General features: G+C 46.4%; 2 protein-coding genes across 4 annotated transcripts; both read right to left on the reverse strand.

The window, feature by feature from the left end:
* Positions 1-14,317: 14,317 nt before the first annotated feature.
* Positions 14,318-56,110, reverse strand: FLAD1 (flavin adenine dinucleotide synthetase 1). Of its 2 annotated transcripts, XM_075844886.1 has the most exons (9): positions 55,840-56,109; positions 30,239-30,450; positions 18,196-18,955; positions 17,286-17,433; positions 17,109-17,207; positions 15,594-15,783; positions 14,868-14,941; positions 14,652-14,788; positions 14,318-14,577 (listed from the first exon to the last, which is right to left on the reverse strand). In XM_075844886.1, exons 2-8 carry the CDS (start codon positions 30,416-30,418, stop codon positions 14,653-14,655), a joined length of 1,587 nt encoding a protein of 528 aa, XP_075701001.1. In that variant the 5' UTR covers positions 30,419-30,450; positions 55,840-56,109; the 3' UTR covers positions 14,318-14,577; position 14,652. The 2 variants fall into 2 exon arrangements, with proteins under 2 accessions (XP_075701001.1, XP_075701002.1); XM_075844887.1 differs by lacking the exon at positions 14,318-14,577 and having other exon boundaries at positions 14,705-14,788; positions 14,860-14,941; positions 55,840-56,110.
* A 295-nt stretch (positions 56,111-56,405) lies between these two features.
* CKS1B (CDC28 protein kinase regulatory subunit 1B) lies at positions 56,406-87,444 on the reverse strand. 2 transcript variants are annotated; one of them, XM_075843427.1, is made up of 3 exons: positions 87,262-87,444; positions 80,864-80,991; positions 56,406-56,630 (listed from the first exon to the last, which is right to left on the reverse strand). In XM_075843427.1, exons 1-3 carry the CDS (start codon positions 87,318-87,320, stop codon positions 56,581-56,583), a joined length of 237 nt encoding a protein of 78 aa, XP_075699542.1. In that variant the 5' UTR covers positions 87,321-87,444; the 3' UTR covers positions 56,406-56,580. The 2 variants fall into 2 exon arrangements, with proteins under 2 accessions (XP_075699542.1, XP_075699543.1); XM_075843428.1 differs by lacking the exon at positions 87,262-87,444 and adding an exon at positions 86,813-86,925.
* Between the last annotated feature and the right edge of the window lie 42,216 nt (positions 87,445-129,660).

The following is a 129,660-nucleotide window of genomic DNA, read 5'->3' on the forward strand; positions in this document are numbered from 1 at the left end:
CATAGGAACACCCAGAAGACCCAGCACTATGTACCTGTCAGGAGGTAGAGAGATGCTCTGCAGAGACAGGACAGTGGTGTAATAATCTGCAGGATATATCAGTATGTATCTGTCAGGAGGTAGAGGAGCGATGTTCTGCAGATCTGTAGAGGTCAGTGGTGTAATAATCTGCAGGATATATCACTATGTATCTGTCAGGAGGTAGAGGAGCGATGTTCTGCAGATCTGTAGAGAGGTCAGTGGTGTAATAATCTGCAGGATATATCACTATGTATCTGTCAGGAGGTAGAGGAGCGATGCTCTGCAGATCTGTAGAGGTCAGTGGTGTAATAATCTGCAGGATATATCACTATGTATCTGTCAGGAGGTAGAGGAGCGATGTTCTGCAGATCTGTAGAGAGGTCAGTGGTGTAATAATCTGCAGGATATATCAGTATGTATCTGTCAGGAGGTAGAGGAGCGATGTTCTGCAGATCTGTAGGGAGGTCAGTGGTGTAATAATCTGCAGGATATATCACTATGTATCTATCAGGAGGTGGAGGAGCGATGTTCTGCAGATCTGTAGAGAGGTCAGTGGTGTAATAATCTGCAGGATATATCAGTATGTATCTGTCAGGAGGTAGAGGAGCGATGTTCTGCAGATCTGTAGAGAGGTCAGTGGTGTAATAATCTGCAGGATATATCACTATGTATCTGTCAGGAGGTAGAGGAGCAATGTTCTGCAGATCAGTAGAGAGGTCAGTGGTGTAATAATCTGCAGGATATATCAGTATGTATCTGTCAGGAGGTAGAGAGATGCTCTGCAGGAACAGGACAGTGGTGTAATAATCTGCAGGATATATCAGTATGTATCGGTCAGGAGGTAGAGAGATGCTCTGCAGAGACAGGACAGTGGTGTAATAATCTGCAGGATATATCAGTATGTATCTGTCAGGAGGTAGAGAGATGCTCTGCAGGAACAGGACAGTGGTGTAATAATCTGCAGTATATATCACTGTATCTGCCAGAAGGTAGAGGAGCAATGTTCTGCAGATCTCTAGAGGGGTCAGTGGTGTAATAATCTGCAGGATATATCACTATGTATCTGTCAGGAGGTAGAGGAGCGATGTTCTGCAGATCTCTAGAGGGGTCAGTGGTGTAATAATCTGCAGGATATATCACTATGTATCTGTCAGGAGGTGGAGGAGCAATGTTCTGCAGATCTCTAGAGGGGTCAGTGGTGTAATAATCTGCAGGATATATCACTGTATCTGTCAGAAGGTAGAGGAGCAATGTTCTGCAGATCTGTAGAGAGGTCAGTGGTGTAATAATCTGCAGGATATATCACTATGTATCAGGAGGTAGAGGAGCAATGTTCTGCAGATCTGTAGAGGGGTCAGTGGTGTAATATTCTGCAGGATATATCACTATGTATCTGTCAGGAGGAGGAGCGATGTTCTGCAGATCTGTAGAGAGGTCAGTGGTGTAATAATCTGCAGGATATATCACTATGTATCTGTCAGGAGGTGGAGGAGCAATGTTCTGCAGATCTGTAGAGAGGTCAGTGGTGTAATAATCTGCAGGATATATCACTATGTATCTGTCAGGAGGTAGAGGAGCAATGTTCTGCAGATCTGTAGAGAGGTCAGTGGTGTAATAATCTGCAGGATAAATCACTATGTATCTGTCAGGAGGTAGAGGAGCGATCTTCTGCAGATCTGTAGAGAGGTCAGAGGTGTAATAATCTGCAGGATATATCACTATGTATCAGGAGGTAGAGGAGCAATGTTCTGCAGATCTGTAGAGGGGTCAGTGGTGTACCCCCCCGACACACCCTATACCACCACGACACACCCTATAACCCCCGACACACCCGATACCACCCCGACACATCCAATACCACCCCGACACACCATATACCACCCCGACACACCCTATACCACCCCGACAACCCTATACCACCCCGACACATTATATACCACCCCGACACACCATATACCACCCGACACACCATATACCACCCCGACACACCCTATACCACCCCGACACATTATATACCACCCCGACACATTGTATACCACCCCGACACACCGTATACTACACCGACATACCGTATACCACCCCGACACACCATACACCACCCCGACACATCATACACCACCCCGACACATCATATACCACCAAGACACACCCTATACCACCCCGACACAATATATACCACCCCGACACAATATATACCACCCCGACACACCCTATACCACCCCGACACACCCTATACAACCCCGACACACCCTATACAACCCCGACACACCCTATACCACCCCGACACACCGTATACCACCCCGACACACCGTATACCACCCCGACACACCCTATACCACCCCGACACAATATATACCTCCCCGACACACCCTATACCACCCCGACACACCCTATACCACCCCGACACACCCTATACCACCCCGACACACCCTATACCAGCCCGACACATCCTATACCCCGACACACCCTATACCACCCGACACATCCTATACCACCCGACACATCCTATACCACCCCGACACACCCTATACCACCCCGACACACCCTATACCACCCTGACACATTATATACCACCCAGACACATTATATACCACCCAGACACATTATATACCACCCCGACACATTGTATACCACCCCGACACACCGTATACTACACCGACATACCGTATACCACCCCGACATACCATACACCACCCCGACACACCATACACCACCCCAACACATCATATACCACCACGACACACCCTATACCACCCCGACACAATATATACCTCCCCGACACACCCTATACCACCCCGACACTCTATACCACCCCGACACACCCTATACCACCCCGACACACCGTATACCACCCCGACACATCTTATACCACCCCGACACACCGTATACCACCCCGACACACCATATACCACCCCGACACACCCTATACCACCCCGACACACCATATACCACCCCGACACACCGTATACCACCCCGACACACCCTATACTACCCGACACACCCTATACCAGCCCGACACAATATATACCACCCCGACACACCCTATACCACCCCGACACATTATCCACCACCCCGACACACCATATACCAGCCCGACACACCATATACCCCCCCCGACACAATATATACCACCCCGACACAACCTATACCCCCCGACACATCCGATACCACCCCGACACACCATATACCACCCCGACATATCCTGTACCACCCCGACACATCCTGTACCACCCCGACACATCCTGTACCACCCCGACACACCCTATACCACCCGACACATCCTATACCACCCCGACACACCCTATACCACCCCGACACATTATATACCACCCCGACACACCATACACCACCCCGACACACCATACACCACCCCGACACACCCTATACCACCCCGACACACCCTATACCAGCCCGACACATCCTATACCAGCCCGACACATCCTATACCACCCCGACACACCCTATACCACCCCGACACACCCTATACCACCCCGACACACCATACACCACCCCGACACACCCTATACCACCCCGACACTCTATACCACCCCGACACTCTATACCACCCCGACACTCTATACCACCCGACACACCCTATACCAGCCCGACACATCCTATACCACCCCGACACATTATCCACCACCCCGACACACCATATACCACCACGACACATTATCCACCACACGACACATTATCCACCACCCCGACACACCATATACCAGCCCGACACACCATATACCAGCCCGACACATTATCCACCACACGACACATTATCCACCACCCCGACACACCATATACCAGCCCGACACACCCGATACCACCCCGACACATCCTATACCACCCCGACACACCCTATACCACCCCGACACACCCTATACCACCCCGACACACCCTATACCACCCCGACACATTATATACCACCCCGACACACCGTATACCACCCCGACACACCGTATACCACCCCGACATACCATACACCACTCCGACACACCCTACACCTCCCGACACACCCTATACCACCCCGACAAACCCTATACCACCCCGACACATCCTATACCACCCCGACACACCCTATACCACCCCGACACACCCTATACCACCCCGACACATCCTATACCACCCCGACACATCCTATACCACCCCGAGACACTCTATACCACCCCGACACACCCTATACCACCCCGACACACCGTATACCACCCCGACACACCGTATACCACCCCGACACACCATACACCACCCCGACACACCATACACCACCCCGACACACCCTATACCACCCCGACACACTCTATACCACCCCGACACATCCGATACCACCCCGACACACCAATTTACCACCCCGACACATCCTATACCACCCCGACACATCCTATACCACTCCGAGACACTCTATACCACCCCGACACACCCTATACCACCCGACACACCCTATACCACCCGACACACCCTATACCACCCCGACACACCGTATACCACCCCGACACACCATACACCACCACGACACACCATACACCACCCCGACACACCATACACCACCCCGACACACCCTATACCACCCCGACACACTCTATACCACCCGACACACCCTATACCACCCCGACATACCATACACCACCCCGACACACCATACACCACCCCGACACACCCTATACCACCCCGACACACTCTATACCACCCGACACACCCTATACCAGCCCGACACATCCTATACCACCCCGACATACCCTATACCACCCCGACACACCCTATACCAGCCCGACACACCCTATACCACCCCGACACAATATATACCAGCCCGACACAACCTATACCCCCCCCCGACACATCCGATACCACCCCGACACACCATATACCACCCCGACATATCCTGTACCACCCCGACACATCCTATACCACCCCGACACATCCTATACCACCCCGACACACCCTATACCACCCGACACATCCTATACCACCCCGACAGACCCTATACCACCCGACGCATTATATACCACCCCGACGCATTGTATACCACCCCGACGCATTGTATACCACCCCGACGCATCGTATACCACCCCGACACACCGTATACTACACCGACACACTCTATACCACCCGACACATCCTATACCACCCGACACATCCTATACCACCCCGACACATTATCCACCACCCCGACACACCATATACCAGCCCGACACACCATATACCACCCCGACACAATATATACCACCCCGACACACCCTATGCCACCCCGACACACCCTATACCACCCCGACGCATCCTATACCACCCCGACACACCCTATACCACCCCGACGCATCCTATACCACCGCGACGCATCCTATACCACCCCGACGCACCCTATACCACCCCGACGCACCCTATACCACCCCGACGCACCGTATACCACCCCGACGCATCGTATACCACCCCGACGCACCCTATACCACCCCGACGCACCGTATACCACCCCGACGCAACGTATACCACCCCGACGCATCGTATACCACCCCGACGCATCGTATACCACCCCGACGCATCGTATACCACCCCGACACACCGTATACCACCCCGACACACCGTATACCACCCCGACACACCATACACCACCCCGACACACCATACACCACCCCGACACACCATACACCACCCCGACACACCATACACCACCCCGACACACTCTATACCACCCGACACACCCTATACCACCCCGACATACCCTACACCACCCCGACACACCATACACCACCCCGACACACCCTATACCACCCCGACACACTCTATACCACCCGACACACCCTATACCAGCCCGACACATCCTATACCACCCCGACATACCCTATACCACCCCGACACAGCATATACCAGCCCGACACACCATATACCACCCCGACACAATATATACCAGCCCGACACATCCTATACCACCCCGACACACCCTATACCACCCGACACATCCTATACCACCCCGACACAATATATACCACCCCGACACACCCTATACCACCCCAACACACCATATACCACCCCGACGCACCCTATACCACCCCGACGCATCGTATACCACCCCGACGCATCGTATACCACCCCGACGCATCGTATACCACCCCCGACACACCGTATACCACCCCGACACACCGTATACCACCCCAAAATACCGTACACCACCCCGACATACCATATACCACCCCGACACACCATACACCACCCCGACACATCATATACCACCACGACACACCCTATACCACCCCGACACAATATATACCTCCCCGACACACCCTATACCACCCCGACACTCTATACCACCCCGACACACCCTATACCACCCCAAAATACCGTACACCACCCCGACATACCATATACCACCCCGACACACCATACACCACCCCGACACATCATATACCACCACGACACACCCTATACCACCCCGACACAATATATACCTCCCCGACACACCCTATACCACCCCGACACTCTATACCACCCCGACACACCATACACCACCCCGACACACCATACACCACCCCGACACACCATACACCACCCCGACACACCATACACCACCCCGACACACCATACACCACCCCGACACACTCTATACCACCCGACACACCCTATACCACCCCGACATACCATACACCACCCCGACACACCATACACCACCCCGACACACCCTATACCACCCCGACACACTCTATACCACCCGACACACCCTATACCAGCCCGACACATCCTATACCACCCCGACATACCCTATACCACCCCGACACAGCATATACCAGCCCGACACACCATATACCACCCCGACACAATATATACCAGCCCGACACAACCTATACCCCCCCCCCCGACACATCCGATACCACCCCGACACACCATATACCACCCCGACATATCCTGTACCACCCCGACACATCCTATACCACCCCGACACATCCTATACCACCCCGACACACCCTATACCACCCGACACATCCTATACCACCCCGACAGACCCTATACCACCCCGACGCATTATATACCACCCCGACGCATTGTATACCACCCCGACGCATTGTATACCACCCCGACGCATCGTATACCACCCCGACGCATCGTATACCACCCCGACGCATCGTATACCACCCCGACACACCGTATACTACACCGACACACTCTATACCACCCGACACATCCTATACCACCCCGACACATTATCCACCACCCCGACACATTATCCACCACCCCGACACACCATATACCAGCCCGACACACCATATACCACCCCGACACAATATATACCACCCCGACACACCCTATACCACCCCGACACACTCTATACCACCCGACACACCCTATACCAGCCCGACACATCCTATACCACCCCGACATACCCTATACCACCCCGACACACCCTATACCAGCCCGACACACCATATACCACCCCGACACAATATATACCAGCCCGACACATCCTATACCCCCCCCCCGACACATCCGATACCACCCCGACACACCATATACCACCCCGACATATCCTGTACCACCCCGACACATCCTATACCACCCCGACACACCCTATACCACCCCGACACACCCTATACCACCCGACACATCCTATACCACCCCGACGCATTGTATACCACCCCGACGCATTGTATACCACCCCGACGCATCGTATACCACCCCGACACACCGTATACTACACCGACACACTCTATACCACCCGACACATCCTATACCACCCCGACACATTATCCACCACCCCGACACATTATCCACCACCCCGACACACCATATACCAGCCCGACACACCATATACCACCCCGACACAATATATACCACCCCGACACACCCTATACCACCCCAACACACCATATACCACCCCGACACATCCTATACCACCCCGACGCACCCTATACCACCCCGACGCACCCTATACCACCCCGACACATTATCCACCACCCCGACACATTATCCACCACCCCGACACACCATATACCACCCCGACACAATATATACCACCCCGACACACCCTATACCACCCCAACACACCATATACCACCCCGACACATCCTATACCACCCGACACACCCTATACCACCCCGACATACCATACACCACCCCGACACACCATACACCACCCCGACACACCCTATACCACCCCGACACACTCTATACCACCCGACACACCCTATACCAGCCCGACACATCCTATACCACCCCGACATACCCTATACCACCCCGACACAGCATATACCAGCCCGACACACCATATACCACCCCGACACAATATATACCAGCCCGACACAACCTATACCCCCCCCCCGACACATCCGATACCACCCCGACACACCATATACCACCCCGACATATCCTGTACCACCCCGACACATCCTATACCACCCCGACACATCCTATACCACCCCGACACACCCTATACCACCCGACACATCCTATACCACCCCGACAGACCCTATACCACCCGACGCATTATATACCACCCCGACGCATTGTATACCACCCCGACGCATTGTATACCACCCCGACGCATCGTATACCACCCCGACACACCGTATACTACACCGACACACTCTATACCACCCGACACATCCTATACCACCCCGACACATTATCCACCACCCCGACACACCATATACCAGCCCGACACACCATATACCACCCCGACACAATATATACCACCCCGACACACCCTATACCACCCCGACACACTCTATACCACCCGACACACCCTATACCAGCCCGACACATCCTATACCACCCCGACATACCCTATACCACCCCGACACACCCTATACCAGCCCGACACACCATATACCACCCCGACACAATATATACCAGCCCGACACAACCTATACCCCCCCCGACACATCCGATACCACCCCGACACACCATATACCACCCCGACACATCCTATACCACCCCGACACATCCTATACCACCCGACACATCCTATACCACCCCGACGCATTGTATACCACCCCGACGCATTGTATACCACCCCGACGCATCGTATACCACCCCGACACACCGTATACTACACCGACACACTCTATACCACCCGACACATCCTATACCACCCCGACACATTATCCACCACCCCGACACATTATCCACCACCCCGACACACCATATACCAGCCCGACACACCATATACCACCCCGACACAATATATACCACCCCGACACACCCTATACCACCCCAACACACCATATACCACCCCGACGCACCCTATACCACCCCGACGCACCCTATACCACCCCGACGCATCGTATACCACCCCGACGCATCGTATACCACCCCGACGCATCGTATACCACCCCCGACACACCGTATACCACCCCGACACACCGTATACCACCCCAAAATACCGTACACCACCCCGACATACCATATACCACCCCGACACACCATACACCACCCCGACACATCATATACCACCACGACACACCCTATACCACCCCGACACAATATATACCTCCCCGACACACCCTATACCACCCCGACACACCCTATACCACCCCAAAATACCGTACACCACCCCGACATACCATATACCACCCCGACACACCATACACCACCCCGACACATCATATACCACCACGACACACCCTATACCACCCCGACACAATATATACCTCCCCGACACACCCTATACCACCCCGACACTCTATACCACCCCGACACACCATACACCACCCCGACACATCATATAACAGTGAGAGGCCACCACATGTGGGCGAGGTTTCATCTGGATGCAGCACCCGAATTGTGGAAATGTTCCAATACCCACTGCCCGGTGAAGTAACACGATGATCTGGTGACAATGGCGGTTGTATTATACACCTCGAGGTCTGGTGGAGTTAATACCCTGGAGGGTCAGAGCTGTACGGGCAGTGACTACACAGTATTAGGCCGGGGGTGTTCATGTTTTTTTTTTTTTTTGATTCCTCCACATTTTGGAGCATCGCTCGTGAAGACACATCATCCGCTGGATCCACCCGCCTTCTCTTGTTACATTCAGTTTTCCCCGTCAGTTTCAGTGTGCGCCCCCTTGTTGTAGGACCCCTCAGAATATACATTATTTCCTCTCCGCTCTGCCCCCTGTAGGCCGGACATGTCTCATTCTTAGGTTCTGCGGCACATGCAGCGGTTTGGCTGCTTCCTCTGAATCTTCTTGATGGTCTCCAGAAGTGACATGTGGCAATCTATCCTGCTGCACCTGTAACCTGAGCTCTGACCCTATATACATCCATCATGTGATATACTATGAGCCTGCACCCGCAGCCTGTATACTGTCATATATATATACACACACATATACACTACATGGACAGAAGTATTGGGACACCTCCCCCTCCAGGAGCTTTTATGACTTTTCCTTCTACATCCACACACATTATTATGCAGTTTTCCCCTCTGCAGGTGTCTGTAGGGATTTTTGGAGGATGTTGGGGGAAGGGGGCACATACTTTTCTGCATATAGTGTATGTGTGTGTGTGTGTATATATATATATATATATATATATATATATACCAGGGCGGTACGTCTGAGCGGTCAGGTTTTCAGTGCATGCTGGGAGTTGTAGTACGTGGCAGTTACTTGGGTCCTGTCGCCAGTCTGCCTGTCTCTCTATTGAACGCCGGGCATTTCCGCTGGTGTTTGTATTCAGCGTTATCATGGGGTGGGCTCCTTCTGCCCCTGACATGAGTGAGGAGGGTCACCACATCCTTGTCCCGGCCCCCTCTTCCTGCCACTCAGTCAGTCTGGGGACAGCTCTTTATTTAGACTTGGGTCACAATGAATCCAATCCTTTCCAGACCATTAATAAAGTGGACTGCGGATACGGTCCCCATCCCTCACCCAAGTGGCCAGAACGTGTGCGTCCCCTCGGCAGCCATGATAGTCTGGACCCCTCCTCGTCACAAGGAAAAGTCTTCTGTTGATTTTGCCATTATCATCCCTTCTACACAGACATTCCACAGCTTAAAGGGCCACACACCCTTCCTGGAGCTTATAATAGTGCTGGAGTGTAATAAGAGGAGCGGCTGATATCAGACACATATGTATCAGCACTGGAGGTATAAAGTAGTGATCATGAGGGGGGGGGGGGGGGGGGGGGAGGGTGCTGCACTGCCTGTCACTCATTGATGAACACTACAGTCATCCTCCCCCCAGTCTGACATGGCTGATAAAAGGGAGCAATAGATTGTAATCACCTGTCCTACAATCATCCTCTGCCTAGGCTGAAATCAGAGAACAATAAATTGTGTTGAGCTGTGAAGAATGCGGTGTCATATATTGGATGTGGTGGCCCCCCCCCCCCTCTCTCAGAGTACAGCACCTCTACCTGTCTGCAGGGGGCGCCGTGCTCTCTATACGTCAAAGGAATAATGAAGGGTTATTATAATGGACAGGCAGCTCTCCAGCCCCACCTGGTGTCTATCCTCAGATTGCAGCTCAGTGTGGCCAGTGACCCCACAGCACGGAGCTTATAATAGTACATGAGTGTTATAAGAGGAGCAGTAAATGATATCAGTACAGGAGAGCTATAAGAGGAGCGGCGGATAATATCAGTACAGGAGTGTAATAAGAGGAGCGGCGGATGATATCAGTACAGGAGTGTAATAAGAGGAGCGGTGGATGATATCAGTACAGGAGTGTAATAAGAGGAGCGGTGGATGATATCAGTACAGGAGTGTAATAAGAGGAGCGGTGGATGATATCAGTACAGGAGTGTAATAAGAGGAGCGGTGGATGATATCAGTACAGGAGTGTAATAAGGGGAGCGGCGGATGATATCAGTACAGGAGTGTAATAAGAGGAGCAGCGGATGATATCAGTACAGGAGTGTAATAAGAGGAGCGGTGGATGATATCAGTACAGGAGTGTAATAAGAGGAGCGGTGGATGATATCAGTACAGGAGTGTAATAAGAGGAGCGGTGGATGATATCAGTACAGGAGTGTAATAAGAGGAGCGGTGGATGATATCAGTACAGGAGTGTAATAAGAGGAGCGGTGGATGATATCAGTACAGGAGTGTAATAAGAGGAGCGGTGGATGATATCAGTACAGGAGTGTAATAAGAGGAGCGGTGGATGATATCAGTACAGGAGTGTAATAAGAGGAGCGGTGGATGATATCAGTACAGGAGTGTAATAAGAGGAGCGGTGGATGATATCAGTACAGGAGTGTAATAAGAGGAGCGGTGGATGATATCAGTACAGGAGTGTAATAAGAGGAGCGGTGGATGATATCAGTACAGGAGTGTAATAAGAGGAGCAGTGGGTGATATCAGTACAGGAGTGTAATAAGAGGAGCGGTGGATGATATCAGTACAGGAGTGTAATAAGAGGAGCGGTGGATGATATCAGTACAGGAGTGTAATAAGAGGAGCGGTGGATGATATCAGTACAGGAGTGTAATAAGGGGAGCGGTGGATGATATCAGTACAGGAGTGTAATAAGAGGAGCAGTGGGTGATATCAGTACAGGAGTGTAATAAGAGGAGCGGTGGGTGATATCAGTACAGGAGTGTAATAAGAGGAGCGGTGGATGATATCAGTACAGGAGTGTAATAAGAGGAGCGGTGGATGATATCAGTACAGGAGTGTAATAAGGGGAGCGGTGGATGATATCAGTACAGGAGTGTAATAAGGGGAGCGGTGGATGATATCAGTACAGGAGTGTAATAAGAGGAGCGGTGGATGATATCAGTACAGGTGTGTAATAAGGGGAGCGGTGGATGATATCAGTACAGGAGTGTAATAAGAGGAGCGGTGGATGATATCAGTACAGGAGTGTAATAAGAGGAGCGGCGGATGATATCAGTACAGGAGTGTAATAAGAGGAGCGGCGGATGATATCAGTACAGGAGTGTAATAAGAGGAGCAGCTGATATCAGTACAGGAGTGTAATAAGAGGAGCAGCTGATATCAGTACAGGAGTGTAATAAGAGGAGCAGTGGATGATATCAGTACAGGAGTGTAATAAGAGGAGCGGTGGATGATATCAGTACAGGAGTGTAATAAGAGGAGCGGTGGATGATATCAGTACAGGAGTGTAATAAGAGGAGCGGTGGATGATATCAGTACAGGAGTGTAATAAGAGGAGCGGTGGATGATATCAGTACAGGAGTGTAATAAGAGGAGCGGTGGATGATATCAGTACAGGAGTGTAATAAGAGGAGCGGTGGATGATATCAGTACAGGAGTGTAATAAGAGGAGCGGTGGATGATATCAGTACAGGAGTGTAATAAGAGGAGCGGTGGATGATATCAGTACAGGAGTGTAATAAGAGGAGCGGTGGATGATATCAGTACAGGAGTGTAATAAGGGGAGCGGTGGATGATATCAGTACAGGAGTGTAATAAGAGGAGCGGCTGACATTAGTCACACATATGGAAGGGTTTCCGCACTGGAGTAGTAAATTATTTCCCGTCACTCATCACTTTATAGTCACCAAGCCCCAGCCTGAAATGACTGATAACAAGGAACAATAGCTTGTACTCACCTTTTGTAAGTGTGAACCTGCACTGCCCCCTGGTGTTGATAATCACCTATTGCACTCCACGATGCAGCACATAATCACAGTTCCTGCCTGTCCATATTCTAGTCTCCTGCCAGTCACATATAGAACATATATACACATTAGTGACCGGCACCACGCTACGCTGCAGTATTAGACGTTACAGCACAAAACCCAATATCCCCCTCCCCCATGGCTCAGCACTTTCAGCTGGTGAAGTGTAAGCTCTTGTGGCATCATTCACACAGGGGACACGTGATGAGTAAGCCGAGGAATTTATTACAAGTAGAGGCAGCACACGTCCTCTAGTCCGGCAGCACACGTCCTCTAGTCCGGCAGCACACGTCCTCTAGTCCGGCAGCACACGTCCTCTAGTCCGGCAGCACACGTCCTCTAGTCCGGCAGCACACGTCCTCTAGTCCGGCAGCACACGTCCTCTAGTCCGGCAGCACACGTCCTCTAGTCCGGCAGCACACGTCCTCTAGTCCGGCAGCACACGTCCTCTAGTCCGGCAGCACACGTCCTCTAGTCCGGCAGCACACGTCCTCTAGTCCAGCAGTTCCTTCACACACCAGCAGCACAGCAGGAAGTACAGACACTCCTTCAGGCTCTGCAGGATCGAGTAGCCGAACTTCATCCCCATCACGTTCTTGTACCCGGGGATCGGCAGGGTCATATTTCGGAGCGCTTGTCCCATGGAAAACGGAGCAGAAGGGACCACGGGCCGGTGTGGCTCTGCGTGGCACAGCGAGGGCAGAACAGAACGCTGTCTCTTTAATGGGATCATGTTGTGGGTGCGGGCGGGGAGGGGGTGATATATCAGCGGCCGGCAGAGTGAGGGCTCAGCAGAGCGTGCGGCTCATTGTGCTGCAGAACACTCCAGGCGGAGGACAAGCCGGTTATATAAACAGGGAGGAGCACCGGCGGACCCCCATACATGTGACCGGCGCTGACACAGCAGAGCTGAACGCTGACCACAGGCTCAGTGAATATTCTCCCCCACCCGTCATGGCGCAGCTCCGAGATAACGTCCGTACCCCACCTGAGAAGACAGCGGGGGAGGAGTGAGACCGGTGCGGCGGGAGATATATATATTATTATCAGAGCCGCTGATACCTCATTTCCTGGACGTGCGCTCCTCCTCCTCGTTCTGCAGCATGTAGGCCGGGTGGTAGCTCTCCACGCCCGCCGGGGTCATGTACCGCAGAGCCGGGTTCTTCACCGTGTTCTCCGTGCCGCCCAGAGACGTGTAACTACAAGAAAGAGAAAAGAAGTCAGGACCCCCCTGAGCTGCAGGCTGGTGGGCACCGCGGGGGGCACAGACCTCCTCACCCTTTATCATACAGGATACAGTACGGGATGTAGAGCGTCCGCAGGAACTCCCAGATCTCCCGGTACGACCAGTCCTGCAGAAGAGACGCACAGCTCAGATACACACCTCACAGTCACCTCAGATACACACCCCACAGTCACCTCAGATACACACCCCACAGTCACCTCAGATACACACCCCACAGTCACCTCAGATACACACCCCACAGTCACCTCAGATACACACCCCACAGTCACCTCAGATACACACCCCACAGTCACCTCAGATACACACCCCACAGTCACCTCAGATACACACCCCACAGTCACCTCAGATACACACCCCACAGTCACCTCAGATACACACCCCACAGTCACCTCAGATACACACCCCACAGTCACCTCAGATACACACCCCACAGTCACCTCAGATACACACCCCACAGTCACCTCAGATACACACCCCACAGTCACCTCAGATACACACCCCACAGTCACCTCAGATACACACCCCACAGTCACCTCAGATACACACCCCACAGTCACCTCAGATACACACCCCACAGTCACCTCAGATACACACCCCACAGTCACCTCAGATACACACCCCACAGTCACCTCAGATACACACCCCACAGTCACCTCAGATACACACCCCACAGTCACCTCAGATACACACCCCACAGTCACCTCAGATATACACGCCACAGTCATGGCCCTGTAAATGGCGACCAGAAGCACTCTCACCAGCAGCGGGTTCACTCTCATGTATCGGGGCCAGTCAGGGTCTGTCACACACATTGCAGTCAGGGAGCGGGAGTAGGGATCGGTGCGGCGGGTGCCCATCAGTATGGCCTCCAGCTGGGGCTGCTCTGCCTTCAGGTCCATGAGAGCCTGTTTAATGTCACCCTGGATGGTGTAGATCTGCAGACTGTACCTGGAGGGCGAGGGAGCAGAGCGTCAACACCCGCTACTATGCCCAGCCGACTACAGGGCTTATACCCACAACACCCACTAATACCCACAGCCGACTACAGGGTGTATACCCACAACACCCGCTAATACCCACAGCCGACTACAGGGTGTATACCCACAACACCCGCTAATACCCACAGCCGACTACAGGGTGTATACCCACAACACCCGCTAATACCCACAGCCGACTACAGGGTGTATACCCACAACACCCGCTAATACCCACAGCCGACTACAGGGTGTATACCCACAACACCCGCTAATACCCACAGCTGACTACAGGGTGTATACCCACAACACCCGCTAATACCCACAGCCGACTACAGGGTGTATACCCACAACACCCGCTAATACCCACAGCCGACTACAGGGTGTATACCCACAACACCAACTACTATGCCCAGCCGACTACAGGGCGTATACCCACAACAGCCGCTAATACCCACAGCCGACTACAGGGCGTATACCCACAACACCCGCTAATACCCACAGCCGACTACAGGGTGTATACCCACAACACCCGCTAATACCCACAGCCGACTACAGGGTGTATACCCACAACACCCGCTAATACCCACAGCCGACTACAGGGTGTATACCCACAACTGCCGCTAATACCCACAGCCGACTACAGGGTGTATACCCACAACACCCGCTAATACCCACAGCCGACTACAGGGTGTATACCCACATCACCCGCTAATACCCACAGCCGACTACAGGGTGTATACCCACAACTGCCGCTAATACCCACAGCCGACTACAGGGTGTATACCCACAACTGCCGCTAATACCCACAGCCAACTACAGGGTGTATACCCACAACACCCGCTAATACCCACAGCCGACTACAGGGTGTATACCCACAACACCCGCTAATACCCACAGCCGACTACAGGGTGTATACCCACAACACCCGCTAATACCCACAGCCGACTACAGGGCGTATACCCACATCACCCGCTACTATTCCCAGCTGACTACAGGGTGTATACCCACATCACCCGCTAATACCCACAGCCGACTACAGGGTGTATACCCACAACACCCGCTAATACCCACAGCCGACTACAGGGTGTATACCCACAACACCCGCTAATACCCACAGCCGACTACAGGGCGTATACCCACATCACCCGCTACTATTCCCAGCTGACTACAGGGTGTATACCCACATCACCCGCTAATACCCACAGCCGACTACAGGGCGTATACCCACATCACCCGCTACTATTCCCAGCTGACTACAGGCTGTATACAGACAGCACACCCCCCTCCCCCACTGACTGTTTGGTGGTGTCCTGCATGAACTGCTCCATCTCCGGGAATGGCGAGACGATGCGGATGTACAGAGCCTGCAGCTTCTCCTGCCGGTCCGGATACCGCCTGGGAGTGGAGATAAAGCAGAGCCGGGTAAGATCCTGGAGAACCCCCCCCCCCTCCCCGCAGGGTCGTCTCTCTCACCTCTGCACGGCCGCGCGGTATAAGTGCAGCAGCGCGGTGCAGTCCTTCCCACCGTTGAACGCAACGCACACCTTCTCCAGACTGTACTTCTCCAGAGCCTCCTCTATTGTCTGCAGCGCTGCCCAAACCTTCCTTCCAAGAGGAGAACCTGTCCAGACAGGGGGAGAATTAACCAAGAACAGCAAGGACCACCCCCCCTAGCACCCCGATAGTAGAGCAGCCACCCCCTGCATCACCCCAAACGCCTGTGAGGGCTATACAGGTGCTAACTATCCCCTAACCACAGGACGCGGCCCCCAGTCATGGGGTCACTTGTACCTAAACACGCCCTGCAAAGCAGACAAAAAAAAAACGGCTTCTTAAAGGGCCGGTTCTGACTTCTTTAATAAAGCTCAATCATTGTACCAGAGTTTTATTCCTCGCCACATTGGAGATCTCTGCCTGCTGCGTGCACGGAAACATTCCAATCCTGTCCGAATACTTCTCACAGCTGAGGCTTTGTCACAATGTATCAGTCTAGACAATACATCTGTGAGTGACAGGCATCAGCAGTACAAATCTCTCTCCTCTCCTTGTTACAATGTATCAGTGCAGGTATAATGTATCAGTCTGGGGTTCAGGGTGTTTAGCTCACAAACTGGAGTGGATACAATTGTAAAAAATTTCAGCTGTGTGAGCAGGACTAGGTCATAACGGGCTGTCAGCCTCTGGATGTAAATAAGAATGTTCCCATTCACTGACCGCAAGCATGGGTCCTGAAAATGGTAAAGAAATAAAACTCAAAATGTATTAGAAAGTTGCAGAACTTTTCATTAGCGATGAAGCTTTATTTACAGTGTACTGGCCCTTTAATATAAGCATGAGGGATATACAGGAGGGCGAAGAAAACCTGAATGAGCCAGGTGACTACCTGACTGCGCCAGCTGGTACACCTCTGCTGCGGCCTTAGACACGGGGTCCCTGACAAAGGGAACTACAACCCCTGGGGGGAGGCGCTGGGTCAAGTAGTTGTAGGCCTCCTCCAGGTGGGGCTCAGAGTCCGAGTCCAAGGTCAGCTGCACCCGGTAGTAGTTATTAGCCCAGTCGGGGTAGGATCCGAGGCTGACGTGTCTCCGGTAACAGGCGTTGGCCTCCTCTAAGACAGAGGTGATGGACATCTCATCGGCGTTGACAAAGATCTGGCGGCAGTAAAAGTGCGTCTTGTCGTTGCGGAAGAGGTGGTCCAAGCCCTCCAGAGCGCGCTCCATCAGTGACGGGATGCCGGGGAACACGTAGACGTTGTGAACGCTGATCAGCGGGTACTTGAAGCAGTCGCCCGTGCGCTTGTCAGTCCCATAATTCAGCTTGGAGGAGATGGGGATGCGTGCCAGCTTCATTTCAGGACACCAGGCCTCCGACTTCCCAAAGAACTTCTGCACCAGGGTGACCAGCTCGGGGTGCGGGAAGACGCGCTCCCCAAAGGCCTGAGCCACGGCCTCGAAGGTGACGTCATCGTGTGTGGGGCCGATCCCTCCGGAGGTCAGGACGTAGGTGAACTGAGAAGAGAACGCGGCAATCTCTCCAGCAATGGCGTCAACATCATCAGCGATCACAGAAATCCTGCTGACCTTAACCCCAATGGAGCGCAGCTTCTTACACATGAAGAACGAGTTAGTGTCCTGAGTGTGGCCCTAAATGGAAAGAGCCCAAAACATAACCGGTAGCATTATATATCAGGGAGAAAGATAACCCCAGCACCCTCAGACATCACAGTGACTGTAGAGAAGGATCTAGATGAGTAATGTATGGGGGGTTCTCACAGTGACTGTAGAGAAGGATCTAGATGAGTAATGTATGGGGGGGGTCCTCACAGTGACTGTAGAGAAGGATCTAGATGAGTAATGTATGGGGGGGTCCTCACAGTGACTGTAGAGAAGGATCTAGATGAGTAATGTATGGGGGGGGGTCCTCACAGTGACTGTAGAGAAGGATCTAGATGAGTAATGTATGGGGGGGGTCCTCACAGTGACTGTAGAGAAGGATCTAGATGAGTAATGTATGGGGGGGGGTCCTCACAGTGACTGTAGAGAAGGATCTAGATGAGTAATGTATGGGGGGGGTCCTCACAGTGACTGTAGAGAAGGATCTAGATGAGTAATGTATGGGGGTCCTCACAGTGACTGTAGAGAAGGATCTAGATGAGTAATGTATGGGGGGTCCTCACAGTGACTGTAGAGAAGGATCTAGATGAGTAATGTATGGGGGGTCCTCACAGTGACTGTAGAGAAGGATCTAGATGAGTAATGTATGGGGGGGTCCTCACAGTGACTGTAGAGAAGGATCTAGATGAGTAATGTATGGGGGGGTCCTCACAGTGACTGTAGAGAAGGATCTAGATGAGTAATGTATGGGGGGGGTCCTCACAGTGACTGTAGAGAAGGATCTAGATGAGTAATGTATGGGGGGGGGTCCTCACAGTGACTGTAGAGAAGGATCTAGATGAGTAATGTATGGGGGGTCCTCACAGTGACTGTAGAGAAGGATCTAGATGAGTAATGTATGGGGGTCCTCACAGTGACTGTAAAGAAGGATCTAGATGAGTAATGTATGGGGGGTCCTCACAGTGACTGTAGAGAAGGATCTAGATGAGTAATGTATGGGGGTCCTCACAGTGACTGTAAAGAAGGATCTAGATGAGTAATGTATGGGGGGGGGTCCTCACAGTGACTGTAGAGAAGGATCTAGATGAGTAATGTATGGGGGGGGGTCCTCACAGTGACTGTAGAGAAGGATCTAGATGAGTAATGTATGGGGGGGTCCTCACAGTGACTGTAGAGAAGGATCTAGATGAGTAATGTATGGGGGTCCTCACAGTGACTGTAGAGAAGGATCTAGATGAGTAATGTATGGGGGGGGGGTCCTCACAGTGACTGTAGAGAAGGATCTAGATGAGTAATGTATGGGGGGGTCCTCACAGTGACTGTAGAGAAGGATCTAGATGAGTAATGTATGGGGGGGGTCCTCACAGTGACTGCAGAGAAGGATCTAGATGAGTAATGTATGGGGGGGGGTCCTCACAGTGACTGTAGAGAAGGATCTAGATGAGTAATGTATGGGGGGGGGGTCCTCACAGTGACTGTAGAGAAGGATCTAGATGAGTAATGTATGGGGGGGGGTCCTCACAGTGACTGTAGAGAAGGATCTAGATGAGTAATGTATGGGGGGTCCTCACAGTGACTGTAGAGAAGGATCTAGATGAGTAATGTATGGGGGGGGGGGTCCTCACAGTGACTGTAGAGAAGGATCTAGATGAGTAATGTATGGGGGGTCCTCACAGTGACTGTAGAGAAGGATCTAGATGAGTAATGTATGGGGGGTCCTCACAGTGACTGAAGAGAAGGATCTAGATGAGTAATGTATGGGGGGGGGTCCTCACAGTGACTGTAGAGCAGGATCTAGATGAGTAATGTATGGGGGGGGTCCTCACAGTGACTGTAGAGAAGGATCTAGATGAGTAATGTATGGGGGGGGTCCTCACAGTGACTGTAGAGAAGGATCTAGATGAGTAATGTATGGGGGGGGGTCCTCACAGTGACTGTAGAGAAGGATCTAGATGAGTAATGTATGGGGGGGGGTCCTCACAGTGATTGTAGAGAAGGATCTAGATGAGTAATGTATGGGGGGGGGGTCCTCACAGTGACTGTAGAGAAGGATCTAGATGAGTAATGTATGGGGGGGGGGTCCTCACAGTGACTGTAGAGAAGGATCTAGATGAGTAATGTATGGGGGGGGGGTCCTCACAGTGACTGTAGAGAAGGATCTAGATGAGTAATGTATGGGGGGTCCTCACAGTGACTGTAGAGAAGGATCTAGATGAGTAATGTATGGGGGGGGGGTCCTCACAGTGACTGTAGAGAAGGATCTAGATGAGTAATGTATGGGGGGGGTCCTCACAGTGACTGTAGAGAAGGATCTAGATGAGTAATGTATGGGGGGGGGTCCTCACAGTGACTGTAGAGAAGGATCTAGATGAGTAATGTATGGGGGGGGTCCTCACAGTGACTGTAGAGAAGGATCTAGATGAGTAATGTATGGGGGGGGTCCTCACAGTGACTGTAGAGAAGGATCTAGATGAGTAATGTATGGGGGGTCCTCACAGTGACTGTAGAGAAGGATCTAGATGAGTAATGTATGGGGGGGGGGTCCTCACAGTGACTGTAGAGAAGGATCTAGATGAGTAATGTATGGGGGGGGTCCTCACAGTGACTGTAGAGAAGGATCTAGATGAGTAATGTATGGGGGGGGGTCCTCACAGTGACTGTAGAGAAGGATCTAGATGAGTAATGTATGGGGGGTCCTCACAGTGACTGTAGAGAAGGATCTAGATGAGTAATGTATGGGGGGGGTCCTCACAGTGACTGTAGAGAAGGATCTAGATGAGTAATGTATGGGGGGGGTCCTCACAGTGACTGTAGAGAAGGATCTAGATGAGTAATGTATGGGGGGGGGTCCTCACAGTGACTGTAGAGAAGGATCTAGATGAGTAATGTATGGGGGGTCCTCACAGTGACTGTAGAGAAGGATCTAGATGAGTAATGTATGGGGGGGGGGTCCTCACAGTGACTGTAGAGAAGGATCTAGATGAGTAATGTATGGGGGGGGTCCTCACAGTGATTGTAGAGAAGGATCTAGATGAGTAATGTATGGGGGGGGGTCCTCACAGTGACTGTAGAGAAGGATCTAGATGAGTAATGTATGGGGGGGGGTCCTCACAGTGACTGTAGAGAAGGATCTAGATGAGTAATGTATGGGGGGTCCTCACAGTGACTGTAGAGAAGGATCTAGATGAGTAATGTATGGGGGGGGGTCCTCACAGTGACTGTAGAGAAGGATCTAGATGAGTAATGTATGGGGGGGGGTCCTCACAGTGACTGTAGAGAAGGATCTAGATGAGTAATGTATGGGGGGTCCTCACAGTGACTGTAGAGAAGGATCTAGATGAGTAATGTATGGGGGGGGGTCCTCACAGTGACTGTAGAGAAGGATCTAGATGAGTAATGTATGGGGGGGGTCCTCACAGTGACTGTAGAGAAGGATCTAGATGAGTAATGTATGGGGGGGGGTCCTCACAGTGACTGTAGAGAAGGATCTAGATGAGTAATGTATGAGGGGGGGGTCCTCACAGTGACTGTAGAGAAGGATCTAGATGAGTAATGTATGGGGGGGGGTCCTCACAGTGACTGTAGAGAAGGATCTAGATGAGTAATGTATGGGGGGGGGTCCTCACAGTGACTGTAGAGAAGGATCTAGATGAGTAATGTATGAGGGGGGGGGTCCTCACAGTGACTGTAGAGAAGGATCTAGATGAGTAATGTATGGGGGGGGGTCCTCACAGTGACTGTAGAGAAGGATCTAGATGAGTAATGTATGAGGGGGGGGTCCTCAGTGACTGTAGAGAAGGATCTAGATGAGTAATGTATGGGGGGTCCTCACAGTGACTGTAGAGAAGGATCTAGATGAGTAATGTATGGGGGGGGGTCCTCACAGTGACTGTAGAGAAGGATCTAGATGAGTAATGTATGGGGGGGGTCCTCACAGTGACAGTAGAGAAGGCTCTAGATGAGTAATGTATGGGGGGGGGTCCTCACAGTGACTGTAGAGAAGGATCTAGATGAGTAATGTATGGGGGGGGGGTCCTCACAGTGATTGTAGAGAAGGATCTAGATGAGTAATGTATGGGGGGGGTCCTCACAGTGACTGTAGAGAAGGATCTAGATGAGTAATGTATGGGGGGGTCCTCACAGTGACTGTAGAGAAGGATCTAGATGAGTAATGTATGGGGGGGGGGTCCTCACAGTGACTGTAGAGAAGGATCTAGATGAGTAATGTATGGGGGGGGGGTCCTCACAGTGACTGTAGAGAAGGATCTAGATGAGTAATGTATGGGGGGGGTCCTCACAGTGACTGTAGAGAAGGATCTAGATGAGTAATGTATGGGGGGGGTCCTCACAGTGACTGTAGAGAAGGATCTAGATGAGTAATGTATGGGGGGGGTCCTCACAGTGACTGTAGAGAAGGATCTAGATGAGTAATGTATGGGGGGGGGTCCTCACAGTGACTGTAGAGAAGGATCTAGATGAGTAATGTATGGGGGGTCCTCACAGTGACTGTAGAGAAGGATCTAGATGAGTAATGTATGGGGGGGGGTCCTCACAGTGACTGTAGAGAAGGATCTAGATGAGTAATGTATGGGGGGGGGTCCTCACAGTGACTGTAGAGAAGGATCTAGATGAGTAATGTATGGGGGGTCCTCACAGTGACTGTAGAGAAGGATCTAGATGAGTAATGTATGGGGGGGGGTCCTCACAGTGACTGTAGAGAAGGATCTAGATGAGTAATGTATGGGGGGGGGTCCTCACAGTGACTGTAGAGAAGGATCTAGATGAGTAATGTATGGGGGGGGTCCTCACAGTGACTGCAGAGAAGGATCTAGATGAGTAATGTATGGGGGGGGGGTCCTCACAGTGACTGTAGAGAAGGATCTAGATGAGTAATGTATGGGGGGGGTCCTCACAGTGACTGTAGAGAAGGATCTAGATGAGTAATGTATGGGGGGGGGTCCTCACAGTGACTGTAGAGAAGGATCTAGATGAGTAATGTATGGGGGGGGGTCCTCACAGTGACTGTAGAGAAGGATCTAGATGAGTAATGTATGAGGGGGGGTCCTCACAGTGACTGTAGAGAAGGATCTAGATGAGTAATGTATGGGGGGGGGGTCCTCACAGTGACTGTAGAGAAGGATCTAGATGAGTAATGTATGAGGGGGGGGTCCTCACAGTGACTGTAGAGAAGGATCTAGATGAGTAATGTATGGGGGGGTTCCTCACAGTGACTGTAGAGAAGGATCTAGATGAGTAATGTATGGGGGGGGGTCCTCACAGTGACTGTAGAGAAGGATCTAGATGAGTAATGTATGGGGGGGGGGGTCCTCACAGTGACTGTAGAGAAGGATCTAGATGAGTAATGTATGGGGGGTCCTCACAGTGACTGTAGAGAAGGATCTAGATGAGTAATGTATGGGGGGGGTCCTCACAGTGACTGTAGAGAAGGATCTAGATGAGTAATGTATGGGGGGGGGTCCTCACAGTGACTGTAGAGAAGGATCTAGATGAGTAATGTATGGGGGGGGTCCTCACAGTGACTGTAGAGAAGGATCTAGATGAGTAATGTATGGGGGGTCCTCACAGTGACTGTAGAGAAGGATCTAGATGAGTAATGTATGGGGGGGGGGGTTCCTCACAGTGACTGTAGAGAAGGATCTAGATGAGTAATGTATGGGGGGGGTCCTCACAGTGACTGTAGAGAAGGCTCTAGATGAGTAATGTATGGGGGGGGGGTCCTCACAGTGACTGTAGAGAAGGATCTAGATGAGTAATGTATGGGGGGGGTCCTCACAGTGACTGTAGAGAAGGATCTAGATGAGTAATGTATGGGGGGGGTCCTCACAGTGACTGTAGAGAAGGATCTAGATGAGTAATGTATGGGGGGGGGGTCCTCACAGTGACTGTAGAGAAGGATCTAGATGAGTAATGTATGGGGGGGGGGTTCCTCACAGTGACTGTAGAGAAGGATCTAGATGAGTAATGTATGGGGGGGGTCCTCACAGTGACTGTAGAGAAGGCTCTAGATGAGTAATGTATGGGGGGGGTCCTCATAGTGACTGTAGAGAAGGATCTAGATGAGTAATGTATGGGGGGGGTCCTCACAGTGACTGTAGAGAAGGATCTAGATGAGTAATGTATGGGGGGGGTCCTCACAGTGACTGTAGAGAAGGATCTAGATGAGTAATGTATGGGGGGGGGGTCCTCACAGTGACTGTAGAGAAGGATCTAGATGAGTAATGTATGGGGGGGGGTCCTCACAGTGACTGTAGAGAAGGATCTAGATGAGTAATGTATGGGGGGTCCTCACAGTGACTGTAGAGAAGGATCTAGATGAGTAATGTATGGGGGGGGTCCTCACAGTGACTGTAGAGAAGGATCTAGATGAGTAATGTATGGGGGGGGTCCTCACAGTGACTGTAGAGAAGGATCTAGATGAGTAATGTATGGGGGGGGGTCCTCACAGTGACTGTAGAGAAGGATCTAGATGAGTAATGTATGGGGGGGGGTCCTCACAGTGACTGTAGAGAAGGATCTAGATGAGTAATGTATGGGGGGTCCTCACAGTGACTGTAGAGAAGGATCTAGATGAGTAATGTATGGGGGGGTCCTCACAGTGACTAGAGAAGGATCTAGATGAGTAATGTATGGGGGGGGGTCCTCACAGTGACTGTAGAGAAGGATCTAGATGAGTAATGTATGGGGGGGGGTCCTCACAGTGACTGTAGAGAAGGATCTAGATGAGTAATGTATGGGGGGGGTCCTCACAGTGACTGTAGAGAAGGATCTAGATGAGTAATGTATGGGGGGGGTCCTCACAGTGACTGTAGAGAAGGATCTAGATGAGTAATGTATGGGGGGGGGGTCCTCACAGCGACTGTAGAGAAGGATCTAGATGAGTAATGTATGGGGGGGGGTCCTCACAGTGACTGTAGAGAAGGATCTAGATGAGTAATGTATGGGGGGTCCTCACAGTGACTGTAGAGAAGGATCTAGATGAGTAATGTATGGGGGGGGTCCTCACAGTGACTGTAGAGAAGGATCTAGATGAGTAATGTATGGGGGGTCCTCACAGTGACTGTAGAGAAGGATCTAGATGAGTAATGTATGGGGGGGGGGTCCTCACAGTGACTGTAGAGAAGGATCTAGATGAGTAATGTATGGGGGGGGGTCCTCACAGTGACTGTAGAGAAGGATCTAGATGAGTAATGTATGGGGGTCCTCACAGTGACTGTAGAGAAGGATCTAGATGAGTAATGTATGGGGGGTCCTCACAGTGACTGTAGAGAAGGATCTAGATGAGTAATGTATGGGGGGGTCCTCACAGTGACTGTAGAGAAGGATCTAGATGAGTAATGTATGGGGGGGGGGTCCTCACAGTGACTGTAGAGAAGGATCTAGATGAGTAATGTATGGGGGGGGGGTCCTCACAGTGACTGTAGAGAAGGATCTAGATGAGTAATGTATGGGGGGGGTCCTCACAGTGACTGTAGAGAAGGATCTAGATGAGTAATGTATGGGGGGGGTCCTCACAGTGACTGTAGAGAAGGATCTAGATGAGTAATGTATGGGGGGGGGTCCTCACAGTGACTGTAGAGAAGGATCTAGATGAGTAATGTATGGGGGGTCCTCACAGTGACTGTAGAGAAGGATCTAGATGAGTAATGTATGGGGGGGGGGTCCTCACAGTGACTGTAGAGAAGGATCTAGATGAGTAATGTATGGGGGGGGGTCCTCACAGTGATTGTAGAGAAGGATCTAGATGAGTAATGTATGGGGGGTCCTCACAGTGACTGTAGAGAAGGATCTAGATGAGTAATGTATGGGGGGTCCTCACAGTGACTGTAGAGAAGGATCTAGATGAGTAATGTATGGGGGGGGGTCCTCACAGTGACTGTAGAGAAGGATCTAGATGAGTAATGTATGGGGGGGGTCCTCACAGTGACTGTAGAGAAGGATCTAGATGAGTAATGGGGGGGGGTCCTCACAGTGACTGTAGAGCAGGATCTAGATGAGTAATGTATGGGGGGGGGTCCTCACAGTGACTGTAGAGCAGGATCTAGATGAGTAATGTATGGGGGGGTCCTCACAGTGACTGTAGAGAAGGATCTAGATGAGTAATGTATGGGGGGGGTCCTCACAGTGATTGTAGAGAAGGATCTAGATGAGTAATGTATGGGGGGGGGTCCTCACAGTGACTGTAGAGAAGGATCTAGATGAGTAATGTATGGGGGGTCCTCACAGTGACTGTAGAGAAGGATCTAGATGAGTAATGTATGGGGGGGGGTCCTCACAGTGACTGTAGAGAAGGATCTAGATGAGTAATGTATGGGGGGGGGGTCCTCACAGTGACTGTAGAGAAGGATCTAGATGAGTAATGTATGGGGGGGGGTCCTCACAGTGACTGTAGAGAAGGATCTAGATGAGTAATGTATGGGGGGGGTCCTCACAGTGACTGTAGAGAAGGATCTAGATGAGTAATGTATGGGGGGTCCTCACAGCGACTGTAGAGAAGGATCTAGATGAGTAATGTATGGGGGGGGGTCCTCACAGTGACTGTAGAGAAGGATCTAGATGAGTAATGTATGGGGGGGGGTCCTCACAGTGACTGTAGAGAAGGATCTAGATGAGTAATGTATGGGGGGGGTCCTCACAGTGACTGTAGAGAAGGATCTAGATGAGTAATGTATGGGGGGGGGGGTCCTCACAGCGACTGTAGAGAAGGATCTAGATGAGTAATGTATGGGGGGGGGTCCTCACAGTGACTGTAGAGAAGGATCTAGATGAGTAATGTATGGGGGGGGGGTCCTCACAGTGACTGTAGAGAAGGATCTAGATGAGTAATGTATGGGGGGGTCCTCACAGTGACTGTAGAGAAGGATCTAGATGAGTAATGTATGGGGGGGTCCTCACAGTGACTGTAGAGAAGGATCTAGATGAGTAATGTATGGGGGGGGTCCTCACAGTGACTGTAGAGAAGGATCTAGATGAGTAATGTATGGGGGGTCCTCACAGTGACTGTAGAGAAGGATCTAGATGAGTAATGTATGGGGGGGGTCCTCACAGTGACTGTAGAGAAGGATCTAGATGAGTAATGTATGGGGGGGGTCCTCACAGTGACTGTAGAGAAGGATCTAGATGAGTAATGTATGGGGGGTCCTCACAGTGACTGTAGAGAAGGATCTAGATGAGTAATGTATGGGGGGGGGTCCTCACAGTGACTGTAGAGAAGGATCTAGATGAGTAATGTATGGGGGGGGGGTCCTCACAGTGACTGTAGAGAAGGATCTAGATGAGTAATGTATGGGGGGGGTCCTCACAGTGACTGTAGAGAAGGATCTAGATGAGTAATGTATGGGGGGGGGTCATCACAGTGACTGTAGAGAAGGATCTAGATGAGTAATGTATGGGGGGGGTCCTCACAGTGACTGTAGAGAAGGATCTAGATGAGTAATGTATGGGGGGGGGGGTCATCACAGTGACTGTAGAGAAGGATCTAGATGAGTAATGTATGGGGGGGGGTCCTCACAGTGACTGTAGAGAAGGATCTAGATGAGTAATGTATGGGGGTCCTCACAGTGACTGTAGAGAAGGATCTAGATGAGTAATGTATGGGGGGGGGTCCTCACAGTGACTGTAGAGAAGGTTCTAGATGAGTAATGTATGGGGGGGGGGGTCCTCACAGTGACTGTAGAGAAGGATCTAGATGAGTAATGTATGGGGGGTCCTCACAGTGACTGTAGAGAAGGATCTAGATGAGTAATGTATGGGGGGGGGGTCCTCACAGTGACTGTAGAGAAGGATCTAGATGAGTAATGTATGGGGGGGTCCTCACAGTGACTGTAGAGAAGGATCTAGATGAGTAATGTATGGGGGGGGTCCTCACAGTGACTGTAGAGAAGGATCTAGATGAGTAATGTATGGGGGGTCCTCACAGTGACTGTAGAGCAGGATCTAGATGAGTAATGTATGGGGGGGGGTCCTCACAGTGACTGTAGAGAAGGATCTAGATGAGTAATGTATGGGGGGGGGGTCCTCACAGTGACTGTAGAGAAGGATCTAGATGAGTAATGTATGGGGGGGGTCCTCACAGTGACTGTAGAGAAGGATCTAGATGAGTAATGTATGGGGGTCCTCACAGTGACTGTAGAGAAGGCTCTAGATGAGTAATGTATGGGGGGGGGGGTCCTCACAGTGACTGTAGAGAAGGATCTAGATGAGTAATGTATGGGGGGGGGGTCCTCACAGTGACTGTAGAGAAGGATCTAGATGAGTAATGTATGGGGGGGTCCTCACAGTGACTAGAGAAGGATCTAGATGAGTAATGTATGGGGGGGGGGTCCTCACAGTGACTGTAGAGAAGGATCTAGCTGAGTAATGTATGGGGGGGTCCTCACAGTGACTGTAGAGAAGGATCTAGATGAGTAATGTATGGGGGGGGTCCTCACAGTGACTGTAGAGAAGGATCTAGATGAGTAATGTATGGGGGGGGGTCCTCACAGTGACTGTAGAGAAGGATCTAGATGAGTAATGTATGGGGGGGGTCCTCACAGTGACTGTAGAGAAGGATCTAGATGAGTAATGTATGGGGGGGGGTCCTCACAGCGACTGTAGAGAAGGATCTAGATGAGTAATGTATGGGGGGGGGGTCCTCACAGTGACTGTAGAGAAGGATCTAGATGAGTAATGTATGGGGGGGTCCTCACAGTGACTGTAGAGAAGGATCTAGATGAGTAATGTATGGGGGGGGTCCTCACAGTGACTGTAGAGAAGTATCTAGATGAGTAATGTATGGGGGGGGTCCTCACAGTGACTGTAGAGAAGTATCTAGATGAGTAATGTATGGGGGGTCCTCACAGTGACTGTAGAGAAGGATCTAGATGAGTAATGTATGGGGGGTCCTCACAGTGACTGTAGAGAAGGATCTAGATGAGTAATGTATGGGGGGGGTCCTCACAGTGACTGCAGAGAAGGATCTAGATGAGTAATGTATGGGGGGGGGTCCTCACAGTGACTGTAGAGAAGGATCTAGATGAGTAATGTATGGGGGTCCTCACAGTGACTGTAGAGAAGGATCTAGATGAGTAATGTATGGGGGGGGGTCCTCACAGTGACTGTAGAGAAGGATCTAGATGAGTAATGTATGGGGGGGGGGGGGGTCATTTTCAGCTTTCAATGACACTAGTAAACGGAAGGAACTCGCTAGAAATAGAATACTAGAAGTCCAGTGTAGACTGACACATTGGAGGGTCATACGGTGGTGACACTTTCCTGTCAGCAGGATACAGCAGCTGTATATAGAGCCAGCCTCACCTTCAGTATCTCGTCCCCGATGATGATGATGCCGGCGGTTACCGTCCTGTTGTCAGGGGCACTTCCCTCCGCAGAGGACGACACACGGCAGAAGTTATTGGAGGACATGACCAGATGAGCCTGCAGCCTCCCCAACCGGCAGACCTCCCTGCTGAGCCGCAGACCCCCGCTGCCCCACATAGGCCGCTTACTTCTCCCTCAACAATGGGCCCCTGCCATGAGAACGGAGACATAACTGCTAGAGTACAAAGGTCCTGGGGGAGGTCTCTGTAACCCCTTCATCCCCACGCACACCGCTGCCATTATACACATACTGTATGGTACACCTCCTGTATAAGGGGTATAAGAATATAATATACAGGAGGTGTACTATACAGTATAAGAGGTGTAATATAATATACAGGAGGTGTACTATACAGTATAAGGGGTGTAATATAATATACAGGGGGTGTACTATACAGTATAAGAGGTGTAATATAATATACAGGAGGTGTACTATACAGTATAAGAGGTGTAATATAATATACAGGGGGTGTACTATACAGTATAAGGGGTGTAATATAATATACAGGAGGTGTACTATACAGTATAAGAGGTGTAATATAATATACAGGGGATGTACTATACAGTATAAGAGGTGTAATATAATATACAGGAGGTGTACTATACAGTATAAGGGGTGTAATATAATATACAGGAGGTGTACTATACAGTATAAGAGGTGTAATATAATATACAGGGGATGTACTATACAGTATAAGAGGTGTAATATAATATACAGGAGGTGTACTATACAGTATAAGGGGTGTAATATAATATACAGGGGGTGTACTATACAGTATAAGGGGTGTAATATAATATACAGGAGGTGTACTATACAGTATAAGGGGTGTAATATAATATACAGGGGGTGTACTATACAGTATAAGAGGTGTAATATAATATACAGGAGGTGTACTATACAGTATAAGGGGTGTAATATAATATACAGGAGGTGTACTATACAGTATAAGAGGTGTAATATAATATACAGGAGGTGTACTATACAGTATAAGAGGTGTAATATAATATACAGGGGATGTACTATACAGTATAAGAGGTGTAATATAATATACAGGAGGTGTACTATACAGTATAAGGGGTGTAATATAATATACAGGAGGTGTACTATACAGTATAAGGGGTGTAATATAATATACAGGGGGTGTACTATACAGTATAAGAGGTGTAATATAATATACAGGAGGTGTACTATACAGTATAAGGGGTGTAATATAATATACAGGAGGTGTACTATACAGTATAAGAGGTGTAATATAATATACAGGAGGTGTACTATACAGTATAAGAGGTGTAATATAATATACAGGGGATGTACTATACAGTATAAGAGGTGTAATATAATATACAGGAGGTGTACTATACAGTATAAGGGGTGTAATATAATATACAGGAGGTGTACTATACAGTATAAGGGGTGTAATATAATATACAGGGGGTGTACTATACAGTATAAGGGGTGTAATATAATATACAGGAGATGTACTATACAGTATAAGAGGTGTAATATAATATACAGGAGGTGTACTATACAGTATAAGAGGTGTAATATAATATACAGGAGGTGTAATATACAGTATAAGAGGTGTAATATAATATACAGGGGGTGTACTATACAGTATAAGAGGTGTAATATAATATACAGGAGGTGTACTATACAGTATAAGAGGTGTAATATAATATACAGGGGGTGTACTATACAGTATAAGGGGTGTAATATAATATACAGGAGGTGTACTATACAGTATAAGGGGTGTAATATAATATACAGGAGGTGTACTATACAGTATAAGAGGTGTAATATAATATACAGGAGGTGTACTATACAGTATAAGGGGTGTAATATAATATACAGGAGATGTACTATACAGTATAAGGGGTGTAATATAATATACAGAGGTGTACTATACAGTATAAGAGGTGTAATATAATATACAGGAGGTGTACTATACAGTATAAGGGGTGTAATATAATATACAGGAGGTGTACTATACAGTATAAGAGGTGTAATATAATATACAGGGGGTGTACTATACAGTATAAGAGGTGTAATATAATATACAGGAGGTGTACTATACAGTATAAGAGGTGTAATATAATATACAGGGGGTGTACTATACAGTATAAGAGGTGTAATATAATATACAGGGGGTGTACTATACAGTATAAGAGGTGTAATATAATATACAGGGGATGTACTATACAGTATAAGAGGTGTAATATAATATACAGGAGGTGTACTATACAGTATAAGAGGTGTAATATAATATACAGGGGGTGTACTATACAGTATAAGAGGTGTAATATAATATACAGGGGGTGTACTATACAGTATAAGAGGTGTAATATAATATACAGGGGATGTACTATACAGTATAAGAGGTGTAATATAATATACAGGAGGTGTACTATACAGTATAAGGGGTGTAATATAATATACAGGAGGTGTACTATACAGTATAAGAGGTGTAATATAATATACAGGAGGTGTACTATACAGTATAAGAGGTGTAATATAATATACAGGAGGTGTACTATACAGTATAAGAGGTGTAATATAATATACAGGGGGTGTACTATACAGTATAAGAGGAGTAATATAATATACAGGAGGTGTACTATACAGTATAAGGGGTGTAATATAATATACAGGAGGTGTACTATACAGTATAAGAGGTGTAATATAATATACAGGGGGTGCACTACACAGTATAAGGGGTGTAATATAATATACAGGAGGTGTACTATACAGTATAAGGGGTGTAATATAATATACAGGAGGTGTACTATACAGTATAAGAGATGTAATATAATATACAGGAGGTGTACTATACAGTATAAGAGGTGTAATATAATATACAGGAGGTGTACTATACAGTATAAGAGGTGTAATATAATATACAGGAGGTGTACTATACAGTATAAGAGGTGTAATATAATATACAGGAGGTGTACTATACAGTATAAGAGGTGTAATATAATATACAGGAGGTGTACTATACAGTATAAGAGGTGTAATATAATATACAGGAGGTGTACTATACAGTATAAGAGGTGTAATATAATATACAGGGGGTGTACTATACAGTATAAGGGGTGTAATATAATATACAGGGGATGTACTATACAGTATAAGAGGTGTAATATAATATACAGGGGGTGTACTATACAGTATAAGAGGTGTAATATAATATACAGGGGATGTACTATACAGTATAAGAGGTGTAATATAATATACAGGAGGTGTACTATACAGTATAAGAGGTAATATAATATACAGGAGGTGTACTATACAGTATAAGGGGTGTAATATAATATACAGGGGGTGTACTATACAGTATAAGGGGTGTAATATAATATACAGGAGGTGTACTATACAGTATAAGAGGTGTAATATAATATACAGGAGGTGTACTATACAGTATAAGGGGTGTAATATAATATACAGGAGGTGTACTATACAGTATAAGAGGTGTAATATAATATACAGGAGGTGTACTATACAGTATAAGGGGTGTAATATAATATACAGGGGGTGTACTATACAGTATAAGGGGTGTAATATAATATACAGGAGGTGTACTATACAGTATAAGAGGTGTAATATAATATACAGGAGGTGTACTATACAGTATAAGGGGTGTAATATAATATACAGGAGGTGTACTATACAGTATAAGAGGTGTAATATAATATACAGGAGGTGTACTATACAGTATAAGGGGTGTAATATAATATACAGGAGGTGTACTATACAGTATAAGGGGTGTAATATAATATACAGGAGGTGTACTATACAGTATAAGAGGTATAATATAATATACAGGAGGTGTACTATACAGTATAAGGGGTGTAATATAATATACAGGGGGTGTACTATACAGTATAAGAGGTGTAATATAATATACAGGAGGTGACTATACAGTATAAGGGGTGTAATATAATATACAGGAGGTGTACTATACAGTATAAGAGGTGTAATATAATATACAGGGGGTGTACTATACAGTATAAGGGGTGTAATATAATATACAGGAGGTGTACTATACAGTATAAGAGGTGTAATATAATATACAGGAGGTGTACTATACAGTATAAGAGGTGTAATATAATATACAGGAGGTGTACTATACAGTATAAGGGGTGTAATATAATATACAGGGGGTGTACTATACAGTATAAGGGGTGTAATAATATACAGGGGGTGTACTATACAGTATAAGGGGTGTAATATAATATACAGGGGGTGTACTATACAGTATAAGAGGTGTAATATAATATACAGGGGGTGCACTACACAGTATAAGGGGTGTAATATAATATACAGGAGGTGTACTATACAGTATAAGGGGTGTAATATAATATACAGGAGGTGTACTATACAGTATAAGGGGTGTAATATAATATACAGGAGGTGTACTATACAGTATAAGAGGTGTAATATAATATACAGAGGTGTACTATACAGTATAAGAGGTGTAATATAATATACAGAGGTGTACTATACAGTATAAGAGGTGTAATATAATATACAGGAGGTGTACTACACAGTATAAGGGGTGTAATATAATATACAGGGGGTGCACTACACAGTATAAGGGGTGTAATATAATATACAGGAGGTGTACTACACAGTATAAGAGGTGTAATATAATATACAGGAGGTGTACTATACAGTATAAGAGGTGTAATATAATATACAGGAGGTGTACTATACAGTATAAGGGGTGTAATATAATATACAGGGGGTGCACTACACAGTATAAGGGGTGTAATATAATATACAGGAGGTGCACTATACAGTATAAGGGGTGTAATATAATATACAGGAGGTGTACTATACAGTATAAGGGGTGTAATATAATATACAGGAGGTGTACTATACAGTATAAGGGGTGTAATATAATATACAGGAGGTGTACTATACAGTATAAGGGGTGTAATATAATATACAGGGGGTGTACTATACAGTATAAGGGGTGTAATAATATACAGGAGGTGTACTATACAGTATAAGGGGTGTAATATAATATACAGGAGGTGTACTATACAGTATAAGAGGTGTAATATAATATACAGGAGGTGTACTATACAGTATAAGAGGTGTAATATAATATACAGGAGGTGTACTATACAGTATAAGAGGTGTAATATAATATACAGGAGGTGTACTATACAGTATAAGGGGTGTAATATAATATACAGGAGGTGTACTATACAGTATAAGGGGTGTAATATAATATACAGGAGGTGTACTATACAGTATAAGGGGTGTAATATAATATACAGGAGGTGTACTATACAGTATAAGGGGTGTAATATAATATACAGGGGGTGTACTATACAGTATAAGGGGTGTAATATAATATACAGGAGGTGTACTATACAGTATAAGAGGTGTAATATAATATACAGGGGGTGTAATATAATATACAGGGGGTGTACTATACAGTATAAGGGGTGTAATATAATATACAGGGGGTGTACTATACAGTATAAGAGGTGTAATATAATATACAGGAGGTGTACTATACAGTATAAGAGGTGTAATATAATATACAGGAGGTGTACTATACAGTATAAGGGGTGTAATATAATATACAGGGGGTGTACTATACAGTATAAGGGGTGTAATAATATACAGGAGGTGTACTATACAGTATAAGGGGTGTAATATAATATACAGGAGGTGTACTATACAGTATAAGAGGTGTAATATAATATACAGGAGGTGTACTATACAGTATAAGAGGTGTAATATAATATACAGGAGGTGTACTATACAGTATAAGGGGTGTAATATAATATACAGGAGGTGTACTATACAGTATAAGGGGTGTAATATAATATACAGGAGGTGTACTATACAGTATAAGGGGTGTAATATAATATACAGGAGGTGTACTATACAGTATAAGGGGTGTAATATAATATACAGGGGGTGTACTATACAGTATAAGAGGTGTAATATAATATACAGGGGGTGTACTATACAGTATAAGAGGTGTAATATAATATACAGGAGGTGTACTATACAGTATAAGAGGTGTAATATAATATACAGGGGGTGTACTATACAGCATAAGAGGTGTAATATAATATACAGGAGGTGTACTATACAGCATAAGAGGTGTAATATAATATACAGGAGGTGTACTATACAGCATAAGAGGTGTAATATAATATACAGGAGGTGTACTATACAGTATAAGAGGTGTAATATAATATACAGGGGGTGTACTATACAGTATAAGGGGTGTAATATAATATACAGGAGGTGTACTATACAGTATAAGAGGTGTAATATAATATACAGGGGGTGTACTATACAGTATAAGAGGTGTAATATAATATACAGGGGGTGTACTATACAGTATAAGGGGTGTAATATAATATACAGGAGGTGTACTATACAGTATAAGGGGTGTAATATAATATACAGGGGATGTACTATACAGTATAAGAGGTGTAATATAATATACAGGGGGGTGTACTATACAGTATAAGGGGTATAATATAATATACAGGGGGTGTACTATACAGTATAAGAGGTGTAATATAATATACAGGGGGGTGTACTATACAGTATAAGAGGTGTAATATAATATACAGGGGGTATACTATACAGTATAAGAGGTGTAATATAATATACAGGAGGTGTACTATACAGTATAAGAGGTGTAATATAATATACAGGGGGTGTACTATACAGTATAAGGGGTGTAATATAATATACAGGGGGTGTACTATACAGTATAAGAGGTGTAATATAATATACAGGAGGTGTACTATACAGTATAAGGTGTAATATAATATACAGGGGGTGTACTATACAGTATAAGAGGTGTAATATAATATACAGGAGGTGTACTATACAGTATAAGGGGTGTAATATAATATACAGGAGGTGTACTATACAGTATAAGGGGTGTAATATAATATACAGGGGGTGTACTATACAGTATAAGGGGTGTAATATAATATACAGGAGGTGTACTATACAGTATAAGAGGTGTAATATAATATACAGGGGGTGTACTATACAGTATAAGAGGTGTAATATAATATACAGGAGGTGTACTATACAGTATAAGGGGTATAATATAATATACAGGAGGTGTACTATACAGTATAAGAGGTGTAATATAATATACAGGGGGTGTACTATACAGTATAAGAGGTGTAATATAATATACAGGGGGGTGTACTATACAGTATAAGGGGTGTAATATAATATACAGGGGGTGTACTATACAGTATAAGAGGTGTAATATAATATACAGGAGGTGTACTATACAGTATAAGAGGTGTAATATAATATACAGGAGATGTACTATACAGTATAAGGGGTGTAATATAATATACAGGAGATGTACTATACAGTATAAGAGGTGTAATATAATATACAGGAGGTGTACTATACAGTATAAGAGGTGTAATATAATATACAGGAGGTGTACTATACAGTATAAGAGGTGTAATATAATATACAGGAGGTGTACTATACAGTATAAGAGATGTAATATAATATACAGGAGGTGTACTATACAGTATAAGGGGTGTAATATAATATACAGGAGGTGTACTATACAGTATAAGAGGTGTAATATAATATACAGGAGGTGTACTATACAGTATAAGGGGTGTAATATAATATACAGGAGGTGTACTATACAGTATAAGAGGTGTAATATAATATACAGGGGGTGTACTATACAGTATAAGGGGTGTAATATAATATACAGGGGGTGTACTATACAGTATAAGAGGTGTAATATAATATACAGTATAAGGGGTGTAATATAATATACAGGGGATGACAGAATATACAGGGGGTGTACTATACAGTATAAGGGGTGTAATATAATATACAGGGGGTGTACTATACAGTATAAGAGGTGTAATATAATATACAGGAGGTGTACTATACAGTATAAGAGGTAATATAATATACAGGAGGTGTACTATACAGTATAAGGGGTGTAATATAATATACAGGGGGTGTACTATACAGTATAAGGGGTGTAATATAATATACAGGGGGTGCACTACACAGTATAAGGGGTGTAATATAATATACAGGAGGTGTACTATACAGTATATGGGGTGTAATATAATATACAGGGGGTGTACTATACAGTATAAGAGGTGTAATATAATATACAGGAGGTGTACTATACAGTATAAGAGGTGTAATATAATATACAGGAGGTGTACTATACAGTATAAGAGGTGTAATATAATATACAGGAGGTGTACTATACAGTATATGGGGTGTAATATAATATACAGGAGGTGTACTATACAGTATAAGAGGTGTAATATAATATACAGGAGGTGTACTATACAGTATAAGAGGTGTAATATAATATACAGGAGATGTACTATACAGTATAAGAGGTGTAATATAATATACAGGAGGTGTACTATACAGTATAAGGGGTGTAATATAATATACAGGGGGTGTACTATACAGTATAAGAGGTGTAATATAATATACAGGAGGTGTACTATACAGTATAAGAGGTGTAATATAATATACAGGAGGTGTACTATACAGTATAAGAGGTGTAATATAATATATAGGGGGTGACTATACAGTATAAGAGGTGTAATATAATATACAGGAGGTGTACTATACAGTATAAGAGGTGTAATATAATATACAGGAGATGTACTATACAGTATAAGGGGTGTAATATAATATACAGGAGATGTACTATACAGTATAAGAGGTGTAATATAATATACAGGAGGTGTACTATACAGTATAAGAGGTGTAATATAATATACAGGGGATGTACTATACAGTATAAGGGGTGTAATATAATATACAGGAGGTGTACTATACAGTATAAGGGGTGTAATATAATATACAGGGGGTGTATTATACAGTATAAGAGGTGTAATATAATATACAGGAGGTGTAATATAATATACAGGGGGTGTAATATAATATACAGGAGGTGTACTATACAGTATAAGAGGTGTAATATAATATACAGGAGGTGTACTATACAGTATAAGAGGTGTAATATAATATACAGGAGGTGTACTATACAGTATAAGAGGTGTAATATAATATACAGGAGGTGTACTATACAGTATAAGAGGTGTAATATAATATACAGGGGATGTACTATACAGTATAAGGGGTGTAATATAATATACAGGAGGTGTACTATACAGTATAAGGGGTGTAATATAATATACAGGGGGTGTACTATACAGTATAAGAGGTGTAATATAATATACAGGAGGTGTAATATAATATACAGGGGGTGTAATATAATATACAGGGGGTGTACTATACAGTATAAGGGGTGTAATATAATATACAGGGGGTGTACTATACAGTATAAGGGGTGTAATATAATATACAGGAGGTGTACTATACAGTATAAGAGGTGTAATATAATATACAGGAGGTGTAATATACAGTATAAGAGGTGTAATATAATATACAGGAGGTGTAATATAATATACAGGGGGTGTACTATACAGTATAAGGGGTGTAATATAATATACAGGAGGTGTACTATACAGTATAAGAGGTGTAATATAATATACAGGGGATGTACTATACAGTATAAGAGGTGTAATATAATATACAGGAGGTGTACTATACAGTATAAGGGGTGTAATATAATATACAGGAGATGTACTATACAGTATAAGAGGTGTAATATAATATACAGGGGGTGTACTATACAGTATAAGAGGTGTAATATAATATACAGGAGGTGTACTATACAGTATAAGGGGTGTAATATAATATACAGGAGATGTACTATACAGTATAAGAGGTGTAATATAATATACAGGAGGTGTACTATACAGTATAAGGGGTGTAATATAATATACAGGAGGTGTACTATACAGTATAAGGGGTGTAATATAATATACAGGGGATGTACTATACAGTATAAGAGGTGTAATATAATATACAGGAGATGTACTATACAGTATAAGAGGTGTAATATAATATACAGGAGGTGTACTATACAGTATAAGGGGTGTAATATAATATACAGGAGGTGTACTATACAGTATAAGGGGTGTAATATAATATACAGGGGATGTACTATACAGTATAAGAGGTGTAATATAATATACAGGAGGTGTACTATACAGTATAAGGGGTGTAATATAATATACAGGAGGTGTACTATACAGTATAAGAGGTGTAATATAATATACAGGGGATGTACTATACAGTATAAGAGGTGTAATATAATATACAGGAGGTGTACTATACAGTATAAGGGGTGTAATATAATATACAGGGGGTGTACTATACAGTATAAGGGGTGTAATAATATACAGGAGGTGTACTATACAGTATAAGAGGTGTAATATAATATACAGGAGGTGTACTATACAGTATAAGGGGTGTAATATAATATACAGGGGATGTACTATACAGTATAAGGGGTGTAATATAATATACAGGAGGTGTACTATACAGTATAAGGGGTGTAATATAATATACAGGGGATGTACTATACAGTATAAGGGGTGTAATATAATATACAGGAGGTGTACTATACAGTATAAGGGGTGTAATATAATATACAGGGGATGTACTATACAGTATAAGAGGTGTAATATAATATACAGGAGGTGTACTATACAGTATAAGGGGTGTAATATAATATACAGGGGATGTACTACACAGTATAAGGGGTGTAATATAATATACAGGAGGTGTACTATACAGTATAAGGGGTGTAATATAATATACAGGGGATGTACTATACAGTATAAGGGGTGTAATATAATATACAGGGGGTGTACTATACAGTATAAGAGGTGTAATATAATATACAGGGGGTGTACTATACAGTATAAGGGGTGTAATATAATATACAGGGGGTGTACTATACAGTATAAGAGGTGTAATATAATATACAGGAGGTGTAATATAATATACAGGGGGTGTAATATAATATACAGGGGGTGTAATATAATATACAGGAGGTGTACTATACAGTATAAGGGGTGTAATATAATATACAGGAGGTGTACTATACAGTATAAGGGGTGTAATATAATATACAGGAGGTGTACTATACAGTATAAGAGGTGTAATATAATATACAGGAGGTGTACTATACAGTAGAAGAGGTGTAATATAATATACAGGAGGTGTAATATAATATACAGGGGGTGTAATATAATATACAGGGGGTGTAATATAATATACAGGAGGTGTACTATACAGTATAAGAGGTATAATATAATATACAGGGGGTGTACTATACAGTATAAGGGGTGTAATATAATATACAGGAGATGTACTATACAGTATAAGGGGTGTAATATAATATACAGGAGGTGTACTATACAGTATAAGAGGTGTAATATAATATACAGGAGGTGTACTATACAGTATAAGGGGTGTAATATAATATACAGGAGGTGTACTATACAGTATAAGAGGTGTAATATAATATACAGGGGGTGTACTATACAGTATAAGGGGTGTAATATAATATACAGGAGGTGTACTATACAGTATAAGGGGTGTAATATAATATACAGGGGGTGTACTATACAGTATAAGAGGTGTAATATAATATACAGGAGGTGTACTATACAGTATAAGGGGTGTAATATAATATACAGGGGGTGTACTATACAGTATAAGAGGTGTAATATAATATACAGGAGGTGTACTATACAGTATAAGAGGTGTAATATAATATACAGGGGGTGTACTATACAGTATAAGGGGTGTAATATAATATACAGGAGGTGTACTATACAGTATAAGAGGTATAATATAATATACAGGGGGTGTACTATACAGTATAAGGGGTGTAATATAATATACAGGAGATGTACTATACAGTATAAGAGGTGTAATATAATATACAGGAGGTGTACTATACAGTATAAGGGGTGTAATATAATATACAGGAGGTGTACTATACAGTATAAGGGGTGTAATATAATATACAGGGGGTGTACTATACAGTATAAGAGGTGTAATATAATATACAGGAGGTGTACTATACAGTATAAGAGGTGTAATATAATATACAGGAGGTGTACTATACAGTATAAGAGGTGTAATATAATATACAGGAGATGTACTATACAGTATAAGGGGTGTAATATAATATACAGGAGGTGTAATATAATATACAGGGGGTGTACTATACAGTATATGGGGTGTAATATAATATACAGGGGGTGTACTATACAGTATAAGGGGTGTAATATAATATACAGGAGGTGTACTATACAGTATAAGGGGTGTAATATAATATACAGGAGATGTACTATACAGTATAAGAGGTGTAATATAATATACAGGAGGTGTACTATACAGTATAAGGGGTGTAATATAATATACAGGGGGTGTACTATACAGTATAAGAGGTGTAATATAATATACAGGAGATGTACTATACAGTATAAGGGGTGTAATATAATATACAGGAGGTGTACTATACAGTATAAGGGGTGTAATATAATATACAGGAGGTGTACTATACAGTATAAGGGGTGTAATATAATATACAGGAGGTGTACTATACAGTATAAGAGGTATAATATAATATACAGGAGGTGTACTATACAGTATAAGGGGTGTAATATAATATACAGGGGGTGTACTATACAGTATAAGGGGTGTAATATAATATACAGGAGATGTACTATACAGTATAAGAGGTGTAATATAATATACAGGAGGTGTACTATACAGTATAAGAGGTGTAATATAATATACAGGGGGTGTACTATACAGTATAAGAGGTGTAATATAATATACAGGAGGTGTACTATACAGTATAAGGGGTGTAATATAATATACAGGAGGTGTACTATACAGTATAAGAGGTGTAATATAATATACAGGAGGTGTACTATACAGTATAAGGGGTGTAATATAATATACAGGAGGTGTACTATACAGTATAAGAGATGTAATATAATATACAGGAGGTGTACTATACAGTATAAGAGGTGTAATATAATATACAGGGGATGTACTATACAGTATAAGAGGTGTAATATAATATACAGGAGGTGTACTATACAGTATAAGGGGTGTAATATAATATACAGGAGGTGTACTATACAGTATAAGGGGTGTAATATAATATACAGGGGGTGTACTATACAGTATAAGGGGTGTAATATAATATACAGGGGGTGTACTATACAGTATAAGAGGTGTAATATAATATACAGGAGGTGTACTATACAGTATAAGGGGTGTAATATAATATACAGGAGGTGTACTATACAGTATAAGAGGTGTAATATAATATACAGGAGGTGTACTATACAGTATAAGGGGTGTAATATAATATACAGGAGGTGTACTATACAGTATAAGAGGTGTAATATAATATACAGGAGGTGTACTATACAGTATAAGAGGTGTAATATAATATACAGGAGGTGTAATATACAGTATAAGAGGTGTAATATAATATACAGGGGGTGTACTATACAGTATAAGGGGTGTAATATAATATACAGGAGGTGTACTATACAGTATAAGGGGTGTAATATAATATACAGGAGGTGTACTATACAGTATAAGAGGTATAATATAATATACAGGGGGTGTACTATACAGCATAAGAGGTGTAATATAATATACAGGAGGTGTACTATACAGCATAAGAGGTGTAATATAATATACAGGAGGTGTACTATACAGTATAAGAGGTGTAATATAATATACAGGGGGTGTACTATACAGTATAAGAGGTGTAATATAATATATAGGAGGTGTACTATACAGTATAAGAGGTGTAATATAATATACAGGAGGTGTACTATACAGTATAAGAGGTGTAATATAATATATAGGAGGTGTACTATACAGTATAAGAGGTGTAATATAATATACAGGAGGTGTACTATACAGTATAAGAGGTGTAATATAATATACAGGAGGTGTACTATACAGTATAAGAGGTGTAATATAATATACAGGGGGTGTACTATACAGTATAAGGGGTGTAATATAATATACAGGAGGTGTACTATACAGTATAAGGGGTGTAATATAATATACAGGAGGTGTACTATACAGTATAAGGGGTGTAATATAATATACAGGAGATGTACTATACAGTATAAGAGGTATAATATAATATACAGGGGGTGTACTATACAGTATAAGAGGTGTAATATAATATACAGGAGGTGTACTATACAGTATAAGAGGTGTAATATAATATACAGGAGGTGTACTATACAGTATAAGGGGTGTAATATAATATACAGGAGGTGTACTATACAGTATAAGAGGTGTAATATAATATACAGGGGGTGTACTATACAGTATAAGAGGTGTAATATAATATACAGGAGGTGTACTATACAGTATAAGAGGTGTAATATAATATACAGGAGGTGTACTATACAGTATAAGGGGTGTAATATAATATACAGGGGGTGTACTATACAGTATAAGAGGTGTAATATAATATACAGGAGGTGTACTATACAGTATAAGAGGTGTAATATAATATACAGGGGGTGACTATACAGTATAAGAGGTGTAATATAATATACAGGAGGTGTACTATACAGTATAAGAGGTGTAATATAATATACAGGGGGTGACTATACAGTATAAGAGGTGTAATATAATATACAGGAGATGTACTATACAGTATAAGAGGTGTAATATAATATACAGGAGGTGTACTATACAGTATAAGGGGTGTAATATAATATACAGGAGGTGTACTATACAGTATAAGGGGTGTAATATAATATACAGGGGGTGTACTATACAGTATAAGAGGTGTAATATAATATACAGGGGGTGTACTATACAGTATAAGAGGTGTAATATAATATACAGGAGGTGTACTATACAGTATAAGGGGTGTAATATAATATACAGGAGGTGTACTATACAGTATAAGAGGTGTAATATAATATACAGGGGGTGTACTATACAGTATAAGGGGTGTAATATAATATACAGGAGGTGTACTATACAGTATAAGAGGTGTAATATAATATACAGGAGGTGTACTATACAGTATAAGAGGTGTAATATAATATACAGGAGGTGTACTATACAGTATAAGGGGTGTAATATAATATACAGGGGGTGTACTATACAGTATAAGAGGTGTAATATAATATACAGGAGGTGTACTATACAGTATAAGGGGTGTAATATAATATACAGGAGATGTACTATACAGTATAAGAGGTGTAATATAATATACAGGAGGTGTACTATACAGTATAAGGGGTGTAATATAATATACAGGAGATGTACTATACAGTATAAGAGGTGTAATATAATATACAGGAGGTGTACTATACAGTATAAGGGGTGTAATATAATATACAGGAGATGTACTATACAGTATAAGAGGTGTAATATAATATACAGGAGGTGTACTATACAGTATAAGGGGTGTAATATAATATACAGGAGGTGTACTATACAGTATAAGGGGTGTAATATAATATACAGGAGATGTACTATACAGTATAAGAGGTGTAATATAATATACAGGAGGTGTACTATACAGTATAAGGGATGTAATATAATATACAGGAGGTGTACTATACAGTATAAGGGGTGTAATATAATATACAGGAGGTGTACTATACAGTATAAGGGGTGTAATATAATATACAGGAGGTGTACTATACAGTATAAGAGGTGTAATATAATATACAGGGGGTGTACTATACAGTATAAGAGGTGTAATATAATATACAGGAGGTGTACTATACAGTATAAGAGGTGTAATATAATATACAGGAGGGTGTACTATACAGTATAAGGGGTGTAATATAATATACAGGGGATGTACTATACAGTATAAGAGGTGTAATATAATATACAGGGGGTGTACTATACAGTATAAGAGGTGTAATATAATATACAGGGGGTGTACTATACAGTATAAGAGGTGTAATATAATATACAGGGGATGTACTATACAGTATAAGAGGTGTAATATAATATACAGGGGGTGTACTATACAGTATAAGAGGTGTAATATAATATACAGGAGGTGTACTATACAGTATAAGAGGTGTAATATAATATACAGGAGGGTGTACTATACAGTATAAGGGGTGTAATATAATATACAGGGGGTGTACTATACAGTATAAGAGGTGTAATATAATATACAGGAGGTGTACTATACAGTATAAGAGGTATAATATAATATACAGGAGGTGTACTATACAGTATAAGGGGTGTAATATAATATACAGGAGGTGTACTATACAGTATAAGAGGTGTAATATAATATACAGGAGGTGTACTATACAGTATAAGGGGTGTAATATAATATACAGGGGGTGTACTATACAGTATAAGAGGTGTAATATAATATACAGGGGGTGTACTATACAGTATAAGGGGTGTAATATAATATACAGGAGGTGTACTATACAGTATAAGGGGTGTAATATAATATACAGGAGGTGTACTATACAGTATAAGAGGTGTAATATAATATACAGGAGATGTACTATACAGTATAAGAGGTGTAATATAATATACAGGAGGTGTACTATACAGTATAAGAGGTGTAATATAATATACAGGAGGTGTACTATACAGTATAAGGGGTGTAATATAATATACAGGAGGGTGTACTATACAGTATAAGGGGTGTAATATAATATACAGGAGGTGTACTATACAGTATAAGAGGTGTAATATAATATACAGGAGGTGTACTATACAGTATAAGAGGTGTAATATAATATACAGGAGATGTACTATACAGTATAAGAGGTGTAATATAATATACAGGAGGTGTACTATACAGTATAAGAGGTGTAATATAATATACAGGAGGTGTACTATACAGTATAAGAGGTGTAATATAATATACAGGAGGTGTACTATACAGTATAAGAGGTGTAATATAATATACAGGAGGTGTACTATACAGTATAAGAGGTGTAATATAATATACAGGAGGTGTACTATACAGTATAAGAGGTGTAATATAATATACAGGGGGTGTACTATACAGTATAAGGGGTGTAATATAATATACAGGAGGTGTACTATACAGTATAAGAGGTGTAATATAATATACAGGGGGTGACTATACAGTATAAGAGGTGTAATATAATATACAGGAGATGTACTATACAGTATAAGAGGTGTAATATAATATACAGGAGGTGTACTATACAGTATAAGAGGTGTAATATAATATACAGGAGGTGTACTATACAGTATAAGGGATGTAATATAATATACAGGAGATGTACTATACAGTATAAGAGGTGTAATATAATATACAGGAGGTGTACTATACAGTATAAGAGGTGTAATATAATATACAGGGGGTGTACTATACAGTATAAGGGGTGTAATATAATATACAGGAGATGTACTATACAGTATAAGAGGTGTAATATAATATACAGGAGGTGTACTATACAGTATAAGGGGTGTAATATAATATACAGGGGGTGTACTATACAGTATAAGAGGTGTAATATAATATACAGGAGGTGTACTATACAGTATAAGAGGTGTAATATAATATACAGGGGGTGTACTATACAGTATAAGGGGTGTAATATAATATACAGGGGGTGTACTATACAGTATAAGGGGTGTAATATAATATACAGGAGGTGTACTATACAGTATAAGAGGTGTAATATAATATACAGGGGGTGTACTATACAGTATAAGGGGTGTAATATAATATACAGGGGGTGTACTATACAGTATAAGAGGTGTAATATAATATACAGGGGGGTGTACTATACAGTATAAGGGGTATAATATAATATACAGAGGGTGTACTATACAGTATAAGAGGTGTAATATAATATACAGGAGGTGTAATATAATATACAGGGGGTGTAATATAATATACAGGAGGTGTACTATACAGTATAAGAGGTGTAATATAATATACAGGAGGTGTACTATACAGTATAAGGGGTGTAATATAATATACAGGGGGTGTACTATACAGTATAAGGGGTGTAATATAATATACAGGAGATGTACTATACAGTATAAGAGGTGTAATATAATATACAGGAGGTGTAATATAATATACAGGGGGTGTAATATAATATACAGGAGGTGTACTATACAGTATAAGGGGTGTAATATAATATACAGGAGGTGTACTATACAGTATAAGAGGTGTAATATAATATACAGGAGGTGTACTATACAGTATAAGGGGTGTAATATAATATACAGGGGGTGACTATACAGTATAAGAGGTGTAATATAATATACAGGAGGTGTACTATACAGTATAAGGTGTAATATAATATACAGGAGATGTACTATACAGTATAAGGGGTGTAATATAATATACAGGGGGTGTACTATACAGTATAAGGGGTGTAATATAATATACAGGAGGTGTACTATACAGTATAAGGGGTGTAATATAATACACAGGAGATGTACTATACAGTATAAGAGGTGTAATATAATATACAGGAGATGTACTATACAGTATAAGGGGTGTAATATAATATACAGGAGGTGTAATATAATATACAGGGGGTGTACTATACAGTATATGGGGTGTAATATAATATACAGGGGGTGTACTATACAGTATAAGAGGTGTAATATAATATACAGGGGATGTACTATACAGTATAAGGGGTGTAATATAATATACAGGAGGTGTACTATACAGTATAAGGGGTGTAATATAATATACAGGAGATGTACTATACAGTATAAGAGGTGTAATATAATATACAGGAGGTGTACTATACAGTATAAGAGGTGTAATATAATATACAGGAGGTGTAATATAATATACAGGGGGTGTAATATAATATACAGGGGGTGTAATATAATATACAGGGGGTGTAATATAATATACAGGGGGTGTACTATACAGTATAAGAGGTATAATATAATATACAGGGGGTGTACTATACAGTATAAGGGGTGTAATATAATATACAGGAGATGTACTATACAGTATAAGAGGTGTAATATAATATACAGGAGGTGTACTATACAGTATAAGGGGTGTAATATAATATACAGGGGGTGTACTATACAGTATAAGGGGTGTAATATAATATACAGGGGGTGTACTATACAGTATAAGGGGTGTAATATAATATACAGGGGGTGTACTATACAGTATAAGGGGTGTAATATAATATACAGGGGGTGTACTATACAGTATAAGGGGTGTAATATAATATACAGGGGGTGTACTATACAGTATAAGGGGTGTAATATAATATACAGGGGGTGTACTATACAGTATAAGAGGTGTAATATAATATACAGGAGGTGTACTATACAGTATAAGGGGTGTAATATAATATACAGGAGGTGTACTATACAGTATAAGAGGTGTAATATAATATACAGGAGGTGTACTATACAGTATAAGGGGTGTAATATAATATACAGGAGGTGTACTATACAGTATAAGAGGTGTAATATAATATACAGGAGGTGTACTATACAGTATAAGAGGTGTAATATAATATACAGGAGGTGTAATATACAGTATAAGAGGTGTAATATAATATACAGGGGGTGTACTATACAGTATAAGGGGTGTAATATAATATACAGGAGGTGTACTATACAGTATAAGGGGTGTAATATAATATACAGGAGGTGTACTATACAGTATAAGAGGTATAATATAATATACAGGGGGTGTACTATACAGCATAAGAGGTGTAATATAATATACAGGAGGTGTACTATACAGCATAAGAGGTGTAATATAATATACAGGAGGTGTACTATACAGTATAAGAGGTGTAATATAATATACAGGGGGTGTACTATACAGTATAAGAGGTGTAATATAATATATAGGAGGTGTACTATACAGTATAAGAGGTGTAATATAATATACAGGAGGTGTACTATACAGTATAAGAGGTGTAATATAATATATAGGAGGTGTACTATACAGTATAAGAGGTGTAATATAATATACAGGAGGTGTACTATACAGTATAAGAGGTGTAATATAATATACAGGAGGTGTACTATACAGTATAAGAGGTGTAATATAATATACAGGGGGTGTACTATACAGTATAAGGGGTGTAATATAATATACAGGAGGTGTACTATACAGTATAAGGGGTGTAATATAATATACAGGAGGTGTACTATACAGTATAAGGGGTGTAATATAATATACAGGAGATGTACTATACAGTATAAGAGGTATAATATAATATACAGGGGGTGTACTATACAGTATAAGAGGTGTAATATAATATACAGGAGGTGTACTATACAGTATAAGAGGTGTAATATAATATACAGGAGGTGTACTATACAGTATAAGGGGTGTAATATAATATACAGGAGGTGTACTATACAGTATAAGAGGTGTAATATAATATACAGGGGGTGTACTATACAGTATAAGAGGTGTAATATAATATACAGGAGGTGTACTATACAGTATAAGAGGTGTAATATAATATACAGGAGGTGTACTATACAGTATAAGGGGTGTAATATAATATACAGGGGGTGTACTATACAGTATAAGAGGTGTAATATAATATACAGGAGGTGTACTATACAGTATAAGAGGTGTAATATAATATACAGGGGGTGACTATACAGTATAAGAGGTGTAATATAATATACAGGAGGTGTACTATACAGTATAAGAGGTGTAATATAATATACAGGGGGTGACTATACAGTATAAGAGGTGTAATATAATATACAGGAGATGTACTATACAGTATAAGAGGTGTAATATAATATACAGGAGGTGTACTATACAGTATAAGGGGTGTAATATAATATACAGGAGGTGTACTATACAGTATAAGGGGTGTAATATAATATACAGGGGGTGTACTATACAGTATAAGAGGTGTAATATAATATACAGGGGGTGTACTATACAGTATAAGAGGTGTAATATAATATACAGGAGGTGTACTATACAGTATAAGGGGTGTAATATAATATACAGGAGGTGTACTATACAGTATAAGAGGTGTAATATAATATACAGGGGGTGTACTATACAGTATAAGGGGTGTAATATAATATACAGGAGGTGTACTATACAGTATAAGAGGTGTAATATAATATACAGGAGGTGTACTATACAGTATAAGAGGTGTAATATAATATACAGGAGGTGTACTATACAGTATAAGGGGTGTAATATAATATACAGGGGGTGTACTATACAGTATAAGAGGTGTAATATAATATACAGGAGGTGTACTATACAGTATAAGGGGTGTAATATAATATACAGGAGATGTACTATACAGTATAAGAGGTGTAATATAATATACAGGAGGTGTACTATACAGTATAAGGGGTGTAATATAATATACAGGAGATGTACTATACAGTATAAGAGGTGTAATATAATATACAGGAGGTGTACTATACAGTATAAGGGGTGTAATATAATATACAGGAGATGTACTATACAGTATAAGAGGTGTAATATAATATACAGGAGGTGTACTATACAGTATAAGGGGTGTAATATAATATACAGGAGGTGTACTATACAGTATAAGGGGTGTAATATAATATACAGGAGATGTACTATACAGTATAAGAGGTGTAATATAATATACAGGAGGTGTACTATACAGTATAAGGGATGTAATATAATATACAGGAGGTGTACTATACAGTATAAGGGGTGTAATATAATATACAGGAGGTGTACTATACAGTATAAGGGGTGTAATATAATATACAGGAGGTGTACTATACAGTATAAGAGGTGTAATATAATATACAGGGGGTGTACTATACAGTATAAGAGGTGTAATATAATATACAGGAGGTGTACTATACAGTATAAGAGGTGTAATATAATATACAGGAGGGTGTACTATACAGTATAAGGGGTGTAATATAATATACAGGGGATGTACTATACAGTATAAGAGGTGTAATATAATATACAGGGGGTGTACTATACAGTATAAGAGGTGTAATATAATATACAGGGGGTGTACTATACAGTATAAGAGGTGTAATATAATATACAGGGGATGTACTATACAGTATAAGAGGTGTAATATAATATACAGGGGGTGTACTATACAGTATAAGAGGTGTAATATAATATACAGGAGGTGTACTATACAGTATAAGAGGTGTAATATAATATACAGGAGGGTGTACTATACAGTATAAGGGGTGTAATATAATATACAGGGGGTGTACTATACAGTATAAGAGGTGTAATATAATATACAGGAGGTGTACTATACAGTATAAGAGGTATAATATAATATACAGGAGGTGTACTATACAGTATAAGGGGTGTAATATAATATACAGGAGGTGTACTATACAGTATAAGAGGTGTAATATAATATACAGGAGGTGTACTATACAGTATAAGGGGTGTAATATAATATACAGGGGGTGTACTATACAGTATAAGAGGTGTAATATAATATACAGGGGGTGTACTATACAGTATAAGGGGTGTAATATAATATACAGGAGGTGTACTATACAGTATAAGGGGTGTAATATAATATACAGGAGGTGTACTATACAGTATAAGAGGTGTAATATAATATACAGGAGATGTACTATACAGTATAAGAGGTGTAATATAATATACAGGAGGTGTACTATACAGTATAAGAGGTGTAATATAATATACAGGAGGTGTACTATACAGTATAAGGGGTGTAATATAATATACAGGAGGGTGTACTATACAGTATAAGGGGTGTAATATAATATACAGGAGGTGTACTATACAGTATAAGAGGTGTAATATAATATACAGGAGGTGTACTATACAGTATAAGAGGTGTAATATAATATACAGGAGATGTACTATACAGTATAAGAGGTGTAATATAATATACAGGAGGTGTACTATACAGTATAAGAGGTGTAATATAATATACAGGAGGTGTACTATACAGTATAAGAGGTGTAATATAATATACAGGAGGTGTACTATACAGTATAAGAGGTGTAATATAATATACAGGAGGTGTACTATACAGTATAAGAGGTGTAATATAATATACAGGAGGTGTACTATACAGTATAAGAGGTGTAATATAATATACAGGGGGTGTACTATACAGTATAAGGGGTGTAATATAATATACAGGAGGTGTACTATACAGTATAAGAGGTGTAATATAATATACAGGGGGTGACTATACAGTATAAGAGGTGTAATATAATATACAGGAGATGTACTATACAGTATAAGAGGTGTAATATAATATACAGGAGGTGTACTATACAGTATAAGAGGTGTAATATAATATACAGGAGGTGTACTATACAGTATAAGGGATGTAATATAATATACAGGAGATGTACTATACAGTATAAGAGGTGTAATATAATATACAGGAGGTGTACTATACAGTATAAGAGGTGTAATATAATATACAGGGGGTGTACTATACAGTATAAGGGGTGTAATATAATATACAGGAGATGTACTATACAGTATAAGAGGTGTAATATAATATACAGGAGGTGTACTATACAGTATAAGGGGTGTAATATAATATACAGGGGGTGTACTATACAGTATAAGAGGTGTAATATAATATACAGGAGGTGTACTATACAGTATAAGAGGTGTAATATAATATACAGGGGGTGTACTATACAGTATAAGGGGTGTAATATAATATACAGGGGGTGTACTATACAGTATAAGGGGTGTAATATAATATACAGGAGGTGTACTATACAGTATAAGAGGTGTAATATAATATACAGGGGGTGTACTATACAGTATAAGGGGTGTAATATAATATACAGGGGGTGTACTATACAGTATAAGAGGTGTAATATAATATACAGGGGGGTGTACTATACAGTATAAGGGGTATAATATAATATACAGAGGGTGTACTATACAGTATAAGAGGTGTAATATAATATACAGGAGGTGTAATATAATATACAGGGGGTGTAATATAATATACAGGAGGTGTACTATACAGTATAAGAGGTGTAATATAATATACAGGAGGTGTACTATACAGTATAAGGGGTGTAATATAATATACAGGGGGTGTACTATACAGTATAAGGGGTGTAATATAATATACAGGAGATGTACTATACAGTATAAGAGGTGTAATATAATATACAGGAGGTGTAATATAATATACAGGGGGTGTAATATAATATACAGGAGGTGTACTATACAGTATAAGGGGTGTAATATAATATACAGGAGGTGTACTATACAGTATAAGAGGTGTAATATAATATACAGGAGGTGTACTATACAGTATAAGGGGTGTAATATAATATACAGGGGGTGACTATACAGTATAAGAGGTGTAATATAATATACAGGAGGTGTACTATACAGTATAAGGTGTAATATAATATACAGGAGATGTACTATACAGTATAAGGGGTGTAATATAATATACAGGGGGTGTACTATACAGTATAAGGGGTGTAATATAATATACAGGAGGTGTACTATACAGTATAAGGGGTGTAATATAATACACAGGAGATGTACTATACAGTATAAGAGGTGTAATATAATATACAGGAGATGTACTATACAGTATAAGGGGTGTAATATAATATACAGGAGGTGTAATATAATATACAGGGGGTGTACTATACAGTATATGGGGTGTAATATAATATACAGGGGGTGTACTATACAGTATAAGAGGTGTAATATAATATACAGGGGATGTACTATACAGTATAAGGGGTGTAATATAATATACAGGAGGTGTACTATACAGTATAAGGGGTGTAATATAATATACAGGAGATGTACTATACAGTATAAGAGGTGTAATATAATATACAGGAGGTGTACTATACAGTATAAGAGGTGTAATATAATATACAGGAGGTGTAATATAATATACAGGGGGTGTAATATAATATACAGGGGGTGTAATATAATATACAGGGGGTGTAATATAATATACAGGGGGTGTACTATACAGTATAAGAGGTATAATATAATATACAGGGGGTGTACTATACAGTATAAGGGGTGTAATATAATATACAGGAGATGTACTATACAGTATAAGAGGTGTAATATAATATACAGGAGGTGTACTATACAGTATAAGGGGTGTAATATAATATACAGGGGGTGTACTATACAGTATAAGGGGTGTAATATAATATACAGGGGGTGTACTATACAGTATAAGGGGTGTAATATAATATACAGGGGGTGTACTATACAGTATAAGGGGTGTAATATAATATACAGGAGGTGTACTATACAGTATAAGAGGTGTAATATAATATACAGGAGGTGTACTATACAGTATAAGAGGTGTAATATAATATATAGGAGGTGTACTATACAGTATAAGGGGTGTAATATAATATACAGGGGGTGTACTATACAGTATAAGGGGTGTAATATAATATACAGGAGATGTACTATACAGTATAAGAGGTGTAATATAATATACAGGAGGTGTACTATACAGTATAAGGGGTGTAATATAATATACAGGGGATGACAGAATATACAGGGGCCAGGGGGTGACTATACGACGAGCACTCAGTCACACGTGTCTCCAGCTCTCCTCACCTGCTTCCGGCATCGGTCGTGTATACGAGAACTTCCGGCTTCATACACAAAGAACCCGCCCCTCCAGCTCTCTCATTGGCTCAGCAGTATGTCAGTACAACGCTTCATTGCAGCGCGTGCAGCGACTCTCTCCTCGGAAATAAAACACCTGAGAGAAGGTTCCGACGTCAGTTATGTCCGGACACCTCATGTGATGATGTTATAAGATGTCAGGACAGGTCACGTGATCACACCTGGAGAACGTTCTAGTAAGGACAGGTCATGTAATCACGTTATGACAGATGTCAGGACAGGTCATGTGATCACACCTGGAGAACGTTCTAGTAACAGGTCATGTGATCACACCTGGATAACGTTCTAGTAACAGGTCATGTGATCACACCTGGATAACGTTCTAGTAAGGACAGGTCATGTGATCACACCTGGATAACGTTCTAGTAAGGACAGGTAATGTGATCACACCTGGGGAACGTTCTAGTAAGGACAGGTCATGTGATCACACCTGGGGAACGTTCTAGAATAAGACCCCCCCCCCCTCCAGATAATGGACGCAGAGGTAACAGAGGTAAGAGAAAGGCGTTTATTGCGGAGCGTTATATTACAGAGCAGCAGTGTGATGGGCACAGACAGGACATGGATACAGACATTACAGGAACATATAGACAGCGTATAAATAGGAGCAGCTTTCTGCACTGCAGGAGAAGGTGCTGGTGGTGGCAGGTCCCGGGCAGGCACCGGCAGCTACAACTTCTTAATGGGCAGCGAGCGTCTGAAGAGCAAAATGTGAGGCTCTGAGGAAGAGGAGAGAGAGAGAGTCAATATAGAAGAGACATCCACACACCGGACCAGAGACTGCTCATCATATACAATATAGAAGAGACATCCACACACCGGACCATACAGAGAGACTGCTCATCACATACAATATAGAAGAGACATCCACACACCGGACCATACAGAGAGACTGCTCATCATATACAATATAGAAGAGACATCCACACACCGGACCATACAGAGAGACTGCTCATCATATACAATATAGAAGAGACATCCACACACCGGACCATACAGAGACTGCTCATCATATACAATATAGAAGAGACATCCACACACCGGACCATACAGAGAGACTGCTCATCATATACAATATAGAAGAGACATCCACACACCGGACCATACAGAGAGACTGCTCATCATATACAATATAGAAGAGACATCCACACACAGGACCATACAGAGAGACTGCTCATCATATACAATATAGAAGAGACATCCACACACCGGACCATACAGAGAGACTGCTCATCATATACAATATAGAAGAGACATCCACACACCGGACCATACAGAGAGACTGCTCATCATATACAATATAGAAGAGACATCCACACACAGGACCAGAGACTGCTCATCATATACAATATAGAAGAGACATCCACACACCGGACCATACAGAGACTGTTCATCACATACAATATAGAAGAGACATCCACACACCGGACCATACAGAGACTGCTCATCATATACAATATAGAAGAGACATCCACACACCGGACCATACAGAGAGACTGCTCATCATATACAATATAGAAGAGACATCCACACACCGGACCATACAGAGACTGTTCATCATATACAATATAGAAGAGACATCCACACACCGGACCATACAGAGAGACTGCTCATCATATACAATATAGAAGAGACATCCACACACAGGACCATACAGAGAGACTGCTCATCATATACAATATAGAAGAGACATCCACACACAGGACCATACAGAGACTGCTCATCATATACAATATAGAAGAGACATCCACACACCGGACCATACAGAGAGACTGCTCATCATATACAATATAGAAGAGACATCCACACACAGGACCAGAGACTGCTCATCATATACAATATAGAAGAGACATCCACACACCGGACCATACAGAGAGACTGCTCATCATATACAATATAGAAGAGACATCCACACACCGGACCATACAGAGAGACTGCTCATCACATACAATATAGAAGAGACATCCACACACCGGACCATACAGAGACTGCTCATCATATACAATATAGAAGAGACATCCACACACCGGACCATACAGAGACTGTTCATCACATACAATATAGAAGAGACATCCACACACCGGACCATACAGAGACTGCTCATCATATACAATATAGAAGAGACATCCACACACCGGACCAGAGACTGCTCATCATATACAATATAGAAGAGACATCCACACACCGGACCATACAGAGACTGCTCATCATATACAATATAGAAGAGACATCCACACACAGGACCATACAGAGAGACTGCTCATCATATACAATATAGAAGAGACATCCACACACCGGACCATACAGAGAGACTGCTCATCATATACAATATAGAAGAGACATCCACACACAGGACCATACAGAGACTGCTCATCATATACAATATAGAAGAGACATCCACACACCGGACCATACAGAGAGACTGCTCATCATATACAATATAGAAGAGACATCCACACACCGGACCATACAGAGACTGCTCATCACATACAATATAGAAGAGACATCCACACACCGGACCATACAGAGACTGCTCATCATATACAATATAGAAGAGACATCCACACACAGGACCATACAGAGAGACTGCTCATCATATACAATATAGAAGAGACATCCACACACCGGACCATACAGAGAGACTGCTCATCATATACAATATAGAAGAGACATCCACACACAGGACCATACAGAGACTGCTCATCATATACAATATAGAAGAGACATCCACACACAGGACCATACAGAGACTGCTCATCATATACAATATAGAAGAGACATCCACACACCGGACCATACAGAGAGACTGCTCATCATATACAATATAGAAGAGACATCCACACACCGGACCATACAGAGAGACTGCTCATCATATACAATATAGAAGAGACATCCGCACACCGGACCATACAGAGAGACTGCTCATCATATACAATATAGAAGAGACATCCGCACACAGGACCATACAGAGAGACTGCTCATCATATACAATATAGAAGAGACATCCGCACACCGGACCATACAGAGACTGCTCATCATATACAATATAGAAGAGACATCCGCACACCGGACCATACAGAGACTGCTCATCATATACAATATAGAAGAGACATCCACACACCGGACCATACAGAGAGACTGCTCATCATATACAATATAGAAGAGACATCCACACACCGGACCATACAGAGAGACTGCTCATCATATACAATATAGAAGAGACATCCACACACCGGACCATACAGAGAGACTGCTCATCATATACAATATAGAAGAGACATCCACACACCGGACCATACAGAGAGACTGCTCATCATATACAATATAGAAGAGACATCCACACACAGGACCATACAGAGACTGCTCATCACATACAATATAGAAGAGACATCCACACACAGGACCATACAGAGACTGCTCATCATATACAATATAGAAGAGACATCCACACACCGGACCATACAGAGAGACTGCTCATCATATACAATATAGAAGAGACATCCACACACCGGACCATACAGAGACTGCTCATCATATACAATATAGAAGAGACATCCACACACCGGACCATACAGAGAGACTGCTCATCACATACAATATAGAAGAGACATCCGCACACCGGACCATACAGAGAGACTGCTCATCATATACAATATAGAAGAGACATCCGCACACCGGACCATACAGAGACTGCTCATCATATACAATATAGAAGAGACATCCACACACCGGACCATACAGAGAGACTGCTCATCATATACAATATAGAAGAGACATCCACACACCGGACCATACAGAGACTGCTCATCATATACAATATAGAAGAGACATCCACACACCGGACCATACAGAGAGACTGCTCATCATATACAATATAGAAGAGACATCCACACACAGGACCATACAGAGAGACTGCTCATCATATACAATATAGAAGAGACATCCACACACAGGACCATACAGAGAGACTGCTCATCATATACAATATAGAAGAGACATCCACACACCGGACCATACAGAGAGACTGCTCATCATATACAATATAGAAGAGACATCCACACACCGGACCATACAGAGAGACTGCTCATCATATACAATATAGAAGAGACATCCACACACCGGACCATACAGAGAGACTGCTCATCACATACAATATAGAAAAGACATCCACACACCGGACCATACAGAGACTGCTCATCATATACAATATAGAAGAGACATCCACACCGGACCATACAGAGAGACTGCTCATCATATACAATATAGAAGAGACATCCACACACAGGACCATACAGAGACTGCTCATCATATACAATATAGAAGAGACATCCACACCGGACCATACAGAGACTGCTCATCATATACAATATAGAAGAGACATCCACACACCGGACCATACAGAGAGACTGCTCATCATATACAATATAGAAGAGACATCCACACACCGGACCATACAGAGAGACTGCTCATCATATACAATATAGAAGAGACATCCACACACCGGACCATACAGAGAGACTGCTCATCATATACAATATAGAAGAGACATCCACACACCGGACCATACAGAGAGACTGCTCATCATATACAATATAGAAGAGACATCCACACACCGGACCATACAGAGACTGCTCATCGTATACAATATAGAAGAGACATCCACACCGGACCATACAGAGAGACTGCTCATCATATACAATATAGAAGAGACATCCACACACCGGACCATACAGAGAGACTGCTCATCGTATACAATATAGAAGAGACATCCACACACAGGACCATACAGAGAGACTGCTCATCGTATACAATATAGAAGAGACATCCACACACAGGACCATACAGAGAGACTGCTCATCGTATACAATATAGAAGAGACATCCACACACCGGACCATACAGAGACTGCTCATCATATACAATATAGAAGAGACATCCACACACCGGACCATACAGAGAGACTGCTCATCGTATACAATATAGAAGAGACATCCGCACACCGGACCATACAGAGAGACTGCTCATCGTATACAATATAGAAGAGACATCCACACACCGGACCATACAGAGAGACTGCTCATCATATACAATATAGAAGAGACATCCACACACCGGACCATACAGAGAGACTGCTCATCATATACAATATAGAAGAGACATCCACACAACCGGACCATACAGAGAGACTGCTCATCACATACAATATAGAAGAGACATCCACACAACCGGACCATACAGAGAGACTGCTCATCATATACAATATAGAAGAGACATCCACACACCGGACCATACAGAGAGACTGCTCATCATATACAATATAGAAGAGACATCCACACACCGGACCATACAGAGAGACTGCTCATCATATACAATATAGAAGAGACATCCACACACCGGACCATACAGAGAGACTGCTCATCATATACAATATAGAAGAGACATCCACACACCGGACCATACAGAGACTGCTCATTATATACAATATAGAAGAGACATCCACACACAGGACCATACAGAGAGACTGCTCATCATATACAATATAGAAGAGACATCCACACACAGGACCATACAGAGAGACTGCTCATCATATACAATATAGAAGAGACATCCACACACCGGACCATACAGAGACTGCTCATCATATACAATATAGAAGAGACATCCACACACCGGACCATACAGAGAGACTGCTCATCATATACAATATAGAAGAGACATCCACACACCGGACCATACAGAGAGACTGCTCATCATATACAATATAGAAGAGACATCCACACACCGGACCATACAGAGAGACTGCTCATCATATACAATATAGAAGAGACATCCACACACCGGACCAGACAGAGACTGCTCATCATATACAATATAGAAGAGACATCCACACGCAGGACCATACAGAGAGACTGCTCATCATATACAATATAGAAGAGACATCCACACACCCGACCATACAGAGAGACTGCTCATCATATACAATATAGAAGAGACATCCACACACCCGACCATACAGAGAGACTGCTCATCATATACAATATAGAAGAGACATCCACACACCGGACCATACAGAGAGACTGCTCATCATATACAATATAGAAGAGACATCCACACACAGGACCATACAGAGAGACTGCTCATCATATACAATATAGAAGAGACATCCGCACACCGGACCATACAGAGAGACTGCTCATCATATACAATATAGAAGAGACATCCACACACCGGACCATACAGAGAGACTGCTCATCGTATACAATATAGAAGAGACATCCACACATCGGACCATACAGAGAGACTGCTCATCATATACAATATAGAAGAGACATCCACACACCCGACCATACAGAGAGACTGCTCATCATATACAATATAGAAGAGACATCCACACACCGGACCATACAGAGAGACTGCTCATCATATACAATATAGAAGAGACATCCACACACAGGACCATACAGAGAGACTGCTCATCATATACAATATAGAAGAGACATCCACACACCCGACCATACAGAGAGACTGCTCATCATATACAATATAGAAGAGACATCCACACACCGGACCATACAGAGAGACTGCTCATCACATACAATATAGAAGAGACATCCACACACCGGACCATACAGAGAGACTGCTCATCATATACAATATAGAAGAGACATCCACACATCGGACCATACAGAGAGACTGCTCATCATATACAATATAGAAGAGACATCCACACACCCGACCATACAGAGAGACTGCTCATCATATACAATATAGAAGAGACATCCACACACAGGACCATACAGAGAGACTGCTCATCACATACAATATAGAAGAGACATCCACACACCGGACCATACAGAGAGACTGCTCATCATATACAATATAGAAGAGACATCCACACATCGGACCATACAGAGAGACTGCTCATCATATACAATATAGAAGAGACATCCACACACCCGACCATACAGAGAGACTGCTCATCATATACAATATAGAAGAGACATCCACACACCGGACCATACAGAGAGACTGCTCATCATATACAATATAGAAGAGACATCCACACACAGGACCATACAGAGAGACTGCTCATCACATACAATATAGAAGAGACATCCACACACCGGACCATACAGAGAGACTGCTCATCATATACAATATAGAAGAGACATCCACACACCGGACCATACAGAGAGACTGCTCATCATATAGAAGAGACATCCACACACCGGACCATACAGAGAGACTGCTCATCATATAGAAGAGACATCCACACACCGGACCATACAGAGAGACTGCTCATCATATACAATATAGAAGAGACATCCACACACAGGACCATACAGAGACTGCTCATCATATACAATATAGAAGAGACATCCACACACCGGACCATACAGAGAGACTGCTCATCATATACAATATAGAAGAGACATCCACACACCGGACCATACAGAGACTGCTCATCGTATACAATATAGAAGAGACATCCACACACCGGACCATACAGAGACTGCTCATCATATACAATATAGAAGAGACATCCACACACCGGACCATACAGAGAGACTGCTCATCATATACAATATAGAAGAGACATCCACACACAGGACCATACAGAGAGACTGCTCATCACATACAATATAGAAGAGACATCCGCACACCGGACCATACAGAGACTGCTCATCATATACAATATAGAAGAGACATCCACACACCGGACCATACAGAGAGACTGCTCATCATATACAATATAGAAGAGACATCCACACACCGGACCATACAGAGACTGCTCATCATATACAATATAGAAGAGACATCCACACACCGGACCATACAGAGAGACTGCTCATCATATACAATATAGAAGAGACATCCACACCGGACCATACAGAGACTGCTCATCATATACAATATAGAAGAGACATCCACACACCGGACCATACAGAGACTGCTCATCACATACAATATAGAAGAGACATCCACACACAGGACCATACAGAGAGACTGCTCATCATATACAATATAGAAGAGACATCCACACACCGGACCATACAGAGAGACTGCTCATCATATACAATATAGAAGAGACATCCACACACCGGACCATACAGAGACTGCTCATCATATACAATATAGAAGAGACATCCACACACCGGACCATACAGAGAGACTGCTCATCACATACAATATAGAAGAGACATCCACACACCGGACCATACAGAGACTGCTCATCATATACAATATAGAAGAGACATCCACACACAGGACCATACAGAGAGACTGCTCATCATATACAATATAGAAGAGACATCCACACACCGGACCATACAGAGAGACTGCTCATCATATACAATATAGAAGAGACATCCACACACAGGACCATACAGAGAGACTGCTCATCATATACAATATAGAAGAGACATCCACACACCGGACCATACAGAGAGACTGCTCATCATATACAATATAGAAGAGACATCCACACACAGGACCATACAGAGACTGCTCATCACATACAATATAGAAGAGACATCCACACACAGGACCATACAGAGACTGCTCATCATATACAATATAGAAGAGACATCCACACACCGGACCATACAGTGAGACTGCTCATCATATACAATATAGAAGAGACATCCACACACCGGACCATACAGAGAGACTGCTCATCACATACAATATAGAAGAGACATCCACACACAGGACCATACAGAGACTGCTCATCATATACAATATAGAAGAGACATCCACACACAGGACCATACAGAGAGACTGCTCATCATATACAATATAGAAGAGACATCCACACACCGGACCATACAGAGACTGCTCATCATATACAATATAGAAGAGACATCCACACACAGGACCATACAGAGAGACTGCTCATCATATACAATATAGAAGAGACATCCACACACAGGACCATACAGAGACTGCTCATCATATACAATATAGAAGAGACATCCACACACCGGACCATACAGTGAGACTGCTCATCATATACAATATAGAAGAGACATCCACACACCGGACCATACAGAGAGACTGCTCATCACATACAATATAGAAGAGACATCCACACACCGGACCATACAGAGACTGCTCATCATATACAATATAGAAGAGACATCCACACACAGGACCATACAGAGAGACTGCTCATCATATACAATATAGAAGAGACATCCACACACCGGACCATACAGAGAGACTGCTCATCACATACAATATAGAAGAGACATCCACACACCGGACCAGACAGAGAAAGCTCATCATATACAATATAGAAGAGACATCCACACACCGGACCATACAGTGAGACTGCTCATCATATACAATATAGAAGAGACATCCACACACCGGACCATACAGTGAGACTGCTCATCATATACAATATAGAAGAGACATCCACACACCGGACCATACAGAGAGACTGCTCATCATATACAATATAGAAGAGACATCCGCACACCGGACCATACAGAGAGACTGCTCATCATATACAATATAGAAGAGACATCCACACACCGGACCATACAGAGAGACTGCTCATCGTATACAATATAGAAGAGACATCCACACACCGGACCATACAGAGACTGCTCATCATATACAATATAGAAGAGACATCCACACACAGGACCATACACAGAGACTGCTCATCATATACAATATAGAAGAGACATCCACACACAGGACCATACAGAGAGACTGCTCATTATATACAATATAGAAGAGACATCCACACACCGGACCATACAGAGACTGCTCATCATATACAATATAGAAGAGACATCCACACACCGGACCATACAGAGAGACTGCTCATCACATACAATATAGAAGAGACATCCACACACCGGACCATACAGAGAGACTGCTCATCATATACAATATAGAAGAGACATCCACACACCGGACCATACAGAGACTGCTCATCATATACAATATAGAAGAGACATCCACACACCGGACCATACAGAGAGACTGCTCATCATATACAATATAGAAGAGACATCCACACACCGGACCATACAGAGAGACTGCTCATCACATACAATATAGAAGAGACATCCACACACCGGACCATACAGAGAGACTGCTCATCATATACAATATAGAAGAGACATCCACACACCGGACCATACAGAGAGACTGCTCATCATATACAATATAGAAGAGACATCCACACACAGGACCAGAGACTGCTCATCGTATACAATATAGAAGAGACATCCACACACCGGACCATACAGAGAGACTGCTCATCATATACAATATAGAAGAGACATCCACACACCGGACCATACAGAGAGACTGCTCATCATATACAATATAGAAGAGACATCCACACACAGGACCATACAGAGACTGCTCATCATATACAATATAGAAGAGACATCCACACACCGGACCATACAGAGAGACTGCTCATCATATACAATATAGAAGAGACATCCACACACCGGACCATACAGAGACTGCTCATCACATACAATATAGAAGAGACATCCACACACAGGACCATACAGAGACTGCTCATCATATACAATATAGAAGAGACATCCACACACCGGACCATACAGAGAGACTGCTCATCATATACAATATAGAAGAGACATCCACACACCGGACCATACAGAGAGACTGCTCATCATATACAATATAGAAGAGACATCCACACACCGGACCATACAGAGAGACTGCTCATCATATACAATATAGAAGAGACATCCACACACCGGACCATACAGAGAGACTGCTCATCATATACAATATAGAAGAGACATCCACACACCGGACCATACAGAGAGACTGCTCATCATATACAATATAGAAGAGACATCCACACACAGGACCATACAGAGAGACTGCTCATCATATACAATATAGAAGAGACATCCACACATCGGACCATACAGAGACTGCTCATCATATACAATATAGAAGAGACATCCACACACCGGACCATACAGAGACTGCTCATCACATACAATATAGAAGAGACATCCACACACAGGACCATACAGAGAGACTGCTCATCATATACAATATAGAAGAGACATCCACACACCGGACCATACAGAGAGACTGCTCATCATATACAATATAGAAGAGACATCCACACACCGGACCATACAGAGAGACTGCTCATCATATACAATATAGAAGAGACATCCACACACAGGACCATACAGAGAAACTGCTCATCATATACAATATAGAAGAGACATCCACACACCGGACCATACAGAGAGACTGCTCATCATATACAATATAGAAGAGACATCCACACACCGGACCATACAGAGAGACTGCTCATCATATACAATATAGAAGAGACATCCACACACCGGACCAGAGACTGCTCATCATATACAATATAGAAGAGACATCCACACACCGGACCATACAGAGACTGCTCATCATATACAATATAGAAGAGACATCCACACACCGGACCATACAGAGAGACTGCTCATCGTATACAATATAGAAGAGACATCCACACACCGGACCATAGAGAGACTGCTCATCACATACAATATAGAAGAGACATCCACACACCGGACCATACAGAGACTGCTCATCATATACAATATAGAAGAGACATCCACACACCGGACCATACAGAGAGACTGCTCATCACATACAATATAGAAGAGACATCCACACGCAGGACCAAACAGAGACTGCTCATCATATACAATATAGAAGAGACATCCACACAACCGACTGCTCATCATATACAATATAGAAGAGACATCCACACACCGGACCATACAGAGACTGCTCATCATATACAATATAGAAGAGACATCCACACACCGGACCATACAGAGACTGCTCATCATATACAATATAGAAGAGACATCCACACACACGACCATACAGAGAGACTGCTCATCATATACAATATAGAAGAGACATCCACACACCGGACCATACAGAGACTGCTCATCATATACAATATAGAAGAGACATCCACACACAGGACCATACAGAGAGACTGCTCATCATATACAATATAGAAGAGACATCCGCACACAGGACCATACAGAGAGACTGCTCATCATATACAATATAGAAGAGACATCCGCACACCGGACCATACAGAGAGACTGCTCATCACATACAATATAGAAGAGACATCCACACACCGGACCATACAGAGAGACTGCTCATCATATACAATATAGAAGAGACATCCACACACCGGACCATACAGAGACTGCTCATCATATACAATATAGAAGAGACATCCACACACCGGACCATACAGAGAGACTGCTCATCATATACAATATAGAAGAGACATCCACACACAGGACCATACAGAGAGACTGCTCATCACATACAATATAGAAGAGACATCCACACACCGGACCATACAGAGAGACTGCTCATCATATACAATATAGAAGAGACATCCACACACAGGACCATACAGAGAGACTGCTCATCATATACAATATAGAAGAGACATCCACACACCGGACCATACAGAGAGACTGCTCATCATATACAATATAGAAGAGACATCCACACACCGGACCATACAGAGAGACTGCTCATCATATACAATATAGAAGAGACATCCACACACCGGACCATACAGAGAGACTGCTCATCACATACAATATAGAAGAGACATCCACACACCGGACCATACAGAGAGACTGCTCATCATATACAATATAGAAGAGACATCCACACACCGGACCAGAGACTGCTCATCATATACAATATAGAAGAGACATCCACACACCGGACCATACAGAGACTGCTCATCATATACAATATAGAAGAGACATCCACACACCGGACCATACAGAGAGACTGCTCATCATATACAATATAGAAGAGACATCCACACACCCGACCATACAGAGAGACTGCTCATCATATACAATATAGAAGAGACATCCACACACCGGACCATACAGAGAGACTGCTCATCATATACAATATAGAAGAGACATCCACACACCGGACCATACAGAGAGACTGCTCATCATATACAATATAGAAGAGACATCCACACACAGGACCATACAGAGACTGCTCATCATATACAATATAGAAGAGACATCCACACCGGACCATACAGAGACTGCTCATCATATACAATATAGAAGAGACATCCACACACCGGACCATACAGAGACTGCTCATCATATACAATATAGAAGAGACATCCACACACCGGACCAGAGACTGCTCATCATATACAATATAGAAGAGACATCCACACACCGGACCATACAGAGAGACTGCTCATCATATACAATATAGAAGAGACATCCACACACCGGACCATACAGAGAGACTGCTCATCATATACAATATAGAAGAGACATCCACACACCGGACCATACAGAGAGACTGCTCATCATATACAATATAGAAGAGACATCCACACACCGGACCATACAGAGAGACTGCTCATCATATACAATATAGAAGAGACATCCACACACAGGACCATACAGAGAGACTGCTCATCATATACAATATAGAAGAGACATCCACACACCGGACCATACAGAGACTGCTCATCATATACAATATCGAAGAGACATCCACACACAGGACCATACAGAGAGACTGCTCATCATATACAATATAGAAGAGACATCCACACACAGGACCATACAGAGAGACTGCTCATCATATACAATATAGAAGAGACATCCACACACCGGACCATACAGAGACTGCTCATCATATACAATAGAGAGACGACGCGGGTCACATACAGTATATACATATACCACAGGTCACATACAGTATATACATATACCACAGGTCACATACAATATATACATATACCACAGGTCACATACAGTATATACATATACCACAGGTCACATACAGTATATATATATACCACAGGTCACATACAGTATATACATATACCACAGGTCACATACAATATATACATATACCACAGGTCACATACAGTATATACATATACCACAGGTCACATACAGTATATACATATACCACAGGTCACATACAGTATATACCACAGGTCACATACAGTATATACATATACCACAGGTCACATACAGTATATACATATACCACAGGTCACATACACTATATACATATACCACAGGTCACATACACTATATACATATACCACAGGTCACATACAGTATATACATATACCACAGGTCACATACAGTATATACATATACCACAGGTCACATACAGTATATACATATACCACAGGTCACATACACTATATACATATACCACAGGTCACATACACTATATACATATACCACAGGTCACATACAATATATACATATACCACAGGTCACATACAGTATATACATATACCACAGGTCACATACAGTATATACATATACCACAGGTCACATACAGTATATACATATACCACACAGGTCACATACACTATATACATATACCACAGGTCACATACAGTATATACATATACCACAGGTCACATACACTATATACATATACCACAGGTCACATACAGTATATACATATACCACAGGTCACATACAGTATATACATATACCACACAGGTCACATACAGTATATACATATACCACAGGTCACATACAATATATACATATACCACAGGTCACATACAATATATACATATACCACAGGTCACATACACTATATACATATACCACAGGTCACATACAGTATATACATATACCACAGGTCACATACACTATATACCACAGGTCACATACAGTATATGAGGAAAAGAAAAAACAAAAACCTGGTAAAAAAGGCACTCGGCTCAATAAAGTCGCAATTTAATTATCAAAAGTTTATTAATATATATTTAAAATTATGCAATCTTGCACAAAAACCTACAAACAGACATCACAAACCCGGCCGGGTAATGAATGGCAAATAAATCAGTTTTAAGAAAAATTCTCATTTAGCATGGCCATATAACAAATAGTATCAAGTAATAAGTTACTTCAATACAGGCCACACAAGTGGATGAATCAGATACAATGTAGTGAGTGGAGGCAACATACTAACCAAGGTCATTTACAAATGACATAACATCCATGGATATAAGCGATCCTGCTGATCAGATAGCAGTATACAGATGGGCTTACTAGCAAGGATATACATGCAATGAACCCATAGAGCACATGAATAGATGCAAGAGTATATACTTATCAGTAGGTAGTATATGTGGAAGTCCATAGGGTTCTCTACAGATGAAAACGACCAGGTCACTCCATGAGAAGATAAAGCTCTAGTGTCTCCTCAAAGCTCCAGTGTAAAGTAACTGCAGACAGCAGATAGAGATCAGTCCACTCCGTGCCGTTCCTCTGTAACCTCCCAGCACAGGGAAAGATAATCATGCAGCAGGTGTGTCGACACTCCAACATGTGAGAGTCCACAGGACCGAATCCCCTCCTGGGATAAGCAAAAGCAGGGAGTGGCAAGTATCCTCCACAGCAGGGCAAGTGCTAGCAATGCGTTTCCCAGCTTTAACAGCTTGTATTGCCAGTAAGGTTCACACTTAGGTGAAATATCCTTGTGTCCTTGTATCCAGCTCAAAGGAGTCTTAGCTCCAAATAGGAGGGCAGGAGTGCAGGAGTGCGCAGCTTCCCAGCTTTCCGTCCATTCATCATGTGCTACGTCCAAGTCTCATGCATAGTATCCATGTGGGTTAGTTACCTCCAAGTTGCCATTCACCGGTATGTGACGTCACAGAATTGCCAACATGTTTCGTCACAGACGTGACTTCCTCAGGGCGTGTATTACAACATCAGAACCAACCCTCTATATCAAGGGATTGTTAACCAATAGTATTTGTCGAGTAGTAATACACCTATTAACCCTAGTGCTCCCAAATGGGACCAGGGTACTTAGTGTCAACAGTATATCATTATCAATAATACAATACAATGTATGTCTATAAAATTGTCTCCATTGACTGTCCCCATCAAAAATAAAAACGACAAAATGAAATCAAAAAATATAATATAAATAAATATTAAAAAAAAAAAAAAAAAAAAAAAAGGGAAACCATATTGAAAAAATGAAAAATAAGGCACATGCACCAGAGATCACTGCTGTAAAGTTAGAGAGCCAATAGTCAGGAATAACGAGCACATATCCCCCCCTAGAGATATGGAAGCCAGTCGGGGTGTCATCCCCAAATGCTATCCAATCAAAAGGGAGGAACATTTAGGTGCGGCCCGGGTCCCAAGAGCCGGGCCACACACTGAAAACCAATTATGTGGTCCGGGTCTCAGGACCCCGGCCGCATCAAAGGAACATCTGTAGCTTGAGTTCATTGTTCAAGCCATGAGGGGCCAGTGATTTAAGATTGTAAATCCACATACTCTCCTTTTGCAGTAAGGAGCGATCTCGATTCCCCCCCCTATTGTTTTTCGGTAATTGGTATATGGCCATAAAGTTGAGGCCATCTGCAGATTGTTGATGGTATTCCTTAAAGTGCATTGCTAATGGGCTCTTTTCTTCCCCATTTTTTATGTCCCTTATATGCTCAGAAATCCGGACCTGGACCTCTCTTATAGTCTTCCCCACATAAAACTTATTGCAGGGACAAAAGATCAAGTAAACCACCATAGATGACCGACAGTTTAGGAAGTTTCTGACATTAAATTTACGATGATTTGATGAATCAAAGAATACATCACTCTTCCTTACAAATCTACATTGTGAACAGGTCCCACATTTAAACATCCCTTTCAGGTTATGTGTGGGCCATTTAGTGTCTACATCTCTTCTAAATTCTGATTTTACAAGAAGGTCACGAAGATTCGGAGCTCTCCTAGATATCATACTAGGATGATCACCTATCATTTCCCTAATTTCCTCACATAACGTGAGATGTGGCCAGTTTTTCGCTAAGATCTCCCTTATTTCCTCCCAGTGTAGTCCAAATCTGGAGATAAACCTCACCTGTGTCCTGGATGGTTGAGATGATGTATTTTTCTTAATTTTCCTATATTCCGTTGGATGTAAGAGAGCTTCCCGACTGGTATGTAAAGCTCTGTTATATCCACGTTTAATACATTTCGTTGAATAGCCGCGCTGTTTAAAGCGTGTCTTTAACTCCTGAGCTTCCTGCTTAAAGGTACTTAGATCGGAACAATTTCTGCGTAATCGCAGGAATTGTCCCACTGGTATGCCACGTATAAGGGATTTGGGGTGATGACTTTGTGCCATTAATAGAGTATTCCCAGCCGTCGATTTTCTAAATGTACTGGTTACTAGCTTATTTTCTTCCTTCTTGATCAGGAGATCCAAAAAGCTTATCTCTCGATCGCTTGCTGTATATGTCATCATGTGCCCCTTCTTACGCTTGCCTTGATTTGGGATTTTGGGAAATGGTGACTGTCTATCCTTGTGATCTTTTTAAGAAATACGTCTCTCTCTGGCTTCGTTATATGGATGATGTTCTGGTCGTTTGGACCGGCACACAAGATGAACTTAAAACATTTGTTGATTCACTAAACATTAATAACTATAATATACATCTGACATATACAGCAAGCGATCGAGAGATAAGCTTTTTGGATCTCCTGATCAAGAAGGAAGAAAATAAGCTAGTAACCAGTACATTTAGAAAATCGACGGCTGGGAATACTCTATTAATGGCACAAAGTCATCACCCCAAATCCCTTATACGTGGCATACCAGTGGGACAATTCCTGCGATTACGCAGAAATTGTTCCGATCTAAGTACCTTTAAGCAGGAAGCTCAGGAGTTAAAGACACGCTTTAAACAGCGCGGCTATTCAACGAAATGTATTAAACGTGGATATAACAGAGCTTTACATACCAGTCGGGAAGCTCTCTTACATCCAACGGAATATAGGAAAATTAAGAAAAATACATCATCTCAACCATCCAGGACACAGGTGAGGTTTATCTCCAGATTTGGACTACACTGGGAGGAAATAAGGGAGATCTTAGCGAAAAACTGGCCACATCTCACGTTATGTGAGGAAATTAGGGAAATGATAGGTGATCATCCTAGTATGATATCTAGGAGAGCTCCGAATCTTCGTGACCTTCCTGTAAAATCAGAATTTAGAAGAGATGTAGACACTAAATGGCCCACACATAACCTGAAAGGGATGTTTAAATGTGGGACCTGTTCACAATGTAGATTTGTAAGGAAGAGTGATGTATTCTTTGATTCATCAAATCATCGTAAATTTAATGTCAGAAACTTCCTAAACTGTCGGTCATCTATGGTGGTTTACTTGATCTTTTGTCCCTGCAATAAGTTTTATGTGGGGAAGACTATAAGAGAGGTCCAGGTCCGGATTTCTGAGCATATAAGGGACATAAAAAATGGGGAAGAAAAGAGCCCATTAGCAATGCACTTTAAGGAATACCATCAACAATCTGCAGATGGCCTCAACTTTATGGCCATATACCAATTACCGAAAAACAATAGGGGGGGGAATCGAGATCGCTCCTTACTGCAAAAGGAGAGTATGTGGATTTACAATCTTAAATCACTGGCCCCTCATGGCTTGAACAATGAACTCAAGCTACAGATGTTCCTTTGATGCGGCCGGGGTCCTGAGACCCGGACCACATAATTGGTTTTCAGTGTGTGGCCCGGCTCTTGGGACCCGGGCCGCACCTAAATGTTCCTCCCTTTTGATTGGATAGCATTTGGGGATGACACCCCGACTGGCTTCCATATCTCTAGGGGGGGATATGTGCTCGTTATTCCTGACTATTGGCTCTCTAACTTTACAGCAGTGATCTCTGGTGCATGTGCCTTATTTTTCATTTTTTCAATATGGTTTCCCTTTTTTTTTTTTTTTTTTTTTTTTTAATATTTATTTATATTATATTTTTTGATTTCATTTTGTCGTTTTTATTTTTGATGGGGACAGTCAATGGAGACAATTTTATAGACATACATTGTATTGTATTATTGATAATGATATACTGTTGACACTAAGTACCCTGGTCCCATTTGGGAGCACTAGGGTTAATAGGTGTATTACTACTCGACAAATACTATTGGTTAACAATCCCTTGATATAGAGGGTTGGTTCTGATGTTGTAATACACGCCCTGAGGAAGTCACGTCTGTGACGAAACATGTTGGCAATTCTGTGACGTCACATACCGGTGAATGGCAACTTGGAGGTAACTAACCCACATGGATACTATGCATGAGACTTGGACGTAGCACATGATGAATGGACGGAAAGCTGGGAAGCTGCGCACTCCTGCACTCCTGCCCTCCTATTTGGAGCTAAGACTCCTTTGAGCTGGATACAAGGACACAAGGATATTTCACCTAAGTGTGAACCTTACTGGCAATACAAGCTGTTAAAGCTGGGAAACGCATTGCTAGCACTTGCCCTGCTGTGGAGGATACTTGCCACTCCCTGCTTTTGCTTATCCCAGGAGGGGATTCGGTCCTGTGGACTCTCACATGTTGGAGTGTCGACACACCTGCTGCATGATTATCTTTCCCTGTGCTGGGAGGTTACAGAGGAACGGCACGGAGTGGACTGATCTCTATCTGCTGTCTGCAGTTACTTTACACTGGAGCTTTGAGGAGACACTAGAGCTTTATCTTCTCATGGAGTGACCTGGTCGTTTTCATCTGTAGAGAACCCTATGGACTTCCACATATACTACCTACTGATAAGTATATACTCTTGCATCTATTCATGTGCTCTATGGGTTCATTGCATGTATATCCTTGCTAGTAAGCCCATCTGTATACTGCTATCTGATCAGCAGGATCGCTTATATCCATGGATGTTATGTCATTTGTAAATGACCTTGGTTAGTATGTTGCCTCCACTCACTACATTGTATCTGATTCATCCACTTGTGTGGCCTGTATTGAAGTAACTTATTACTTGATACTATTTGTTATATGGCCATGCTAAATGAGAATTTTTCTTAAAACTGATTTATTTGCCATTCATTACCCGGCCGGGTTTGTGATGTCTGTTTGTAGGTTTTTGTGCAAGATTGCATAATTTTAAATATATATTAATAAACTTTTGATAATTAAATTGCGACTTTATTGAGCCGAGTGCCTTTTTTACCAGGTTTTTGTTTTTTCTTTTCCTCACATTTCCATGTCTGGTTGGCACCGTATATATATATATATATATTTACATATACTGAGCTCTTTAGTCCAGAGATCATTGTTTTTTTTTTTTTTTTTTTTTTGTTTATAAACACATACAGTATATACATATACCACAGGTCACATACACTATATACATATACCACAGGTCACATACACTATATACATATACCACAGGTCACATACACTATATACATATACCACAGGTCACATACAATATATACATATACCACAGGTCACATACAGTATATACCACAGGTCACATACACTATATACATATACCACAGGTCACATACAGTATATACATATACCACAGGTCACATACAATATATAAATATACCACAGGTCACATACAGTATATACATATACCACAGGTCACACAAAGTATATACATATACCACAGGTCACATACACTATATACATATACCACAGGTCACATACAGTATATACATATACCACAGGTCACATACACTATATACATATACCACAGGTCACATACAGTATATACATATACCACAGGTCACATACACTATATACATATACCACAGGTCACACACAGTATATACATATACCACAGGTCACATACACTATATACATATACCACAGGTCACATACAGTATATACATATACCACAGGTCACATACACTATATACCACAGGTCACATACAGTATATACATATACCACACAGGTCACATACAGTATATACATATACCACACAGGTCACATACAGTATATACATATACCACAGGTCACATACAGTATATACCACAGGTCACACACTATATACCACAGGTCACATACAGTATATACATATACCACAGGTCACATACACTATATACATATACCACAGGTCACATACAGTATATACATATACCACAGGTCACATACAGTATATACCACAGGTCACACACTATATACCACAGGTCACATACAGTATATACATATACCACAGGTCACATACACTATATACATATACCACAGGTCACATACACTATATACATATACCACAGGTCACATACAGTATATACATATACCACAGGTCACATACAGTATATACATATACCACAGGTCACATACACTATATACATATACCACAGGTCACATACACTATATACATATACCACAGGTCACATACACTATATACCACAGGTCACATACACTATATACATATACCACAGGTCACATACAATATATACATATACCACAGGTCACATACACTATATACATATACCACAGGTCACATACAGTATATACATATACCACAGGTCACATACAGTATATACATATACCACAGGTCACATACAGTATATACATATACCACAGGTCACATACAGTATATACATATACCACAGGTCACATACAGTATATACACATATACCACAGGTCACATACAGTATATACACATATACCACAGGTCACATACACTATATACATATACCACAGGTCACATACAGTATATACATATACCACAGGTCACATACAATATATACATATACCACAGGTCACATACAGTATATACATATACCACAGGTCACACAGTATATACATATACCACAGGTCACATACACTATATACATATACCACAGGTCACATACACTATATACCACAGGTCACATACACTATATACCACAGGTCACATACAGTATATATATATACCACAGGTCACATACAGTATATATATATACCACAGGTCACATACAGTATATATATATACCACAGGTCACATACAGTATATATATATACACATATACCACAGGTCACATACAGTATATACATATACCACAGGTCACATACAATATATACATATACCACAGGTCACATACAGTATATACATATACCACAGGTCACATACAGTATATACCACAGGTCACATACAGTATATACATATACCACAGGTCACATACACTATATACCACAGGTCACATACACTATATACCACAGGTCACATACACTATATACATATACCACAGGTCACATACAATATATACATATACCACAGGTCACATACAGTATATACATATACCACAGGTCACATACAATATATACATATACCACAGGTCACATACAGTATATACATATACCACAGGTCACATACAGTATATACATATACCACAGGTCACATACAGTATATACATATACCACAGGTCACATACAATATATACATATACCACAGGTCACATACAGTATATACATATACCACAGGTCACATACAATATATACATATACCACAGGTCACATACAGTATATACATATACCACAGGTCACATACAGTATATACATATACCACAGGTCACATACAATATATACATATACCACAGGTCACATACAGTATATACATATACCACAGGTCACACAGTATATACATATACCACAGGTCACATACACTATATACATATACCACAGGTCACATACACTATATACCACAGGTCACATACACTATATACCACAGGTCACATACAGTATATATATATATACCACAGGTCACATACAGTATATATATATACACATATACCACAGGTCACATACAGTATATACATATACCACAGGTCACATACAATATATACATATACCACAGGTCACATACAGTATATACATATACCACAGGTCACATACAGTATATACCACAGGTCACATACAGTATATACATATACCACAGGTCACATACACTATATACATATACCACAGGTCACATACAATATATACATATACCACAGGTCACATACAGTATATACATATACCACAGGTCACATACAATATATACATATACCACAGGTCACATACAGTATATACATATACCACAGGTCACATACAGTATATACATATACCACAGGTCACATACAGTATATACATATACCACAGGTCACATACACTATATACATATACCACAGGTCACATACAGTATATATATATATATATATATATATATACACATATACCACAGGTCACATACAGTATATACATATACCACAGGTCACATACACAATATACATATACCACAGGTCACATACAGTATATACATATACCACAGGTCACATACACAATATACATATACCACAGGTCACATACACTATATACATATACCACAGGTCACATACAGTATATACATATACCACAGGTCACATACACTATATACCACAGGTCACATACAGTATATATATATATATACACACATATACCACAGGTCACATACAGTATATACATATACCACAGGTCACATACAATATATACATATACCACAGGTCACATACAATATATACATATACCACAGGTCACATACAGTATATACATATACCACAGGTCACATACAATATATACATATACCACAGGTCACATACAATATATACATATACCACAGGTCACATACAATATATACATATACCACAGGTCACATACAATATATACATATACCACAGGTCACATACAGTATATACATATACCACAGGTCACATACAGTATATACATATACCACAGGTCACATACAGTATATACATATACCACAGGTCACACAGTATATACATATACCACAGGTCACATACACTATATACATATACCACAGGTCACATACAGTATATACATATACCACAGGTCACATACAGTATATACATATACCACAGGTCACATACAGTACATACATATACCACAGGTCACATACAGTATATAAATATACCACAGGTCATATACAGTATATACATATACCACAGGTCACATACAGTACATACATATACCACAGGTCACATACAGTATATACCACAGGTCACATACAGTATATACCACAGGTCACATACAGTATATACCACAGGTCACATACAGTATATACATATACCACAGGTCACATACAGCATATACATATACCACAGGTCACATACACTATATACATATACCACAGGTCACATACACTATATACCACAGGTCACATACACTATATACATATACCACAGGTCACATACACTATATACCACAGGTCACATACAGTATATACATATACCACAGGTCACATACAGTATATACATATACCACAGGTCACATACACTATATACATATACCACAGGTCACATACACTATATACCACAGGTCACATACAGTACATACATATACCACAGGTCACATACAGTATATACATATACCACAGGTCACACACTATATACATATACCACAGGTCACATACACTATATACCACAGGTCACATACAGTACATACATATACCACAGGTCACATACACTATATACATATACCACAGGTCACATACAGTACATACATATACCACAGGTCACATACAGTATATACATATACCACAGGTCATATACAGTATATACATATACCACAGGTCACATACAGTACATACATATACCACAGGTCACATACAGTATATACCACAGGTCACATACAGTATATACCACAGGTCACATACAGTATATACCACAGGTCACATACAGTATATACATATACCACAGGTCACATACAGTATATACATATACCACAGGTCACACACTATATACATATACCACAGGTCACATACAGTATATACATATACCACAGGTCACATACAGTATATACATATACCACAGGTCACATACAGTACATACATATACCACAGGTCACATACAGTATATAAATATACCACAGGTCACATACAATATATACATATACCACAGGTCACATACAGTACATACATATACCACAGGTCACATACAATATATACCACAGGTCACATACAGTATATACATATACCACAGGTCACATACAGTATATACATATACCACAGGTCACATACACTATATACATATACCACTAATGAGGACAGTGCTGAGGACTCACCAGGCTCGTGGATCATGTAGTGTACCCAGCCTTGGCTCTGCTGCACCCCCAGGTTCCTCCACTCCGTCTCTGACATCAGATGCGTCTTCGGTACCATCTTTGCAATGTCTTTTGGTAACATGACGTGGCTGCAAGAGACAGACGGGTCAGAGCTGGAGGGTAAGACATGGCATATCTCCGGGTGCCTGTGGATACGGGACGGGGGGGGTGTTATATCCAGGTAGCGGCGCTCTATTTGAACCCTCAGGCTGGATTCACACGACCAGGTTACGTCCGTAATGGACGGAACGTATTTCGGCCGGAAGACCCGGACCGAACACAGTGCAGGGAGCCGGACTCCTAGCATCATAGTGATGTACGACGCTAGGAGTCCCTGCCGGACAACTGTCCCGTACTGAAAACATGATTACACTACGGGACAGTTGTCCTGCAGCGAGGCAGGGACTCCTAGCGTCGTACATCACTATGATGCCCGGCTCCCTGCACTGTGTTCGGTCCGGGTCTTCCGGCCGGAATACGTTCCGTCCATTACGGACGTAACATGGTCGTGTGAATCCAGCCTTAAGGCTCGTCCACACAGCGGAACTTCTGCAGCAATTCTGTTTAAAAAAAGACGTCCCGCCGCAGAACGCACCACTTAATGCAGGTTTTACGGCAGAAAATGGTGCAGATTTTGCAGCGTTTTTCTCAGTGTTGGGGGATGGGGACGTCTCCTCTGAACGCAGCAATTCAGTCACTTTCCGCAGCAGGACGGACGTGGCGGTCTGAAGATTCCGCAGCGCAGGTCAATGTCTGCACTGAATATTTACGCAGCGCGCGGATGAGATTTGTTACCCCCTGTGCTGCTACTTTATTCTGCAGTGTGAATGAGCCCTTACGGCTGGTCATGAGAGCGCGGTAGATGCTGGAGCTCGCAGTATCCTACGAGGGTTGGACATCACGTGTTTTGGGTCACATGACGAGGAGGAGTTACTACAGTCCCTCGTCCGCATACATTTCCAGGGGCACGCGCTGCCGACAACGATAATAGTTTCGCCATTTAGAACGATCCAATCAGCTGATGATCCAGCGTTTGCGTGTTGATCGGCTGATCGTTGCCTTGGTTACACAGGACAATGATCAGGAACGAGGGTCCTGTGAACGCTCATGTCCCCTACAATTGGCCAGTGTAAGGGGCCCTTAGGCTTGCTGCAGATCTGCCTCAGGGTCCCGTCAGAACATAACCCGGTCTGACACCATAGCGTTCCGATAGCATCACTATTGATTTCAATGGCAACGCAAACTGAAAACTGTGGCTTCAGTCAGTTTCGTTCTGACGGGACCCTGAGGCAGATCTGCAGCAAGTAATTACGGACCACTTAACTGCTATTGACCAGTGACCTGCCCGTGTATTTGCGGGAAGGCGTCCGGGCCATAGAAAGCCTGCGCAAAACATAGCACATGTCCGATCTTCTGCTCTCTACGGCCCGCGCTCCCAGACTTTCTACAAGAGCACGGGCCGAAAACACGGGTGGCAGCGCATCTTGGTGTGTAAACAGGGCGACGCGCTGCCAGCATGAAAATGTACAGGGACGAGGGATCGGCGGGACGAGCGATGGTCCCCATACATAGCGCCGTGTGACCAGAGGAGGCGAGCGCCGCACAGCGAGCCGTCTTGTTGATCAGCGCTCGTTTACACGGCCCAGGACCTTAACCCCTTAGTGACCGGCCTATATTAAACCTTAATGACCAAGCTGGTTTTTTACGTTTTTTCCATCGTCGCTTTCCAACAGCTAGAACTCTTATTTTTGCGTCGACATCGCTGTATAAGGTCTGGTTTCTTGCAGGACAGGGTTTTTTTTAATAGCACCATTTTGGGGTACATTTATTGATGAACTTTGTGTTTTTTTTCCCATTACCCCCCCCAAAAGTGAAATAAATTTCACCACTTTTTTTGCGTCTTCGAGTTACTTTATTCAGCGGGTCGTTATGATTACGGAGTTACCAAATTTATATAGATTGTATGTTTTACCACTTTTTTTCCCCAAATTATTCGTGTCGCCATGAACGGTTTTATTTTTACGCTGACGCAGCTGTACGAGGGCTTGTTCTTTGCGAGACGACCTCGGTTTTATTTGTACCATTTTGCAATACTTGCGACTTATCATATTTTTTTGCAGGCAGGATGAACAGAAAACAGCAATTCTGGCAACGTTTATGCCGTTCATGTTAAATAACGGAACCGCTTTATAGGTGGGGACGTTGCGGACGCGGCGATACCAAATATGTGGAATGTTCCAATTTTTTTTCATATTAAAGTCTCTTATAAGGGAAAAAGTGGGGTTCAGATTTCTTTTTTTAATTTGGGATATTTATTTACCACTTTTTGATAACTTTATTTTTAGTCCCACTGAGGACGGCTCTTCTAACACTTCTGTATTATTGCCGGTCAGTGTAAACCATACAGGCACCTGCGAGGTCATGGCTCAGGCATCCACTACAGGCAGACCCGGGGGTCATACAAGCCATCGGCACCCTGTGATTGTAACTGCGAGGTCATGGCTCAGGCATCCACTACAGGCAGACCCGGGGGTCATACAAGCCATCAGCACCCTGTGATTGTAACTGCGAGGTCATGGCTCAGGCATCCACTACAGGCAGACCCGGGGGTCATACAAGCCATCGGCACCCTGTGATTGTAACTGCGAGGTCATGGCTCAGGCATCCACTACAGGCAGACCCGGGGGTCATACAAGCCATCGGCACCCTGTGATTGTAACTGCGAGGTCATGGCTCAGGCATCCACTACAGGCAGACCCGGGGGTCATACAAGCCATCAGCACCCTGTGATTGTAACTGCGAGGTCATGGCTCAGGCATCCACTACAGGCAGACCTGGGGGTCATACAAGCCATCGGCACCCTGTGATTGTAACTGCGAGGTCATGGCTCAGGCATCCACTACAGGCAGACCCGGGGGTCATACAAGCCATCGGCACCCTGTGATCGTAACTGCGAGGTCATGGCTCAGGCGTCCACTACAGGCAGACCCGGGGGTCATACAAGCCATCGGCACCCTGTGATCGTAACTGCGAGGTCATGGCTCAGGCATCCACTACAGGCAGACCCGGGGGTCATACAAGCCATCGGCACCCTGTGATTGTAACTGCGAGGTCATGGCTCAGGCATCCACTACAGGCAGACCCGGGGGTCATACAAGCCATCGGCACCCTGTGATTGTAACTGCGAGGTCATGGCTCAGGCATCCACTACAGGCAGACCCGGGGGTCATACAAGCCATCGGCACCCTGTGATTGTAACTGCGAGGTCATGGCTCAGGCATCCACTACAGGCAGACCCGGGGGTCATACAAGCCATCGGCACCCTGTGATTGTAACTGCGAGGTCATGGCTCAGGCATCCACTACAGGCAGACCCGGGGGTCATACAAGCCATCGGCACCCTGTGATTGTAACTGCGAGGTCATGGCTCAGGCATCCACTACAGGCAGACCCGGGGGTCATACAAGCCATCGGCACCCTGTGATTGTAACTGCGAGGTCATGGCTCAGGCATCCACTACAGGCAGACCTGGGGGTCATACAAGCCATCGGCACCCTGTGATTGTAACTGCGAGGTCATGGCTCAGGCATCCACTACAGGCAGACCCGGGGGTCATACAAGCCATCGGCACCCTGTGATTGTAACTGCGAGGTCATGGCTCAGGCGTCCACTACAGGCAGACCTGGGGGTCATACAAGCCATCGGCACCCTGTGATTGTAACTGCGAGGTCATGGCTCAGGCATCCACTACAGGCAGACCCGGGGGTCATACAAGCCATCAGCACCCTGTGATTGTAACTGCGAGGTCATGGCTCAGGCATCCACTACAGGCAGACCCAGGGGTCATACAAGCCATCAGCACCCTGTGATTGTAACTGCGAGGTCATGGCTCAGGCATCCACTACAGGCAGACCCGGGGGTCATACAAGCCATCAGCACCCTGTGATTGTAACTGCGAGGTCATGGCTCAGGCATCCACTACAGGCAGACCCGGGGGTCATACAAGCCATCGGCACCCTGTGATTGTAACTGCGAGGTCATGGCTCAGGCGTCCACTACAGGCAGACCCGGGGGTCATACAAGCCATCAGCACCCTGTGATTGTAACTGCGAGGTCATGGCTCAGGCATCCACTACAGGCAGACCCGGGGGTCATACAAGCCATCGGCACCCTGTGATTGTAACTGCGAGATCATGGCTCAGGCGTCCACTACAGGCAGACCTGGGGGTCATACAAGCCATCGGCACCCTGTGATTGTAACTGCGAGGTCATGGCTCAGGCATCCACTACAGGCAGACCCGGGGGTCATACAAGCCATCGGCACCCTGTGATTGTAACTGCGAGGTCATGGCTCAGGCATCCACTACAGGCAGACCCGGGGGTCATACAAGCCATCGGCACCCTGTGATTGTAACTGCGAGGTCATGGCTCAGGCATCCACTACAGGCAGACCCGGGGGTCATACAAGCCATCGGCACCCTGTGATTGTAACTGCGAGGTCATGGCTCAGGCATCCACTACAGGCAGACCCGGGGGTCATACAAGCCATCAGCACCCTGTGATTGTAACTGCGAGGTCATGGCTCAGGCATCCACTACAGGCAGACCCGGGGGTCATACAAGCCATCGGCACCCTGTGATTGTAACTGCGAGGTCATGGCTCAGGCATCCACTACAGGCAGACCCGGGGGTCATACAAGCCATCGGCACCCTGTGATTGTAACTGCGAGGTCATGGCTCAGGCATCCACTACAGGCAGACCCGGGGGTCATACAAGCCATCAGCACCCTGTGATTGTAACTGCGAGGTCATGGCTCAGGCATCCACTACAGGCAGACACGGGGGTCATACAAGCCATCAGCACCCTGTGATTGTAACTGCGAGGTCATGGCTCAGGCATCCACTACAGGCAGACCCGGGGGTCATACAAGCCATCGGCACCCTGTTGTAACTGCGAGGTCATGGCTCAGGCATCCACTACAGGCAGACCCGGGGGTCATACAAGCCATCAGCACCCTGTGATTGTAACTGCGAGGTCATGGCTCAGGCATCCACTACAGGCAGACCCGGGGGTCATACAAGCCATCAGCACCCTGTGATTGTAACTGCGAGGTCATGGCTCAGGCATCCACTACAGGCAGACCCGGGGGTCATACAAGCCATCGGCACCCTGTGATTGTAACTGCGAGGTGCTGATGGGGTGAGGGTGCACTGTCCCTCCAAAACCATTTGGGTGCAGCTCTCGCTATTGAGCGCTGCATCTAAGAGGTTAACGGGTGAGATTGATGTTGGAATTGATTCCGCCCGATAAGGCAGGCGCTCGGCTGTGTTTAGACCGCCCGGCCCAGGACACCCGTGCCAAGGTGGCGCTCTGGCATAAGTACCCGTAATGGCTGCCGTGAAAAGGCGTAATTGGTAGTCGCTAAGGGGTTAACAACTAGGAAAGAGCAGAGATTAAAAGTAGGAACAAGTCTAGCGGAATCTCACCCCAGGTAACGGTTATGAGTAAGGGGATAGTAAGGAGTAAGTGACCTGCTGACAGACCTGTGGACGTTAGACCCCGAGCACCCCTCCCCCGAGCCTTGTGCTGCTTTCTGATTGGTTTGACTGTTCAGGCCTCGCGCCGCTTCAGTTTCTCCTCCGGTGCCGTCTGGTTTATTAGATAATCGCTCCCCGACATTCATTTCTATGGGGCCCTGCGCACTTCTGTATACCGGAGCCGTGTAGCCGCCCCGTCAGAAGCAGGGCAGGGTCCACTCCTGGGGATCTGACAGAACGGTCTCGGCATTTTCATTCATTTGGTCGGTGAAGCAACGGACGCCATCTTTGTGTGGTCCGCGTTTCACAGATCCGTTAAATGTCACTTAGCTTTTTTCAACATTAAATACGACATCTAAAAAAATAAGCCGCACCTGTAGCCGCCCGCGCTGTAAGACGATGACTGAGGTTTTTTGTTCATTTAGCCCTTTAAAAAACCGCATACGTCTCAGGCTGGCAACAACTAGAACGTCAAGTCATCCTGCAGGGCCAAGACAGTGGAGAGACTGAGACCCGCAGAACCGGACACCTCAGACATGCGATAAGACCGCGTTCACACCGGCCGGCAGAAGTCAATGCATTACGTCACCAAAACAACGCCGAATAAGCCAATCACAAACCTCCACGTACATTCTACTCCCTGACAAAACCTGAACTGTAGGAAGTGCTGGAGAGCGAGCGTGGATTATCACCACAGCATATAAGAGGCCCGGACCCGCTACACACGGCAGGATACAACGTACGGACTGCAGGCGGAACCACGAGAGCCGCTGCTGTACGACAAGCGCCCCCTCCCCTGACACACACACACGGCTGCGGTTACCGGTACTCGTAGCACTCGTCGTCGTACTTGTCTGAGTAATAAATGTGTTTGGCGGACATCTTCTCCCTCAGCGACTGTTATACGCGCGCCTCTCGTTCAAACCTCAGCATTCTGCCCTGCTATTGGCCGCCGAAAACAGCCAATCACCACTGCAGCCAATCTCCAGCCCGCAGCTTAGAGGGCGGAGCCTTGTATCAGAACGAGGCCTGAGATTCAATCCGACCACAATGGCCGCCGCTCAGTCGCTCCTCCCCGTGACGCGCGGTGACGAAGGCTGGGCGGAGCCGGAAGCAGAAGAAAGTTCTGTGTTTGGAAAGAGTGAGACGGAAAGTTCTCTTATCAAAGACTCCGAACCTGTGACTCTCCTCCCGCCCTGCCCCGCTTCATGCTGCCCCGGTGAGTACTCTGCCCGGCCGGGGAAAATGTGTAGTCCATCAATTAACCCCTAAACGATGTGGGAGGACCCGACAACAACCCCCCTCCTCTCCTGTCACTGACCCCCCCCCCTCCTCTCCTGTCACTGACCCCCCCCCCTCCTCTCCTGTCACTGACCCCCCCCCCTCCTCTCCTGTCACTGACCCCCCCCCTCCTCTCCTGTCACTGACCCCCCCCCTCCTCTCCTGTCACTGACCCCCCCTCCTCTCCTGTCACTGACCCCCCCCTCCTCTCCTGTCACTGACCCCCCCCTCCTCTCCTGTCACTGACCCCCCCCCTCCTCTCCTGTCACTGACCCCCCCCTCCTCTCCTGTCACTGACCCCCCCCTCCTCTCCTGTCACTGACCCCCCCCTCCTCTCCTGTCACTGACCCCCCCCTCCTCTCCTGTCACTGACCCCCCCCTCCTCTCCTGTCACTGACCCCCCCTCCTCTCCTGTCACTGACCCCCCCCCCTCCTCTCCTGTCACTCTGTCACTGACCCCCCCCTCCTCTCCTGTCACTGACCCCCCCCTCCTCTCCTGTCACTGACCCCCCCTCCTCTCCTGTCACTGACCCCCCCCCCCCTCCTCTCCTGTCACTCTGTCACTGACCCCCCCCTCCTCTCCTGTCACTGACCCCCCCCTCCTCCTCCTGTCACTGACCCCCCCTCCTCCTCCTCCTGTCACTGACCCCCCCCCTCCTCCTCCTGTCACTGACCCCCCCCCTCCTCCTCCTGTCACTGACCCCCCCCTCCTCCTCCTGTCACTGACCCCCCCCCTCCTCCTCCTTTCACTGACCCCCCCCTCCTCCTCCTGTCACTGACCCCCCCCTCCTCCTCCTGTCACTGACCCCCCCCTCCTCCTCCTGTCACTGACCCCCCCTCCTCCTCCTGTCACTGACCCCCCCCTCCTCCTCCTGTCACTGACCCCCCCCTCCTCCTCCTGTCACTGACCCCCCCCTCCTCCTCCTGTCACTGACCCCCCCCTCCTCCTCCTGTCACTGACCCCCCCCTCCTCCTCCTGTCACTGACCCCCCCCTCCTCCTCCTGTCACTGACCCCCCCTCCTCCTCCTGTCACTGACCCCCCCTCCTCCTCCTGTCACTGACCCCCCCCTCCTCCTCCTGTCACTGACCCCCCCCTCCTCCTCCTGTCACTGACCCCCCCCCCCTCCTCCTCCTATCACTGACCCCCCCCCTCCTCCTCCTGTCACTGACCCCCCCCCTCCTCCTCCTGTCACTGACCCCCCCTCCTCCTCCTCCTGTCACTGACCCCCCCTCCTCTCCTGTCACTGACCCCCCCTCCTGTCACTGACCCCCCCCCCTCCCCTCCTCTCCTGTCACTGACCCCCCCCCTCCTCTCCTGTCACTGACCCCCCCCCCTCCTCTCCTGTCACTGACCCCCCCTCCTCTCCTGTCACTGACCCCCCCTCCTCTCCTGTCACTGACCCCCCCCCTCCTCTCCTGTCACTGACCCCCCCCTCCTCTCCTGTCACTGACCCCCCCCTCCTCTCCTGTCACTGACCCCCCCCTCCTCTCCTGTCACTGACCCCCCCCCTCCTCTCCTGTCACTGACCCCCCCCCTCCTCTCCTGTCACTGACCCCCCCCCTCCTCTCCTGTCACTGACCCCCCCTCCTCTCCTGTCACTGACCCCCCCCTCCTCTCCTGTCACTGACCCCCCCTCCTCTCCTGTCACTGACCCCCCCTCCTCTCCTGTCACTGACCCCCCCCTCCTCTCCTGTCACTGACCCCCCCCTCCTCTCCTGTCACTGACCCCCCCCTCCTCTCCTGTCACTGACCCCCCCCTCCTCTCCTGTCACTGACCCCCCCCTCCTCTCCTGTCACTGACCCCCCCCTCCTCTCCTGTCACTGACCCCCCCCCTCCTCTCCTGTCACTGACCCCCCCCTCCTCTCCTGTCACTGACCCCCCTCCTCTCCTGTCACTCTGTCACTGACCCCCCCCTCCTCTCCTGTCACTGACCCCCCCCTCCTCTCCTGTCACTGACCCCCCCCTCCTCTCCTGTCACTGACCCCCCCCTCCTCTCCTGTCACTGACCCCCCCCCTCCTCTCCTGTCACTGACCCCCCCCCTCCTCTCCTGTCACTGACCCCCCCCTCCTCCTCCTGTCACTGACCCCCCCTCCTCCTGTCACTGACCCCCCCCTCCTCCTCCTGTCACTGACCCCCCCCTCCTCCTCCTGTCACTGACCCCCCCCTCCTCCTCCTGTCACTGACCCCCCCCTCCTCCTCCTGTCACTGACCCCCCCCTCCTCCTCCTGTCACTGACCCCCCCTCCTCCTCCTGTCACTGACCCCCCCCTCCTCCTCCTGTCACTGACCCCCCCCTCCTCCTCCTGTCACTGACCCCCCCCTCCTCCTCCTGTCACTGACCCCCCCCTCCTCCTCCTGTCACTGACCCCCCCTCCTCCTCCTGTCACTGACCCCCCCCTCCTCCTCCTGTCACTGACCCCCCCCTCCTCCTCCTGTCACTGACCCCCCCCTCCTCCTGTCACTGACCCCCCCCTCCTCCTCCTGTCACTGACCCCCCCCTCCTCCTCCTGTCACTGACCCCCCCCCCCTCCTCCTCCTGTCACTGACCCCCCCCCCCTCCTCCTCCTGTCACTGACCCCCCCTCCTCCTCCTCCTGTCACTGACCCCCCCTCCTCCTCCTCCTGTCACTGACCCCCCCTCCTCCTCCTCCTGTCACTGACCCCCCTCCTCCTCCTCCTGTCACTGACCCCCCCTCCTCCTCCTCCTGTCACTGACCCCCCCTCCTCTCCTGTCACTGACCCCCCCCTCCCCTCCTCCTCCTGTCACTGACCCCCCTCCTCTCCTGTCACTGACCCCCCTCCTCTCCTGTCACTGACCCCCCTCCTCTCCTGTCACTGACCCCCCTCCTCTCCTGTCACTGACCCCCCTCCTCTCCTGTCACTGACCCCCCCTCCTCTCCTGTCACTGACCCCCCCTCCTCTCCTGTCACTGACCCCCCCTCCTCTCCTGTCACTGACCCCCCCTCCTCTCCTGTCACTGACCCCCCCTCCTCTCCTGTCACTGACCCCCCCTCCTCTCCTGTCACTGACCCCCCCTCCTCTCCTGTCACTGACCCCCCCTCCTCTCCTGTCACTGACCCCCCCTCCTCTCCTGTCACTGACCCCCCCTCCTCTCCTGTCACTGACCCCCCCCTCCTCTCCTGTCACTGACCCCCCCCTCCTCTCCTGTCACTGACCCCCCCCTCCTCTCCTGTCACTGACCCCCCCCTCCTCTCCTGTCACTGACCCCCCCCTCCTCTCCTGTCACTGACCCCCCCCTCCTCTCCTGTCACTGACCCCCCCCTCCTCTCCTGTCACTGACCCCCCCCTCCTCTCCTGTCACTGACCCCCCCCTCCTCTCCTGTCACTGACCCCCCCCTCCTCTCCTGTCACTGACCCCCCCCTCCTCTCCTGTCACTGACCCCCCCCTCCTCTCCTGTCACTGACCCCCCCCTCCTCTCCTGTCACTGACCCCCCCCTCCTCTCCTGTCACTGACCCCCCCTCCTCTCCTGTCACTGACCCCCCCTCCTCTCCTGTCACTGACCCCCCCTCCTCTCCTGTCACTGACCCCCCCCTCCTCTCCTGTCACTGACCCCCCCCTCCTCTCCTGTCACTGACCCCCCCCTCCTCTCCTGTCACTGACCCCCCCCTCCTCTCCTGTCACTGACCCCCCCCTCCTCTCCTGTCACTGACCCCCCCCTCCTCTCCTGTCACTGACCCCCCCCTCCTCTCCTGTCACTGACCCCCCCCTCCTCTCCTGTCACTGACCCCCCCCTCCTCTCCTGTCACTGACCCCCCCCTCCTCTCCTGTCACTGACCCCCCCCCTCCTCTCCTGTCACTGACCCCCCCCCTCCTCTCCTGTCACTGACCCCCCCCTCCTCTCCTGTCACTGACCCCCCCCTCCTCTCCTGTCACTGACCCCCCCCTCCTCTCCTGTCACTGACCCCCCCCTCCTCTCCTGTCACTGACCCCCCCCTCCTCTCCTGTCACTGACCCCCCCCCTCCTCTCCTGTCACTGACCCCCCCCCTCCTCTCCTGTCACTGACCCCCCCCCTCCTCTCCTGTCACTGACCCCCCCCCCTCCTCTCCTGTCACTGACCCCCCCCCCCTCCTCTCCTGTCACTGACCCCCCCCCCCTCCTCTCCTGTCACTGACCTCCCCCCCTCCTCTCCTGTCACTCTGTCACTGACCCCCCCTCCTCTCCTGTCACTGACCCCCCCCCCTCCTCTCCTGTCACTGACCCCCCCCCCTCCTCTCCTGTCACTGACCCCCCCCCTCCTCTCCTGTCACTGACCCCCCCTCCTCTCCTGTCACTGACCACCCCCCTCCTCTCCTGTCACTGACCACCCCCCTCCTCTCCTGTCACTGACCACCCCCCTCCTCTCCTGTCACTGACCACCCCCCTCCTCTCCTGTCACTGACCACCCCCCTCCTCTCCTGTCACTGACCACCCCCCTCCTCTCCTGTCACTGACCACCCCCCTCCTCTCCTGTCACTGACCACCCCCCTCCTCTCCTGTCACTGACCACCCCCCTCCTCTCCTGTCACTGACCACCCCCCTCCTCTCCTGTCACTGACCACCCCCCTCCTCTCCTGTCACTGACCACCGCCCTCCTCTCCTGTCACTGACCACCCCCCTCCTCTCCTGTCACTGACCACCCCCCTCCTCTCCTGTCACTGACCACCCCCCTCCTCTCCTGTCACTGACCACCCCCCTCCTCTCCTGTCACTGACCACCCCCCTCCTCTCCTGTCACTGACCACCCCCCTCCTCTCCTGTCACTGACCCCCCCCCCTCCTCTCCTGTCACTCTGTCACTGACCCCCCCTCCTCTCCTGTCACTGACCCCCCCCCCCTCCTCTCCTGTCACTGACCCCCCCCCCCCTCCTCTCCTGTCACTGACCCCCCCTCCTCTCCTGTCACTGACCCCCCCTCCTCTCCTGTCACTGACCCCCCCTCCTCTCCTGTCACTGACCACCCCCCTCCTCTCCTGTCACTGACCACCCCCCTCCTCTCCTGTCACTGACCACCCCCCTCCTCTCCTGTCACTGACCACCCCCCTCCTCTCCTGTCACTGACCACCCCCCTCCTCTCCTGTCACTGACCACCTCCCTCCTCTCCTGTCACTGACCACCCCCCTCCTCTCCTGTCACTGACCACCCCCCTCCTCTCCTGTCACTGACCCCCCCCCTCCTCTCCTGTCACTGACCCCCCCCCTCCTCTCCTGTCACTGACCCCCCCCCCTCCTCTCCTGTCACTGACCCCCCCTTCTCTCCTGTCACTGACCCCCCCCCCTCCTCTCCTGTCACTGACCCCCCCCCTCCTCTCCTGTCACTGACCCCCCCCCTCCTCTCCTGTCACTGACCCCCCCCTCCTCTCCTGTCACTGACCCCCCCTCCTCTCCTGTCACTGACCCCCCCCTCCTCTCCTGTCACTGACCCCCCCCCTCCTCTCCTGTCACTGACCCCCCCCCTCCTCTCCTGTCACTGACCCCCCCCCCTCCTCTCCTGTCACTGACCCCCCCCCTCCTCTCCTGTCACTGACCCCCCCCCTCCTCTCCTGTCACTGACCCCCCCCCTCCTCTCCTGTCACTGACCCCCCCCCTCCTCTCCTGTCACTGACCCCCCCCCTCCTCTCCTGTCACTGACCCCCCCCCTCCTCTCCTGTCACTGACCCCCCCCCTCCTCTCCTGTCACTGACCCCCCCCTCCTCTCCTGTCACTGACCCCCCCCCTCCTCTCCTGTCACTGACCCCCCCCCCTCCTCTCCTGTCACTGACCCCCCCCCCTCCTCTCCTGTCACTGACCCCCCCCCTCCTCTCCTGTCACTGACCCCCCCCCTCCTCTCCTGTCACTGACCCCCCCCCTCCTCTCCTGTCACTGACCCCCCCCCCTCCTCTCCTGTCACTGACCCCCCCCCCTCCTCTCCTGTCACTGACCCCCCCCCCCTCCTCTCCTGTCACTGACCCCCCCCCCTCCTCTCCTGTCACTGACCCCCCCCTCCTCTCCTGTCACTGACCCCCCCCTCCTCTCCTGTCACTGACCCCCCCCTCCTCTCCTGTCACTGACCCCCCCCTCCTCTCCTGTCACTGACCCCCCCCCCTCCTCTCCTGTCACTGACCCCCCCCCTCCTCTCCTGTCACTGACCCCCCCCTCCTCCTCCTCTCCTGTCACTGACCCCCCCCCCTCCTCCTCCTCTCCTGTCACTGACCCCCCCTCCTCCTCCTGTCACTGACCCCCCTCCTCTCCTGTCACTGACCCCCCCCTCCTCTCTTGTCACTGACCCCCCCTCCTCCTCCTGTCACTGAACCCCCCCCCCCTCCTCCTCCTCCTGTCACTGACCACTTACCCTCCTCCTCTCCTGTCACTGACCCCCCCCCCCATTTCAGTTTTTTTCGTCGGGGTGTTATCCGTTGTTATAACTGGCAGCCCCTGACACATTCATTTCTATGGGGCCGTGCGCACTACTGTTGTTTTTAACTGAACCGTGCGGCCGTTCCGTCAACAATAGTGCAAGGTCTACTCCTGTGTGTTTTTGACAGTCTCGGCCTTTGCATTGATTTGGTCCGTGAAACAACGGGCTGTACACGGAAGCCATCCGTGCGCGGTCTGTGATTCACGGAGCCGTCATTAGCGGCCGCTCCGCGGGACACGGAAGTGCATGAGGCCTTAGACCTGCATACAGTGCTGGGGTCGTCGTCCTCTGCAGCCATGTTTTGTTTAATCTGATTCTTTTTTATGAGGTTTGGCAAATGTGGGATAGAAGTTTTTTCTCACTGTTCCCACTTGTTCCGAAACGTCATTTCCCCAGCGTGTGTGAGGGAGGGCTGAGGGTGTCCAGTCTTGTGTACAGTGTAATAACCCATCAGCTGTGTTAGCAGGACAGGTCTGTATTGAGACACAAGTAATATGCCAGCTGTATACTGTACTCAGACTCTTCAGTCCAAACATCTCACCAATTATATCCGTTACTGGAGCACAACTCTAATTTCCTAATAAATCACCTTATAACTGACACCAGTAATACTGATAGTGGATGTCAGCAATGTTACAGTTTTATCTGTAGTGTTACAGGCGGTGGTAGAGGTGTAGATGTCTGTAGCGTTACAGGCGGTGGTAGAGGTGTAGATATCTGTAGTGTTACAGGCGGTGGTTGAGGTGTAGATATCTGTAGTGTTACAGGCGGTGGTAGAGGTGTAGATGTCTGTAGTGTTACAGGTGGTGGTAGAGGTGTAGATGTCTGTAGTGTTACAGGCGGTGGTAGAGGTGTAGATGTCTGTAGTGTTACAGGCGGTGGTAGAGGTGTAGGTGTAGTGTTACAGGCGGTGGTAGAGGTGTAGGTGTAGTGTTACAGGCGGTGGTAGAGGTGTAGGTGTAGTGTTACAGGCGGTGGTAGAGCTGTAGATGTCTGTAGTGTTACAGGCGGCGGTAGAGGTGTAGGTGTAGTGTTACAGGCGGCGGTAGAGGTGTAGGTGTAGTGTTACAGGCGGCGGTAGAGGTGTAGGTGTAGTGTTACAGGCGGCGGTAGAGGTGTAGGTGTAGTGTTACAGGTGGTGGTAGAGGTGTAGATATCTGTAGTGTTACAGGCGGTGGTGTAGATATAGTGTTACAGGCGGTGGTAGAGGTGTAGATGTCTGTAGTGTTACAGGTGGTAGAGGTGTAGATGTAGTGTTACAGGCGGTGGTAGATGTGCAGATATCTGTAGTGTTACAGGTGGTAGAGGTGTAGATGTAGGGTTACAGGCGGTGGTAGAGGTGTAGATGTAGTGTTACAGGCGGTGGTAGATGTGTAGATATCTGGAGTGTTACAGGCGGTGGTAGAGGTGTAGATATCTGGAGTGTTACAGGCGGTGGTAGAGGTGTAGTGTTATAGGTGGTGGTAGAGGTGTAGATATCTGTAGTGTTACAGGTGGTGGTAGAGGTGTAGATATCTGTAGTGTTACAGGCGGTGGTAGAGGTGTAGATGTAGTGTTACAGGCGGTGGTAGAGGTGTAGATGTAGTGTTACAGGCGGTGGTAGAGGTGTAGATGTAGTGTTACAGGCGATAGTAGAGGTGTAGATATCTGTAGTGTTACAGGCGGTGGTAGAGGTGTAGAGATCTGTAGTGTTACAGGCGGTGGTAGAGGTGTAGATGTCTGTAGTGTTACAGGCGGTGGTAGATGTAGTGTTACAGGCGGTGGTAGAGGTGTAGAGGTAGTGTTACAGGCGGTGGTAGAGGTGTAGATGTAGCGTTACAGGCGGTGGTAGAGGTGTAGAGGTAGCGTTACAGGCGGTGGTAGAGGTGTAGATATCTGTAGTGTTACAGGCGGTGGTTGAGGTGTAGATGTCTGTAGTGTTACAGGCGGTGGTAGAGGTGTAGATGTCTGTAGTGTTACAGGCGGTGGTAGAGGTGTAGATGTCTGTAGTGTTACAGGCGGTGGTAGAGGTGTAGATGTCTGTAGTGTTACAGGCGGTGGTAGAGGTGTAGATGTCTGTAGTGTTACAGGCGGTGGTAGAGGTGTAGGTGTAGTGTTACAGGCGGTGGTAGAGGTGCAGGTGTAGTGTTACAGGCGGTGGTAGAGGTGTAGGTGTAGTGTTACAGGCGGTGGTAGAGGTGTAGGTGTAGTGTTACAGGCGGTGGTAGAGCTGTAGATGTCTGTAGTGTTACAGGCGGTGGTAGAGGTGTAGGTGTAGTGTTACAGGCGGCGGTAGAGGTGTAGGTGTAGTGTTACAGGCGGCGGTAGAGGTGTAGGTGTAGTGTTACAGGTGGTGGTAGAGGTGTAGATATCTGTAGTGTTACAGGCGGTGGTGTAGATGTAGTGTTACAGGCGGTGGTAGAGGTGTAGATGTCTGTAGTGTTACAGGCGGTGGTAGAGGTGTAGATATCTGTAGTGTTACAGGTGGTAGAGGTGTAGATGTAGTGTTACAGGCGGTGGTAGATGTGCAGATATCTGAGTGTTACAGGTGGTAGAGGTGTAGATGTAGGGTTACAGGCGGTGGTAGAGGTGTAGATGTAGTGTTACAGGCGGTGGTAGATGTGTAGATATCTGTAGTGTTACAGGCGGTGGTAGAGGTGTAGATGTCTGTAGTGTTACAGGCGGTGGTAGAGGTGTAGTGTTACAGGTGGTGGTAGAGGTGTAGATATCTGTAGTGTTACAGGTGGTGGTAGAGGTGTAGATATCTGTAGTGTTACAGGTGGTGGTAGAGGTGTAGATATCTGTAGTGTTACAGGCGGTGGTAGCGGTGTAGATGTAGTGTTACAGGCGGTGGTAGAGGTGTAGATATCTGTAGTGTTACAGGCGGTGGTAGAGGTGTAGGTGTAGTGTTACAGGCGGTGGTAGAGGTGTAGGTGTAGTGTTACAGGCGGTGGTAGAGGTGTAGGTGTAGTGTTACAGGCGGTGGTAGAGGTGTAGATGTCTGTAGTGTTACAGGCGGTGGTAGATGTGCAGATATCTGAGTGTTACAGGTGGTAGAGGTGTAGATGTAGGGTTACAGGCGGTGGTAGAGGTGTAGATGTAGTGTTACAGGCGGTGGTAGATGTGTAGATATCTGTAGTGTTACAGGCGGTGGTAGAGGTGTAGATGTCTGTAGTGTTACAGGCGGTGGTAGAGGTGTAGTGTTACAGGTGGTGGTAGAGGTGTAGATATCTGTAGTGTTACAGGTGGTGGTAGAGGTGTAGATATCTGTAGTGTTACAGGTGGTGGTAGAGGTGTAGATATCTGTAGTGTTACAGGCGGTGGTAGCGGTGTAGATGTAGTGTTACAGGCGGTGGTGTAGGTGTAGATATCTGTAGTGTTACAGGCGGTGGTAGCGGTGTAGATGTAGTGTTACAGGCGGTGGTAGAGGTGTAGATATCTGTAGTGTTACAGGCGGTGGTAGAGGTGTAGATATCTGTAGTGTTACAGGCGGTGGTAGAGGTGTAGATGTCTGTAGTGTTACAGGCGGTGGTAGATGTAGTGTTACAGGCGGTGGTAGAGGTGTAGAGGTAGTGTTACAGGCGGTGGTAGAGGTGTAGATGTAGCGTTACAGGCGGTGGTAGAGGTGTAGATGTAGCGTTACAGGCGGTGGTAGAGGTGTAGTGTTACAGGCGGTGGTAGAGGTTTAGAGGTAGTGTTACAGGCGGTGGTAGAGGTGTAGATGTAGCGTTACAGGCGGTGGTAGAGGTGTAGATGTAGCGTTACAGGCAGTGGTAGAGGTGTAGATGTAGCGTTACAGGCGGTGGTAGAGGTGTAGTGTTACAGGCGGTGGTAGAGGTTTAGAGGTAGTGTTACAGGCGGTGGTAGAGGTTTAGAGGTAGCGTTACAGGCGGTGGTAGAGGTGTAGATGTAGCGTTACAGGCGGTGGTAGAGGTGTAGATGTAGTGTTACAGGCGGTGGTAGAGGTGTAGGTGTAGTGTTACAGGCGGGGGTAGAGGTGTAGATATCTGTAGTGTTACAGGCGGTGGTAGAGGTGTAGATATCTGTAGTGTTACAGGCGGTGGTAGAGGTGTAGATGTCTGTAGTGTTACAGGCGGTGGTAGATGTAGTGTTACAGGCGGTCGTAGAGGTGTAGAGGTAGTGTTACAGGCGGTGGTAGAGGTGTAGATGTAGCGTTACAGGCGGTGGTAGAGGTGTAGATGTAGCGTTACAGGCGGTGGTAGAGGTGTAGTGTTACAGGCGGTGGTAGAGGTTTAGAGGTAGTGTTACAGGCGGTGGTAGAGGTGTAGATGTAGCGTTACAGGCGGTGGTAGAGGTGTAGATGTAGCGTTACAGGCGGTGGTAGAGGTGTAGATGTAGCGTTACAGGCGGTGGTAGAGGTGTAGTGTTACAGGCGGTGGTAGAGGTTTAGAGGTAGTGTTAGAGGCGGTGGTAGAGGTTTAGAGGTAGCGTTACAGGCGGTGGTAGAGGTGTAGATGTAGCGTTACAGGCGGTGGTAGAGGTGTAGATGTAGTGTTACAGGCGGTGGTAGAGGTGTAGGTGTAGTGTTACAGGCGGTGGTAGAGGTGTAGATATCTGTAGTGTTACAGGCGGTGGTAGAGGTGTAGATGTCTGTAGTGTTACAAGTGGTGGTAGAGCCGTAGATATCTGTAGTGTTACAGGCGGTGGTAGAGGTGTAGGTGTAGTGTTACAGGCGGTGGTAGAGGTGTAGATATCTGTTGTGTTACAGGCGGTGGTAGAGGTGTAGATGTCTGTAGTGTTACAAGTGGTGGTAGAGCTGTAGATGTCTGTAGTGTTACAGGCGGTGGTAGAGGTGTAGATATCTGTAGTGTTACAGGCGGTGGTAGAGGTGTTGTGTTACAGGCGGTGGTAGAGGTGTAGATATCTGTAGTGTTACAGGCGGTGGTAGAGGTGTAGTGTTACAGGCGGTGGTAGAGGTGTAGGTGTAGTGTTACAGGCGGTGGTAGAGGTGTAGTGTTACAGGCGGTGGTAGAGGTGTAGGTGTAGTGTTACAGGCGGTTGTAGAGGTGTAGATGTCTGTAGTGTTATAGGCGGTGGTAGAGGTGTAGATATCTGTAGTGTTACAGGCGGTGGTAGAGGTGTAGATATCTGTAGTGTTACAGGCGGTGGTAGAGGTGTAGATATCTGTAGTGTTACAGGCGGTAGAGGTGTAGATATCTGTAGTGTTACAGGCGGTGGTAGAGGTGTAGATATCTGTAGTGTTACAGGCGGTGGTAGAGGTGTAGATGTCTGTAGCGTTACAGGCGGTGGTAGAGGTGTAGATGTCTGTAGCGTTACAGTCGGTGGTAGAGGTGTAGATATCTGTAGTGTTACAGGCGGTGGTAGAGGTGTAGATGTCTGTAGTGTTACAGGCGGTGGTAGAGGTGTAGATGTCTGTAGTGTTACAGGCGGTGGTAGAGGTGTAGATATCTGTAGTGTTACAGGCGGTGGTAGAGGTGTAGGTGTAGTGTTACAGGCGGTGGTAGTGGTGTAGATATCTGTAGTGTTACAGGCGGTGGTAGAGGTGTAGTGTTACAGGCGGTGGTAGAGGTGTAGATATCTGTAGTGTTACAGGCGGTGGTAGAGGTGTAGATATCTGTAGTGTTACAGGCGGTGGTAGAGGTGTAGGTGTAGTGTTACAGGCGGTGGTAGAGGTGTAGATATCTGTAGTGTTACAGGCGGTGGTAGAGGTGTAGGTGTAGTGTTACAGGCGGTGGTAGAGGTGTAGGTGTAGTGTTACAGGCGGTGGTAGAGGTGTAGGTGTAGTGTTACAGGCGGTGGTAGAGGTGTAGATATCTGTAGTGTTACAGGCGGTGGTAGAGGTGTAGATGTCTGTAGTGTTACAAGTGGTGGTAGAGCTGTAGATGTCTGTAGTGTTACAGGCGATGGTAGAGGTGTAGATATCTGTAGTGTTACAGGCGGTGGTAGAGGTGTAGATATCTGTAGTGTTACAGGCGGTGGTAGAGGTGTAGATATCTGTAGTGTTACAGGCGGTGGTAGAGGTGTAGATATCTGTAGTGTTACAGGCGGTGGTAGAGGTGTAGATATCTGTAGTGTTACAGGCGGTGGTAGAGGTGTAGGTGTAGTGTTACAGGCGGTGGTAGAGGTGTAGATATCTGTAGTGTTACAGGCGGTGGTAGAGGTGTAGTGTTACAGGCGGTGGTAGAGGTGTAGATATCTGTAGTGTTACAGGCGGTGGTAGAGGTGTAGATATCTGTAGTGTTACAGGCGGTGGTAGAGGTGTAGATATCTGTAGTGTTACAGGCGGTGGTAGAGGTGTAGGTGTAGTGTTACAGGCGGTGGTAGAGGTGTAGATGTCTGTAGTGTTACAGGCGGTGGTAGAGGTGTAGATATCTGTAGTGTTACAGGCGGTGGTAGAGGTGTAGATATCTGTAGTGTTACAGGCGGTGGTAGAGGTGTAGGTGTAGTGTTACAGGCGGTGGTAGAGGTGTAGATGTCTGTAGTGTTACAGGCGGTGGTAGAGGTGTAGATGTCTGTAGTGTTACAGGCGGTGGTAGAGGTGTAGATGTCTGTAGTGTTACAGGCGGTGGTAGAGGTGTAGATGTAGTGTTACAGGCGGTGGTAGAGGTGTAGATGTCTGTAGTGTTACAGGCGGTGGTAGAGGTGTAGATGTCTGTAGTGTTACAGGCGGTGGTAGAGGTGTAGATATCTGTAGTGTTACAGGCGGTGGTAGAGGTGTAGGTGTAGTGTTACAGGCGGTGGTAGAGGTGTAGATGTCTGTAGTGTTACAGGCGGTGGTAGATAGTAGTATACAGCAGGTATCAGTGTAGCTGTATTGTGTGTTTAGTACAGGCGTGTTTTCTATGTGAGGGGTTTAGTTTCTCTCTTGCGCGGGGCAGGTATGGTGTAATGAGGGAGGCTCCAGTCGACACCCGTCATGACATTCCCTATGTGTCCGGGCCCGTTGTTTGGATGGGGGGGCTGTTATCAGGAGAGGCAGGAAGTGGGATTAGTGTGTGGAGACAGGAGGGTGAGCGCGGGGTCCTGTGGGCTGCTCATGATTCACACCTGGTACACAACAAGGGCAGTTATCGGCCACTTATCTCTGCCCCCCCCCCCCCCCCACGGACGCCACTTTAACCCCTTCTTGTCACTGACGCAGGTAGCTGAAGACCAGACTGGAGTGAGTCGCTGAAATGGAGTATGTGGTAAGCGCAGGTCCCACGTCTTGTCCTGGTGTCAGTCGGTGGTGGTCTCTGTGCGGTGATTTTGGTGGTGGGCTTCTGGTGATGAGTACAAGGCTCTTTCCCTTATATTGGGGGGTGGGCGGAGGATGTGCGCCCCATGCTACAGGTGTTCGGTTGCTTATTATCCTGCCCCAGAGATCTGAGGATTTCTTATATTTCGCTCAAGGCGTTCTAGATGCATCGGGGCGAAAAGGAAAGATACCCCAAATCCTGTAATCGCAATCTCTCAGGATGAAGTCGTGTGCCATGCCCGGGTCTATCTGCTCAGCCTGGCGCACAACTACAAGTCCCAGCTGATGCCTCACCCACCGGGCACTACATGTATTATCTTGTTTTGCAAGGGTTACTGGGACTTGTAGTTGTAGCAGTGGAGTATCCCCCAGAGCAGCGCTCATAGTGTTTGATATGTGACATCTGATGGTCTCGGATGTGTAGATGAGCTGGGGTGAGTTTGGGGTGATCGTGATGTAAATGCCCCCGGCCGGCTCTGCTGTACCAGGGCTCCGCTATATCCACATATAATCTAATCAGCACCATGTACAGGGGTCCGGGCGTCTGTCCACTCGTTCTCGGCCCCTCTCCTGGACATAGAAAGCTATGTTGATTGCAGATGTGCCTCCTTCTACAAACAGGAAAGTGTGGGGGGGGGGGGGGATGTAGGGCTGGTCACCGGCAGAGCCGGGGTTAAGAAGCCGCCCCATAAACCTCCTGGTTTCCGGAGTGCGGTTTCCAGTCCTGATGTGGGGGAAGACAGAAGGACTGCAGGAAGCCGAGTCCCAAGAGGGGACCTAATAAAACAGCCTGGCGGAAAACAGCAGCGGGCGGGGGATGAGCACTGAGGAGGGTGGCAGGGAGGTATGAAGCCGCTCTCATACTGATCCCGAGATATCCCATACCTGCCCTCATTCATGGTGGGGGGCAATCAGCATTAACCACATGCCCTCCAACATAAGAAGAATTAGTATGTACAACCAGTGCGGGGTCTCGTTATAGGGGGCCACACTGGTGTCCGGCATCACGTATGCTGAGCGTGACCCCCACATGTTCTCATTACTGCTTGTTATATAGGGGGGGGGGTTCTTCAAGACTGCACCCATGTATGATAAAGGTCTATAAAACTAACCTCCCCTGACTGCAGGGACTTGTAGCAATATATATATCCATCCACATATATGGGGGCTGCTATCATACATTCATCATTGGCTCGTAGCTTGTACTGGAGACACGGGCATGTCCTGAGGACGCTCTCTACATCCCATCTGTTGTGTGTGCGCTGAGTGTTTGTAGTTCACTGGCACCACCACTGGGGGGTGTGATTCTCATCTGCCCGCCCTGTATATAAGCTGGCGCTGATGCAGCAGATCTGGACACATCCTGGGCATCTGGTGTCGAGCGCTCTCTATGCAGCTTCTAATGAGTTAATTGTTTCCATGACAACAGACTCGGCGGGAGCTGCGCCTTATGACATTGTGACGATCCCACATCTTAGGAGTTTGAGGTCCCATGGATGTGACCTTGTGGACGGTGTTCTGTGCATTAGATGGCAAGCTCTGCAGGCGGGGTTAGATGCCGCAGGCTACAATCTAATAATGACATGTGGCTGGGGGTGCTGGGTTTCAGGCGGAGGAAATGAGCCAGTGTGATGTTAGCGTGCCTGCGAGCGGGGTGAGTCAGCACAGTGATTGCCATTGGACGTCCGCCTCTCCTCCAGGGACTGTGTGAGCTGATAACAAGGCACTTGATTCCTTCCATTCATACTGAGCTACCGAGACTGCAGAGATGGAGGACGCAGCTTATCCGTCCAGTCACCTCCGCGCCTGACATCCCCTCCCGTCACCTCCGCGCCTGACATCCCCTCCCGTCGCCTCCGCGCCTGACATCCCCTCCCGTCGCCTCCGCGCCTGACATCCCCTCCCGTCGCCTCCGCGCCTGACATCCCCTCCCGTCGCCTCCGCGCCTGACATCCCCTCCCGTCGCCTCCGCGCCTGACATCCCCTCCCGTCGCCTCCGCGCCTGACATCCCCTCCCGTCGCCTCCGCGCCTGACATCCCCTCCCGTCGCCTCCGCGCCTGACATCCCCTCCCGTCGCCTCCGCGCCTGACATCCCCTCCCGTCGCCTCCGCGCCTGACATCCCCTCCCGTCGCCTCCGCGCCTGACGTCCCCTCCCGTCGCCTCCGCGCCTGACGTCCCCTCCCGTCGCCTCCGCGCCTGACATCCCCTCCCGTCGCCTCCGCGCCTGACGTCCCCTCCCGTCGCCTCCGCGCCTGACGTCCCCTCCCGTCGCCTCCGCGCCTGACGTCCCCTCCCGTCGCCTCCGCGCCTGACGTCCCCTCCCGTCGCCTCCGCGCCTGACGTCCCCTCCCGTCGCCTCCGCGCCTGACGTCCCCTCCCGTCGCCCCCGCGCCTGACGTCCCCTCCCGTCACTCCCGCGCCTGACCTCCCGTCCGGTCTCCCCCCTCCGCCTGACCTCCCGTCCGGTCTCCCCCCTCCGCCTGACCTCCCGTCCGGTCTCCCCCTCCGCCTGACCTCCCGTCCGGTCTCCCCCTCCGCCTGACCTCCCGTCCGGTCTCCCCCTCCGCCTGACCTCCCGTGCGGTCTCCCCCTCCCCCTGACCTCCCGTGCGGTCTCCCCCTCCCCCTGACCTCCCGTGCGGTCTCCCCCTCCGCCTGACCTCCCGTGCGGTCTCCCCCTCCGCCTGACCTCCCGTCCGGTCTCCCCCCTCCGCCTGACCTCCCGTCCGGTCTCCCCCCTCCGCCTGACCTCCCGTCCGGTCTCCCCCCTCCGCCTGACCTCCCGTGCGGTCTCCCCCCTCCGCCTGACCTCCCGTCCGGTCTCCCCCTCCCCCTGACCTCCCGTCCGGTCTCCCCCCTCCGCCTGACCTCCCGTCCGGTCTCCCCCCTCCGCCTGACCTCCCGTCCCATCTTCCTGTTGTCGCTGCTGCTGGTACACGGACATCTCACTCTCCCAGTTTCCTTCCGCTGGGTGGGGAAGGATAGGACTGTGCTGGTGTCACTCCTGCCTGCTGAGGGCCTCGTCTCTGGAATATGACTCTGCTTTCTACTTCTGTCTCCCTCCTGTGATGGTTGTTGTAACACTGTCTTTTGGTTCCTCGTGGTTCGTTCTTGTGGATAATATGAACTCTGGGTTCCTCCCTGCTGTGAGGTAACGTTGGGGATTGGGGGCGCTCTGTCTAAGGTTCTATGTCCTTGTCTTCTCTGTTTGACCGGATTATGAGACCCGGACCCCTCGTTTCTGTAGAGTGCAAGCTCCCACCAGGCATCATGGATCTCTTGCCCAAAACTAAGTATAATCACCTTCGCAATGAGTCTGTCAGCTCTGTGGAAGAAGCCCCGGGCACTGGGCCACCCACCCCCTCCATGGATATCATAATGGCTTTACCAAGTTCCTCCTCTTCCTCTTCCCTGGCCCCCATGCTGAACCTGGCTGAACTTTCCTCCGAGTCCGAGGAGAGCCCCACCACTCTCTGCTCCTTCTTCCCAAAAATGGCCAATCTAAAACTTTCCAATCCTGCCAATCTGCTGAGTCTCCGTGGCTTCTCGTCTGGGCCGGGGAAGGAGACGGGCAGCCCCGGGGAGCAGGTGGACCACACAAGCAGCCCAGACTCAGGGAGGACTTTTACTGTTTTCTCCCAGGATATGAACAAACTCAGCTGCGGGAGGAAAGCCCGAGTGGAAGGAGGACAACTGGCCGGAGACGAGTGGACCAGACATGGCAGCTTTGTCAACAAACCCACCCGCGGATGGCTGCACCCGGATGACAAGGTGATGGGTCCAGGCGTCTCCTACCTCGTCAGGGTAAGGCTGTGTGTTATCTATACTGATCATATACACTGCACTGTCACTGCACCCCCAAACCAGAGCCCCCTCTATTCCTGTACTGATCATATACACTGCACTGTCACTACACCTCACACCAGAGCCTCCTCTATTCCTGTACTGATCATATACACTGCACTGTCACTACACCACACACCAGAGCCCCCTCTATTCCTGTACTGATCATATACACTGCACTGTCACTACACCTCACACCAGAGCCCCCTCTATTCCTGTACTGATCATATACACCGCACTGTCACTACACCACACACCAGAGCCCCCTCTATTCCTGTACTGATCATATACACCGCACTGTCACTACACCACACACCAGAGCCCCCTCTATTCCTGTACTGATCATATACACTGCACTGTCACTACACCACACACCAGAGCCTCCTCTATTCCTGTACTGATCATATACACCGCACTGTCACTACACCTCACACCAGAGCCCCCTCTATTCCTGTACTGATCATATACACTGCACTGTCACTACACCTCACACCAGAGCCCCCTCTATTCCTGTACTGATCATATACACTGCACTGTCACTACACCTCACACCAGAGCCCCCTCTATTCCTGTACTGATCATATACACCGCACTGTCACTACACCACACACCAGAGCCCCCTCTATTCCTGTACTGATCATATACACTGCACTGTCACTACACCACACACCAGAGCCTCCTCTATTCCTGTACTGATCATATACACCGCACTGTCACTACACCTCACACCAGAGCCTCCTCTATTCCTGTACTGATCATATACACCGCACTGTCACTACACCTCACACCAGAGCCTCCTCTATTCCTGTACTGATCATATACACCGCACTGTCACTACACCGCACACCAGAGCCCCCTCTATTCCTGTACTGATCATATACACCGCACTGTCACTACACCTCACACCAGAGCCCCCTCTATTCCTGTACTGATCATATACACTGCACTGTCACTACACCACACACCAGAGCCCCTCTATTCCTGTACTGATCATATACACTGCACTGTCACTACACCTCACACCAGAGCCTCCTCTATTCCTGTACTGATCATATACACTGCACTGTCACTACACCTCACACCAGAGCCTCCTCTATTCCTGTACTGATCATATACACCGCACTGTCACTACACCTCACACCAGAGCCTCCTCTATTCCTGTACTGATCATATACACTGCACTGTCACTACACCTCACACCAGAGCCCCCTCTATTCCTGTACTGATCATATACACCGCACTGTCACTACACCACACACCAGAGCCCCTCTATTCCTGTACTGATCATATACACCGCACTGTCACTACACCTCACACCAGAGCCTCCTCTATTCCTGTACTGATCATATACACCGCACTGTCACTACACCTCACACCAGAGCCCCCTCTATTCCTGTACTGATCATATACACCGCACTGTCACTACACCTCACACCAGAGCCTCCTCTATTCCTGTACTGATCATATACACTGCACTGTCACTACACCACACACCAGAGCCCCCTCTATTCCTGTACTGATCATATACACCGCACTGTCACTACACCTCACACCAGAGCCCCCTCTATTCCTGTACTGATCATATACACCGCACTGTCACTACACCACACACCAGAGCCCCCTCTATTCCTGTACTGATCATATACACCGCACTGTCACTACACCTCACACCAGACCCTCCTCTATTCCTGTACTGATCATATACACCGCACTGTCACTACACCTCACACCAGAGCCTCCTCTATTCCTGTACTGATCATATACACCGCACTGTCACTACACCACACACCAGAGCCCCCTCTATTCCTGTACTGATCATATACACCGCACTGTCACTACACCTCACACCAGAGCCCCCTCTATTCCTGTACTGATCATATACACCGCACTGTCACTACACCTCACACCAGAGCCCCCTCTATTCCTGTACTGATCATATACACCGCACTGTCACTACACCTCACACCAGAGCCTCTCTATTCCTGTACTGATCATATACACTGCACTGTCACTACACCTCACACCAGAGCCTCCTCTATTCCTGTACTGATCATATACACCGCACTGTCACTACACCTCACACCAGAGCCTCCTCTATTCCTGTACTGATCATATACACTGCACTGTCACTACACCGCACACCAGAGCCTCCTCTATTCCTGTACTGATCATATACACTGCACTGTCACTACACCTCACACCAGAGCCTCCTCTATTCCTGTACTGATCATATACACTGCACTGTCACTACACCACACACCAGAGCCCCCCTCTATTCCTGTACTGATCATATACACCGCACTGTCACTACACCTGACACCAGAGCCTCCTCTATTCCTGTACTGATCATATACACCGCACTGTCTCTACACCTCACACCAGAGCCTCCTCTATTCTGTACTGATCATATACACTGCACTGTCACTACACCTCACACCAGAGCCTCCTCTATTCCTGTACTGATCATATACACCGCACTGTCACTACACCTCACACCAGAGCCTCCTCTATTCCTGTACTGATCATATACACCGCACTGTCACTACACCTCACACCAGAGCCCCCTCTATTCCTGTACTGATCATATACACTGCACTGTCACTACACCTCACACCAGAGCCTCCTCTATTCCTGTACTGATCATATACACCGCACTGTCACTACACCACACACCAGAGCCCCCTCTATTCCTGTACTGATCATATACACCGCACTGTCACTACACCTCACACCAGAGCCTCCTCTATTCCTGTACTGATCATATACACCGCACTGTCACTACACCTCACACCAGAGCCCCCTCTATTCCTGTACTGATCATATACACCGCACTGTCACTACACCTCACACCAGAGCCTCCTCTATTCCTGTACTGATCATATACACCGCACTGTCACTACACCGCACACCAGAGCCCCCTCTATTCCTGTACTGATCATATACACCGCACTGTCACTACACCTCACACCAGAGCCCCCTCTATTCCTGTACTGATCATATACACTGCACTGTCACTACACCACACACCAGAGCCCCCTCTATTCCTGTACTGATCATATACACTGCACTGTCACTACACCTCACACCAGAGCCCCCTCTATTCCTGTACTGATCATATACACTGCACTGTCACTACACCGCACACCAGAGCCTCCTCTATTCCTGTACTGATCATATACACTGCACTGTCACTACACCTCACACCAGAGCCTCCTCTATTCCTGTACTGATCATATACACCGCACTGTCACTACACCTCACACCAGAGCCTCCTCTATTCCTGTACTGATCATATACACTGCACTGTCACTACACCTCACACCAGAGCCCCCTCTATTCCTGTACTGATCATATACACCGCACTGTCACTACACCTCACACCAGAGCCCCCTCTATTCCTGGACTGATCATATACACTGCACTGTCACTACACCTCACACCAGAGCCCCCTCTATTCCTGTACTGATCATATACACCGCACTGTCACTACACCTCACACCAGAGCCCCCTCTATTCCTGGACTGATCATATACACTGCACTGTCACTACACCTCACACCAGAGCCCCCTCTATTCCTGTACTGATCATATACACTGCACTGTCACTACACCTCACACCAGAGCCTCCTCTATTCCTGTACTGATCATATACACCGCACTGTCACTACACCTCACACCAGAGCCCCCTCTATTCCTGTACTGATCATATACACCGCACTGTCACTACACCACACACCAGAGCCCCTCTATTCCTGTACTGATCATATACACTGCACTGTCACTACACCACACACCAGAGCCCCCTCTATTCCTGTACTGATCATATACACCGCACTGTCACTACACCACACACCAGAGCCCCCTCTATTCCTGTACTGATCATATACACTGCACTGTCACTACACCTCACACCAGAGCCCCCTCTATTCCTGTACTGATCATATACACCGCACTGTCACTACTCCTCACACCAGAGCCTCCTCTATTCCTGTACTGATCATATACACCGCACTGTCACTACACCTCACACCAGAGCCCCCTCTATTCCTGTACTGATCATATACACCGCACTGTCACTACACCTCACACCAGAGCCTCCTCTATTCCTGTACTGATCATATACACCGCACTGTCACTACACCTCACACCAGAGCCTCCTCTATTCCTGTACTGATCATATACACCGCACTGTCACTACACCTCACACCAGAGCCTCCTCTATTCCTGTACTGATCATATACACCGCACTGTCACTACACCTCACACCAGAGCCTCCTCTATTCCTGTACTGATCATATACACCGCACTGTCACTACACCTCACACCAGAGCCTCCTCTATTCCTGTACTGATCATATACACCGCACTGTCACTACACCTCACACCAGAGCCCCCTCTATTCCTGTACTGATCATATACACCTCACACCAGAGCCCCCTCTATTCCTGTACTGATCATATACACTGCACTGTCACTACACCTCACACCAGAGCCCCCTCTATTCCTGTACTGATCATATACACCGCACTGTCACTACACCTCACACCAGAGCCCCCTCTATTCCTGTACTGATCATATACACCGCACTGTCACTACACCTCACACCAGAGCCCCCTCTATTCCTGTACTGATCATATACACTGCACTGTCACTGCACCCCCAAACCAGAGCCCCCTCTATTCCTGTACTGATCATATACACTGCACTGTCACTACACCTCACACCAGAGCCTCCTCTATTCCTGTACTGATCATAGACACCGCACTGTCACTACACCACACACCAGAGCCTCCTCTATTCCTGTACTGATCATATACACCGCACTGTCACTACACCTCACACCAGAGCCTCCTCTATTCCTGTACTGATCATATACACTGCACTGTCACTACACCTCACACCAGAGCCCCCTCTATTCCTGTACTGATCATATACACCGCACTGTCACTACACCTCACACCAGAGCCCCCTCTATTCCTGTACTGATCATATACACTGCACTGTCACTACACCTCACACCAGAGCCCCCTCTATTCCTGTACTGATCATATACACTGCACTGTCTCTACACCTCACACCAGAGCCCCTCTATTCCTGTACTGATCATATACACCGCACTGTCACTACACCTCACACCAGAGCCTCCTCTATTCCTGTACTGATCATATACACTGCACTGTCACTACACCTCACTCCAGAGCCCCCTCTATTCCTGTACTGATCATATACACCGCACTGTCACTACACCACACACCAGAGCCTCCTCTATTCCTGTACTGATCATATACACTGCACTGTCACTACACCACACACCAGAGCCTCCTCTATTCCTGTACTGATCATATACACCGCACTGTCACTACACCTCACACCAGAGCCCCCTCTATTCCTGTACTGATCATATACACTGCACTGTCACTACACCACACACCAGAGCCTCCTCTATTCCTGTACTGATCATATACACCGCACTGTCACTACACCTCACACCAGAGCCTCCTCTATTCCTGTACTGATCATATACACCGCACTGTCACTACACCTCACACCAGAGCCTCCTCTATTCCTGTACTGATCATATACACCGCACTGTCACTACACCACACACCAGAGCCTCCTCTATTCCTGTACTGATCATATACACCGCACTGTCACTACACCTCACACCAGAGCCTCCTCTATTCCTGTACTGATCATATACACTGCACTGTCACTACACCGCACACCAGAGCCCCCTCTATTCCTGTACTGATCATATACACTGCACTGTCACTACACCTCACACCAGAGCCTCCTCTATTCCTGTACTGATCATATACACTGCACTGTCACTACACCGCACACCAGAGCCTCCTCTATTCCTGTACTGATCATATACACCGCACTGTCACTACACCTCACACCAGAGCCTCCTCTATTCCTGTACTGATCATATACACTGCACTGTCACTACACCACACACCAGAGCCCCCTCTATTCCTGTACTGATCATATACACCGCACTGTCACTACACCTCACACCAGAGCCCCTCTATTCCTGTACTGATCATATACACTGCACTGTCACTACACCTCACACCAGAGCCCCCTCTATTCCTGTACTGATCATATACACTGCACTGTCCACTACACCTCACACCAGAGCCTCCTCTATTCCTGTACTGATCATATACACCGCACTGTCACTACACCACACACCAGAGCCTCCTCTATTCCTGTACTGATCATATACACTGCACTGTCACTACACCTCACACCAGAGCCCCCTCTATTCCTGTACTGATCATATACACTGCACTGTCACTACACCTCACACCAGAGCCCCCTCTATTCCTGTACTGATCATATACACCGCACTGTCACTACACCTCACACCAGAGCCTCCTCTATTCCTGTACTGATCATATACACCGCACTGTCACTACACCACACACCAGAGCCTCCTCTATTCCTGTACTGATCATATACACCGCACTGTCACTACACCTCACACCAGAGCCCCCTCTATTCCTGTACTGATCATATACACCGCACTGTCACTACACCTCACACCAGAGCCCCCTCTATTCCTGTACTGATCATATACACTGCACTGTCACTACACCTCACACCAGAGCCTCCTCTATTCCTGTACTGATCATATACACCGCACTGTCACTACACCTCACACCAGAGCCCCCTCTATTCCTGTACTGATCATATACACTGCACTGTCACTACACCTCACACCAGAGCCCCCTCTATTCCTGTACTGATCATATACACTGCACTGTCACTACACCACACACCAGAGCCTCCTCTATTCCTGTACTGATCATATACACCGCACTGTCACTACACCTCACACCAGAGCCTCCTCTATTCCTGTACTGATCATATACACCGCACTGTCACTACACCTCACACCAGAGCCCCCTCTATTCCTGTACTGATCATATACACCGCACTGTCACTACACCTCACACCAGAGCCCCCTCTATTCCTGTACTGATCATATACACTGCACTGTCACTACACCGCACACCAGAGCCTCCTCTATTCCTGTACTGATCATATACACCGCACTGTCACTACACCTCACACCAGAGCCCCCTCTATTCCTGTACTGATCATATACACTGCACTGTCACTACACCTCACACCAGAGCCTCCTCTATTCCTGTACTGATCATATACACCGCACTGTCACTACACCACACACCAGAGCCCCCTCTATTCCTGTACTGATCATATACACCGCACTGTCACTACACCTCACACCAGAGCCCCCTCTATTCCTGTACTGATCATATACACTGCACTGTCACTACACCTCACACCAGAGCCTCCTCTATTCCTGTACTGATCATATACACCGCACTGTCACTACACCTCACACCAGAGCCCCCTCTATTCCTGTACTGATCATATACACCGCACTGTCACTACACCTCACACCAGAGCCTCCTCTATTCCTGTACTGATCATATACACTGCACTGTCACTACACCTCACACCAGAGCCCCCTCTATTCCTGTACTGATCATATACACTGCACTGTCACTACACCTCACACCAGAGCCCCCTCTATTCCTGTACTGATCATATACACTGCACTGTCACTACACCGCACACCAGAGCCTCCTCTATTCCTGTACTGATCATATACACCGCACTGTCACTACACCGCACACCAGAGCCTCCTCTATTCCTGTACTGATCATATACACCGCACTGTCACTACACCTCACACCAGAGCCCCCTCTATTCCTGTACTGATCATATACACCGCACTGTCACTACACCACACACCAGAGCCCCCTCTATTCCTGTACTGATCATATACACTGCACTGTCACTACACCGCACACCAGAGCCTCCTCTATTCCTGTACTGATCATATACACCGCACTGTCACTACACCGCACACCAGAGCCTCCTCTATTCCTGTACTGATCATATACACCGCACTGTCACTACACCTCACACCAGAGCCCCCTCTATTCCTGTACTGATCATATACACCGCACTGTCACTACACCTCACACCAGAGCCCCCTCTATTCCTGTACTGATCATATACACTGCACTGTCACTACACCTCACACCAGAGCCTCCTCTATTCCTGTACTGATCATATACACCGCACTGTCACTACACCGCACACCAGAGCCCCCTCTATTCCTGTACTGATCATATACACCGCACTGTCACTACACCTCACACCAGAGCCCCCTCTATTCCTGTACTGATCATATACACCGCACTGTCACTACACCTCACACCAGAGCCTCCTCTATTCCTGTACTGATCATATACACCGCACTGTCACTACACCTCACACCAGAGCCCCCTCTATTCCTGTACTGATCATATACACCGCACTGTCACTACACCTCACACCAGAGCCCCCTCTATTCCTGTACTGATCATATACACCGCACTGTCACTACACCACACACCAGAGCCCCCTCTATTCCTGTACTGATCATATACACTGCACTGTCACTACACCTCACACCAGAGCCTCCTCTATTCCTGTACTGACCATATACACCGCACTGTCACTACACCACACACCAGAGCCTCCTCTATTCCTGTACTGATCATATACACCGCACTGTCACTACACCTCACACCAGAGCCCCCTCTATTCCTGTACTGATCATATACACCGCACTGTCACTACACCTCACACCAGAGCCCCCTCTATTCCTGTACTGATCATATACACCGCACTGTCACTACACCTCACACCAGAGCCGCCTCTATTCCTGTACTGATCATATACACTGCACTGTCACTACACCTCACACCAGAGCCCCCTCTATTCCTGTACTGATCATATACACTGCACTGTCACTACACCTCACACCAGAGCCTCCTCTATTCCTGTACTGATCATATACACTGCACTGTCACTACACCTCACACCAGAGCCTCCTCTATTCCTGTACTGATCATATACACTGCACTGTCACTACACCTCACACCAGAGCCTCCTCTATTCCTGTACTGATCATATACACCGCACTGTCACTACACCTCACACCAGAGCCGCCTCTATTCCTGTACTGATCATATACACCGCACTGTCTCTACACCTCACACCAGAGCCTCCTCTATTCCTGTACTGATCATATACACTGCACTGTCACTACACCTCACACCAGAGCCTCCTCTATTCCTGTACTGATCATATACACCGCACTGTCACTACACCTCACACCAGAGCCTCCTCTATTCCTGTACTGATCATATACACTGCACTGTCACTACACCCTCACACCAGAGCCTCCTCTATTCCTGTACTGATCATATACACTGCACTGTCACTACACCACACACCAGAGCCCCCTCTATTCCTGTACTGATCATATACACTGCACTGTCACTACACCTCACACCAGAGCCTCCTCTATTCCTGTACTGATCATATACACTGCACTGTCACTACACCTCACACCAGAGCCCCCTCTATTCCTGTACTGATCATATACACCGCACTGTCACTACACCGCACACCAGAGCCTCCTCTATTCCTGTACTGATCATATACACCGCACTGTCACTACACCTCACACCAGAGCCTCCTCTATTCCTGTACTGATCATATACACCGCACTGTCACTACACCTCACACCAGAGCCTCCTCTATTCCTGTACTGATCATATACACTGCACTGTCACTACACCTCACACCAGAGCCCCCTCTATTCCTGTACTGATCATATACACTGCACTGTCACTACACCACACACCAGAGCCCCCTCTATTCCTGTACTGATCATATACACCGCACTGTCACTACACCTCACACCAGAGCCTCCTCTATTCCTGTACTGATCATATACACCGCACTGTCACTACACCTCACACCAGAGCCTCCTCTATTCCTGTACTGATCATATACACTGCACTGTCACTACACCTCACACCAGAGCCCCCTCTATTCCTGTACTGATCATATACACCGCACTGTCACTACACCACACACCAGAGCCCCCTCTATTCCTGTACTGATCATATACACTGCACTGTCACTACACCGCACACCAGAGCCCCCTCTATTCCTGTACTGATCATATACACTGCACTGTCACTACACCACACACCAGAGCCTCCTCTATTCCTGTACTGATCATATACACCGCACTGTCACTACACCACACACCAGAGCCTCCTCTATTCCTGTACTGATCATATACACCGCACTGTCACTACACCACACACCAGAGCCTCCTCTATTCCTGTACTGATCATATACACCGCACTGTCACTACACCGCACACCAGAGCCTCCTCTATTCCTGTACTGATCATATACACTGCACTGTCACTACACCTCACACCAGAGCCTCCTCTATTCCTGTACTTATCATATACACCGCACTGTCGCTACACCTCACACCAGAGCCTCCTCTATTCCTGTACTGATCATATACACCGCACTGTCGCTACACCTCACACCAGAGCCCCCTCTATTCCTGTACTGATCATATACACTGCACTGTCACTACACCTCACACCAGAGCCTCCTCTATTCCTGTACTGATCATATACACTGCACTGTCACTACACCACACACCAGAGCCTCCTCTATTCCTGTACTGATCATATACACTGCACTGTCACTACACCACACACCAGAGCCTCCTCTATTCCTGTACTGATCATATACACCGCACTGTCACTACACCTCACACCAGAGCCTCCTCTATTCCTGTACTGATCATATACACCGCACTGTCACTACACCACACACCAGAGCCTCCTCTATTCCTGTACTGATCATATACACCGCACTGTCACTACACCACACACCAGAGCCTCCTCTATTCCTGTACTGATCATATACACTGCACTGTCACTACACCTCACACCAGAGCCTCCTCTATTCCTGTACTGATCATATACACCGCACTGTCACTACACCACACACCAGAGCCTCCTCTATTCCTGTACTGATCATATACACTGCACTGTCACTACACCTCACACCAGAGCCTCCTCTATTCCTGTACTGATCATATACACCGCACTGTCACTACACCTCACACCAGAGCCTCCTCTATTCCTGTACTGATCATATACACCGCACTGTCACTACACCACACACCAGAGCCTCCTCTATTCCTGTACTGATCATATACACCGCACTGTCGCTACACCACACACCAGAGCCTCCTCTATTCCTGTACTGATCATATACACTGCACTGTCGCTACACCACACACCAGAGCCCCCTCTATTCCTGTACTGATCATATACACCGCACTGTCGCTACACCACACACCAGAGCCTCCTCTATTCCTGTACTGATCATATACACTGCACTGTCGCTACACCTCACACCAGAGCCTCCTCTATTCCTGTACTGATCATATACACCGCACTGTCACTACACCTCACACCAGAGCCCCCTCTATTCCTGTACTGATCATATACACTGCACTGTCGCTACACCTCACACCAGAGCCCCCTCTATTCCTGTACTGATCATATACACTGCACTGTCACTACACCTCACACCAGAGCCTCCTCTATTCCTGTACTGATCATATACACTGCACTGTCACTACACCTCACACCAGAGCCTCCTCTATTCCTGTACTGATCATATACACCGCACTGTCACTACACCACACACCAGAGCCCCCTCTATTCCTGTACTGATCATATACACCGCACTGTCACTACACCACACACCAGAGCCCCCTCTATTCCTGTACTGATCATATACACCGCACTGTCACTACACCTCACACCAGAGCCCCCTCTATTCCTGTACTGATCATATACACTGCACTGTCACTACACCTCACACCAGAGCCCCCTCTATTCCTGTACTGATCATATACACCGCACTGTCACTACACCTCACACCAGAGCCCCCTCTATTCCTGTACTGATCATATACACCGCACTGTCACTACACCACACACCAGAGCCCCCTCTATTCCTGTACTGATCATATACACTGCACTGTCACTACACCTCACACCAGAGCCCCCTCTATTCCTGTACTGATCATATACACCGCACTGTCACTACACCACACACCAGAGCCCCCTCTATTCCTGTACTGATCATATACACTGCACTGTCACTACACCACACACCAGAGCCTCCTCTATTCCTGTACTGATCATATACACTGCACTGTCACTACACCTCACACCAGAGCCCCCTCTATTCCTGTACTGATCATATACACCGCACTGTCACTACACCACACACCAGAGCCTCCTCTATTCCTGTACTGATCATATACACTGCACTGTCACTACTCCTCACACCAGAGCCTCCTCTATTCCTGTACTGATCATATACACTGCACTGTCACTACACCGCACACCAGAGCCTCCTCTATTCCTGTACTGATCATATACACTGCACTGTCACTACACCACACACCAGAGCCCCCTCTATTCCTGTACTGATCATATACACCGCACTGTCACTACACCACACACCAGAGCCTCCTCTATTCCTGTACTGATCATATACACCGCACTGTCACTACACCTCACACCAGAGCCTCCTCTATTCCTGTACTGATCATATACACTGCACTGTCACTACACCTCACACCAGAGCCCCCTCTATTCCTGTACTGATCATATACACCGCACTGTCACTACACCACACACCAGAGCCCCCTCTATTCCTGTACTGATCATATACACCGCACTGTCACTACACCTCACACCAGAGCCTCCTCTATTCCTGTACTGATCATATACACTGCACTGTCACTACACCTCACACCAGAGCCTCCTCTATTCCTGTACTGATCATATACACTGCACTGTCACTACACCTCACACCAGAGCCTCCTCTATTCCTGTACTGATCATATACACTGCACTGTCACTACACCTCACACCAGAGCCCCCTCTATTCCTGTACTGATCATATACACTGCACTGTCACTACACCACACACCAGAGCCCCCTCTATTCCTGTACTGATCATATACACTGCACTGTCACTACACCTCACACCAGAGCCTCCTCTATTCCTGTACTGATCATATACACCGCACTGTCACTACACCTCACACCAGAGCCTCCTCTATTCCTGTACTGATCATATACACTGCACTGTCACTACACCTCACACCAGAGCCTCCTCTATTCCTGTACTGATCATATACACCGCACTGTCACTACACCTCACACCAGAGCCTCCTCTATTCCTGTACTGATCATATACACCGCACTGTCACTACACCTCACACCAGAGCCTCCTCTATTCCTGTACTGATCATATACACTGCACTGTCACTACACCTCACACCAGAGCCTCCTCTATTCCTGTACTGATCATATACACCGCACTGTCACTACACCTCACACCAGAGCCTCCTCTATTCCTGTACTGATCATATACACCGCACTGTCACTACACCTCACACCAGAGCCTCCTCTATTCCTGTACTGATCATATACACCGCACTGTCACTACACCACACACCAGAGCCTCCTCTATTCCTGTACTGATCATATACACTGCACTGTCACTACACCTCACACCAGAGCCTCCTCTATTCCTGTACTGATCATATACACTGCACTGTCACTACACCTCACACCAGAGCCTCCTCTATTCCTGTACTGATCATATACACCGCACTGTCACTACACCACACACCAGAGCCCCCTCTATTCCTGGACTGATCATATACACTGCACTGTCACTACACCTCACACCAGAGCCTCCTCTATTCCTGTACTGATCATATACACTGCACTGTCACTACACCTCACACCAGAGCCTCCTCTATTCCTGTACTGATCATATACACCGCACTGTCACTACACCTCACACCAGAGCCTCCTCTATTCCTGTACTGATCATATACACTGCACTGTCACTACACCTCACACCAGAGCCCCCTCTATTCCTGTACTGATCATATACACCGCACTGTCACTACACCTCACACCAGAGCCTCCTCTATTCCTGTACTGATCATATACACCGCACTGTCACTACACCTCACACCAGAGCCTCCTCTATTCCTGTACTGATCATATACACCGCACTGTCACTACACCTCACACCAGAGCCCCCTCTATTCCTGTACTGATCATATACACTGCACTGTCACTACACCTCACACCAGAGCCTCCTCTATTCCTGTACTGATCATATACACCGCACTGTCGCTACACCACACACCAGAGCCCCCTCTATTCCTGTACTGATCATATACACTGCACTGTCACTACACCTCACACCAGAGCCCCCTCTATTCCTGTACTGATCATATACACCGCACTGTCACTACACCTCACACCAGAGCCTCCTCTATTCCTGTACTGATCATATACACCGCACTGTCACTACACCTCACACCAGAGCCTCCTCTATTCCTGTACTGATCATATACACCGCACTGTCACTACACCTCACACCAGAGCCCCCTCTATTCCTGTACTGATCATATACACTGCACTGTCACTACACCTCACACCAGAGCCTCCTCTATTCCTGTACTGATCATATACACCGCACTGTCACTACACCTCACACCAGAGCCCCCTCTATTCCTGTACTGATCATATACACCGCACTGTCACTACACCTCACACCAGAGCCCCCTCTATTCCTGTACTGATCATATACACCGCACTGTCGCTACACCACACACCAGAGCCCCCTCTATTCCTGTACTGATCATATACACCGCACTGTCGCTACACCTCACACCAGAGCCTCCTCTATTCCTGTACTGATCATATACACCGCACTGTCGCTACACCACACACCAGAGCCTCCTCTATTCCTGTACTGATCATATACACCGCACTGTCACTACACCTCACACCAGAGCCCCCTCTATTCCTGTACTGATCATATACACCGCACTGTCACTACACCTCACACCAGAGCCTCCTCTATTCCTGTACTGATCATATACACCGCACTGTCACTACACCACACACCAGAGCCCCCTCTATTCCTGTACTGATCATATACACCGCACTGTCACTACACCTCACACCAGAGCCTCCTCTATTCCTGTACTGATCATATACACCGCACTGTCACTACACCTCACACCAGAGCCTCCTCTATTCCTGTACTGATCATATACACCGCACTGTCACTACACCTCACACCAGAGCCTCCTCTATTCCTGTACTGATCATATACACTGCACTGTCACTACACCTCACACCAGAGCCTCCTCTATTCCTGTACTGATCATATACACCGCACTGTCGCTACACCACACACCAGAGCCTCCTCTATTCCTGTACTGATCATATACACCGCACTGTCGCTACACCGCACACCAGAGCCTCCTCTATTCCTGTACTGATCATATACACCGCACTGTCGCTACACCTCACACCAGAGCCTCCTCTATTCCTGTACTGATCATATACACCGCACTGTCACTACACCACACACCAGAGCCTCCTCTATTCCTGTACTGATCATATACACCGCACTGTCACTACACCTCACACCAGAGCCCCCTCTATTCCTGTACTGATCATATACACCGCACTGTCACTACACCTCACACCAGAGCCCCCTCTATTCCTGTACTGATCATATACACTGCACTGTCACTACACCTCACACCAGAGCCCCCTCTATTCCTGTACTGATCATATACACTGCACTGTCACTACACCTCACACCAGAGCCTCCTCTATTCCTGTACTGATCATATACACTGCACTGTCACTACACCTCACACCAGAGCCTCCTCTATTCCTGTACTGATCATATACACCGCACTGTCACTACACCTCACACCAGAGCCTCCTCTATTCCTGTACTGATCATATACACCGCACTGTCACTACACCTCACACCAGAGCCTCCTCTATTCCTGTACTGATCATATACACTGCACTGTCACTACACCTCACACCAGAGCCCCCTCTATTCCTGTACTGATCATATACACCGCACTGTCACTACACCACACACCAGAGCCTCCTCTATTCCTGTACTGATCATATACACTGCACTGTCACTACTCCTCACACCAGAGCCTCCTCTATTCCTGTACTGATCATATACACCGCACTGTCACTACACCTCACACCAGAGCCTCCTCTATTCCTGTACTGATCATATACACCGCACTGTCACTACACCTCACACCAGAGCCCCCTCTATTCCTGTACTGATCATATACACCGCACTGTCACTACACCTCACACCAGAGCCTCCTCTATTCCTGTACTGATCATATACACTGCACTGTCACTACACCTCACACCAGAGCCCCCTCTATTCCTGTACTGATCATATACACCGCACTGTCACTACTCCTCACACCAGAGCCTCCTCTATTCCTGTACTGATCATATACACCGCACTGTCACTACACCTCACACCAGAGCCCCCTCTATTCCTGTACTGATCATATACACCGCACTGTCACTACACCACACACCAGAGCCTCCTCTATTCCTGTACTGATCATATACACTGCACTGTCACTACACCTCACACCAGAGCCTCCTCTATTCCTGTACTGATCATATACACCTCACACCAGAGCCCCCTCTATTCCTGTACTGATCATATACACCGCACTGTCACTACACCTCACACCAGAGCCCCCTCTATTCCTGTACTGATCATATACACCGCACTGTCACTACACCTCACACCAGAGCCTCCTCTATTCCTGTACTGATCATATACACTGCACTGTCACTACACCTCACACCAGAGCCTCCTCTATTCCTGTACTGATCATATACACCGCACTGTCACTACACCTCACACCAGAGCCCCCTCTATTCCTGTACTGATCATATACACCGCACTGTCACTACACCTCACACCAGAGCCTCCTCTATTCCTGTACTGATCATATACACCGCACTGTCACTACACCTCACACCAGAGCCCCCTCTATTCCTGTACTGATCATATACACCGCACTGTCACTACACCACACACCAGAGCCTCCTCTATTCCTGTACTGATCATATACACTGCACTGTCACTACTCCTCACACCAGAGCCTCCTCTATTCCTGTACTGATCATATACACCGCACTGTCACTACACCTCACACCAGAGCCCCCTCTATTCCTGTACTGATCATATACACTGCACTGTCACTACACCTCACACCAGAGCCTCCTCTATTCCTGTACTGATCATATACACTGCACTGTCACTACACCTCACACCAGAGCCCCCTCTATTCCTGTACTGATCATATACACTGCACTGTCACTACACCTCACACCAGAGCCTCCTCTATTCCTGTACTGATCATATACACTGCACTGTCACTACACCTCACACCAGAGCCTCCTCTATTCCTGTACTGATCATATACACTGCACTGTCACTACACCTCACACCAGAGCCCCCTCTATTCCTGTACTGATCATATACACCGCACTGTCACTACACCTCACACCAGAGCCCCCTCTATTCCTGTACTGATCATATACACTGCACTGTCACTACACCTCACACCAGAGCCCCCTCTATTCCTGTACTGATCATATACACTGCACTGTCACTACACCACACACCAGAGCCCCCTCTATTCCTGTACTGATCATATACACTGCACTGTCACTACACCTCACACCAGAGCCCCCTCTATTCCTGTACTGATCATATACACTGCACTGTCACTACACCACACACCAGAGCCTCCTCTATTCCTGTACTGATCATATACACCGCACTGTCACTACACCTCACACCAGAGCCCCCTCTATTCCTGTACTGATCATATACACTGCACTGTCACTACACCACACACCAGAGCCCCCTCTATTCCTGTACTGATCATATACACCGCACTGTCACTACACCTCACACCAGAGCCTCCTCTATTCCTGTACTGATCATATACACCGCACTGTCACTACACCTCACACCAGAGCCTCCTCTATTCCTGTACTGATCATATACACCGCACTGTCACTACACCTCACACCAGAGCCTCCTCTATTCCTGTACTGATCATATACACTGCACTGTCACTACACCTCACACCAGAGCCCCCTCTATTCCTGTACTGATCATATACACCGCACTGTCACTACACCACACACCAGAGCCTCCTCTATTCCTGTACTGATCATATACACCGCACTGTCACTACACCTCACACCAGAGCCCCCTCTATTCCTGTACTGATCATATACACCGCACTGTCACTACACCTCACACCAGAGCCGCCTCTATTCCTGTACTGATCATATACACCGCACTGTCACTACACCTCACACCAGAGCCCCCTCTATTCCTGTACTGATCATATACACTGCACTGTCACTACACCTCACACCAGAGCCTCCTCTATTCCTGTACTGATCATATACACCGCACTGTCACTACACCGCACACCAGAGCCTCCTCTATTCCTGTACTGATCATATACACTGCACTGTCACTACACCTCACACCAGAGCCTCCTCTATTCCTGTACTGATCATATACACTGCACTGTCACTACACCGCACACCAGAGCCGCCTCTATTCCTGTACTGATCATATACACTGCACTGTCACTACACCTCACACCAGAGCCTCCTCTATTCCTGTACTGATCATATACACTGCACTGTCACTACACCTCACACCAGAGCCTCCTCTATTCCTGTACTGATCATATACACCGCACTGTCACTACACCTCACACCAGAGCCTCCTCTATTCCTGTACTGATCATATACACCGCACTGTCACTACACCTCACACCAGAGCCGCCTCTATTCCTGTACTGATCATATACACCGCACTGTCACTACACCACACACCAGAGCCCCCTCTATTCCTGTACTGATCATATACACCGCACTGTCACTACACCTCACACCAGAGCCTCCTCTATTCCTGTACTGATCATATACACTGCACTGTCACTACACCTCACACCAGAGCCCCCTCTATTCCTGTACTGATCATATACACTGCACTGTCACTACACCACACACCAGAGCCCCCTCTATTCCTGTACTGATCATATACACTGCACTGTCACTACACCTCACACCAGAGCCTCCTCTATTCCTGTACTGATCATATACACTGCACTGTCACTACACCTCACACCAGAGCCTCCTCTATTCCTGTACTGATCATATACACTGCACTGTCACTACACCTCACACCAGAGCCTCCTCTATTCCTGTACTGATCATATACACTGCACTGTCACTACACCTCACACCAGAGCCTCCTCTATTCCTGTACTGATCATATACACTGCACTGTCACTACACCTCACACCAGAGCCCCCTCTATTCCTGTACTGATCATATACACCGCACTGTCACTACACCACACACCAGAGCCCCCTCTATTCCTGTACTGATCATATACACCGCACTGTCACTACACCTCACACCAGAGCCTCCTCTATTCCTGTACTGATCATATACACTGCACTGTCACTACACCACACACCAGAGCCTCCTCTATTCCTGTACTGATCATATACACTGCACTGTCACTACACCTCACACCAGAGCCCCCTCTATTCCTGTACTGATCATATACACTGCACTGTCACTACACCTCACACCAGAGCCTCCTCTATTCCTGTACTGATCATATACACCGCACTGTCACTACACCTCACACCAGAGCCTCCTCTATTCCTGTACTGATCATATACACTGCACTGTCACTACACCTCACACCAGAGCCTCCTCTATTCCTGTACTGATCATATACACCGCACTGTCACTACACCACACACCAGAGCCTCCTCTATTCCTGTACTGATCATATACACTGCACTGTCACTACACCACACACCAGAGCCCCCTCTATTCCTGTACTGATCATATACACCGCACTGTCACTACACCTCACACCAGAGCCTCCTCTATTCCTGTACTGATCATATACACCGCACTGTCACTACACCTCACACCAGAGCCTCCTCTATTCCTGTACTGATCATATACACTGCACTGTCACTACACCTCACTCCAGAGCCCCCTCTATTCCTGTACTGATCATATACACCGCACTGTCACTACACCTCACACCAGACCCTCCTCTATTCCTGTACTGATCATATACACCGCACTGTCACTACACCTCACACCAGAGCCCCCTCTATCCCTGTACTGATCATATACACCGCACTGTCACTACACCTCACACCAGAGCCTCCTCTATTCCTGTACTGATCATATACACCGCACTGTCACTACACCTCACACCAGAGCCTCCTCTATTCCTGTACTGATCATATACACTGCACTGTCACTACACCACACACCAGAGCCCCCTCTATTCCTGTACTGATCATATACACCGCACTGTCACTACACCACACACCAGAGCCTCCTCTATTCCTGCACTGATCATATACACCGCACTGTCACTACACCTCACACCAGAGCCTCCTCTATTCCTGTACTGATCATATACACCGCACTGTCACTACACCTCACACCAGAGCCTCCTCTATTCCTGTACTGATCATATACACTGCACTGTCACTACACCTCACTCCAGAGCCCCCTCTATTCCTGTACTGATCATATACACCGCGCTGTCACTACACCTCACACCAGAGCCTCCTCTATTCCTGTACTGATCATATACACCGCACTGTCACTACACCTCACACCAGAGCCGCCTCTATTCCTGTACTGATCATATACACCGCACTGTCACTACACCTCACACCAGAGCCTCCTCTATTCCTGTACTGATCATATACACCGCACTGTCACTACACCACACACCAGAGCCTCCTCTATTCCTGTACTGATCATATACACTGCACTGTCACTACACCTCACTCCAGAGCCCCCTCTATTCCTGTACTGATCATATACACCGCGCTGTCACTACACCTCACACCAGAGCCTCCTCTATTCCTGTACTGATCATATACACCGCACTGTCACTACACCTCACACCAGAGCCTCCTCTATTCCTGTACTGATCATATACACTGCACTGTCACTACACCTCACACCAGAGCCCCCTCTATTCCTGTACTGATCATATACACCGCACTGTCACTACACCACACACCAGAGCCTCCTCTATTCCTGTACTGATCATATACACCGCACTGTCACTACACCTCACACCAGAGCCGCCTCTATTCCTGTACTGATCATATACACCGCACTGTCACTACACCTCACACCAGAGCCTCCTCTATTCCTGTACTGATCATATACACCGCACTGTCACTACACCTCACACCAGAGCCTCCTCTATTCCTGTACTGATCATATACACCGCACTGTCACTACACCTCACACCAGAGCCTCCTCTATTCCTGTACTGATCATATACACCGCACTGTCACTACACCTCACACCAGAGCCTCCTCTATTCCTGTACTGATCATATACACCGCACTGTCACTACACCGCACACCAGAGCCTCCTCTATTCCTGTACTGATCATATACACTGCACTGTCACTACACCTCACACCAGAGCCCCCTCTATTCCTGTACTGATCATATACACCGCACTGTCACTACACCTCACACCAGAGCCTCCTCTATTCCTGTACTGATCATATACACCGCACTGTCACTACACCTCACACCAGAGCCTCCTCTATTCCTGTACTGATCATATACACTGCACTGTCACTACACCTCACACCAGAGCCCCCTCTATTCCTGTACTGATCATATACACCGCACTGTCACTACACCTCACACCAGAGCCTCCTCTATTCCTGTACTGATCATATACACCGCACTGTCACTACTCCTCACACCAGAGCCGCCTCTATTCCTGTACTGATCATATACACCGCACTGTCACTACACCTCACACCAGAGCCCCCTCTATTCCTGTACTGATCATATACACTGCACTGTCACTACACCTCACACCAGAGCCCCCTCTATTCCTGTACTGATCATATACACTGCACTGTCACTACACCACACACCAGAGCCTCCTCTATTCCTGTACTGATCATATACACTGCACTGTCACTACACCACACACCAGAGCCTCCTCTATTCCTGTACTGATCATATACACTGCACTGTCACTACACCTCACACCAGAGCCTCCTCTATTCCTGTACTGATCATATACACCGCACTGTCACTACACCTCACACCAGAGCCGCCTCTATTCCTGTACTGATCATATACACCGCACTGTCACTACACCACACACCAGAGCCCCCTCTATTCCTGTACTGATCATATACACCGCACTGTCACTACACCACACACCAGAGCCTCCTCTATTCCTGTACTGATCATATACACCGCACTGTCACTACACCGCACACCAGAGCCTCCTCTATTCCTGTACTGATCATATACACTGCACTGTCACTACTCCTCACACCAGAGCCCCCTCTATTCCTGTACTGATCATATACACTGCACTGTCACTACACCTCACACCAGAGCCTCCTCTATTCCTGTACTGATCATATACACCGCACTGTCACTACACCACACACCAGAGCCCCCTCTATTCCTGTACTGATCATATACACCGCACTGTCACTACACCTCACACCAGAGCCCCCTCTATTCCTGTACTGATCATATACACTGCACTGTCACTACACCTCACACCAGAGCCCCCTCTATTCCTGTACTGATCATATACACTGCACTGTCACTACACCACACACCAGAGCCTCCTCTATTCCTGTACTGATCATATACACCGCACTGTCACTACACCTCACACCAGAGCCCCCTCTATTCCTGTACTGATCATATACACCGCACTGTCACTACACCTCACACCAGAGCCTCCTCTATTCCTGTACTGATCATATACACTGCACTGTCACTACACCACACACCAGAGCCTCCTCTATTCCTGTACTGATCATATACACTGCACTGTCACTACACCTCACACCAGAGCCCCCTCTATTCCTGTACTGATCATATACACCGCACTGTCACTACACCTCACACCAGAGCCTCCTCTATTCCTGTACTGATCATATACACTGCACTGTCACTACACCTCACACCAGAGCCCCCTCTATTCCTGTACTGATCATATACACCGCACTGTCACTACACCTCACACCAGAGCCCCCTCTATTCCTGTACTGATCATATACACTGCACTGTCTCTACACCTCACACCAGAGCCCCCTCTATTCCTGTACTGATCATATACACTGCACTGTCACTACACCTCACACCAGAGCCCCCTCTATTCCTGTACTGATCATATACACTGCACTGTCACTACACCTCACACCAGAGCCCCCTCTATTCCTGTACTGATCATATACACCGCACTGTCACTACACCTCACACCAGAGCCTCCTCTATTCCTGTACTGATCATATACACCGCACTGTCACTACACCACACACCAGAGCCTCCTCTATTCCTGTACTGATCATATACACCGCACTGTCACTACACCTCACACCAGAGCCCCCTCTATTCCTGTACTGATCATATACACCGCACTGTCACTACACCTCACACCAGAGCCTCCTCTATTCCTGTACTGATCATATACACCGCACTGTCACTACACCTCACACCAGAGCCTCCTCTATTCCTGTACTGATCATATACACCGCACTGTCACTACACCTCACACCAGAGCCCCCTCTATTCCTGTACTGATCATATACACTGCACTGTCACTACACCTCACACCAGAGCCCCCTCTATTCCTGTACTGATCATATACACCGCACTGTCACTACACCTCACACCAGAGCCCCCTCTATTCCTGTACTGATCATATACACCGCACTGTCACTACACCTCACACCAGAGCCCCCTCTATTCCTGTACTGATCATATACACTGCACTGTCACTACACCTCACACCAGAGCCTCCTCTATTCCTGTACTGATCATATACACCGCACTGTCACTACACCTCACACCAGAGCCTCCTCTATTCCTGTACTGATCATATACACCGCACTGTCGCTACACCACACACCAGAGCCTCCTCTATTCCTGTACTGATCATATACACCGCACTGTCACTACACCTCACACCAGAGCCTCCTCTATTCCTGTACTGATCATATACACTGCACTGTCACTACACCTCACACCAGAGCCCCCTCTATTCCTGTACTGATCATATACACTGCACTGTCACTACACCTCACACCAGAGCCTCCTCTATTCCTGTACTGATCATATACACTGCACTGTCACTACACCGCACACCAGAGCCCCCTCTATTCCTGTACTGATCATATACACCGCACTGTCACTACACCACACACCAGAGCCTCCTCTATTCCTGTACTGATCATATACACTGCACTGTCACTACACCGCACACCAGAGCCCCCTCTATTCCTGTACTGATCATATACACTGCACTGTCACTACACCTCACACCAGAGCCTCCTCTATTCCTGTACTGATCATATACACCGCACTGTCACTACACCACACACCAGAGCCCCCTCTATTCCTGTACTGATCATATACACTGCACTGTCACTACACCTCACACCAGAGCCTCCTCTATTCCTGTACTGATCATATACACCGCACTGTCACTACACCTCACACCAGAGCCTCCTCTATTCCTGTACTGATCATATA

The sequence above is a fragment of the Rhinoderma darwinii genome, chromosome 12 (assembly GCF_050947455.1).
Source record: "Rhinoderma darwinii isolate aRhiDar2 chromosome 12, aRhiDar2.hap1, whole genome shotgun sequence".
In the NCBI taxonomy this organism is placed as follows: domain Eukaryota; kingdom Metazoa; phylum Chordata; class Amphibia; order Anura; family Rhinodermatidae; genus Rhinoderma; species Rhinoderma darwinii.

Excerpts from the sequence above, each read along its gene's own strand:
- FLAD1 (XM_075844886.1), bottom strand. The coding sequence starts at position 30,418 with ATGTGGGGCAGCGGGGGTCTGCGGCTCAGCAGGGAGGTCTGCCGGTTG. Across the intron at positions 17,434-18,195 it reads GTACCAGCTGGCGCAGTCAG|GTTCTCCTCTTGGAAGGAAG; the intron begins GTAGTCACCTGG and ends CTGTCTGGACAG. Across the intron at positions 15,784-17,108 it reads ATGCAGGACACCACCAAACA|GTACAGTCTGCAGATCTACA; the intron begins GTCAGTGGGGGA and ends CTCGCCCTCCAG.
- CKS1B (XM_075843427.1), bottom strand. The coding sequence starts at position 87,320 with ATGTCCGCCAAACACATTTATTACTCAGACAAGTACGACGACGAGTGC. Across the intron at positions 80,992-87,261 it reads GACGAGTGCTACGAGTACCG|CCACGTCATGTTACCAAAAG; the intron begins GTAACCGCAGCC and ends TGTCTCTTGCAG. Across the intron at positions 56,631-80,863 it reads CTACATGATCCACGAGCCTG|AGCCTCACATTTTGCTCTTC; the intron begins GTGAGTCCTCAG and ends CCTCTTCCTCAG.